This window comes from Lutra lutra, chromosome 7, assembly GCF_902655055.1.
Source record: "Lutra lutra chromosome 7, mLutLut1.2, whole genome shotgun sequence".
NCBI classification, from domain to species: Eukaryota; Metazoa; Chordata; class Mammalia; order Carnivora; family Mustelidae; genus Lutra; species Lutra lutra.
The window spans coordinates 5,546,323-5,668,218 of NC_062284.1; the positions used below are offsets into that span (position 1 = coordinate 5,546,323).

At 44.2% G+C, this 121,896-nt stretch overlaps 2 protein-coding genes and 2 long non-coding RNA genes across 6 annotated transcripts; 3 read left to right on the forward strand and 1 right to left on the reverse strand.

Moving 5' to 3' along the window:
• Positions 1-13,519: 13,519 nt before the first annotated feature.
• LOC125104941 (uncharacterized) lies at positions 13,520-45,879 on the forward strand. Its single transcript, XR_007128767.1, has 3 exons — positions 13,520-13,673; positions 31,048-31,092; positions 45,487-45,879. It is a non-coding gene; the product is annotated as an uncharacterized LOC125104941 (long non-coding RNA).
• Positions 45,880-48,759: 2,880 nt separating this feature from the next.
• On the forward strand, positions 48,760-61,247 carry ARPIN (actin related protein 2/3 complex inhibitor). 2 transcript variants are annotated; one of them, XM_047738652.1, is made up of 6 exons: positions 48,760-48,990; positions 50,275-50,350; positions 52,890-53,022; positions 55,923-56,129; positions 56,505-56,668; positions 57,607-61,247. In XM_047738652.1, the coding sequence occupies exons 1-6, from the start codon at positions 48,899-48,901 to the stop codon at positions 57,613-57,615; spliced, it is 681 nt and encodes a 226-aa protein (XP_047594608.1). In that variant the 5' UTR covers positions 48,760-48,898; the 3' UTR covers positions 57,616-61,247. The 2 variants fall into 2 exon arrangements, with proteins under 2 accessions (XP_047594608.1, XP_047594609.1); XM_047738653.1 differs by lacking the exon at positions 48,760-48,990 and adding an exon at positions 49,327-49,541 and having other exon boundaries at positions 50,273-50,350.
• Positions 61,248-63,517: 2,270 nt separating this feature from the next.
• AP3S2 (adaptor related protein complex 3 subunit sigma 2) lies at positions 63,518-120,066 on the forward strand. 2 transcript variants are annotated; one of them, XM_047738654.1, is made up of 6 exons: positions 63,518-63,675; positions 68,571-68,662; positions 69,049-69,160; positions 84,839-84,910; positions 112,575-112,682; positions 114,364-120,066. In XM_047738654.1, the coding sequence occupies exons 1-6, from the start codon at positions 63,607-63,609 to the stop codon at positions 114,490-114,492; spliced, it is 582 nt and encodes a 193-aa protein (XP_047594610.1). In that variant the 5' UTR covers positions 63,518-63,606; the 3' UTR covers positions 114,493-120,066. The 2 variants fall into 2 exon arrangements, with proteins under 2 accessions (XP_047594610.1, XP_047594611.1); XM_047738655.1 differs by lacking the exon at positions 84,839-84,910.
• On the reverse strand, positions 66,717-66,967 carry LOC125105300 (uncharacterized). Its single transcript, XR_007128863.1, has 2 exons — positions 66,866-66,967; positions 66,717-66,829 (listed from the first exon to the last, which is right to left on the reverse strand). It is a non-coding gene; the product is annotated as an uncharacterized LOC125105300 (long non-coding RNA).
• Positions 120,067-121,896: the final 1,830 nt, after the last annotated feature.

Sequence of the window (121,896 nt, forward strand, 5' to 3'; positions counted from 1 at the left end):
AAGAAATATAATTATAGAACCATACAAGGCACAGCTATGAATGTTTATTTGGTCAGAGTAAGGTAGGCATGGAACAATAATTTAACCTAAAACTGTGACGTATTTATTTTGGCTCAATGGTGACTAGGGACAGAAGAGGAGGGACAGGCGTCTCCAGGTCAGTATGGTGGGAGAAGGTGGCTGGGATCTGTATGTGTGCTTTGTGCTTAACCTTCATCTTCTGTGATGGGAAGTCGAATGACAATACCCCAAACTGAAAAATCATGAAAGGTCTGTTTACAGATTCTATTGCAAGAAAGATTGTAAGGGAGGGAAAAGCTTTCCTTGACCCTCTTAGGGTCTATGGCTGGGTCTGAAAATTAAGCTGACAAAGACAGATTAAGAGGAGAAAAGCCTACACATTTTACTGAATTTTTACATGTACAAAGGAGCCTTCAGAAGAGAATGGAGACCCAAAGTAGTGATCAGAGCATGAAGCATGAAGCTTTCATAACTTTTAGACAAACAAACAATATGTGAAGAATTGACAAGACAAAAGGGGAGTATATAATGAAGAAATGGCTAGGAAAGGTGCCTGGGTGGCTCAGTCGGTTAAGCGTCTGCCTTGGGCTCAGGCCATGATCCCAGCATCCTGGGATCAAGTCTTGCATCAGGCTCCCTGCTCAGTGGGGAGTCTGCTTCTCCCTCTTCTTCTGACTGCTGCTACCCCTGCTAAGTTCTCGCTCTCTCTCTCTCAAATAAGTAAATAAAATCTTTAAAAAAATTTTTAAATAAAATAATAGTTAAGTCTGTTACAATCCAGTTGTACCTTTAATAAATTGGTCCCAGTCAAATGGTTTTTGTTTTTTTTTTAAGTGGGCTGGCAATGGAGCCCAACACGGGGCTTGAACTCACGGCCCTAAGATCAAGATCTGAGCTGAGATTAAGAGTCAGACAGTTAACGAGTGAACTACCCAGGTGGCCCTCAAATGATAATTTTCTATGGACCTATAGAAATTTTCTACTTAAACTTTTTGGGTAAAGTTATTAAAATGTAATATTTCTCTAATTATTATTGACAGTATATTAATATATTATGTTTATATTCGCCTAATTTTATTTTTTGATCATCTTGTTTTGGAGATTTCAGACAAAAAACTGTACTGACTTTAAAATTATCTCAATTTAGACTTCCTGGCTGGCTCAGTTGGAGGAGCGTGTGACTCTTGATCTCAGGGTCATGAGTTGCGGGCCCACGCTGGGCATGGAGCTTACTTAAAAATAAAATCTTAAAAAATAAAATAATCTCAGTTTATCCAAAGACTTATGAATAGTTGGTAACAGAATATTGCCTGTGACAGAAGATAAATGATGTCATAGATAAATGTATACACTAAATTTTTAAAATGAGTCCGTATTTACCTATACAACCTAAAAAGCAAAAGTAGAATTTTGCTTATACCTCAAAAGTGTGTATTTCTCTATATTCCAACTTTTATTACTCTTATTAAACTCTATTAACAAATAGGTATTCTCCCTAATATGCCCGTTAGTGTATATTAAAACTTCTTTTATTTTAAAAATAACTGGTGTTGTGTTCAGAATGGTGTTGATCATGAAAGTCATCTAGATCTATATACTCGAAATCAGAACCAACATATTCAGCCTTAAAAGGAAAGGAAAAGGATTCATGGCCACCCATGGGATCTAACTCTGCATTTTTGTTTTATTTTAAAATATACAGGTTCTTCCTAAACCCAAAATGTTATTAGGTACTTAAACGAATAAAACAATTAATGTGTTATAGGTTTGACATTATAATTTTACCACTTAAAATTTCATTGTTTTAAAATTATGATTTTTTAAAGCTCTAAGTAAGATAATAATTCAATATAGATTGCTATAACAATCTCTCATACATATGTATATTTATATATGTGGGATATATATATATATATAGAGAGAGAGAGAGAGAGAATAAAATTACTTTGCATTTATTTCTTCCCATTTCCTGAACTATTAATTTGCAAAATTTCTGTTAAATCCCCATACATTTATAAAATTTAATATACCATATTTCATATGTATGATTGTATACATATGTGAATCAGGATTGAAAGAAACAAGAAAAAGACAAACAAAGAACCCTAATAGTTCAGACGGGAGGTGTGGCAGTGGAGATACATGTAAAATTTGTTGTTGTTGTTTTAAAGGTTTTATTTGTTCATTTGTCAGAGGGAGAGAGAGAGAGAGAGAGAGAACAAGCAGTGGGAGCTGCAGCCCAAGGGAGAAGCACGCAGCCTGATTTGAGAGTTGATCCTAGGACCCTGGGATTACCACCTGAGCCTAAGGCAGATGCTTAACCAACTGAGCGACCTACGCATCCTTAAAGTTTGCTTTTATAAACAGTAGCCAAATGGAGATGATCTCACAAGAATTCTTTATTTTTTTAAAAAGATTTTTATTTATTTATTTGAGAGAGAGAGAGAGAGAGAGAGAGAGAGAGCATGAGCTTGGGGGAGGGGCAGAGGGAGAAGCAGGCTCCCCAATGAGCAAGGGACCAGATTTGGGGCTCGATCCCAGCGCTCGATCCCAGGACTCCATCTCAGGACCCTGCGATCATGACCTGAGCTGAAGGCAGAGGCTTAACGGACTGAGGCCCCAGACACCCTCACAAGAATTCTTATGTAGGAACTTTGCACTGTAACCAGCACTGAACCAGAGACAGGCCCATCCAAGTTCTGTCCATGATGGTGGCCCACATTTTCCATCCATTTCTCTTCATGTTAGCAACTAAATACATCTGCCAAATAAGAAGTATAAATTGTAACTTACTAGAACACTATCACCTTTCATTTGAAAATAAATGTGAACAATTGGATCAAGCCAGGCACGCGTTTATACAATCACAGCTGAATGAGGAATTATTACCAATACCTGTCACCAGGTCGATGGGTTCACCATATGGCTACCAAGGACAGCTATAATACTAAATTTCATTACGCATGCACTATTATATGATCAGTGCTGGGATTTATAGTTCATCTCAGGATAAAACAAACAACCAATTATAGTTTTAGTCAAGAGTTTTAATTAAGGCTTACTACTTTATAAAAGGAAAAGGGTAACAAATTTAAACACTGGCAACAAAAGGCTTTGAAAGATCCCATCCCCCAGTGAGAAGGCTCTTGTTCATTGACAGTGTCAGGGCAACGAAGCTTACTGGCCAGATTAGGAAGGGAATCTGCATCCCTCGGAATTAGCAGGAATTTGGGAATACAAAAGAGGATTTAAAAAAAAATAAACCGGACACGTTTTGCACAGAAACCCAATTCAGATGGCCAGATGCTTTTTCACTCTACAGTCAGCAGAAAGTTGAAACCCTCCCCCTGCAGAGTCAGGATAAGCCCCTTTGATATTCTCTGTAGACATTTATCAAAGGTAACCATATTCATTGATGTATTGAACACACTCTTGTGTTTTTGAACACATTAAAAGGTTTTTGTTGGGATGGATTGATTATATTTGAACATGACTACGTGCCCAAGAACTTTAAACCAACCAATGAGCCCCCACATCTGAGAAACATAGCATTCTTTAAAATAATGCTATAAATATATTTCCTATGCACATATTTGCCAAAACATGGAATAGATGAGCCACAAAATAAATAAAATGGATTACCTAAATGAGGGGAAGGAAATAAGATGGGAAGGGCAGGGGTAGAAGACGCACTTCTCTGAAACGAGGTAGTTTTGTAGACTTGACTCTAGAATTACGTGACTGTTTGGCCTAAGAGTAAAACAAACTTAAATCAAAATGTATCGGCAGTTTGTGTCTTCCTTTCTTTTTTCTTGATCAGTCTGTCTCCAGGTGGATCAATTTTATTGATCTTTTCAGAGAACCAGCTTTTGGCCTCATTGATTTTCTCTAATGTTCTCTAATGGATTGATTTTTGCTCTTATCTTACTTCTTTCCCTCTACTTGCTTTGAGTTTAATTTGCCCTTCTTCTTCTAGAAATCTCTTCTTTTTGAATACACGTACTTGCGCAACTATCAATTTCCCTCCAAGAATGTGGCATGTGTGTGAAGATGTTTTTAAATTACAAATCCAATTTCTTCAACAGATATAGGGATATTCTGATCGTCTATTTCTCCTTATTCCAGTTTGGCAATTTGTGATTTTTTTTTTCCGGGGACTTTTCAAGGAGTACCCGGGCTGTTCAGCATGGCCCCTCCACTCAGGCTCCGCGGAGCTGAACATCTCTGTGCCCTGAATGGCTGTGGGCCTGGTTTGGCTTACAGCTCTTGGACAGTTGTCCCCTGTGTGCCCTGCAGATATGGACGCTAGGTGTGCACATAGCTTTCGGGGAATCACTTCTCCCAGGTCTTCTCAGCAGACAGGGCTAGGGACTATATGTAAGTGTGTATCTTTTTTTTTTTTTTTTAAGATTTTATTTATTCATTTGACAGACAGAGATCACAAGTAGGCAGAGAGGGAGGGGGAAACAGGCTCCCTGCTGAGCAGAGAGCCCGATGCAGGGCTCGATCCCAGGACCCTGTGATCACGACCTGAGCTGAAGGCAGAGGCTTAACCCACTGAGCCACCCAGGTGCCCCTGTAAGTGTGTATCTACACGCAAACATGCCTATGTCTGTTTCTTTTCTTTTTTTTCTTTAAAGATTTTATTTATTTATTTATTTATTTATTTGAGAGAGAATGAGAGAGAGAGAACACAAGCAGGGGCAGGGACAGAGAGAAAGGGAGAAGCAGACGCTCTGCTGAGCAGGGAGCCCCATGCTGGATCCCAGGACACAGGGATCATGACCCCAAATGGAAGGCAGACGCTTAACTGACTGAGCCACCTAGGTGCCCCCGGGCCTGCTTTTATATAGTTAGTTTTAATAATATAGTAAATACTCATTAACCCATTGCCTAAAAGGAAAGCAAGAACTGTGACAATATTTTATATCTAATATGTCCCCACCATACCTCTCTTCCAGACTTCTCCCAAGATAAGTATTACCATCTCATTATAGTTCATTCATCTGACTGCTACAGATACTTCATTCATAAGACTTAATCATGGTTAATTCGTCTACTCCCCTAGATGGGCATCTAGATTATTTCCAGGTTTTGTTTGTTTGCTTTACAATTTTTCTCTTTTTTTTGGAATTTGGAAACTCATCCTTCGGGATGTGACGGTGTGTGAATCTTTTTTCACAAATTGTCCCAGTACGTGGAGGATGGTTTCAGACTTGGCCTCTTTTATCTTTTTCAGCATACAGACCCTGTCATGATTATTTGGAAGTTTTTGATATTTTCAATAATGCTGCTATAAACATTTTTTTATGTGTTTCTCTGGTTGTGCGTGAGCCAGAGTTTCTCTAGAATATTTTTATCTAAGAGTAGATAGTAATGATAACTGTTGTTTTCTAAAGTGGTTACAACCATTTATATCCCCACCAGCAATGTTTAAGAGCAATGAGAGATTCACATCTTTTCTAACGCTTGACGGTATCAGACTTTCACAATTTTGCCAATCAGATATATGTAAAATAATCTCTCTATGTGGTCTTGAGTGGCATTTACCAGATCAGTTTTAAATATCTCTTCATAGATTTACTGATATATATGGTTCCCTTTCTAAAACATCCCTTTTCACATCTTTTACCTATTTTTCTATTGGACTGATTGTCCTTTTTATATTAATTAATGAAAATTCTTTATCCATTTTTTTGTGATGTCAGAGAATGGGATTTTATTTTTTTAATTTTTTATTAACATATAATGTATTATTTGCCTCAGGGGTACAGGTCTGTGAATCATCAGCCTTACACGCTTCACAGAACTCACCATAGCACATACCCTCCCCAATGTCTTAATCCATTTTTGAGCTGAATTCTTTGTCAGTGCGTGCCTGTTGTTTTCTTTAGGTTTTCCTTTGAGATGAAAAATCTTAACTTTAATGCAGCTGATTTGTCAATTATATTTCACTGTCAATGTTTCTTGTAGCTTGCTTGAGAAATTTTTCTATACTCCATGTTCCAAAGAGCCGGCCTCTGTATTCTCTGTTCAATCTTTCCCGGTTTGTTTTGAAATTTAAATTCTTAATTGTTCTAGAATTGACTTTTGTGTATGATGTGAGGTAGGGATTTTTTAAATTTTTTCCTACATAGATAATCATTTTTCTCCTTTCTCATCAACCTGACATACTATCTCTGTTATTTGTGTATTATACATCGATATCAAACAATTTTAATTATAATAAATTCATATTAAACCCTGATATCTGGTAGGGAAAGTCTTACTTTCACCTCTTTGTCTTTAGAAATGTCCTGACTATCTTTGGCTTTTTACTTTTCCATGTACATTTTGGAATAATCTTAAGTTTTATGGCAAACTCTATTGAAATACTGATTATATATGCATCAAATATACAGATCAATCTGGGGAAGATTGATATCTTTATAATAACACATTTTCCTACAAACAAACACGATACATCTCTGTATCTATTTAAGTCATCTTTAATATGTCTCAATTGAGATTTATTATTTTCCTTAGAGGTCTCAAATATCTTCTCTTGAATTACATTTTCTAGTTGTTCGCTGTTGGGATATAAAAATGCAACTGACTTTTGTATATTAATAATCTTACGTGGGGTGCCTGGTGGCTCAGTGGGTTCAGCCTCTGCCTTCAGCTCAGGTCATGATCTCAGGGTCCTGGGATCGAGCCCCGCATCGGGCTCTCAGGGAGCCTGCTTCCCCCACCCCCTACTTGCGATCTCTCTCTCCTGCCAAATAAATAAATAAAATCTTTAAATTAAAAAAAGAAGAAGATAGACCATACACTTTAAAAAAAAATAATAATAATTTTACGTTCTTCCATTTTGTTAAAAATCACTTATTGTTTCTGCTACTTACCTGTATATTCTTTTGGGTTTTCTGTGTTAATAATGTATTATCTACAAATAGTGAAAGCTTTGTTTTTTTCTCAATCATTATGCCTCTAATTAACATTTCTCAGATTGTTGCATTGGCTAAGATCTCATATACAGTGTTGAGTGGAAGTGATGACAGTGGGCATCCTTATTCCATGTCTGAAGTTAAAGGGAATATTTTTACATTTTAAATGCAAGTTTGCTCTGGTTTTTCTGATTTGGAAGTTCAGTTTCTAATTTACTAAGACTTTCTAAAAAAAATTCCCCATGGGTGTTGAATTTTTGCAAATACTTTTTTGTATCTATTGACAGTTTACATGGATTTTTCTCTCATAATCTTTTAATATGGTATATTATATTTGTAGATTTTCTAATCATCCTTTAATTCCCAGGACAAAACTACCTTGGTCATTGTGCATTGTCTTTTTTATACACTTTGGATTTGGTTTGATAATATTTTGTTTAGAATTTTTGCATCGAGGGCGCCTGGGTGGCTCAGTGGGTTAAAGCCTCTGCCCTCAGCTCAGGTCGTGATCCCAGAGTCCTGGGATGGAGCCCTGCATCGGGCTCTCTGCTCAGCGGGGAGCCTACTTCCCTTCCTCTCTCTCTGCCTGCCTCTCTGTCTACCTGTGATCTCTGTCAAATAAGTAAATAAAATCTTAAAAAAAAAAAAGATTGCATTTTAAAAATGTTTAAAAAAAAAGAACTTTTGCATCTATATGTGATTTTCCTTTCTCATAATCTTTGTCTGGTTTTAGCTTCAAGAGTATGTTGGCTCTGTAGAATGAGAGTACTAAATTGTTTTGGTCTGTTCCTTGAAATTTTAAAGTTTCTCTTTAAAGTTTATGGGCCCAGGGATGCCTGGCTGGCTCAGTTGGTGGAACACGTGACTCTTGATCTTGAGGTCATAAGTTTGAGTCCCGTGTCGGCCATGGAACTTGTAAAAAAAAATTGTGGGCCTAGTCTTTCCTTTGTGGAAAGATTTTTTTTTAAGGATTTTATTTATTTATTTGACAGAGAGAGAGATCACAAGTAGGCAGAGAGGCAGGCAGAGAGAGAGAAGGGGAACCAGGCTCCCTGCTGAGCAGAGAGCCTGATTCAGGGCTTAATCCCAGGACCCTGGGATCATGACCTGAGCCGAAGGCAGAGGTTTAACCCACTGAGCCACCCAGGCGCCCCTGTAGAAAGATTTTCAAGCACTGATTAACTTCTTAAAATAGTTTCAGGACCATTTAAGCTTTTTATTTCTTTCTGAGTTAATTATGATTAGTTCTCTTTTTCTAAAAAATCTGAATATTTTGTCCAAGTTCTCAGAATTGTTAATTGTCATCTCTTCTATACCTCCTCTGTATTTTATATGTAGTTATATCTCTGTTTTCATTCATACTATTTTGTTTCTGTCTTATCACTTTTCTTGACTAATATGGCTAGAAGTTTGTCAATTTTATTTGTTCTTTTTCAAAGAAACAATGTTTACTTGTTGATCAACTCTGTTGAATCTTTACTTTCTATTTTCTTGGTTTCTGTTTTTATCATCTTTGTCTTTCTAGTCCATTGCTCTTTTTCTAACTTCTTTTTTTAAAAATATTTTATTTATTTATTTGACAGAGAGAGAGATCACAAGTAGGCAGAGAGGCAGGCAGAGAGTGAGGAGGAGCAGAGAGCCCGATGCGGGGCTTGATCCCAGGGATCATGACCTGAGCCAAAGGCAGAGGCTTTAACCCACTGAACCACCCAGGTGCCCCTCTTTTTCTAACTTCTTAACGTGATCACTTAGTTCAGCAAATTTTAAGGCCTTCCTCTCTTTTAATATTTAAGCAACTTGAAGCAAAGATTTGCTGTGCCCTGCACCATCTGAGATACAATGTTTTCATGTTATTCTTTTCTAGTTTTTTAAAAATGTTATGATGACCTCTTTTACCCATGAGTTATGTAGCAAATATGTTTTATAGTTTCCAAATATGTAGGGACTTTTAACCTACTTTTCCGTCATTAACTTCTGTGAGATGATAGAAAATATATATTGGTCTCTGCCCCCAGTTCCCATCACAGAGCTCCCAAAACTTGTCATTTCCTAAGTGACAAGAGCAGTAGGAGCCTCTTTTGTTCTAAGATTAGTCTTTGACCTCTGCTCCTGACACTGGGCTTCTGAAACCCTTGTGATTTCCTGGGTGAAAGGAGTGTCTTATTTTATTGAGGTGACCTTGGCTGGGGGTTGGTCAACCAGAAAGCGCACGCTATGACTGGAAGCTTGGAATTTTCTGCCCCACTCCCCATGTTTTCTTGGAAAGGGTAAGGACTGAAAAGAGAGCTAATGATCAATCATGACCAGAAGGTGAAGGTGCCATCAAAGCAAAGTATGGGGTTGGAGAACTTCTAGGTGGGAGAATGTGTGCAGGTGCTGGGAGAGGGGTGTCCACAGACAGGACATGGAGGCCCCATGTCCCTCTCCTGTACCTCGCCCCGTGCATCTCTTCCATCTGATGTTTGTCTGTATCCGTTATCATATCTTTTTGTAATAAACTGTAAATGTAACTGTCTCCTTGAGTTCTGAGCCACTCTAGCAAATTAATCAAACCCACGGAAGAGGGGTGGTTGGAACCTTCAATCTATAGCCAGTTGCTTGGAAGCACCGTGACAACCGGGACATGTAGCTGGCATCTGGAGCATGTGACATGGCAGAGGGTGGGGGCTGTGTTGGGGACGGAGCCATTAACCTGTAGGATGTGACCCTATTCCAGGTAGACAGTGACAGTGTCAGAATTGAGTTAAATTGTAGAACATCTGTCTCACGGCGCAGGGAATTGTATTGTTTGGTGTGGGACAGTGAAGATGCAAATGTTCGGTGTGTCTTTAAGCTATGCATCGAAAAATATGCTGAGGTTTTCTCGATCAGTTTTTGTTAGTGTTTCTCACGTGACCGAGAAATGAGAATTGCATGCTTTCCCTGTTGGATGCAGGACTCTCTCTAGACTCATTCGATCCCCTCTGTTCATTGTGTTGTTCAGATCTTGGGTACTTTGGCTGAGGGTTTTCTGCTTGACCTCTCAATAGTCAAGAGAGGGGTGATGAAATGTCCCACTGTGATGGAGGAACATTTAAGAATTTCTCTGTGGTGACTCAGCTGGTTGGGCACCCGACTCTTGGTTTCGGCTGGGGTCATGATCTCGTGGGTGGTGAGATCTCGTGGGTGGTGAGATAGAGCCCTGCCTCTGGCTCCCCACTCAGGGGAGAGTCTGCTTGAAGATTCTCTCCCTCGGCCCCTTCCCCCGCTCACATATGAATGTTCGCTTTCTAAAATAAGTCTTTTTTTTTTTTTTTAAGATTTTATTTATTTGTCAGAGAGAGGGAGAGAGAGCAAGCACAGGCAGACAGAATGGCAGGCAGAGGCAGAGGGAGAAGCAGGCTCCCTGATGAGCAAGGAGCCCGATGCGGGACTCGATCCCAGGACGCTGGGATCATGACCTGAGCCGAAGGCAGCTGCTTAACCAACTGAGCCACCCAGGCGTCCCTAAAATAAGTCTTTTAAAAAAGAATTTCTCTTTATATCTTTACCAATGTTTTGTTTATATACTTTATTAGGTGCATACACATTTTAAATTGCTATGACTTCTTGGAGAATTATGTCATTTGTCCTAACACTTTCTTCACCTCTGACAATGCTCTTTGTCTTAAGACTGTTTTTTCGAATATTAATATGATTATTGCTACCTTTTTTTAAGTTTATATTTGCCTGAGAAGCCTTTTCCCATCCTTTACCTTTAATGTTTATGCCTCCTCATGTTTTTAGGTAGCGTTTTATATAAACAGCATATAACTGGAGTTTTAAAAAATCCAATATATACCTCTTTATCTTTTAAAATTATTTTAATTATTAATATAATTGGATGTGGTCCTGCCAACTTAATGAATTACTTTAATTTTTCTGTTTCTTTTTATTTTTCTTTTTTTTTAAATTGATGCCTACATCTCCCTCCCTCATAAGACAAAAGCTCCCTCATCTTAATATTTTAGGTATGTTTATCTTTTAGTTTCATCTTAAAATTTTTTTAAGACAAGCTTGATCAAGGACAACTGGGTGTCTCAGTTGGTTAAGCGTCTGACTCTTCAGCTCAGCTCAGGTCTCTCTCTTTTTTTTTAAGATTTTATTTATTTATTTATTTGACAGAGAGATCACAAGCAGGCAGAGAGGCAGGCAGAGAGAGAGGGGGAAGCAGGCTCCCCGCTGAGCAGAGCACCCGATGCGGGGCTCAATCCCAGGACCCTGGGATCATGACCCGAGCCGAAGGCAGAGGCTTTAACCCACTGAGCCACCCAGGCACCCCCCCCCCCCTTTTTAAGTAATCTTTACACCCAATGTGGAGCTGTAGCTTACAACCCCAAGACCAAGAGTCACATGCTCTGTAGACTGAGCCAGCCAGGTGCTCCTCAGCTCAGGTCTTGATCTCAGGGTTGTGAGTTTGAGTCATGCACTGGGCTCCAAGCTGGGTGTGGAGCCTGCTTAAAAAAAAAAAAAAAAAGACAAGATTAACCACATTCTGATTTTTTTTTAATTTATTTTTTTAATTAATTTTATTTTTTACATTCTGATTTTATATCTCTTGCACTTCCATTAGATTTGTCTCTGCTACTATTCAAATACTTTATGCAACAGTGTTTCTAGTGTGAACCTGCTGTGGTGAATCTTCGCAGGTCTGGTTTACCTCATGAGATTTTTTGATCATGCCCTTCTACTTGAATGAAACTTGGGCTGGATGTCAAGTTTTCTATTTCTAAATCCTTTTCCTTCAATCGTTTGAAAAGAAGCCTCTTGCCATCTTGCATCCAGTACCAGTATTGAAAAGTTGATGTGAATCTGATCTCGGTTCCTGTGATAAAATCTGCCTTTTTTCCTGTAAATTTTCAAGTTTCTCTTTGTCTTTGACGTTCTTAAATCTCACTATGATTTCTCTAGGGGTGGGATTTCCTTATCTCTCTTCTGGGGCCCTCGTGGCCCAGTTCAATCTGAAACCCTTCTTAGGGTTATTCTAGTAAATGTGTCTTTATTATTTTTCAATTATTTACTCCTCTCTGTTTTTTTCCCCCCTTTCCAGAGTTTCACCTATTTTTTCTGTCTAACCATGTTTTCTATTGGCTATACTTTTTTTCCCGTGGGTGGAATAACATCCTCCTGAAGACATTCACCTCCTAATCCCCAGAATAGGTGACTTATGTTACATTACTTGGCAGAGGGGAGTTAAAGCTGCAGATGGAATTTAGATGACTAATCACCTGACCTTGAAATAGGGAGATTATCCTGGATTATCCAGGTAGGGCCAACATAAAAATATGGGCCCCTAAATGTTAAAGAAGAAAGCAGGAGAGTTGTGTTGGTGTGTTGAGATGAAGACAGACTCAGCCATGCTGACATGCAATATGGAGGAAGGGCCACAAGCCCAGGAACAGGGGGGTGGAAGGGGGGGAGTGGAGGTGGGAGTAGGGGTGGGGGTTGGGGAAGGGGCCTAGAGTCCGGAAAAGGCAAAACAATGGATTCTATCCTAGCATCTCTAGCCAGGATTGTAGCTCTGCCCTCATCTTGATTTTAGCCTAGTGAGATTTGTTTTGGACTTTTAAACTTCTGGAACTGTAAGCTAACGAATTTGTATTGTTTTAAGACACCCTAAGTTTGTGACAATTTGTGATAGTAGCAAACTAACACACTTAAAAAAAAAAAAACAAAAAAACTAAGGGCACCTGGGTGGCTCAGTTGGTTAAGCAACTGCCTTTGGCTCAGGTCATGATCTGGGAGTCCAGGGATCGAGTCCCACATTGGGCTCCCACCTCCATGGGGAGTCTGCTTCTCCCTCTGAACTTCTCCCTTGTCATGCTCTCTCTTACTCTCTCTCTCAAATAAATAAATAAAATCTTTAAAAAAAAAACTAATACACTTAAAAATTATTTTTCTTGTTTCTTTTTCTTTCTTAGGGAAACCATTCTTAAAATTTATTATGTATAAAATTTTAAATAAGCTCTAAACCCAAAGTGGGGGGGCTTGAACTCATGACCCCAAGATCAAGAGTCTCGCACTCTACCAAATGAACCAGCCAGGAGCCCCTCTTATTTCTTTATCTACCATTTGTTGGCTTGATTGTATTTTACTTATTCCAGTTCTTTTTTCTTATGGATGGTTTGCCAGATCTATCTCCCATTTTTGTAATTTTGGCAGTTAACCATAGCGTGTTCACCTTTTTTGCCATGTTGTATATGTGCTTGGTGTCAGAGTTCAATCACCGTACAAGTTTTGTTATGAAAAATAGCAGTTCTTTAGGGACACCTGGGTGGCTCGGTTGGTTAAGTGTCTGCCTTTGGCTGGGGTCATGATCCCAGCGTCCTGGCATCAAGTCCCACATGGGGATCCTTGCTCAGGGGGTGCCTGCTTCTGCCTCTGCCTGCTGTTCTCCCTGCTTGTGCTTGCCCTCTTGATCTCTCTTTCTCTCTCTGACAAATAAGTAAAATCTTAAAAAAAAAAAAAAAAAAGCAGTCTCGTCCTTCCTCCCCCTACCATTTCCTCCTCACCAGCGGAAACCACTTTCACTCCCGTAGCTGATTCTTCTCGTATATACTTCTTTATCTCTGAATGTACTGCTCCTTCTTGGTTTTTCAGTTTTGGTCATCATCTGTTGACTTTCCACTGGAGAGGAGGAAGATGGGACACTTCCATCAGCGCATGTACACAAACATCCGTTTTCCAGTCCTCCCAAGCCAATAGGAGGTAAGAGAAGGAAAAGGATAAACTTTGGTATGTTCACAAAGCTGTGGAGATGAACGAGGCATAGTCTAAGGATGAGAGGAGAAACACACTTCAGAGAACAACAGAGTGACATTCTTTTTTTTTTTTTTTTAATTAGATTCTAAACCAAGTAAAACAAAACCACCCATTGTTCAGGAACCCATCTATGCGAGAAAAACCATTTTTTAAAAAGCAAAGAATGATAAACACAAATTTCAGGATGGTGGCTACCCTTCCCTGGGGGTGCTGGGGGATGGGAAAAGCAAGGAGGCGGCAGAGTTGTTGGCTGATGGGTTTTTGGGGAGTTCATTATGTAAACAGGAGCACACCGCATGTATTAGTGCAAGTCTAAGTGAATGGAATGAGAGAACGTGTGTGAGCTACGCAGTGTGAGCGTGTCCTCAGCTCTTGGAAAAGTGTTCACAGCAGCGCTGTGCTTCATGGCAACAATTCTGGAACATTTCATCAAATTACATTGTTTTGTAAATAGTTTCCGCTCCTCCATTTTCCCAGTTTTCTCTGTGCAGGCTAATTATTGGACCACTGGATCTCCTGGATGGATCCCCTATTTTGTATCTTCTGTCTCTTTATCTCTTGCTCTCTCTGCTGGAAGATTTCTTCTCTTGAATTTCCGACTCTCTGCTCCCACTGTTATGTTTTTAATTTCCAGAAGCTTAGTTTTGATTCCCCAAGTGTTCCTTTTCTATAGGATCTTTTCTTGTTTAGTTTTGAGTGGATTCATTTTTACCTGTCTTAAGGATTTCTTTTTTTATCCTTGGTGTCTTGAAATATCACACTGGGTCTAGGTGTAGGTCATTTTTTTTCTTTCCCTCTTGATTGGTCTATCTTTCTGCTCCAGGCTTCATGTTTCAAGTGTGTCCATTCTGACTTTGAGTTTGTTTTTTAATTTTTATTTTATTTTATTTTATTTTATTTTATTTTATTTTATTTTTAAGATTTTATTTATTTTATTTGACAGACAGAGATTACAAGTAGGCAGAGAGGCAGGCAGAGAGAGAAAGGAGGAAGCAGGCTCCCTGCTGAACAGAGAGTCCAATGCGGGGCTCGATCCCAGGACCCTGGGATCACGACCTGAGCCGAAGGCAGAGGCTTTAACCCACTGAGCCGCCCAGGTGCCCCTTATTTTATTTTTTTAAAGATTTTATTTATTTATTTGACAGACAGAGACCACAAGTAGGCAGAGATGCAGGCAGAGAGAGAGGAGGAAGCAGGCTCCCTTCTGAGCAGAGAGCCCGATGCTGGGTGCCATCCCAGGACCCTGAGATCATGACCTGAGCTGAAGGCAGAGGCTTTAACCCACTGAACCACCCAGGCGCCCCAAGTTTGTTTTTTTAGTATCCAATTTGACTTTTTGCCAAAATCTTTAATTATTATTATTCTTGAATACCAACTTCTCTTTTATCTATCTGAGCTTACTACATGTGAGTAATCTAACCTCTTATTGTTTCTTCTGCTTATTGGGTTTGGGATCTCTGTTTCAAGGTGTTAATTCTCAAGGTTTTTTTTTATTCTTGGTTGTGTGATTGTCTTTGTGTTCAAGTGCTACTATTAGCTTCTACAGAAGACTCTGGCAATGGGCTACAAATAGGTGTTCTTCACTTCTTACTTCCTAACAGAACCCTGATTGTAATGGGGGCAGTCATATGCCCAACCAGCTCAAGTGACAGATCCTGATTGTATTAAATCAGTTCTAATTCCAGTGCCTCTTTTTCCTAGCCTTCTCTGCAGTTAAGTCTGGCATGTAACAAACTTCTAGCCAATGAGAAAAAAGTGGAAACATACTGAGAAATTTCTGGGAAATCTTTTTACTTTATTGTAAAAGGAACACTTATATGAGGAAAAGTCAATGGTACTGCCTCTTTTCCTTTCTTCCTTCCTTTGACATGGATGTAATGCCTGGAGCAGCCATTATGTGACCATGAGGCTATACACTAATGATGTTGAAGTGCAGAGTATGAAATTAATTTGTGGATAGTTTTAATTGGGTCAAACCTGACAAACCTAAGACCACCTCTAGACATCCTATAGTGTGATTTAATGAAATGTTTTGTTTTTGTTTTTGTTTTTTGCTTGAGCACTATTAGTCATACTTGTCATTACTTGTTTAAGGATTTCTGAGAATTGTGGCCAGTGTGTGAACATTGTAACTGTTTCCCACATCCTGAATCCAGGGATTATGGTGGAGGAATGGAAGACTCCACTGGGTGAGGCGAACCAGGAGCTTGCCTTTGACCAAAGTAGCTCCTTGCTCCTATGTGTTGATGGCCTTTCCAGGCACTGACATTATTTTTAATCTCATGTGCTCTCATATGACTGACTGCAGGCGGGTGCCTCTCTTGTCCTCATCTTGACATAATCAGGGGAGGAAAACAGAAAGCCAGTGTCCTGTTCCGACTGAAATGCTTCAACAAACCACCTTCAAGTAGCCAGACAGCTGTCTTTCTGCTTCCCGTATCTGCCATTTCTGAGCTTAGAACCTCTCAGCTGCTCTTGACTTCTGTGAGCCGTCTTCTCTTGCATGTGGTTTCTACTGTGGTTTCCTCCTTCAGTCTAGCCTCATTCTCCTTCTGTCTTTTAAGAGTTCCTGATCACTTCTGGTCTGCTGAGAGCCCTTATCACCATAGTGGGTACATATACACGCACAAGCATGCACTTTTGTCCGCCCACCTCACGCTCGATCCGATGGATACGACTATTTTCACACCCACAAAATAGCCAAACTTCTAAATATCTAAACCCTCTTCTAAGAATCTTTTTGAAGAAATAGCAGAAGTGTAGTCAGGGTTTTATACTCCAAGTTTTTCTTTCCGGCAGCATTAATAAGATGAAGAGGATTAGTATCTCAGAAAGTATTAGAATCTTTCCAAGAACATGACTTTCTTTCTGCTTGATTAGAAGCATCTACCTGCCTAGGGGTAGAAGAGGAGGTGTGGGAAGGAGAAATATTAAAGTTGACAATAATTCGTCATTTCTAAGACTTACATTTCTTTGAAATTGGGTGTGTCCCGTAATCGATGTTGGCTGACAGTAGCTGTTGGCTTGGCAACAGTCATGACACGGTTGTCATTGTCGGCATATATGCAAACGTGGTCTGAAAACCTTCTATTAACACCTTCTGTAAGGCTTTTAAAAGGTTGGGGTGGGGCAGCATGAAGACTTCCAAGATGGGTGTCAGCAGTTCGGAATAAAATTCCAGAGGCAGTGGCAGATCTCTTACTTAGTCTCTGGGTTAAGAGATCCTTCGTCGACAGCGCTCTCGATGCGCAGACAACTCTGAGTTGGAAAGGGATTCAGAAGAATCCTCTGCATCAGTCTCTTCTGCAAAGAAGTCTTAGGAACACTTTCCAATTTATTTCATTTCTATTTTCCTTTTTACCGATGCAGAGGGGTGATATATGATAAAAACGTATGTCTAAATGAGCCCAAAAAGAGCTTTTTCAGTAAGTATACACCAAAATTCTAAACTGTAAGAAAGCATCGCTCATAACTTAATTCGCAGCTTGTTTTTCTTTCTTGGGAGTACCTAAAATAACAGTGCGTCTTACAACCCATGGCATTCATTGCAGTGAAATGCAAAATTACAGAAAGAATGAAGAGAGAAAGAAGGAATTAATACCCAGCTTCTGACATTCAGAATAGAATTATGCAGCACATTAGCCTTGCAAAATGGGTGTCTGTCTTAAAAGATCTAAATTATTTCCTTTTGATCCAAGGTACCCCCACTGCCCCCTCCCTCCTTCAGCATTTCAACAGCGGAGCTCAGAGAACTTAGCCTGTGGGGTCCTCCCTAAGTGGAGGAGATAATCCTTCGAGCTCCGGAAGGCAGGCCGGGAGGCTTGATCTACGCGGCAGGGATGGAGGCAGAGCCCAGCGGAAGCCCGCCTGTGTCAGGCCCAGGGAAAAGCAGGAAGATGAAAGCAATGGAGGAAGGGGTGGAGGGAGGAGAGCACATCGGGCAGAATGAGATGGGAGATAGAGAAGTCAGTAACTTCTGACACCCACGATGGGGGGTGAGGGAGCTTTGCCTCTCTTCCTGCTTGGAGCCCCTAGAAGAGGTCACCTCTGAGAAAGCCCTGTAACTAGTCCAGGCACAGTCCCAGGTGGAGGGGCTCTGGGTCTGTCTCCCCCAGCCTCTGTTCTGCCCCCACATGGGGTCCAGGAGTAGCTAAGAGGGAGCCGTGATTTGCTGGAGGGGATCACTGTGATGTGGCATCATCCGACCCTCAGAAGGGACCTGAGGAAACCCACGCCCAAGGAACCCCCAGCCTCCCTCCCACCCCTGCCCCTGGGATCCCAGAAGCCACACTCCTTCACCTGCTTCCCGGCCTCCATCTTGGCAATAGTGGGAGATTGGCCATTTTTCTTAGAGAGGCTGAACTTCCCATATAAGGATTATTGACTAGGAAGAATATTTGAAAAGAACCCTTTTTCTCCTGAGACTACCCAGAGAACAGGACATGTGGGAGACCAGTAAAAATGAAAGAGCTCCATTTTTGTCTTCATTTCCCAGATATAGTTGAATTTCAAGACCCTGTTACATTTATAAAAGTGAAAGCTGGAAACAATTTTGATGTCTTGCTATAGGAGGATGGTTTAGCTGGTCATTATACGAGCATCGAATGTAACTTTACATGGTCATCAAACTGATCTTTATGCACTATTTTAATGATACGATAATTGGGAATCAGAAGTAAATGTGTATATACTGAAAGTCCTCAGTTAGATATAAAAAACAGATCAGAGGAAATTCACTAAAATGTTTAAGAGTGGTTACTCTGAAAAGAGAAGTATGGGTAATTTTAATTCTTTATCCTTCACCATAGTTTCCGGATTTTCTACAATGAGTATGTCGAGCCGAAAAAAATAATAGCATTGAAAAACAAAATCTTATATAGCAAATGTCACAAATGGGTTTCTGAAGCCCTTTGCTCTTCTCAAACATAACTACCTGTGACAGGATGTAGGCAACTTGGCTGAGGAAGCGATTGTGGGAAATGATCCCTTTTTCCCTGTTCCCTAATACCCAGCCCAAGTATGACAGTTTCAGGGAAAAACTGGCAGGTTATTTGTATAACACTAGCCTTCAAAACAGAAATACAGCAGGACAGTCTCCAGGACTGTCCCCACACTCTCCCACCCAACACTACCCATTTCTTGATGAACACGTCAGTGATGAATTTCCCATTCACACCATCTCCAGGCTGGCAGCTCTCAGAGGACCCCTGAGTCTGGCATTCTAATCCCCAGCAATAATTTACTTCTCCGTAAGGACCTAAGACAAAGAAAGATGTACATACGAACAAAATGTGACCAGATGAAGAGAGCCTGTCTGTTTCATCAGGCAGAACAGTGTCCAGCAGTCAGCAGGGGAGCAGGGGAGTGTGGCCAGGGGCCCCTGAAAGGACACTCAGCCAAACCACTCAAGGCCTATCCTGCCTCTCTGCTCTGTTAGGTTCCCTTACAGGCAGCATGACAACTTCAAATATGAGGACATTGATTTTCTAAAAGTCAGCATCTTGCAAATAGCACCAAGGATAAAAACACCAAATACCACGTGGGGAGTCTCCAACTCCACATCCTCCCTGGGCAGACCTATGCCCAGTGGGGGGACTTTTAGTCTAGGGAAGAAGCAACTTTAATCCCTTTCTTGAAACAGGCAAGTTTCAGGTGCTCTGGGCACACCTGGGTGAGCAGCAGCAGACCGTCATTTGGAAAAGGACCCTCTTTAGCATTCTGGAATGTGAGTCTGGCAATAAATGGGAATCCCCTTAATGATACCTTGCTTCCAGGGTTGGAGGACAGCTACTGTCACTCATACTGTGCCTCAGCATGGAGATGCCTGCTGGACAGAGAGAGACCTGCTTGGGAGCTCAGCGCTACCACACCCTAAGCTTTGAAGGTCAAGTTTCACCCCAGGGGCTCTAATCTGTCTGGAATAGATCATACCCCTAGGAAAATTGGTGTCGGAGGAAAAATTCAAGGTCAAATGGAGAAGAGTGACAAAGGGAAACTTGCCTTATTGGTTATTGGAATATCTCCTTGAACTACAAAAATCAAAATGGTGTGATACTACGCGGACAGTTCCGTGGGTCATAATAAAAAGCCAAGAGATATTTGCAAGTATAGGAAAAAAAGAAAAGAAAGAAAAAACGGAAAGGACAAAGGTGGCATTGCAAATAGGGATGTATTTAGCTCTGAGTGTAATGACAGACGGGGGAGGGGAGGGATATCAGGAGCTGCTACCGATGGATGAAAATCGGTTCATATTTAGTAACTGTGAACGCCGTAGCTCACATATTGGTAAGTGTACTCTTTAATCCCCACCTCCTATTTCCCCCACCCCGCACCCACCTCTCTTTTGGTAGCCATCAGTTTGTTCTCTATTACTCTCTAGCTCCATCCACGTTATTGCAAATGGCAAGATTTCATTCTTTTCTGTGGCTGAGTGATGGTCCATTGTGTATACACACCACATCTTCCTTCTCCATCCATCAGTCAGTGGACACGGGCTGCTTCCATAGATCAGCTATCGTAGATAATGCTGCAATAAACATAAGGGTGCCTGTAGCCCTCTGAATTAGGATTTTCATGGGGCGCCTGGGTGGCTCAGTGGGTTAAAGCCTCTGCCTTCGGCTCAGGTCATAATCCCGGAGTCCTGGGATTGAGTACGGCGGCATCATCATCATCATCATCATCATCATCATCATCATCGGGCTCTCTGCTCAGCAGGGAGCCTGCTCCCCAACCCCCGCCTGCCTCTCTCTGCCTGCTTGTGATCTCTGTCAAATAAATAAAGAAAATCTTTTAAAAAAAGAATTAGGATTTTCATATGTTTTGGGTAAATACCTAATAGTGCAATTCCTGGATCATAAGATAGTTCTGCTTTTGAGGACCCTCCACGCTGTTCTCCAGAGCCACTGCCCCAGTTTGCGTTCCCACCAGCAGTGCACGAGGCTCCCCTTTCTCCACATCCTCGCCCACACCTGTTGTCTCTTGTGTTGTTGGTTTTAGCCCTTCTGACAGGTGCAAGGTGATATCTCCTTGTGGTTTTGATTTGCATTTCCCTGAGGATGAGTGATACCGAGCATCTTTTCATCTGTCTGTTGGCCATCTTCATGTCATATTTGGAGGAGTGACTATTCATGTCTTCTGCCCACTTTTTTAAATATAATTTTTTATTTTTTATTAACACACAATGTATTATTAGCCCCAGGGGTACAGGTCTGTGAATCACCAGGTTTACACACTTCACAGCACTCACCATAGCACATACCTTCCCCAATGTCCATAACCCCACCACCCTCTCCCTCCCTGCCTTCCCCTGGTTACCCTCAGAGTTTCTTATGGTTTGTCTCCCTCCTGATCCCGTCTTGTTTCATTTATTCTTTTCCTACCCTCCAAACCCCCCATGTTGCCTCTCAAATTCCTCATATCAGGGAGATCATATGATAATTGTCTTTCTCTGATTGACTTATTTTGCTCAGCATAATACCCTCTAGTTCCATCTACATCGTTGCAAATGGCAAGATCTCATTTCTTCTGATGGCTGTGTAGTATTCCATTGTGTATATATACCACATCTTCTTTATCCATTCATCTGTGGATGGACATCTAGGTTCTTTCCATAGTTTGGCTATTGTGGACATTGCTGCTATAAACATTTGGGTGCACGTGCCCCTTCAGATCACTACGTTTGTATCTTTAGGGTAAATACCCAGTAGTTCTGCCCATTTTTATATTAGGTTATTTGTTTTTTGGATATTGAGCGTTTTTTTTTTTAAAGATTTTATTTATTTATTTGACAGACAGAGAGAGAGACAGCGAGTGCACAAGCAGAGGGGAGGAGCAGAGGGAGAGGGAGAAACAGGGTCGCCTCTGAGCAGGGAGCCCTACATGGCTTCCATCCCTAAGCCGAAGGCAGACACTTAACTGACTGAGCCACTCAGGTGCCCCAAGTGGTATTGAGTTTTATAAGTTCTTTATATATTTTGGATACTACCCTTTTAATTATCTTCCCCATTCAGTATGTTGCCTTTTAGTTTTGTTGATTGTTTCCTTTACTGTGAGAAACATTTCATTTTGATGTGGTCCCTATAGTTTATTTTTAGTTTTTTGGGGGAGGGCAGTTTATGTTTAAATAATCTCTACACCCAGTGTGGAGCTTGAACTTATAACCCTGAGATTAAGAGTCCCGTGCTCTACTGACTGAGCCAGCCAGGCACCTCAGTTTGTCTTGGCTTCTGTTTCCTTTGCCTTAGGAGACATATTTAGAAAGAATTTTCTATGGCTCATGCCAAAGAAGCTATTGCATGTGCTCTCTTCTAGAATGTTTATGGTTTCAGGTCTCACATTTAGGTCTTTAATCCATTTTGAGTTTATTTCTGTGTGTGGTGTAAGAAAGTGGTCCAGTTTCATTCTTTGTCTGGAGCTGTCCAGTTTTCCCAGCACCATTTGTTGAAGAGACTGTCTTTTTCCCATTGAATATTCTCGCTTCCTTTGTTGAATATTAAATTGACTGTATAATTGTGAATTTACTTTGGGGTTATGTTCTAGTCTGTTACTCCATGTGTCTATTTTTATGCCCGTACCATCCAGTTTTGATGACTACAGCTTTGTAATACAACTGGGAGTCTGGAACTGTGATGCCCCAGCTTTGCTTCTTTTTCAAGGTTGCTTTGGCTACTAGGGGTCTTTCGCAGTTCCATACACATTTTAGGATTGTTTGTTCTAGCTCTGTGAAAAATGCTTTTGGTATTTTGATAAGGATTGCATTAAATGTGTAGATTGCTTTGGGTCATTTCGACATTTTAACAGTATTTGTTCTTCCAGGGCATCTGGTTGGCTCAGTTGGTAGAGTATATGACTCTTGATCTTGGAGTTGTGAGTTCAAGCTCCACATTGGGTGTAGAGATGACTTAAAAATAAAATCTTAAAAAAATTTTTTGTTCTTCTAAGCCATGAGCATGGAATGTCTTTCCATTTCTTTGTGTCATCTTGAATTTCTTTCATCAGTGTTTTATAGTTTTCCAAGTACAGGTCTTTCACATCTCTGGTTAAGTTTATTCCTAAGTATTTTATTTGTTTTTTGGTGCAACGGTAAATGGCATTTTCTTAGTTTCACTTTTTGCTGCTTCATTCTTCATGTATAGGAATAAACAGATTTCTGTACATTGATTTTATGTCCTGCAACTTTACTGAATTCATTTATCAGTTCTAATAGTTGTTTGGTGGAATATTTAGGGTTTTCTATGTATAATAGCATGTCATCTGCAAATAGTGACAGTTTTACTTCTTTCTTACCCATTTGGAGGCCTTTTATGTCTTTATGTCATCTGATTGCTGTGGTCAGAACTTCCAGTAATATATTGAATAAAAGTGATAAGAATGCACACCGTTGTCTTAATCCTGACTTTAGGGGTAAAGCTCTCAGCTTTTCATCATTGAGTATTTTGTTGGCTGTGGAGTTTTCGTATATGGCCTTTATCGTGTTGCGATATATTCTCTCTAGACCTATTTGCAGAGGGTTTTTATCACGAGTGGTTGTTGTACTGTGTCAAGTGCTTTTTCTGCATCTATTTAAATGATCATATGGTTCTTATCCTACTTCTTATTGATGTGACATATCACATTGGTTGTTTTGCAAATATTAAATCACCTTTGCATCCTGGAAATAAATCCCACTTGATCGTGTAGAATGATTTTCTCAATATATTGTTGGATTCAGTTTGCTAATATTTTGTTGAGGATTCAGCATCATATTCTTGTTCTCTTTTTCTGTAGTGTTTTTGTCTGTTTTTGGTGTCAGGGTAGTGCTGGCTTCATAGAATGAATTTGAAGCTTTACTTCCTCTTGTATTTTTTTGAGTAGTTTGAGAAAAATGGGTATTAACTCTTCTTTAATGTTTGGTAGAATTGGAGCGCCTGGATGGTTCAGTTGGTTAAGTGTCTGACTCTTGACTTTGGCTCAAGTCATGATCTTGGGGTCCTGGGATCGAGCCCCATGGAGGTCTCCCTGCTCAGTGGAGTCTGCTTGAGGATTCTCTCTCTTCCTCTCCCTCTGCCCCCCTCCTCTCTCACATAAGTGTGTGCGCTCTTTCTCTCTCTCTCTTTTTTAAAGATTTTATTTATTTACTTGACAGACAGAGATCACAAGTAGGCAAGAGGCAGGCAGAGAGAGAGGGGGAGGCCGGCTCCCGGCTGAGCAGAGAGCCCGATGTGGGGCTCGATCCCAGGACCCTGGGATCATGACCTGAGCTGAAGGCAGAGGCTTTAACCCACGGAGCCACCCAGGCGCCTCTGCGCTCTCTCTCTTAAACAAGTAAATACATTTTATTTATTTCAGAGGATGCATAGAGGAAAGGGGAGAGAATCTTAAGCAGACTCCATGCTCAGCCCAACGAGGGGCTCAATCCCACAACCCTGATATCATGACCTGAGCTAAAACCAAGAATGGGACGCTCAACCAACTGGACGCTCAGCCACCCAGGAGTCCCTTACATAAATAAATCTTTAAAAATAAATAAATGAATGTTCAGTAGAATTTGCCTGTGAAGCCACCTGGTCCTGGGCTTTTGTTATTTGGGAGGTTTTTTTTTTTTTTTTTAAAGATTTTATTTATTTGACAGAGAGAAATCACAAGTAGGCAGAGAGGCAGGCAGAGAGAGAGGAGGAAGCAGGCTCCCCGCTGAGCAGAAAGCCCGATGTGGGGCTCGAACCCAGGACCTGGGATCATGACCTGAGCCGAAGGCAGCGGCTTAACCCACTGAGCCACCCAGGCGCCCCTGGGAGTTTATTGATTACTGAATCAATTTCATTGCTGGTGATTGATGTGTTCAAATCTCTTTCTTCCTCCTTTGGTTTTCATAGGTTATATGTTTCTAAAAATTAATCCATTTCTTCTAAGTTGTCTAATTTGTTAGAATATCATTTCATAATATTCTGTTAAAATTGTTTGTACTTCAGGGTGCCTGGATGGCTCAGTGCGTTAAAGCCTCTGCCTTCAGCTCAGGTCATGATCCCAGGGTCCTGGGATCGAGCCCCACATCGGGCTCTCTGCTCAGCAGGAAGCCTGGTTCCCTCTCTCTCTCTCTGCCTGCCTCTCTCGCCTACTTGTGATCTCTGTCTGCCAAATAAATAAATAAATCTTTAAAAAAATTGTTTGTATTTCTGTGATATTGGTTATTTCTCCTCTTTCATTAGTAATTTTGTTTATTTGGGTTCCCCCCCCCCTTTTTAAATGTATCTTGCTAGAGATGTCTCAATTTTATTATTTTTTTCCTTTTTAAAATTTAAATTCTAGTTAGTTAATTCTAGTTAGTTAATATATAGTGTAATATTAGTTGCAGGAGTAGAATTTTATTAATTTTTTCAAAGAATAAGCTTCTGGTTTTATTGATCTGTTCTATTGTTTTCTTTGTTGTTGTTTTAGTTCTTATATCAATTGTTTTCTGCTCTAATCTTTATTATTTCCTTCCTTTGCTGGGTTTGGGTTTTTGTTTGTTGTTCTCTTTCTAGCTCCTTTAGGTGTAAGTTGGCTTGTTTATTTGAGATTCTTCTTGCTTCTTAAGGTTGGCCTGTGTTGCTATAAACTTCCCCCTTAGAACCACTTTTGTTTCATCCCAAAGGTTTCAGACTGTTGTGTTTTCATTTTCATTTGTCTTCATGTAGTTTTTTATTTCTTCTTTGGTTTCTTGGTTGATGCATTCATTTTTTAAATAAAGATTTTATTTATTTATTTGGCAGAGAGAGACACACAGAGAGAGGGAATGCAAGTAGGGGGAGTGGGAGAGGGATCAGCAGGCTTCCCGCTGAGTAGGGAGCCTGATGTGGGGCTTGATCCCAGGACCCCCGGATCATGACCTGAGCCGAAGGCAGCTGCTTAACGACTGAGCCACCCAGGTGCCCAATCCATTCATTGTTTAATAGCATGTTATTTAACCTCCATGTATTTGGGCTTTTTCTAGATTTTTTTCTTGTGGTTGATTTCTAGTTTCATAGCATTGTGGTCAGAAAAGATACATGGTATTACTTCAGTTTTTTTGAATTTGTGGAGACTTGTTTCAGTGCTTAATATGTGATCTATTCTGGAGGACGTTCCATGTGCACTTGAAAAGAATGTATATTCTGCTGTTTTAAGATGGAATTTTCTGAATACGTCTGTTAAATCCATCTGTTCCAGTGTGTCGTTCAAAGCCATTGTTTTCTTGTTGATTTTCTGTTTGGATGATCTGTTCATTGATGTGAGTGGGGTGGAAAAGTCCCCTACTATTATTATATTACTATTGATTGGTTCCTTTATGTTTGTTATTAACTGTTTATGGGTTTGGGTGTTCCCATGTTGGGTGCACAAGTATTTACAATTGTTATATCTTCTTGTTGGATTGTCCCCTTAATTATTATATAGTGTCCTTCCTTGTTCTTGTTACAGTCCTAGTTTTTTTTTTTTTTAAGATTTTATTTATTTATTTGACAGAGAAAAAGAGATCACAAGTAGGCAGAGAGGCAGGCAGAAAGAGAGGGGGAAGCAGGCTCCCTGCTGAGCAGAGAGCCTGATGTGGGGCTCGATTCCAGGACCCCGGGATCATAACCTGAGCTGAAGGCAGAAGCTTTAACCCACTGAGCCACCCAGGTGCCCTGATGTTATGTATTTATTGCTACTTTGTTACTTGTTTTGTGGTTGTTTCTATTGATTTTCTCTGGTCCTTTCTTCTCTTTTAGTCTTTCATTGTTGGCTTTCTTTCATGATGTACTTGGATTCCTTTCTCTTTATTCTTTGCACATCTATTACTGGTGATTACCATTACATTTGTATATAACATCTTCTGCACATAGCAGTCTATATTGAGTTGATGGTCTCTTAGTTTAAGCCCATTCTGTATTCCTCTTCCTCCCACATTTTAGGTGTTTGGTGTCATGTTTTACAGCCTTGTATTTGATGAATCCCTCGACTGATTTTTACAAAACCATTTATTTTTACTGCTTCTGTGATTTTTACTTTTCATACTCTCACTTATGGTCTCCCTTTCCACTCTAAGAATCCCCTTTAATATTTCCTGCAGGGCTGGTTTAGTGGTCAGGAGGTCCTTTAGTTTTTGTTTGTCTGAGCAACTCTTTATCTCTCCTTCAATTCTGAAAGGTAGCCTTGCTGCATGGAGTTTTCTTTGCTGCAGATTTTTCCCTTTCAGCACCGTGAATGTATCATGCCACTCCCGTCTGGCCTATAAAGTTTCTGAGAAAAATCCACTGACAGCCTTATGGGGTTTCCCTTGTTCATAACTATTTTTTCTTCCCTTGCTGCTTTTATTTTTATTATTTTTTAAAAGATTTATTTGTTTCAGAGAGAGAGAGAGAGAGAAAGTATGAGCCGGGGTGGGGCAAAGGGGCAGAAGGAGAGAGAGAAGCAGACTCTTACTAAGCGCAGAGCCGGATGTGGGGCTCGATTCCATGATCCTGAGATCATGACCTGACCTGAATTCAATAGTCAGGTCCTTAACCAACTGAGCCATCCAGGCACCCCTTCTCTTGCTGCTCTTAAATATTTTTCTTTATTTCTACTTTTTGCCATTATTTCTTTATTTTTAAGGAAACTCTATGCCCCATGTGAGCTTGAACTCATGATCCCAAGATGAAGAGTCACGTGCTCTACCAACTGAGCCAGCCAGGCACCCCACTTTTTTTTTTTAACCATTTTAATTACTATGTGTCTTGGTGTGGTCCTCCTTTGGCTGAATTTTTGGGGCTATCTCTGTACCTCCTGGGTCTGGATATCTGTTTCTTTCCCCAGATTAGGGAAGTTTTCTGTTATTATTTTTTCAAATGAATTTTCTATCCCCATCTCTCTCTTTGTTTTCTGAAATCCTTATAATGGGGATGTTATTATGCTTGCTGGAGTCCCTGAGTTCCCTAAGCCTATTCTTAATTTGCATAATTCTCTTTCTTCTCCTTTCCTCGGCTCAGTTACTTTCCATTACTCTGTCTTCCAGATCGTTACTCCATTCTGCTTCATCTAGCATGCTATTTATTCCATCAAGTGTATTTTTAATTTTAGTTATTGCATTCTTGATCTCTGATTGGTTCCTTTTTGTCTCTGTGTTAAGGGTCTCACTGATGTTCTCCATTCTGCTCTCAAGTCCAGTGAGTATCTTTATGATCATTATTTTTAAAAATTTTTTTAAAAAATTATCTTTGAAACATTTATTTATTTAATTTAGAGAGAGAGAGAGAGAGAGAGAGAGAGAGAGCGCATGCTTAAGCATGAGCAGAGGGAGGAGCAGAGGGAGAGGGAGAGCAAATCTTCAAGCAGGCTCCCTGCAGAGCACAGAGCTGGATGTGGGGCTCAATCCCAGGACCCTAAGATCATGACCTGAGTTGAAACCAAGAGCCTAACACCTAACTGACTGAGCCACCTAGGTGCCCCATGATCATCACTTTAAATTCTCTACCAGGCATATTACTTATATCTGTTTCACTTTGGTCTTATGCTGTGGTTTGTTTTTGTTCTTTCATTTGGGACATATTCTTCTGTCACCTTAATTTGTCTGATTTTCTGCATCTGTTTCTGTTAGGAACATCCGCTACTTCTCTTGCTCTTTCCAATAATAGCCTCATGATGACGAGGTCCCATAATGCCCTGCAGTGCAATAGCCCTTGTTCCCGAGGGCCTGGCCCTTCAGGGAGTGTCTCCTGCGAGTTACCTGTGTTCTACTGTTGAATCTTGGCCTTTTATTCCTTCAGTCCAGTTATCTGCAGAAGTTCTGTTTTCCTGTTTGGACAGCGAAGTGTGCAGTGGTCTGCCTGCAAAACCAGACCTGCCCCCCCCCCACTGCTGGAACCGAGGTCCTCTGTATTCTCACAAGCACCTTCAAACCTTTTGTAGAACTAGACTAGGCATCAGTAATTAAGAGTCAAAAGTTTATAAAGGTAGATACGGAAAGTACAAAGAACTATGAGCATTTGAGGGAGGGAGAAATCACATCTGCTTTTGGAGTTTGGGATAAGCACTAGGGAAAGGGTGGCCTTCCAGATGAGTCTTGGAGTTTGAGTCAAATTTTAGGACATGGAGATGTTGAAGGAATGGCATTCTTGGTGGAAGGAACAGAGAATCTGAAGACACAGAGACAGAAAAGAACTAGGTGTTGTGAGGCGCAGGGAGTGGTTCTGTGTGGAATGTGTATTCATTCATTCACTTATTCCAAAATATTTATTGAGGGCTTAATATGTACCAGATGCTTGCTCCTAGAGTTGGCTCAGTGGCTTGATTATATGACCAAAGACTTTAGTCCTTTATAGGTTTTCAGGTGTCCATATTCTGTGTATCAACAACATTTCCCTTTGGGGACACAAAGGCTGCAACTGTCCCTAGCAGCATATCCTCCTGTGACGACAGGCAAGAAGGCAGTCTCCTCTCACCTGTCAGTTGATATTAAGGAGGAAGGCTCAAGGGCCACTGCAGACTCCCCTCAGGCCCAAGGCCTTGTTTCTTTGCCTAGCCCCATTTATTGCCTGATCTGTCCTTCGCCTTCTGCCAGGCTCCCTCCAATACTTACCAATAAATGGAGCTGGGCAAACTGATTGTCCAGATGGGAAAAGAACATTTCACTCCTCTCTTCTGCTCAGCCAATATGAAAATTGGTATATAATGGATCTAAGTGCCAGGAGTAAAACTTAAAACCTTTTACAGGGGCGCCTGGGTGGCTCAGTGGGTTAAGCCTCTGCCTTCGGCTCTGGTCATGGTCTCAGGGTCCTGGGATCAAGCCCTGCAACGGGCTTTCTGCTCAGCAGGGAGCCTGTTTCCCCCTCTCTCTCCTTGCCTGCCTCTCTGCCTACTTGTGATATCTCTCTGTCAAATAAATGAATAAAATCCTAAAAGAAAAAAACCTTTACAAAGTAATATAGAAATATCTTTCTAATTTTAGAGTAGGGCAAGATTCCTTAATCCAGATGCGAAAAAGAGTTCTAACTATAAAAGATTTATACATTTAAAAAAAAGATCTTGTTTATTTGTCAGAGAGAGAGTGAGCACCCAAGCAGGGGCAGGGGGCAGAGGGAGAAGCAGACTCCCACTGAGCAGGGAGTGTGAGGCAGGGCCCCATCCCAGGACCCTGAGATCATGACCTGAGCCGAAGGCAGCTGCTTAACTGACTCAGCCACCCAGGTGTCCCCATGAGTCCATTTTCTCATATTCTCATCAACTATGAGCTTTATGAGTTTTCGAATCCTTTCTAAAAAATCTTATTTCCCTGATGTTTTAATTTGCATTTCTCTGATTATGACTGAGATGGAATATTATGTTTTCAGAGTTTAAAAAATTAAGTAGTTTTTAATTGAAAAAGTAATTCATGTACATGGTATAAATATCGAACAGCATAGAAACGTATCCTATGAAACATAAGTCTCCTTCCCGTCCTGGAGCTCCAGGCCTCCAGAGGCAGCCGCCGGAATCAGGTTCTTCTTTCTCCTTCCAGAAATATGTGCATAAACAAGCACTCACGCAAGAAAAAAAATGCATCTAAATATGTTTACATCCTCTTGTATATAGCAAGAGCATGTTTTTAGAGGAAAATACAGATCCCCAGCTCTGCCTACGGCTCAGACCCCCTCTGGGGTGCCCTCCCCGCCAGTCACCATACTCTGACGGAACCGGCCATCTCTGTGGCCCTCACTCTGAGCTCTTTCCTGCCTCGGGTTCTTTTTTCTTGTACCCTGCTGCCTCAGCTCCGAGGATGCCTCTGGAGAAGTCTTCCTGACCACGTGTTCTAAAGCAGCCCGGCTGCCCCCAGTCTGTCGCGGTCACATCTCTGTGCACAGTTCCCACTGCAGCATTTACAACTCTCTGAAACGAGCTCATTTCTGGATCTCCTACTTGTCCCTTGCGCCTCTCCTCTGGCAGAATGTAAGCTTGGATCTGAGCCGTTCCATGTTTCTCCATTTCTGCAGTGCCGAGGACAGACCGTGGCGTAAAGCAAGTCCTCGACTAGTATCTGTTGAATGAGTGATGCTTGGGCACACTGTACTGGATTTTGCTGTTTTGACTTCACAGTGAGTGAAATAGTTCGGTATCGTGTGTGCACACGTATGTATGTTGTGTGTATATGTATGTGCCATTCATTTTACTGCTTCGTAAATAATTCATAATTCATTGAGCCTGCTCCCCAGGGATGGACAATTAGCTTGTTTGTAGTATTTTGGTATTTCAAAACATGCTCACATATATGTTAATCCACACACATAGGAATATGTTCCTGGAACTAGAATTGCTGGATAAAGCGGTATGTGTGTTTATGGGTTTTTATATTTTGTTGAGGTGTAATCGACATATACCATTATTTTGGTTTCAGGTGTATGGTGTAATGATTCATGGATACTGGGGAAGGATCACCACAGTAAGTCTAGTTAACATCCTCCACCACCCACGGTTACAAAATTTTCTTTCTCGGGATGAGAATTTTTAAGATCTGTGTCTGTGCTTTTAATAGATCAAATGCCCTTTCAGAAAAGTCACACCAACTCACATACATATTTCCCCCAAAGACGTATGCGTCTGTTTACCCATGTTGTAACCGAATTCGTATTACCAAATGTTCTGATTTTCCTCAACTAGGGGAAAATATGGACACAAGCAAAAATCAGCTTTCACAGAAAATATAAATGGCTCATAAAACATGTTAAAAAAACGCTCAACTCTACTCAAGCGGTTTTATCACATGACTTTCATGATGAATGAGGAGGAGCACCTTTTGCCGTGTTTACGAGGCAATTATAAATCTAGAGCCGTGCTCCCCCACCTTGTTTTTATGCCATTGGAACGTTGGTGCAGAACTCCTAATTACACGCAATTACAACCCATGCCCCCCTTTTTTTGTGTGGCCGAGATTTTAGGTTTTGTTTTGAAAAGCCATACCACTCTGAAGTTATTAAGCTTTTTTTTTTTTGGCATGGTTTTTTTTTTCCTAGTTTTTTTTTTTACAGTACTTTAGATTTTTCACTTTTAATTAATTGGGATTCAGTGGTCCTAATATCACTTGCTGATCTGTCCACCTCTTCCCTGCTGGTTTGCAATGGTGCCTTTATCGTATACTGGTCTTCCATTTGTCTACCACACCCTCCTTATGGGGATGTCAAGTCACATATGAATGTGTGAAGCCACCTTCCTAGAGATTTTATTTTGGGGAAGCCTAGGAATCTTGAGGCATAACGCTATGACAAGGGAAAAGAAGTAAGCACCTTTGAGAGCAGCAAGGAGGAGTACGTTCCAAAACTAGAGCTCTCAGTGGGGGGCACTCCTGGCCCTGTATCTCAAGGGCATGGGACAGGTGGCAGGGCCCGAGGGTGTTAGAGCTGGGGAGGTGGCTCAAGGGGAAATTTACAACCTTATAAACTCAGATTTCTAAACCAGATAGAATAAAAACAAATGGATTTAGCGTTCAGTTCAGGACATTTTTAAAGGAATAACAAAATAAATGTAAGGAAAGCAAAAGGAAGGAAATCATACAGCTGAGAGGAGAGAGAATAAATTCAATAACAGAAAAATGCCAGAACTGATAAATAGGGTTGGCTTTTGAAGAGAAAAAATTAAAAACTGCTAAACAACAACAAAGAAAACAGGGTAAAGCACACTCACGGCAAAATGCTGATCAGAGATATTGACAAATAACTTATGTCTATTTCATCTGTTCTAGGCTGAAAGAAGTAAATTAGTCTCTCACCTCTCTTGTATTTTTTTAAAGTTTTTATTGAAATTCCAGTTAGTGAACATACAGGGTAATATTAATTTCAAGTGTACAATACAGTGATTCAATATGTCCAATACCAGGAGCTCATCACAGGCGCACGCCTTAGTCCGAATCACCTGTCTCCCGCATCCCTCCACCCACTTCTCTTCTGGTAGCCAGCACTTTGGTTTTTGTAGTTTAGGGTCTGTTTCTTGGTTCATTTCTCTCTTTCTCTCTTTTATTTTTCCTTTGCTCATTTGTTTTGTTTCTTGAATTCCATACATGAGTGAAATCGTATGGTATTTGTCTTTCTCTGGCTGAATTATTTCACTGAGCATGATCCTCTCTAGCTCTGTCTATGTCATTGCAAATGGCAGGATTTTGTTCTTTCTTATGGGTGAATAATATTCGATTGTACATATACACTACCTCCTCTTTATCCATTCAACGGTCAACGGACATTTGGGCTGTTTCCGTAATTTGGCTATTGTAGATAACGCTGCTATAAACATTGCTGTGCGTGTATCCCTTTGAATTAGTGCTTTTGTGTTCTTTGGGGACACCCAGTAGCATGATTGCTGGATCATAGGGTAGTTCTATTTTTAACTTTTTGAGGAACCTCTATACGATTTTCCAGAGGGGCTGAACCGGTTTGCATTACCACCAACAGTGCACAAGGGTTCCCCTTTCTCCACATCCTCGCCAGCATCTGGTACTTCCTGTGTTGTTGACATTAGCTATTCTGACAGGTGTAAGGTTATTTTGTGATTTTGTGATTTTGATTTGCATTTCCCTGAGGATGAGCGATGTTGAGCATCTTTTCATGTGTCTGTTAGCCATCTTGTATGTCTTATTTGGAAAAATATCTATTCATGTCTTCTGCCCATTTTTTAATTAGGGTATTTGTTTTTTGGGTGTTGATTTGTATAAACTCTTTATGTATTTTGGATACTAGCCCTTTATTAGTTATGTCATTTGCAAAGATCTTCTCTCATTCAGTGAGTTGTCTTTTAGTTTTGTTGGTTGTTTCCTTCACAGTGCAGAAACATTTTATTTTTGCTGAAGTCCCTATAGTTTTTAATTGTTTTTTTTTTTTAGGTGTTATTTTTAAGTAATCTCTACACCCGGTGCAGGGCTTCAACTTACAACCCTGAGATTAAGAGTCCCGTGCTCTACTGACTGAGCTAGCTAGGCACCCCAGTTTGTCTTTGCTTCTGTTTCCTTTGCCTCAGGAGAAAATAATTTGTTTGGCTCATGCCAAAGAAACTATTGCATGCGCTCTCTTCTAGGATGCTTATGGTTTCGGGTCTCACGTCCAGGTCTTTAATCCATTTTGAGTTTATTTCTGTGTGTGGTGTAAGAAAGTGGTCCAGTTTCATTCTTTGTCTGGAGCTGTCCAGTTTTCCCAGGACCATTTGTTGAAGAGACTTGTCTGTCTCCCATTGCATATTCTTCCCTGTTTTGTCAAAGATTAATGGACCATATCATTGTGGGTTCATTTCTGGGTTTTCTCTTCTGTTCCATTGATCTCTGTATCTATGTTTGTGTCTGTGCCATACTGTTCTGATCAGTACAGCTTTGTAGTATGACTTGAAGTCCAGAATTGTGATGCCTCCAGCTTTGCTTTTCTTTTTCAAGGTGGCTGTGGCTATTAAGGTTCTTTTGTGGTTCCGTATGCATTTTAGGATAGTTTGTTGAAGGTCTGCGAAAAAGGCTGTTTGTATTATGATAAGGATTTCCTTGAATATGTAGATTGCTTTGGGTGGTATAGACATTTTAACAATCTTTGTTCTTCCGGTCCATGGGCATAGAATGTCTTTCTAGTTCTCTGTGTCATTGTCAGTTTCTTTCATCAGTGTTTTATAGTTTTCAGCATACAGGTGTTTCACCTCTTGGGTTAGGTTTATTCCTAGGAATCTTACTATTTTTAGTGCAATTGTAAAAGGGATTGATTCCTTAATTTCTGTTTCTGCTGCTTCATTATGGGTGTATGGAAATGCGATAGATTTCTGTACATTGATTTTGGATCCTGCAACTTTACTGAGTCCGTTGAGCAGTTCTAGCAGGTTTTTGATGGAGTCTTTCGGGTTTTCTATATGTAATATCGCGTCATCTGCAAATAGTGAAATTGTATTTCTTCCTTGCTGATTTGGATGCCTTTTATTTCTTTTTTAAAATTTATTTTTGGGGACGCCTGGGTGGCTCAGTTGGTTAAGCAGCTGCCTTCGGCTCAGGTCATGGTCCCAGTGTCCTGGGATTGAGTCCCACATGGGGCACCTTGCTTGGCAGGGAGCCTGCTTCTCTCTCTGTCTCTGCCTGCCACTCTGTCTGCCTGTGCTCACTCGCACACGCGTTCTTTCTCTCTCTAACAAATAAATAAATAAAATCTTTAAAAAAAAATAAAATTTATGGGACGCCTGGGTGGCTCAGTTGGTTGGACGACTGCCTTTGGCTCAGGTCATGATCCCGGGGTCCCGGGATCGAGTCCCACATCGGGCTCCCAGCTCCATGGGGAGTCTGCTTCTCCCTCTGACCTTCTCCTCACTCATGCTCTCTCTCACTGTCTCTCTCTCAAATAAATAAATAAAATCTTTTAAAAAAATAAAATAAAATTTATTTTTGTTTTTATTTGTTTTTTTTCTTTAAGATTTTACTTATTTATTTGTCAGAGAGAGAGAGCACAAGCAGAGGGAGTGGTAGGCAGAGGGAGAAGCAGGCTCCCCACTGAGCAAGACCCCCTCTCCCCAATCTGGGAATCAATCCCAGGACCTGGGATCATGACCTGAGCTGAAGGCAGATGCTTAACCCACTGAGCCACCCAGGTGTCCCTGGATGGCTTATTTCTTTTTGTTGTCTGCTTGCTGTGGCCATGACTTCCAGAACTATGTTGAGTGATGGTGGTGAAAGTGGACATACCTGTTTTATTCCTGACCTTAGAGGAAAAACTCTCAGTTTTTCCTCATTTAGGATGATATTAGCTATATTTCATACATGCCCTTTATTAAATTGAGGTATGTTTCCTCTAAACCTACTTTGTTGAGGGTTTTTTTTTTTTTATCATGAATGGATGTTGTACTTTGTTAGAAGCTTTTTCTGAATCGACTGAAATGATCATATGGTTTTTACCCTTTCCCTTGTTGATGTGATGTATCATGTGGATTGATTTGCAAATATCGAACCACCCTGGCAACCTAGGAATAAATCCCACTTGATTGTAGTAAATGATTTTTTAAAGGTACTCTGGGATTCGGTTTCCTGGTATTTTGTTGAAGATTCATGCATCTATATTTGTAAGAGATATTGACTTGTGGTTCTTTTTTTTGTGTGGTGTCTTTATTTGGTTTGGGTATCAGGGTATGCTGGCCTCATAGAACGAATTTAGAAGTTTTCCTTCCTCTTGTATTTTTTGAAACAGTTTGAGAAGAATAGTACTAACTCTTCTTTAAATGTTTAGAATTCACCTGTGAGGCCATCTGGTCCTGGATTTCTGTTTGTTGGGAGTTTTTTTGATTACCGACTCAATTTCTCTGCAGGTTTTCAATCTGTTTAAATTTTCTATTTCTCCCTGTTTCATTTTTGATAATTTAAGTGTTTCTAGGAATTTACCCATTTCTTCTAGGTTGTCCAATATGTTGGCATACAGGTCTTCATAATACTCTCTTATAATGGTTTGTATTTCTGTGGTGTTGTTTGCTATTTCTTCTCTCTCATTTGTGATTTTATTTGTTTGGGATCTTTCTTTTTGCTTTCTGATAAGTCTGGTTAGAGGTTTATCAATTTTATTAATTTTTTCAAAGAAAAAACTCTTGGTTTCATTGATCTGTCCCTTTTTTTTTTTTTTTTTTTAGTTTCTATATGGTTTATTTCTGCTCTCATCTTTATTATCTCCTTCCTTCCGCTGGTTTTAGGCTTTGTTTGTTGTTCTTTTTCTAGCTCCTTTAGGTATAAGGTTCTAGTGTTTATTTGAGATTTTTCTTGCTTCTTGAGGTGGGACTGTATTGCTATAAACTTTCCTCTTAGAACAGCTTTTGCTGCGTCCCAAAGGTTTGAGATCATTGTGTTTTCATTTTCATTTGTTTCCACGTAATTTTTAATTGCTTCTTTTGTTTCCTGATTGACACATTTATTGTTTAGTAGCAGTTATTTAATTTCCATGAATTTATAGTCTTTCCAGATCTTTTTCTTGTGATTGAATTCTACTTTCATAGTGTTGTCAGAAAAAGCACATAGTATGACTTTGTTCTTCTTGAATCTATCGCGGCCTGTTTTGTGACCTAATAAATGATCTGTTCTGGAGAAGGTGCATATACACTTGAAAAGAATGTGTATTCTGCTCTTTTAGGATGGAATGTTCTGAATATATCTGTTAAATCCATCTGGTCCACTGTGTCCTTCAAAGCCCCTGTTTCCTTGTTGCTTTTCTGTTTAGATAATCTGTCCATTGATGTAAATGGGTGTTAACGTCCCCTACTATTATTGTATGATTATCTAGTTCCTTTTCGTTAGTTATTAATTGTTTTATGTATTTGGATGTTTCTGTGTTGGGTGCATAAATATTGACAATTGTTATACCTCCCTGTTGAATTGTCCTCTTTATTAATATTATTATTGTTTTAAAAGATTTTATTTATTTGACACAGAGAGATCACAAGTAGGCAGAGAGACAGGCAGAGAGAGAAAGGGAGAAAGCAGGTTCCCTGCTGAGCAGAGAGCCTGATGCGGGGGCTCGAACCCAGGACCCTGAGATCATGACCTGAGCCAAAGGCAGAGGCTTAACCCACCAAGCCACCCTGAGGTGCCCTGTCCTCTTTATTGTTATACAGTGTCCTTCTTTGCCTCTTGTTACAGTCTTTGTTTTATTTTATTTATTTTTTAAAGATTTTATTTATTTATCTGACACAGAGAGAGAGATCACAAGTAGGCAGAGAGGCAGGCAGGGGGGGGGGGGCGGGAAGCAGCCTCCCTGCCCAGCAGAGAGCCCCATACGGGGCTTGATTCCAGGACCCTGAGACCATGACCCAAGCCGAAGGCAGAGGCCTAACCCTCTGAGCCACCCAGGTGCCCCACAGTCTTTGTTTTAAAGTCTAGTTTGTCCCTTATAAGTATTGCTACTCCAGCTTTCTTTTCACATCCCTTTGGATGATAAATATTCTCTATCCCCTCACTTTCTTTTTTTTTTTTAAGATTTTATTTATTTATTTGACAGACAGAGATCACAAGTAGGCAGAGAGGCAGGCAGAGAGAGAGAGGAGGAATCAGGCTCCCCACTAAGCAGAGAGCCTGATGCAGGACTCGATCCCAGGACCCTGAGATCATGACCTGAGCGGAAGGCAGAGGCTTTAACCCACTGAGCCACCCAGGTGCCCCTATCCCCTCACTTTCAATCTGCAGGTATCTTCAATCTGAAATGAGTCTTTTGCAGGCAACATACAGATGGGCCTTGTTTTAGTCCATTTACATTCAAAGTAATTATTTGTAGATATGTCTTTATTGCCATTTTGTTACTTGTTACTTGTTTCTGGAGACTTTCTCTGATCCTTTTTTATCTTTCTCTCTTGCACGGTTTGCTGATTTTCTTTAGTGATATATTTGGATTTCTTTGTCTTTATTCTTTGCATGTTTATTAGTGGTTTTACCACTAGGTTTGTATATAACCTCTTCTGCATATAGCAATCTTTCTTTTTTTTTTAAGATTTTACTTTTTTTGCTTGACAGACAGAGATCACAAGTAGGCAGAGAAGCAGGCAGAGAGACAGAGGGGGAAGCAGGCTCACCACTGAGCAGAGGGCTTGATGTGGGGCTCGATCCCAGGACCCTGGGATCATGACCTGAGCCGAAGGCAGAGACTTTAACACACTGAGCCACCCAGGCACCCTTTTTTTTTTTTTTTTAAAGATTTTATTTATTTGAGAGAGAGAAAGAGAGCATGAGAGGGGAGGGGTCAGAGGGAGAAGAAGACTCCCTGCTGAGCAGGGAGCCCGATGTGGGACTCGATCCAGAGACTCCAGGATCATGACGTGAGCTGAAGGCTTAACCAGCTGAGCCCCCCAGGCGCCCCTGCATATAGCAATGTATATTAAGTTGACAGTCAGTTAAGCTTGAACCCATTCTTTCTTCCTCCCCACATTGAGGTATATATGATTATATTTTCTATCCTTTTTTTTATATGAGTTCCTTGAATGATTTTCTTTTTTTTTTTTAAGATTTTATTTATTTATTTGACAGATAGAGATCACAAGTAGGCAGAGAGGCAGGCAGAGAGAGAGAGAGGAGGAGGCAGGCTCCCCGCCGAGCAGAGAGCCCGATGCGGGGCTCGATCCCAGGACACTGGGACCATGACCTGAGCCGAAGGCAGAGGCCTTAACCCACCGAGCCACCCAGGCGCCCCACTTGAATGATTTTCTTTTTTTTTTTTTTTCTTTTTTTTTTCTTTTTTTTTTTTTAAAGATTTTTTTATTTATTTGACAGAGAGAGATCACAAGTAGACAGAGAAGCAGGCAGAGAGAGAGAGGGAAGCAGGCTCCCCGCCGAGCAGAGAGCCCAACGCGGGACTCGATCCCAGGACCCCGAGATCCTGACCCGAGCCGAAGGCAGCGGCTTAACCCACTGAGCCACCCAGGCGCCCCACTTGAATGATTTTCTTATAGAAATATTTATTTTTATTGATTTTGTGTCGCCTACATTTATACTGTCGCTTTCGGTCTCTACTTTCCACTCAAAGAATCCCTTTTAATATTTCTTGCAGGCCTGGTTTTGTGGTCATGAACTCCTTTAGTTTTTGTTCATCTCTTTATCTCTCCCTCTGTTCTGAATGATAGCTTTGCTGGATTGTGCATTCTTGCCTGCACATTTTCCCCTTTCAGCACTTTGAATATATCATGCCACTCTCTCCCAGCCTGCAAAGTTTCTGTTGAAACTATCTCCAGCGACCCTTATGGGTTTTCCCTTGTAAGATAATAACTTCTTTTGTCTTGCTACTTTTAGGATTTTTTTTCTTTATCATCATATTTTACCAATTTATTTACAATATGTCTTGGTGTTGGCCTGTTTTTGTGGATTTTGATGGGAGCCCTCTGTGCCTCCTGGATCTGGATGTCTGTTTTCTTCTCCAGATTAGGGAAGTTTTTGGCTATTATGTCTTCAAATAAATTTTCTGCCCCCTTTTCTCTTCTACTTCTGGGATTCTTATAATATGAAGGTTATTAAATTTGATGGGGTCAGTGAGTTCCCCAAGTCTATTCTTGTTTTGCATAATTCTCCTTTTTCTCTTTTTCTCCGCTTCATTGCTTTGCTTACTTTGTCTTCTCGGTCATTAATTTGTTTCTCTACTTCTTCCAGCCCGCTGTTCATTGCATCAAGCATGTTTCTAACCTTTTTATTGCACTCTTCATCTCTGATTGATTCTTTTTTTAAAACTCTTTTATTTCTGGGGTAAGGGTCTCACTGATGTCTTCCATTCTTTTCTCAAGTCCAGTGAGTATCTTTATGATCACGCCTGACGTGAACGTATGTTTCACTTAGATCTCTGGCTGTGTTCTTATCTTGTTCTTTCATTTGGGATCAATTCCTCTGTCTTTTCATTCTCTTGTATTTCTAATACACTCATATGTAGACATGTACATTTTTACTTTTTTTTTTAGAATGGGGAGGGGCAGGGGGAGAAGGAAAGAGAGAATCTTATGCAGGCTTCATGCCCAATGCAGAACCTAACACAGGGCTGGATCTCACAACTCTGACATTATGAATTGAGCTGAAATCAAGAGTTGGACACTTAACCAACTGAGCCACTGGGTGCCCTACAGACATGTTTATTTTAAAATGACATTTCCCCACTAAAAATGCCCAAGGCTGTGGTATATTTAAACCTAAGGAGGGAGTTGCAGAAGACAGAAAATGAAAGGAGATATTTCATAGAAAATAGTCTGAATGATTGGATCAGAAATAGTTGTGTTTTGGTGTCCAGCCAGTATGCTAACATACAAGGGAACGAAACATCCTCTCATTCCTGCATGAAGCAAGGTGTGGCTGCAAAGAACACAGGGCTACACCAGCCTCTCAAGAACTGCATTACCCCCACGGAGTCCAGAAGGGGCAGACATAACTGGAAAAGGCAGCAGTGGTTGGTATGTCAGGGTGGGGGAGGGAAGAAGGGTACCAAATGGCGGCCTGACATCAGAGACAATGATAAGGTGACTTCCAGATTCTTTACACACAGCAGGGGCCTCAACAAGAGACATAGAATCAGGCACACTGATCAGGAAAGGATGTCTGGGAGGGACGCTATGTGATCGTTGAGGATGGGATTCCTGGAAATAATTAAGAGACAGTCACAGGGACAATGTGGGATGTGAGGATATAGGAATCAATAAAATATGAGTTTTTGATGTTATTATGAGCCATTTCAAGCCCCACACTCATATCCTTAGGAAGTATGGATTACCATAATATTCAGAAAATAAACACATTTAACTGTAAAAACATAAATAGATAAAATAAAATGACATTTCCCCTCCATTCACTCTTTCCCCCCTCATTCCAACTCTGTTCCCCTGCCACTCGCATCCTCTAGCACCCACTTTTATGCACTTAACTATGTGTCCTCGGTTGGGTGTGCATCACCGAGTGACACGCAGTGTTCTGGTCTGAATTGTATCTCCACCAAAGTTCCTGTATAGAAGTTCTAACCCCCAGAACCTCAGAATGAAGTCTTTAATGAGATAATTAAGTTAAAATGAGGTCTTTAGAATTGCCCCTAATCGAATATGACTGGTGTGCTTTCAAGAAGAGGATATTTGTATGGACATTGGGGAGGGTTTGTGCTATGGTGAGTGCTGTGAAGTGTGTAAGCCTGATAACTCACAGACCTGTACCCCTGGGGCAAATATTACATTATATGTATTATATATAAAAATAATTTAAAAAGAAGAGGAAATTTGGATACAGACATGTATATGCACAGAGAAAAGATGACATGAGATGCACGGGAAAGATGGCCATCTACAAGCTGAGGAGAGAGGCCTTGGTAGGCACCAACCCTGCAGACACCTTGATCTCAGACGTCTAGCCTCTAGAATTGTGAGGGGATACATGGCTGCTGTCTAAGCTACCAGTGTATTGCACTTTGTTACGGCAGCCTAGTAAACTAAGACACCCAGTGTTGGTGTATGCATGTGTTTGTTTTCTAATTTACATATATCATCTTAGAAATCTGTTTCTTTTTCTTCCCCTTAGTGCAATTTCTAAAAATGTTTTCTTTTTGCTTATCACATTTTCCACCATGCATGTGTACATTGATTTTTTTATTGTGGTAAAATATATTTAACATAAAATTTACCATCTTTGCCATTTTTAAATGTACACTTCTGGGTTGTTAAGTGCAGTCACATTCCTGTGATGTTTCCCTCTCCAGAAGTTTTTTATTCTCCCAAACTGAAGCTCTACACCCATTAAACAACAATTCCCCATTCTTCCCTTCCCCCAGCCCGTGGCAACCACCATTCTATTTTCTGTTTCTGTGACTTTGAGACCTCTAAGTATCTTCTATTGGTGGAATCACACAATGTTGTCCTTTTGTGTCTGGTTTATTTCACTTAGCATAAAGTCTTCAAGGTTCATCCATGTTGTGATATGTGTCAGCATCTCCTTCCTTTTTTTTTTAAGAGAGAGAGAGAGGGTGCTACAGAGAGAGGGCGGAAGGAGAGAGAGACTCTCAAGAAGGCTCGAAGCCCAGTGCAGAGCCCGACACGGACCTCGATCTCACAACCCTGAGATCATGGCCTAAGCTGAAATCAAGAATTGGACACTTAACCAACTGAGTGAGCCACCCAGGTGCCCCGCATTTCCTTCCTTTTTTAAGGCTGAATAATATTCTGTTGTATGTCTATGCCACATTTTTTTTAGTCCATTCATCCACTGATGGACGTTTCATTTGTTTTCACGTTTTAGCTGTTGTGAATAATGCTGCTGTGAACGTGGGTAGGGAAGTAAACGTTTGAGTCCCTGCTCTCGGTCCTCTTGGGCGTACACCCAGAGGTAGAATCGCCAGACCATATGGTAATTCTAGGTTTAATTTTTTGAGGACCCTCCATACTGCTTTCCACAGTGGCTGCACCATTTTACATCCCCAACAACAGTGCACAAATGTTCCGATTTCTCTACATTCTCTCCAACATTTGTTATTTTTGTTTTTGTGTTTATATAATAGTAAGTTTAACGAGTACGAATTTGGACCTCATTGTGATCTATTTTGATTCTTATTTCATCCTGTAATGTTTTATTTTTGAATTCCAATCCTGTTTTATTTGTCATGTCGATATTCTTGTCATTCTATTACCTTGTGGACTGTAATTTCCAGCACTATAAAACCCTATTTTAAAAAACCTGAGTTGATGCAGTTTGTGTTAAGTTCAGCCTTGTCTGCTATTCACGAGTATGACTCTGCCATTTTGGTTTGCATATTTCTCCTCTTTGCCAAGTCCTTTTATTTTTATCTTTCGGGGTCACTTTGTTTTAGAAAATTCTTGTATATGATTGTATTCGATTGGGTTCTTCAAAAAGCATAGCCTGAGACCAAATCTCTCATGCCACTCCTTTATTAGGGAATGCCATCCCAGGAAAGCCAGAGGAAGGGAACATCCCTGAGGGGCAGGGAAGCAAGACAGGCTAGTCCAAGTGTGCCCTAAGCAGTGGGTCACCACTTGGACATAAGAGGGAGTGCGCGTCTGATCTCATGGGATCATCTTCCAAGAGGCCATATGCCTTTTCAGCTGCTTTTCATCACAGTCTGTACAGGGAGAAAAAGGAGGCAGAATTTACCTGGCAGCTTCCATCACCCCACATTCTCAAATGTTCTCTCCGCAGGTGTTAACTCCCCTGCACTTCAGGGTCGTGCAAGGTTGGTGCCCAGAGGGCCCAGGTGTCTCCTGCTTTGGTATCAATATGGATGCCTCAGGGCGAGAGCGGGAGACATGCACAGGGGAGGGCTCAAGGCACCGCTGGGCTGTCCCCGCACAAAGTGAGCTGATGCAAGGAAGTTCCATCATCTCAGTGACAGCTGGAACGGAGCGAGCAGCTCTGTCACCCTGACAATCCGCTACAGAGCCTGACTTTGAGCAGTTTGCCCCGGAGCTACAGGAAACAAGAGTCTCCTTAAAGGCTACCGTACAGCTCCCCGGGGCACTTACAGATCCTGACGGCTGTGGGCTACCCCGAGCCTCTCATCTTCTTTCCGGCAGGTTTTCCATTGTTGCTCATACAAAGCTGGCCCATTCCATCTTTCTCATAATTCTCTTCGCCCCCAGACCCATCCCATGCCACAGACATTCCATCTCCCAGCTGAATGTCACCTCCTACCCACACTTCACCCCGTTGAACCACAGATGAAAACCCCAGGAAATCTGATGCCTCTTTGTGCCGATGGTGACCGCCACCCACTTTCCATAACAAGCGTCCTTCTTGCAAACAGACCTATAGGCAATTCAATGTCACAATCCTACACCCAGAGTCTTCTCCTAAGGGCCACCCTTGGGACCAATGGTCTTTGGAGGCAAGTGTTGAGATGCGGCCTCGAGGCGAGGCATGGAGGATTGTTGCTGTGTGAAGTGTGTTGGTACCCAAGCAGGGTGGGTCATCACCGAGAGGCCAGGACAGGACGGGTCAAAGGCCCTGGAGGCGTGTGAGGACCAGAGGCTCTGATGTGGCGTGAAGAGATGTCTGATACAAAGGCACACCATAGATTTTCTTTCCCAACAAGGCTTGTCCTATTTGCATTTATTGATGTAATGTGATGGATAGCTTTAGTTCTCCTTCTGGCATCTTATTTTATATTATGCTTTCTCTCTTCGCTGCTTCTTTTGTTTTGCATCTTTTGCTCTGCGTTGTGTATGTGTTTTCTTCAGGTGATTTCACTGCATCACTCTCTTTCTTCCGGAACCAGCAGACTTTGTCAAGACAAGATGTGTCAGATATGCTAAGATGTGTTGTGGTGCATAAAGCCTGAGACCACACACGTGGGCGCTTCTGGCCGGTTTTACTGTTGTCTCTTTCTGCTGTACAGAAATCCTGGTGAATTCAATTTTGCCCGATGCACACCAAATAGGACAAAAGGGTCATGGGTTTATAACGACATGGGTGGCGTTAGCGAGAACATTCCTGAGAAAACCTCCATCTTGACTAGGGTTAATAAGACCCAGTCCTCTGCTTATGGTTTTCCCTGTCTGGTGAGTGGGAGGAGCTTCTGCGCACCAGCTTCTCATTCTTCATGTTCTACAGTTTGTTCCTTCTCCTCTCCCCACGTGGGCTCAGTGCGAGGCGCTGCGGCACACATTTCTGCTGCGATGGGACCCCTTGTTCTGCCCCTTCGAGCCCTCCCCTGGGTGAGTCGGCCCAGAGGCTGGCGGGGCCCTCCTGTACCAGGACAGCTTGCAAAAACTGAATGATAGCGGGAAAGACTATAGACCCCGTAAATCTATCCCACAAAACCCAAACTAAACATATCTCATGTCAACTGTTCTCTCCTTCCAGTCCTTTGCAATATCATCTGACATGAAGCGAGGGAAAATTCAGGCCAAAAAAAAAAAAAAAGATACTGGTCTTGAGGCGGCTCAGTTGGTGAAGCATCTGCTTTCAGCAAAAGTCGTGATTCTGGGGTCCTGGGATCGAGTCCCGCTTCTCCCTCCACCCACCACCGCCCCCCACTTGTGTGTGCACACACACATACACACTCTCTCTCTCAAATAAATAAATAAAATCTTAAAGAAAAAAGCTATTGGTCTTAACTGACTGTACCCAAAACTGCCCTGTGAAAAATCTGTAAAAGCATATGCCCCTATGAAACATTATTTGGGGTCCTCAACCCTGTCCTTTAAATGGGCTGTTGAACTGAGGGGCCCAAAGCTTAACCTGTCTCCATGTTGTACCTCATGGTTTATAATTTAATGTAGAAACATCAATCACCTACAAATAGGTGTAAGGAAGTCCAACATAGTTCTGGTCTTTTCTCCATGATGATTGGTGTTCTTTAGGAAATACCAAAACCTTTAAAAAAATGTCTTCTTGTTTTTTTAGCTTCCTGTCTTGCTGGTGCCTGGTCTACCAGTTGTACTAATGGGGTACTGATGGAGCCCAGAAAGCAAGAGATTCCTCTTCCCAAGAAAGGATTTACAGCAGCTCTGTTCCATCGAACTTTCTGCAATGAAGGAAGTGTCCTGGGTCTGTTCTGTCCAAGGTGATAGCCACTAGCCACATGTTGCTAGCTATGAAGCCCTTGAAATGTGCCTGGTGAGACTGAATAATTGAATTCGACTTAGGTTTAATGAATTAAAACTAAAATTAAAATAGCCACATGTAGCTGGTAGCTGCCACGTAAGGAGTGGAGATTTGAAGCCACCAGAGTTGGAAGTTGATAGAAAGGGGAGGAGATGGGGGGCACGCCATCCACGTGGCTGCAACCAGCCTGAGGTTTTTTGCTTGTTTGTTTGTTCATTTTTTTTAAAAAAAGATTTTATTTATTTATTTGACAGACAGAGATCACAAGTAGGCAGGAAGGCAGGCAGAGAGAGAGGAGGAAACAGGTTCTCCACTGAGCAGAGAGCCCGATGCGGGACTCGATCCCATGAGACCATGACCCAAGCTGAAGGCAGAGGCTTTAACACACTGAGCCACCCAGGCGCCCCTTTTGTCTGTTTTTCCAAACTATTTTATTGAGGCATAATTGACGTACAAATTGTTGTACATATCTAATGCATACAACTTGATGAGTTTGGCGATAAGTACCCACCCAAAAAACTATTCACCATGATCTATGCCATAAACATACCTATTGTCTCCAAAAGTTTATTTATTACTATTATTATTTATTACTACTATTTTTTTATGTGTCTTATAAGAACTCTTAACATAAGATTTACCCTCTTAGGGATGCCTGCGTGGCTCAGTCGGTTAAGCAGCTGTCTTCGGCTCAGGTCTTGATCCCAGGGTCCTGGGATGGAGCCCTGTATCAGGCTCTCTGCTCAGTAGGGAACCTGCTTCCTCCTCTCTCTCTGCCTGCCTCTCTGCCTACTTGTGATCTCTCTCTGTCAAATAAATAAATAAAATCTTTTAAAAATTAAAAAAAAATTTACCCTTATAGTAAATTTTTAAATATACAAATCAATCTTCACTATAGGCACTGCACTGTGCAGTAGAATCTCTAGGTCTTTATTCATCTTGTATACCTGAAACTTTGCACCCTTTGACTTCTGCGCCCCCATTTCCCGCTCCCCCCAGCCCCTGACAACCACTATTCTATTCTCTGCTTCTGTGAGTGTGACTATTTTAGATCCCCCATGTAAATGAGATCATGCACTGTTGTCGTCCAGTTGTCTGATTTCTTTCACTTCCGGGTTCATCCTTGTTGTTGCAAATGGCAGGACTTCCTTCTTTTTTAAAAGGCTGAGTAATAGGGGCGCCTGGGTGGCTCAGTGGGTTAAGCCACTGCCTTCAGCTCAGGTCATGATCTCGGGGTCCTGGGATCGAGTCCCACATCGGGCTCTCTGCTCAGCGGGGAGCCTGCTTCCCTCTCTCTCTCTCTCTCTGCCTGCCTCTCCGTCTACTTGTGATCTCTCTCTGTCAAATAAATAAATAAAATCTTAAAAAAAAAAAAAAGGCTGAGTAATAGTCCATTGTATGTGCATGCCACATTTCCCCCCATCTAGCCATTGGTGAACATTTAGATGGCTTCCCCGTCTTGGCTATTGTGAACAACGCAGCAAGGAACATGGGAGGGCAGGCATCCGTTTGAGATCCTGGTTTCAGTTCCTTTGGATGTACACCCAGACGTGTGATTGCTGGATAATATGGTAGTTCTATTTTTAATTTCTTGAAAAAATTCTATTGTTTTCCACAGTGGCTATACCAGTTTACATTCCTACCAACAAGTGTATCAATTGCTAATACTTATCTTTTGTCTTTTTGATACCAGCCCTCCTAACAAGTGTGAGATGATACCTCATTGTGGTTTTGGTTTGCATTTCCCTGAGGATTAGTGATGCAGAGCAGATTTTCATGTACCTGTTCACCATGTGTATGTCTTCTTTGGAGAAATATCGATACAGTTTCTTTGCCCATCTTTTAATTGGGTTATTTGGGGTTTTGCTATTAAGTTGTAGGAGTTCCTTATATTAGCCAGGGGAGTTTTGAATAGAGAAAGCCCAGAGATAGTTCTGCTCAGAGCCCACTAGTGTTCTTGTCCTTCTCTCTCAGACTTTCTGGAACAGCCAAATAGGCCAGACTGAGGAGGAAGGAGGGGAGCTAACTAATCCGTTTGACACAGTGCCTAGGACCCATGAAAATGTTTTAGTTTCTTTAAAAAATTAGAAGAAAAAAGGAATTTTTAGGCTGAAGAAAATGTTTTAATATATAATATTAATATATTCATCTTTATGTCAACCCACACATAAATATATATATATATATATATATATATATATATATTTTTTTTTTTTTTTTAATCAGGGAAGGAGCCCTTGAAAACAAAAGGGCTTAGGACCCACCAAAGTCTTAATGTGCGTTGGGGGGGAAGGGTGCTTCCTCCACCATTGAGCTCATCTTGGACTCCCACGTATCTCCCAGACCACCCCGCCTATTGAATGCTCCCCCAGAGGCCACAGATGAATTCCATGAACGGGTCTAAGAGAACCCAGGCTCTCCAGCAATCCCTGGGTCAGAACAGACTCCTGCCCCCAGGCTTGGAAAATGCCCCTCTCTGCTCTTACATTCTTGGGCAGCGGGGAGTAGGGCGCTGGGGAGGGGTTCAAGAGCGGTACGGGAAGGCAGAGAGGGGAAATGCTCTGTGCTAGAGTGAGTTTACGAAGCCGAACCCGTACCACCCCTGGGATACCGACCCCGTAGAGAAAGAAGAATGGGCTCAGAGAGGTCGAGACACTTGCTCATGCTCACGCAGCTGGGATTCAAACCTCAGTATGACACCCAAGCACAGATCCCTGGAACCCCTTCCCCAGCCACTGTGGGACCTTGGGCAGAGCACGAAGAGCCCCTTCTGTGCTGACCATCCCGCCATCCCTGAAGACTGTGCCCTTTACTCCATTCCTGCTCCTTCCAGAGCTGATCCTGTAGGATCTCTGGGTCTCAATTTCCCCTTTGTTGGGACGTGCGTTGGGACGGGGTCTCCCTATAGGAACAAGGAAGGTAGGGAAAGAGAACTTGGCTCCCCTCCCCGCCCACAAAGAGGCCCCAACTGTGGGTCTTCCCGGAAGCCCACCTCCCCGCGCGCGCCGTCCCGCGGCAGGAATGGGGCTCGGCCCCTTTAAGTCCCGCCAGGGCTAGCCGGGGCCAGACCGCGCCCTTCCCGGATCCGCGCCTGAGAATCGCGGCCCGGCGCGCGCCCCCCGCGCTCCCCCCGCGCTCCCCCGCGTCAAGCCCGAGACCCCGCGCGCAGCCCGGGAGCGCCAGGCCTGCGGGCGCAGCGGCCGTGCGCGTCATGAGCCGCATCTACCACCACTGCGCCCTCCGGAACAAGGCGGTGCGGAGCGCGCGGCTGCCGGGGGCCTGGGACCCCGCCGCCCACCAGGGGTAGGCCGCTCTGCCCCCGCCTCCCCGACCCCCGGGGCCGGTTCTCCGTCCCCGGCGTGGAACCCGGGCTCCGGGATTGGGGAGGGGACTGCGATCCGGGTGCGGGGGGTAGAAAAGGCAGACATGGCCATAGCTACCCCACGACTCGCACCCCGGCGCTCCCCTCCGCCTTGCAGCCGGAGCGCACCCCCTAAAACACAGATCAGCTTAAAACTCCCCGCTGCCCCCCCCCCGCCGTACCCTTCCCGACGCTCAAAATCACCGACCTTTGTCTCAACCCCTCCCGGGCTGCGGCTGTGAACTCTAGCTACTGGCCTACGCGCCCTGCCTGCAGGCCTTGGCACAGGCCGCCCCACTTCCCGCCCCTGAAGGGAGGACGTAGTGCAGGGACCCCAGGAGCGCGGGGTAGTTGGCGTGGCCGTGGGAGGGCCGTGCCTGCCTGGTGGCGCGTGTGGGCTCCGGATGGGGAGGGGGTGGCTGTCGTCACCCGCAGTGGGGGTTATGAGAACAAATGGACCCTTCCATTTGCAGTTAGAAACGCAAGAATTTTGCAGGTGAGGCGATGGGTAGGGTAAGTAAAGTAGAGCGAGTTTCCGTTTTCACCTCCATCCTTCTCCCATTTCTGTGGCTCTAAAAAGGGAAGCCTCCGGTTCTTTTATGAAAACTAGAAGAGGGAAGCGGCAATCTAGTTCCTCTTGGGCTAGTCATGGAACTTCTAAGCTTGGGTTTTCCCACCTCTAGGTGGATACGAGCGAGGAGAAGAATAGAAAGTGCTTTAAGAGAGATGGGGGGAAAAAAAAACCCAAACAGGTGAAAAAGAAAGATACTCTATAGCAGCTTAGACCCCTCCCTCAAATTTGGCTTAATAAAAAAGTAAAATCCTTTATATTTAGTCAGCACTTAATAGTCTATAAACACCTTCACTTACACGATCTTATGCTGTGGTCATCACAGAAGCAGAGTGAGGTGGCTGTTACTCTCCCATTTTCTAGCTAGGAAGACTGAGGCTGTGCATTACAGTAAACCCTTGCACGAGGGGCCGCAGCTTGGTCTTGCAGCCTGAGGCTGTCCCCCCACCCTCTGCACTGCGTCCCAGCCTTTGGGGCCCTCCGAGGAATGGAGGACCTGTTCAGTACCAGGCCTGCTTGGGGGCCAGGCGACTAGGAGACACTTGTGGGCCCTGCTGCGGTCCCAGTGCAGGCTCCTACCTGGGCCATTGAACTTGTGGTTCTTCCCTGACAACTGACAGAAGCAGCGGATCCCTTCTTTCTCTCTCATCCCCAGGGGAAACGGCGTCCTGCTGGAGGGAGAACTGGTCGATGTGTCTCGCCACAGCATCTTGGACGCCCATGACAGGAAGGTGAGGATGCTTGCCAGGGGACACCTGCAGGGACTGGCTTCCGGGTCCCCAGCCACCAAGCCATCTCCCTGTGCTCGGCTCTGCCAGTGCACAGACTTGGGGTGCAGCTCATTCCCGGAGGGGCTCGTGTGACAGGTGGGGGTGAGTGGGGAGATAGCTGCCCAAAGGGGCCACTGGGTGGAAAGGGGCCAACTGGGACTGTGCTAGGCAGAGGACAGAGGGCAGGACCTGGGTTCTTGCTGATAAGACAGAGTAGCCCTAACCCCATTGGCGCTTTTGGGGCTGGGATTGGGAGGGTGGGAGCAGAAGGGGTAAGGTGACTGGTTCAGGGCTGAGGCTGTGGGTGCTGTGTGGCCGGAAGACGCTGTGAAGAGGCCTGTCACCTTCTGTTTAGAGCTCTGGGAGCCTTACTGGCTGGGCAGGATGAGGGGCTCTTTATTCTGGGAGGGCCGAGGGCCCAGACTCCTGGCTTCTGGTCTGGTGGTTCCCACTGCCCTGGGGCCTAATGGACAAGGGGAGAGCAGGTTAGCAGCCTGTGTGGGTGTGAGGGGTCGGCAGTGACCTTCCCCTTTCTGAGTACCACGTCTGTTCCTGGGAGGCTGCATGTCCTTGGAACTTTTTGGAATTGCATTATTTTAAATGTACTGGTGGAATTTGCTGTTAGAAGGACCCTTGAAGTTCTCCCTTTGCACAGTGGTGAATCTCTTGGCGTGGGCCTGCTCTTCTTTGAGCACCACTGTGTGTGCCTGGGCACTTTGGAAGTCTGGGTTTCTAGGACCTTGTGCATACAGGTGGGGACACTGGGGTGGGAGGTGGGTTGATGTATGAGGGGCCTTTGTCCAGCCTACAGTCTGCGTTATTGACCCTCCCCGGGGCTTCAGCTCCCATGTCCTTGTACCTTCTTCCCTTGCCCTCTCATGTCCCTGGGGTCATGCCCTCTGTCACCACACCATCTCAGGTGTGCTCACACACACCTCTGTGGCTTGCTGGTGTCGCTTTCCAGAGCACTAGTTCTGCATTTCCGCCCCCTTTCATATAGCCCCGCTCTCCTGTGCTGACCACCTTCATTCCTTGATCCCTAAAGCCGAGCTCATCTCGGTGCCCCCGAGGCAGGCCAGAGGCCTGGTGCTTCTCAGCGCCTGTTGCTGTCCTGTGGCCCTGGGGAGAGCCTCCGCTCCCCTACCCCCTCCTTAGTGTGCAAGTCAGGAGGGTAGACAACCAATCCAGAGCCCCCGGCCAGCCTGCCTTGCAAAGCCCCTGCTAGTTCACTCCAGCCTGTTGTGGGGCTCTCTTAGCCCTGCCCAAGCTCGCCCCCCTCAGTTCCCCCGCCCTATGATAAGGCTGCTGGCCACAGGCCTGCAAACCTCCGCTATCTCTTACTCCCTTCTCCCCCAGGCAAGCCGTGCCGGGTCCTATTGGCCTCCTCCCTTAACCATCCCTTCCCCGCCCTTCCCTTCCTCTTTCCACTGGCCTCGGATGAGCCTCAGGAATTTAGCCTGTCCTCTTCAAACCTTGCACCTGCCCCTCCTGCCTTCTGGCTGCCCCCAACGCTCATCCTTGCCCTGTTGCCAGCTTGTTTTCCAAAAGACCTCTCAGGATCTCACTGCCGCTCAGAAACCTTTGAGGATTCCTTCTTGTCCACCAGATCAAGTCCAAACTCTGAATACCAGCGCAGGGCCCATCTTGAACTGATGCTACTTACATTCTCAGCGTGGGTGCCCGCGAGGCCCCTGCGTGCCCTGTGTCACTCAGACACACACATGGGACCTTGACTTTGATTTCATACCCGTCCCCGGCTTTGAATAGTCTCCCTTCACCCTTCTTCCCCCGCAGTCCTAGGATCTCCACCCTCCGAGACCTCGCCTTTTCTGTTTTTCCTGGGAGGTGGATTCCTCTTCTCCAGTCTCTGGGTGGGGGGTGTGTGTTATCTGCCTGTTTGGCTTAGAGCAGCTGGCAAGCAGCATTGACAGCACCCTCCGTGTTTTCCATCGTGCTGCCTCCTCTGTCATCTCCTTGAACCTTTGCAACATTCCTGAAAGTAGACAGTATGTTGTCCCCATGCCACAGGGGAAACTGAGGCTGGGAGGGATTTGCCCCAGGTCCCACATGTGTTGGAAGAGGCACTATGGCTACCCGCACTCAAAACTCCCTTACAGTGCCCTTTCCACGGCACTTGGGTTTTTCACTCCTGCATTGCAGTATTTGGGGTCCTTGGCGCTTGGGTTATGGTTTTTTGTCTGTGTTTTCTGTCTCTGGCTGGGTGGAGACCTTGGGGTCAGGCACGGGGCCTGCCATCTCACGGCTGTCTACGTGGTTCATTTTGTGTGGCAGGTGCTGTGCTAAGCACACGATTAGATGAATGAATGACTATGTTGGGGGGTGGTGGCATCTGCCCAAGCTTGAGTATCTTTCAGCGCTGAGGTGGGATTCAGGATGGAGGGAGATGTTAGGGGGCGGTTTGCCGTGGAGCCCTGTGGGGAGTGTGTGTGTTGGAGGGAGGGGGGAGGGAAGCGGCCCCCCACTCTCTCTCTGGCCCCAGGAGCGCTACTACGTGCTGTACATCAAGCCCAGTCGCATCCATCGCCGGAAGTTCGACCCCAAGGGAAATGAGGTTGAGCCCAACTTCAGCACCACCAGGAAGGTCAACACGGGCTTCCTCATGTCGTCCTACAGTAGGTATCCTCCATCATTCCTCTCTCAGGGCCTCCTGAGCCTGTGACCTTTCTGTGTCTCTAGGGGGTCCCTTGGCCCTAGTGAGTGTCTTCTCAGTGTGGCTGGCCTTGAAGCCCATTTCTGGCCTGAGGGCCCCTGGCTGGACTCCTTTCTGCCCCCACTTTCACTCAGAGGATCCCTAGGGCCCCACCTCAATCCTCAGGGCCTGGCTGGCCTCCCACCTCCTGCCGACTCCTGGAGTCTGGCAGAGTCGTCCGTGTACAGTGTACTCTGGGCTCTCGCTGTCTTCTAGTCCAGGCTCCATTTTCCTGCCCAAATTCCCATGGGATTCTTAGGCCCTTTGTGACTTCATTCCTCTTTCCAGTTTTGGCTCTACAAGGACGTCTTTGCTGTCTGCCCCTGTGGAAGAAGGTTTTAAGGTTGAATGAGAATCCATCCATCCATGCCTCTGTCGGTTTACTCATTCGTGCTCTCAGTTGTCCGTTCATTCTCTGATTATTTAATGAGCATCTGTGCTGGACCAGGCCCTGAGCCACATGTGGAGCTGCCTGTTCGTCCCTGGACGAACACGACTCAGACCTGCACTCGAGATGTCCTCAGTCTGGTAGCGGAGATGGACGGGCCCGGGACTGGAGCCCAGGCAGGGATGGTCAGGGGCTGCCCTGGAGGAGGGGACAGCAGGACCAAATGCTGAAGGAAAAGCAGGAGTCAGCAGGGTGCCAGGGCTGGGAAGGGCGTTTCAGGAGGGGGCTGTGTACCAAGGCATGCTGGGAGCTGGGGGCCCCTGATGCAGGGGGAGGAGAAGCATCTAGGGATGCAGGGGCCAGGTCGAGAAGGGCCCCAGAAGGGACACTCACCCAAGGGTTCAGGGGAGCCCTGTCATGGGTAGTTTTAAGTAGGAGAGCGACATGATTAGAACGCTTTTTAACAATCCCCGAGGGGAGACCAGCAGGCCTGTTAGGAGGCTGTGGTGGCTGAATTAAGGGCCTGTGGGTGGGGATGGAGAGACTGGATAGATTGGAGACAGAGGAGGGACCGTGGCCTCAGTGCTTCAAGACAAGGAGAGTGAAGGAGGAATCAGGGACGACCCCCTGGGTTTGGGCTTGGCTGCAGGTGTGGGGAGAAGCATTCTGTCTGGGACCTGTGGACCTGTGGGAAACTGTGGTCGCAGTTTCAGGTAGAGGGGCCTGCAAGTGCACTGGGGCCTTGGGGCCACAGTTCTAGAACGCAGGAAGCAGGCTGGGCTGGAGGCACATGTTCAGAAGTTGTTATGCATTGCTGGTCCTGAAGCTAGGAAAGTGGATGGAGTTGCCCAGGAGGCCATCTTGGGGAAGAGCAACCCGGGAGAACAGGGAAGGAGCCTGTAAAGGCAGGAGAGGGACCCCTGCAGAGGCCGGGGTTGGGGGGAAGCCTGTGTGTCTCTGAGGCCCAGTGAAGGTGGGGGTGAGGTAGTGATGAGGTCAGGTGCTGTCTCAGCCCCAGGAAAGTGGGGGCCACTGAGCCTCCAGTGGGCTCACAGTGAAGAGCTCCCAGTGACCCTAGTCAGTGTGGGGGTAGGGGCTTCTGAAGTAGTGGGTGTCAAAGCCAGAATTCAGGAGGGCATTGAGGAAAGATTTGGTAGGGAGAAGGAGAGCCTGGTCCCCGAGGAGGGGGAGTGGATGGGATCTGGAGCCCAGATCTGGGGGAGCTGGCTAGAGGTCGGAGGGGGACCCATGGTCCTTTGAGATGGAAACAGAAGGGAGGAGGAGAGGTTTCATGTGCTTATCAGTAGATTGACAGGCAGGTGGTATTAGGGGGTTCTTGGGAAGTGGAGGTGAGGTGGTTTGGTTCCTCAGGGACATTGAGCAGAGCGAGGGCTGAGGAGTAGGGAGCAGTTCAAAAGCCCTTGGTGGGAGTGAGGTATGTGGGGGAACCCCAAAAAAGCATTCCTGACGGATCTTGGAGGTTTTACACCCTGAATGGAACGCAGTGTGGGCTCCATGGGCCAGCTGGCTGCTCTCTCCAGCCGAAGCCCTGCCCCCATCTGTTGGCATCTGTTGGCATGGAGAGGGCCACCTGCGGGACAGTTTTGGGTCGCTGAGCTGGGGGGTGGCTGTGCACACCTTTGTGAGGTCTCAGGGCCTTGCGAGTCCTCACTTCTCAGTCTGGGACACCTCTGCCCACCCCCCACGCTCTGGTCCCCAACCCAGGATCTCCAGATTTGGGACATTCAGGGCTGGCAGGTGAGCCTGTTGGAATTCTCCCTGAGCCTTGAGCTTTGCCAGGACTGGGATGAGCAGGCAAAGGGGGAGGACGGGCACCGCCATGGTTGGCTATTCATTCCAGCAGTTCCAGCCCTACCAGGAGCCCCCGAGAGCCGGGAGAGAACCCTCCTCATCACTGCGGCCTCCATGGGGAGGCATGCGTGGAGGCTTTGCATCCTGCCTCTTTCCCTGACTAGCTGTGTGATCTGGGGCAACTTACCTGACCTCCCTAAGCCTTCGTTTTCTCCTGTGTCAAAAAGGCATAATTAAGACATTTACTTGCATTGAGGGTTTCCCGCATGCCAGGCACCGTGCTGACTGCTTTCCGTGTGTTACTTCATGTACACCTCACGTCCGTCCTAGCAGGTGGGTACAGTTTTTATCCCCACCTGTCAGGCCCAGGGAGGTTAAGTCACCTGCCGGAGCTCACATGGCTTGCAAACAGATCGGCACCAGGCAGCCTGGCTCCGGGGCCCACACCCATACCTCCTCTGCCAGGAAGCCCTCGGTGAGTCCTGGCACCATGGGGACGCGGAGCCCTCGCTTCAGGTGGTTCCGTGTGCGTAGAGCCCTCTGGCCTCACCTGGCTCCCGAAAGGCCCTCCTGCGTGCTTGCCACTCCAGCAGTAATGACCTTCTCGTGCTGTGTGCCTGCAGAGGTGGAGGCGATGGGGGACACCGACAGGCTCACGCCCGAGGCCCTGAAGGCACTGGTACAAAAGCCAGAGCTGCTTGCGCTGACAGAGAGCCTTACCCCCGACCAGACAGTGGCGTTCTGGATGCCCGAGTCGGAGATGGAGGCCTTGGAGCTGGAGCTGGGGGCCGGGGTACGGCTGAAAACTCGAGGCGACGGCCCCTTCCTGGGTGAGCATGTTCCCGTGGCCTGTAGAGGCTCTTGGCCTTCTGCCTGAGGCTCCCCTACCCCTCCTGCTCAGAGCTCATGGGAGCAGGCCAGGTCTGCTTAGTCCTGAGATCTGTTCCTAAGTGTCTGGACAAGTGCCCTGGGGCCAACAGCCTAAACACTCTGGATCCTGGGGGAGCCACCCCATCCCATGGTTCCTGTGGGTGATGTCTCCTGTCTAGCACCTAGAGATCACACTCAGGGCCTCCCCGAGGGCACCCAGGTCTGAGAGAACAGTGGTTTAACCCGGGCCTAGGGGACCCCAGCAGATCAGGCCAGCCCCCAATATGTTTCCAAAATAGGGAGGCGGGGCCATTCAACTTCTTCCCTTCTTTCAGAGTCCTTAGCCAAACTTGAGGCTGGAACAGTGACCAAGTGTAATTTTGCTGGTGATGGAAAGACAGGGGCATCCTGGACAGACAACATTATGGCACAGAAGTCTTCGGTGGGAGCCGTGGAGGAGACCCGAGAGCAGGGGGACGGGGCCGAGGACGAGGAGTGGGTAGGTCACGAGCGATGACCGTGGGCCCGGCGTTGGTACAGTTTATCTCTCGACAGGAGTTTTGTCTGTAGGGGCTGAGGTTGTGTGTAGGACAAGGACACGGCAGCGTACATTGTATGCCCCCAGCTTTGGTGGAATTCCACGGGATTCCCAAGAATGAGTCAGCCTCAGGAAAATTCTTTTCAAGGAGTGAAGGGTGACCACTTGAGACCTTTCTTTTTTGATGGGTCTGAGCTGTGCCAATCTACAAGAAAGTCCCAAAGATTAATAAAAGCAAGGGATGGAAAAAAATGGACCATGGAGGGGAACCGGTGAAACCTGATGCCGTTGGATCTCCAAACATTTTCACTTCAAGTGAATACATTAGCCATGTTGCGGCAGCTGAGCTGAATGAGGTTTGTTTTTGTTTTGTTTTTTTTCCCCTCCTTCGTTCTGGGCTCCCTGCCCAAAGTGGCTGGAAGATGGCTGGCTTGGTCCTCACTAGGTTGTTGTGTGTTGGGGGGGGGGGGCGCATGCGTGCGTGCCAAAGGTCAGCCCCTAGTTGATCTTCAGTCCATCCACAGTGGATGTGTTTTTCTCAAGCTTATTTCACCTGAAGATTTGAATTGATGTCAAAAGGCCCCAAATTGAACATTTAAAACAAAGTCCCAGAAAGATGGGCTATTTATCTAGGTGATGCTGATAATGACATTCGCCGGAGAAAGCAGGGAAGGAAGAATGGAGGGTCTGGATTCCTCTTTGTCATAGTAAAGTGAGTCTCAGAATGAAACATGATTGGAGCTGCCAGGCCAGCTCCCTGGTCCTCTCGAACAAGGTGAAGCCAAGAAAGGTGGCTGAGGGCTCCATTGGTACCCCTCAGTGGGACCCTTGTTGGTCTGGTGACTTGTAGAAGACTTTTATGAAATGCACTTTGTTCAATTCTCTTCCTTAACCCCTAGGATGACTGAGGTGAGTGGGCATGAAGCGTCTCTGAGGCCACCAGCACTGCTGAGACTGTGATCCGTCAACATCTACTCTGGAGTTCAAGGGAACAGTCCACCAAGCCTTCCCTGGTTCTTCCTCCAGCTGCCCCAGAATACTCTTGGAATAAGCACTGCTAAAGTCAAATCCATGACCGTGACATGACCAATGTCGCCCCACGCTGTGGCTCCTGGAGGGGCCCTCCCTGGATGTGAGTGTAGATCTCTTAGACCTTTCCACCGTGGCCCTTGCCCTGAATGGCAGCCTTGTTTCTAGAGGCAGGCAGTGGAATTGAACTTGGTCTTGGTGTACACTTGGGAAATGGCCCTCATCTGCATGCTTTCCCCTGTCCTTGTATATCCTGCCTTCCTCCCTCACCTGCCCCCTACCGCCAGGGCTCTGAGCTGTAGCCTTTGCTTTCCTGTTCAAACCTTCTTGTTCCCTCTGTGCCCTTTTCCTTCCCCAGAGCTGCCAGTTCTTTATTCCTCCTCTGGTTCTCTGCAACATTGCGGGGCTTCCTGTCTCCTGACCTCCCTGTCTGATGGGGATGCTGTTCTCAGGGAGGCCTAGGGTCTTCCCAGGTGGCTGGTCCCCACCTTGCAGGCTTACTCTGCCAGGCCACATTTTGATAAAACCTTTGTTTTTGTTGTTTTGTACTTTGAGAACTTTTTATGAGTGAGTAAACCTTCAGAAAAGGATTCCTGTGCATTGACTGGGTCATGTCAGGTGTCAACAGTCTTCCAGCTGAGCAATGATCCTATAAGAAGGAAGCCGCGTCTTTTTGATCATGAACATCGCCTTGCTGGGTAGTGTTCCCGCACTCAGATCTGAGATGGGACGTGGAGTCAAATGGAGCAGAGACTTGGTGACATTCGGATCCTGCTGGCCTCAGGGACAAGATAGGGTGGTGGTGAACTAACAATTATTGAGTCTCCTAATATGTCAAACACAGCACTAGATGCTTTCCATGATGGTAACTTAGCCCCTGACCTGCTTCCTGGTGCGAGCGCCCATATCCCCCGTTTTTCAAAAGTTTATGTTATAACACTTGGCTTTTATGAAAGACCTACCTTAGTACCTGTTTTTTCTAATCAAAAGAAATCTGCAGAGGGTTTTCATTTTTATGATAATAAGGCCAAAAGAAAAAAGAAAACGGCATTCAGCATTTGTGTGCACCCCAAGTGGTGAGAGGGACCCCACCCATCTCCTTCCCCGGGAACTGTACCCAAGCATCAAGCCCCTAGAGCTTTGAACTGTGTCTGGGAGCATCTGTGCTTTACTGCAATGGATTTTGTGCACGTGTTAGCAAGATGTGCCCTAAGGTTTCAGAAAAGCCTAAGAGAACGCTCATTTCCCCATGGAAACTAATGGTGAGTGCTTCCTCACTGCCTCTCATAGGGTTTGTAGGAATGCTGTACTTTTTCGATAGTGGGGGAAACCTGTACTTGCTAAGAGCTTGCAACCTCTTACTTAACTGTCCCAACAATCCCGGGAGGTATGTGTGATTATTCCCATTTTAAAATTTCATATGATTTTGAAACTTAGAGGCTCCATCCGTAGTATATAGAGGAGAGGAATTTCAACCCAGGCAGTCCGATTTCAAACTCTATAATCTTCACTGGGTTATTCTCCTTCCACATGTATACTACAGGGGAGGAAAGGGGCTCTGGAGGGGTTAAGGCAATTTCCCCAGAGTCACAGCTAATAAGTGGCACAGCCAGGATTTAAATCCAGGGCTGTGGAAAGTCAAGCTTATGTTCTCCACCTGCCCCCCATCCACCATCCTTTGCTTCTTGACCTACAGAAGGACCTTGGACACAGGGGCCAGAGGAGTCCTGGCCCTGTGAAGTGGGGTTATATCCCTAGACGTTAGGGAACTTGCCTAAACCCTTGACTGCTGATCTGTCCAGGCTGAAATCTGTTCCATTGGTATTAGCAGTTGAGCAGGTAATATTATGCTTCCCAAACTTATTATCATGGTTCCAATTTTCATTTACCTTCTTGCATATTTGAGCCTGGGCTTGACAATATGGCCATGAGGCTTGGGATTCACGCTTCAGTGAGGCCACCTGAAGTCACGGGTTACTGGTCTGCTTACGGATCTCTTGTGTTCTTGTCGCCCTTTTCTTAGTTTAGATCCCTGTGACCTCTCACCTCGACAGTTATAGAAGCTGCCTCCCTGGTGTCCTGTGTCTGAATGGGGCTGGCTGGGTGTTGAGCGTGCTGGGACCTCAGTCATGGGGGTGGCCAGGGAAGCAGTTAAGCAGCAGGAGGACTGGAGATAGTGACTGGGAGTAGAGACACCCAGTGAGGGCATCCTGCTGCCCATAGCACTAGGGACAAAGGGTATGGCAAGGTCATACAGGCAGGCCACCATTCCATAAAAGGAGGTCCAGTGTGTCAGTGGGGGAAGCCCTGGACAAAAAATGGGCAGGAGAGAGATGAAGGAAGGAGGGAAGGAGAGAAGGAGGAGAAGGACAGTGGGATGGAGAAAGGTAAAGGCCTTTGTGGCTGGAGCTCAGAGAACGGGTGGAGATGTTGGAGATGATGCAGGACATCAGGCATGGTATTTTTAGCATGTTAAGTATTTTAGGACTTTATCCTTAACTTCCTGGAAGCCACTGATTCTGGGGAGAGTGGTACAATTTGATTTGTTTCTATCGAAGATCATTTGACTACAGAGAAGCTGAAGGCAATGAGCCCAACTGGGAGACTGCCTTAATTGTCACAGTGAGAGGTTAGATAGAGTGTGTAGCGAGGGGAGTGGAGATGGAAAGAAGTCCAGGTAGATGGAGGAGAAAAGGGATTTTCCAGCAAGACATGAGCACCTGAAAAGCCATGGAGGTGGGGGTGGGGCCTGCTCCTGGAATATTGCGTCCCTGGTTGTTATATCATACCTACACGTAAAATTTGATAATCCTTTTTCAATTAATGTTATATAATCGCTTCCCATGTTGCTACAGAGTCTTCATAACCATTGTTTTTTAAGATTGACTGCCATTTAGCAGCTCTATCATTGTCCAATTTTGGGGTAATTAATTGACTCCTACTTGGAGCTAATATAATTAACATGTCAGTAAGTGTTCTAGATTATGTAGTTCCCTAAATTTCACCCCTACACCCTCCCTGTCCTGCCCCCCCACCATATTTTTGTATCTTGGGGTTATTTCTTTAGAGTCCAATTCCCAGGAGTCAGATTACTGGGAATCTAGGAGTCTTCTGCAGAAGTTTTTTTAGATTGTCAAATTGCTTTCCAAAAGGGTTGTTCTGAGTTATAATTTCACCAGCACTGTAGGAGAGGACCTTTTCCATGCTACCTTTGCCAGAATTGGGTGTAATAACATTTGAAAAATGGTATTTGATAAGGTAAAACAATACTTTAAAGTTAATAGTTTGCGATTAGCTTTTCTCTTCCATTAATAGCGAGCTTAAAGATTCTTTCCATGTTAATTACCTAGATATATTTCCTCTTTGCTTACTCAGTTTCTTTGCCTGTTGATACACTGAAGGTGGAGGTCTTTTCGGTTATATTTTAAATATAACAACTTACCATATTTTATCAACTTCTGTTTTTAAAAAATTGATTTTTTTTTACAAACATAAAATCTTTATATAGATACATCTGTTGGCTTTTTGTGATTTTTTTATTGCTTCTAGGTTTATATTCTCCTTTCAGATGTTAGATACTCAGTTTCAATTCCTTCATTTTTGGTTATTACCTGGTTTCACAGTTAAGGCCTTAATCCACTCTGCCTTTAATTTGTGAAAGGGTAGGAAGTGAGATGACTAAATAGCTTATTTTCAAATTATTAACCAGTTCTCCCAATACAGTTATTGGCTTCCTTCCCACTCTCAAGTTACAATGTCTCCTACATCACATATTAAAGTTATTTTATACTTAAATTATTATTCTATTTCAATGTCTCCCTATAGTGACAATTTGAACTATCATAGTAGGTTTTAATAGTTGGTAGAGCTAGGTTTCCCTTATTACTCTTCTGTTTTAGTATTTTGTTATTTCTCCTCAACATTTGAAACATTTTGTCAAGTTTCAGTGCATATTAATTGACTTCATTTTTTTTTTTTTTCTAAGTATGCTCCCCAACTGGGGTGTAGTCCAACGCGGGGCTTGAACTCACAGCCCTGAGATCAAGACCTGAGTTGACATCAAGGGTCAGATGCTTAACTCTTGGATATTTTTTAACTTAAAAAAAAATCTGGCTACAAGAGTAATACATATTTATTTTAGAAAATTCGAAAAAATAAAAGACATCAAATTTCACTGCTTTGTTAAATTGCTTATGTACCACTCAGTTAAATGCCATGCATTGCTCCAAGTGCTTACAAACAACTGATTTTGTATTTATAACCGTCTAAGTGGAATAGTTTTTTTTCAAGTAGAAAAGAGCCTAGTTTTAAAGTAAAGGAAACTGGGTGCCTGGGTGGCTCACTTGGTTAAGCGACTGCCTTCAGCTCACGATCCTGGAGTCTTGGGATCGAGTCCCGCATTGGGTTCCCAGCTCCACGGGAAGTCTGCTTCTCACTCTGACCTTCTCCTCGCTCATGCTCTCTCTCTCAAATAAATAAAATATTTTAAAAACAAATAATAAAGTAAAGGAAACTGATACTATGCCTGTTTTACAGATGAAGGTGCTTGCCCAAAGTACCCAGGTGGTCACCGGAGCCAGGGTTATAACCAGGGCAGTGCTGAACACTGAGTGATGCTGACATTCCACTAGACATGATTATTATTTGTATTTGATTGTATCTACTTAGTCTTTTACACAGTGGGATGTCCATGTACATACCTTGTGTGATCTTTCACTTACGGATAGGCCAAGAACACTTATCTATACTGTAAACATTTCACAGTATTATTTTCAATGACCTTTTAGTATTTCTCATGTGCATGCCAAAAAAGGCACTTAACAAATAACTCGTTTCAGAATAATTTGTTTCCCATTTTCCCCTGCAGTTAACACTGCTGAGATGTACTTTTTTTTTTTTCCCTTAAGATTTTATTTATTTATTTGTCAGAGGGAGAGAGCACAAGCAGGGGGAGTGGCAGGCAGGCAGAGGGAGAGAGAGAAGCAGGCTGGGCGGGGAGCCTGATACGAGACTTGATCCCCACCTGAGCTGAAGGCAGATGGTTAAGGGACTGAACCACCTAGGGTCCCTGAGATGCACATTCCTGAGGCTTTTCACAGGTCCACAATCTTTTTATTATAAATTTTAACAGTGGAAACGCTGGGCCTAATGTTCTATATATTTTAAAAGCTTTTGATGCCCACTGCCAGTCCTCTGGACAGGGGATTCCAACGTGTAGCTCCAGCTGCAATAAGGGACGTGGCTCCCCCTCGCCCCCACTAAGTTATTAGAAGAAGAAACACAATCTACCACTTGGGATCGCCCCATGGATTGCACTGAGGAGTCCTTAATCCCCCACTCACTACCGACCACGGAAAAACGAAAATGAACTAAACGTTCCCCTTCGCAGACAGTGGCTAGATGAGCCGGCACCTGCACACTGCGAACCGTCCTGCAAGTGTGACGGGGAAAGCAGGACTTGCACGTTTTCGCGCGGGCGGCGGGACGGGGAAGCTCTCGCCGCCCGGTCGCCTGGGAGCGCGGCTGCTTTTGGCAGCTTCAGCGTCGGGCATCTGCTTTTCCGACGTGCTCCGCCCGGGGACTCCGCGGCAAGCGTTCCGTCCGGGCGAGCGGCGGAGGTCCCGGTTCGCGCGCTGGCCAGGCCAGGACTGGCAAGCCGACGCCGGCCAAACTGACGCCCCGGCCGGGCCCCAGCCCTCCGCCGACCCTGCAGTGCGGGGAAGCCGGACTCTTCGCGCTCGGACCCTTGAGCGCGGTGACACGTTTCCGCGGGCCTCGCTCCGCGGCGCACCCAGCGGAAGTGGCCGTGTTGTGACGGAAGGAGATGCTTTGTGGAAGCTGCCGGCGCTGAAGAAACGTGGCCGGCGAAGATGATTCAAGCGATTCTGGTTTTCAACAACCACGGGAAGCCGCGGCTGGTCCGCTTCTACCAGCGTTTCGTGAGTGCGGCCCAACTTCGTCACGTCCCTTCGGAGCGCCCGCGCTCCGCCTTCCCTCCCTTCGGCGACTCCGGCCGGTCGACCACCTCGGGCTCCTCCCACCTGGAGTGACCCTCACCCTCTTGACCCTCCTTGCGGGACCCGGACGGCTGTCGGGCCATCTGTCCCACCCCGCGCTCCCTCACTGGCTCCTCCACCCCTGCATCTCTCTGCCGTTTGGTGACACCACCCCTTGGGTCTCAGGGCTCGCTGAATGACGGTGGGGGTGTGCCCCACTGAACACGCGACTGGGTGAAGTCCCTTTAATCTGTCGGTCCTTAAGCGCGGTTGTACGAGTAGGAAGACACAGGCCACCTTAGGAAAGTTCTTGCTTCCGCCAGGAGATCTGCAGAAGCGCTTCCTTGGGCTTATTTTGCTTCAGTGCTGGCTGGGACTGCCCAGGGACTGGATGCCCCTTCCTCCCGTAGAGTTGAACAAAGTCAGCTTAAGAGTGGGAAGTGTTGAGAAATTACAAATGCTGCCGCGCGAGGGCTCAGTAAATGACAACGTGAATTTTGAGTTTTCCCAGAAACTCCTCTGGGAAAGCACAAACGTCATGATTTGCCTCCTGCCCTCCAGGGGTGTATTTCTTCGTGGCAACGTTTCCAAATGTTACAGACATAATTGGTGAAACGAAGGAGGGTAAAGAGTCAGAAAACTCCTGTTCGGGCCTCAGCTCACTTTTTTTTTTAACCCCGTGTCTGTGGACCCTGTGTTTTTCTCTTTCTCCCCCTCTCTTTATTTCGGTCAAATAGATAGGAACAAAATAATTTTACCTTTTTCGTAGAATTTTTTAAGCTAGATTACACTTTATTAAATAATTATTTTGAGATAAAACTATTAACGTTCAATACAACGATTCAGTTTGTGTATGCATTTGTGTGTGTGAATTTTTCTGTTTTTAGGTGGTATTGAGAAATAAATCACATACATATAGTTCACCTATTTAATGTATACAGTTCGGTGGATTTCAGTACGTTCACAAAGTTGTGGAACGGACCCCATGGTCAATTTTAGGACATTTCCATTTCCCCAAAAAGAAGCCCCTACCCATTAGGAATCATTCCCTACTTCCTCCCAACTCCCTCAGCCCTAGGCAACCACTAGTCAACTTTCTGTCTCTTTAAATTTGCCTATTCTGGACATTTCATATAAAGGGTATTCAGTATGTGGTATGTGGTCTTTTATGACTGGCTTCTTTCACTTAATATCTTTTTAAGGTTAATCCAGCTAGTAGCATGTATTAATTTGTCATTCCTCTTTGTTGCCAAGTTATATTCCGTTGTATGGATAGACCACATTTTGACTGCCTATCCGTTGCTTCTCCCTGTGGCTCTCGTGGGTAATGTTGCTGTGGACATTTGTGTACATGTTTTTATGTGCCCGTATGTTTTCATTTCTCTAGGTTATAAACCTAGGAGTAGAATTGCTGGGTTATCTGGTAACTTTATGGTGAACATTTTGAGGAATTGCCCAGCTGTTTTCCAAAGTGGCTGCACTGTTTTACATTCCCATCAGTAATGTATATGGGTTTCAATTTCTCTATCTCCCTATCGGCATTTGTTACTTTTTTTTTTTTAAGATTTTATTTATTTATTTGACAGAGAAAAAGAGATCACAAGTAGGCAGAGAGGCAGGCAGAGAGAGAGGGGAAAGCAGGCTCCCTGCTGAGCAGAGAGCCCGATGTGGGGCTCGATCCCAGGACCCTGGGATCATGACCTGAGCCGAAGGCAGAGGCTTTAACCCACTGAGCCACCTAGACGCCCCTTGTTACTATCTTTTTTTTTTTTTTTTTTAAGATTTTATTTATTTGACAGAGATCACAGTAGGCAGAGAGGCAGACAGGGGTGGCAGGAAGGAGGCTCCCTGCCGAGCAGAGAGCCTGATGCAGGGCTCCGTCCCAGGACCCTGGGAACATGACCTGAGCTGAAGGCAGAGGCTTTAACCCACTGAGCCACCCAGGCGCCCCGTTACTATCTTTTTGATAAGAAACTTTAATGGGTATCACGTGGATGCTCATTATGGTTTCAGTTTCCATTTCCCCAATGACTAATGACATTAAGCATCTTTGCATGTCCTTATTGGCCATTTGTAAACCTTCTTTGGAGAACATGGGATTTTTATAAGAACCACATTAGCTTATGAGTGAAAGTTACCTTGAAAACTTAAGAGAACTAAAAGATATGAGGGATTGCTAATGTCATTGAGGCATGTAAGCAAGTAGTAGTTCACCTTTATGTTGAAATTAGAAATTAGGGGTGCCTTCCGGCTCAGGTCGTGATCCTGAGTCCTGAGATAGAGTCCCGCCTTTGGCTCCCGGCTCAGTGGGGAGTCTGCTTCTCCCTCCACCCCTCACCCTGCTAGTGCTTGCTCTCTCTTAAATAAATAAATAAAATCTTTAAAAAAATTTTTTTAAATTAAAAAAAGAAATTAGCTTCACTGTTTCATTACCACATCCCCTGACTGCTGCCACCTCTCCCTAGGGTCAGAGAAAAGGAGTTTAGTTTGAAAGATGTTTTTATCAGGTTAAAAAAGTGCTGATACCTAGCATGTTTTATATTTCCAAGTACACAGAGTTAATCCTTTACAGCATCCTGGCATCAGTGAGCTAGCTTTGTGACTAAATGGAAACCAGGAAAATAGTGACTGATTGACTCAGACTTACAATGGCTAGTGATTAGCAGGTTTTCTTTTTTCTTTTTTTAAGGTTTTATTTACTTATTTTATAGGGATAGCGAGAATACAACCGGGGGAGTGGCAGGCAGAGGGAGAACCAGGCTCCGGATCAGGGACCACCACTACGGGACTCGATCCCAGGACTGTAGAATCATGACCTGAGCTGAAGGCAGATGCTGAGCCAGCTGAGCCACCCAGGCACCTCTTCGGTAGTGTTCAGTAAACACTGAGGAGCCACTGTTTATCCACGTTGAGTCAAAGTCATGAAAAATAATTTCTCCACAATGACATTTTCCCTGGTTTTTTTTGGTTGTTTTTTTTGTTTTGTTTTTCTTTAAATAACCATTTCAAACTTTAATTCAATGGTTTTAGAAAGAAGGGATTAACATTACTTGAATCTATTTTCTGACTCTTAGGGCAAATCCAATCTGAAGGTTTCCTTAAGCCTTGCTACTCAAAGTAGGATTCCCCAGACCAGCAGCATTGGTATCACTGGGAAGCTTGTTAGAAGTGCAGTCTCAGGACACACCCCAAACCTACTAAATCAGAACCTGTATTTTAATAACATTCCCAGGTGATCCATTGCACATTGAGATGTGAGAGCATTGGTCTAGAGCTTTCAGTTACTTTTGTGTTAATGATCAGTTTCTTCCTCCTATCATCCTCCTCTCTCTTTTTTTTAAGATTTATTTATTTATTTATTTATTTGAGAGAGTGTGGGGGAGGTGCAGAGAGAATCTGAGGCCAACTTCTGGCTGGGCACACAGCTCGTGGCGGGGCTCAATCCCATGACCCCAAGATCATACCCTGAGCTGAAAGTAAGAGTCAGAGGCTTAACTGACTGAGCCACCCAGGTGCCCCCCATCATCCTTTTTTTTTTTTTTTTTTTTGGTTAACCATACTTATTATGAACCTCCTCTGTAAACAGAAATCCGTGTGAGTCATCAAGAGGTGTCATTACAGTTGAGCTTTCTCCTGTATGGTAGTGAAAAAAAAAAAGTATAACTGTTCAAAATTCTAATCTGTAAATAGAACTTTTTCTGTCAGTAATACTTCATTGGTGAGTAACTCCCCATCTTCAATGTAATACCATATTACCAGTACAGAAGACGGAAAATTCAGCTTTTAAAAACATGATTACATAGTTAAATCTTGCCCTCCTTGAAGGGTTAGACCCATTGATATTTGTTATTTACCTTGGCGTAGATATTTTCTAGGGGAAGGCAAAATATTCCAGGACTGGGCCTTCTAGTTATTCTTTGACCTTTTATGAGAGTTTATCAGTTCTCCTTTACTTGGTTTTTATTTTTATTTTATTATTTTTTTAAGATTTTATTTATTTATTTGACAGAGAGAGATCACAAGTAGACAGGCAGGCAGAGAGAGAGAGAGAGAGGGAAGCAGGCTCCCTGCTGAGCAGAGAGCCCGACGCGGGACTCGATCCCAGGACCCTGAGATCATGACCTGAGCCGAAGGCAGTGGCTTAACCCACTGAGCCACCCAGGTGCCCGGTTTTTATTTTTTTAAGATTTTATTGATTCAGGGGCGCCTGGGTAGCTCAGTCAGTTGTATCTGCCTTTGAGCTCGGGTCATGATCCCAGGGTCCTGGGATGAGTCCCACATCAGGCTCCTTGATCAGTGGGGAGTCTGCTTCTCTCTCTGCCCCTCCCCTCAACTTATTTTCTCTCTCTCTCTTTCTCAAAATCTTAAAGATTTAATGTATTTGAGAGAGTGTATGCAAGTGGGGGAAGGGGTTGAAGGAGAGAGAATCTCAAGCAGAGCCCATTGTGGGGCTCGATTTCATGACCCCGAGATCATGAGCTGAAACCAAGAGTCATGCCAAACCGACTGCACCACTCAGGCACCCCACTCCTTTCCTTAGTTGTTAACCATAAGGAAGTATGGGCTTACCTATCAAGACAGTAATGGTTAGTGACTTGATGTCCAGGTAAATATACCCTAGCTTAATTCCTGTAACTGAGTCTTATCCATTTTCCATAGATTCCCCTTTTATTTTTCCTTTACTTATCACTTTTATTTTTTCTGGAAACCAGTACCAAATGTTCAGATCTTTCCTGCTTGGAAGCACTTCTCTCCCTGTTCATCCCCGCTGGTGGAATGTAATTTGTCAGACTGCCTCCCCCTGCTACTGATTCACTTTTATTTCTTTTATTCCATAGCCAGAAGAAATTCAACAGCAGATTGTTCGAGAGACCTTCCATCTAGTTCTCAAGCGAGATGACAACATCTGTAACTTCTTGGAAGGTGGAAGGTAAATGATGCGCTTCAGCTTTCTGCCTGTGTATCCACTGCTGGGTGCCCTTCATCCCTGTTGCCTCTTGAGGTAGTACTCAAGTGTCAGGTGGGTACCTGAGCTGCTGAGGAAGAGACCCAATTCTGTTTTGGAAGCTCTTGAATGGTTGTGCTTCAGATATTACTCATTTAGGTGTTTGGTTCCTGGGAGGATGGCAGGAGAAAAGGTGAGCTAAAGTGCTTTAGGCACCTCTGCCACACTCGGTTGCTGTTCCCCTGGTAGAAGTGGCCTGTTGTTTGGCCTGGCCTCCCCTTTCTGTTGCATACCGTTCTCATTCTTTGGCATAAGGTTTCTCTTGGATATGTTTAAGACACAGCCATGTAAGTGTTTCCCATCTTCTGCAGTTTGATCGGTGGCTCCGACTACAAGCTGATCTACCGGCACTATGCCACACTCTACTTCGTGTTCTGTGTGGATTCATCAGAGAGCGAACTTGGAATCTTGGACCTCATCCAGGTATGTGTAGTCCGCTAACGATGGCGGCCACCAAAGAGAGTTTGCATTGGATTTTTGAGTCACTGTCCTATAGATCTTTTTGTCAGTCTTCTTAATGATACTGGTGAGAGTTGCCAGATGTCCACCATATGGTGCTCTAAGAAAGCTCCTAGCAACCCGTAAAAACTCCTGGAGCTTTTGGACTCAATGGTTTCTACCCAGCCCTCTGTCTGCCCTTGGTTTTCACGTATGATTCTGATACCAGTTCTGATGTGTATGCTTCCCCCTCCACCACCACCACCTAGCAGTTAACTCAGTTCTCTGTGGGCAGTGACCCACAAATTTAACTCAGTCCTGACACTATCTACCTGAAGATAAACACCAATCACAAATCCGGGTTGGTGTCACCTGTGCTTCCAAGTGACTGGCTATGGATCAGAGGTTCCCATGACTTCCTCTTTGGGTTTAATTTGCTAGAGTGGTTCACAGAACTCTTTAGAAGAACATGGTACTTACTGGATTACCTGCTTACTCTAAAAGGATGGAAGAGATTTATAGGACAAAGAATAAGGAAAGGGCTTCCATGCCCTTTCTAGTCAGGCCACTCTCCAAAGTCCACCAACATGGAAGCTCTCCAAATACTGACTTGTTGGGTTTTTCTGGAGATCAGGGGTAAGACTGAAAGTTCCAGTCCTCCAGTCGCATGGTTGGTTCCCCTAGCAACCAGCCCTCATCTTTAGGTGCCTTCTAAAAGTCACCTTATTAACATAAACAGGTCACCTTTATCATTTACGAAATTCCAAATTCCTTTATCACTTAGGAGCTCTATGCCAGAAACAGGGATGAATACCAAATATTTTCTTATTATAAATTATAGTATCATACCATGTTTTGAAATTTTTTTCAACTGTTAAACCAAGTGACATTTAAGAATTCATACTTTTTATTTTCACTTGTAATTCTAGCCTAAGACAGAGACTTAATGTTTTAGTTAGTCTGTGCAATCTTAACATAGGTAAACCTGATTTTTTTTTTTAGGATTTTTGTAAATTAGAATAGATTACAGATCGATCAGTTGATTTTTTTTTTTTAAAGATTTTTTTTTTTAAGATTTTATTTATTTGTCAGAGAGAGAGAGAGAGAGAGCGAGCACAGGCAGACAGAGTGGCAGGCAGAGGCAGAGGGAGAAGCAGGCTCCCCACAGAACAAGGAGCCTGATGTGGGACTCGATCCCAGGACGCTGGGATCATGACCTGAGCCGAAGGCAGCGGCTTAACCAACTGAGCCACCCAGGCGTCCCAAGATTTTATTTATTTATTTGACAGAGATCATAAGTAGGTAGAGGCAAGCAGAGAGGGAGGAGGAAGCAGGCTCCCTGCTGAGCAGAGAGCCCAATGCGAGGCTCAATCCCAGGACCCTGAGATCATGACCTTAGCTGAAGGCAGAGGCTTTAACCCACTGAGCCACCCAGGTGCCCCTGATTGATTATTTTTAAAAAGATTTTTATTTATCCATTTGAGAGAGAGAGTGTGTGTGGAGAGAGAGAGCACCAGCCAGGGCTGGGGGTTCGAGGGAGGCAGAGGGAGAAGCAGGTTCCCCACTAAGTAGGGAACTTGACGCAGGGCCCCATTCTAGGACACCGGGTCCATGACCTGACCCAAAGGCAGACGCTTAACTGACTGAGCCACCCAGGTGTCCTGTGGGTTACAGATTCTTTTCATCCTCTTTAGGAAAACTGAGCTGTGTAGGGACTTTAACTTGGGAACCGTTAATTTAGTATAATTCTGTTATTCTAGATTTTTTTCCTAGAAATAACTGCTGAATCCAACATGGGGCTCAAACTCAGCCTTGAGAGTGAGAGTTGCATGCTCTACCGACTGAGCCAGCCACTGGCCCTAATTCCATCACTTTATATGTGAAATTTTAGGTACGCTTTCTTTAAGTGACTTGAATAAAGCACTGAAATAGAAGCTTGCATTAAAACCTAATTAACAATTACAGAAAACTCTCTGGCTACAAATGTAAATTTTACATTCAGAAAATGATTTAAGATGATTAATTTAAAAACTCCTACATTATATTCACGTATTGTACATAACAGTATAAATTATCTAAGAAAAATTGTCTCTAAGATAAGATTTAAAAAGCTTTCTTTGATTATGCTGAGTGAAATAAGTCAAGCAGAGAGAGTCAATTATCATATGGTTTCACTTATTTGTCGAGCATAACAAATAGCATGGAGGACAAGGGGAGATGGAGAGGAGAAGGGAGTTGAGGGAAATTGGAAGGGGAGGTGAACCATGAGAGACTATGGACTCTGAAAAACGATCTGAGAATTTTGAAGGGGTGGGGGGTGGGAGGTTGGGGGCACCAGGTGGTGGGTATTGTAGAGGGCACGGATTGCATGGAGCACTGGGTGTGGTGCAAAAATAATGAATACTGTTATGATGAAAAAAAAAAATTAAAAAAAAAAAAAAAAAAAGCTTTCTTAAAACACCGGAGTCAGATTGGACATTAAGAGTCAATGCACATAACAGAAACAGCTTAAGATCTAGAATCAGAAAACGTACATTTGAGTCATGCATCTACCGTCTGAATTTAGAAGTAATAGATTATAGAATTCAATTGTGACATTGTATTTTATAGTATGGTAAACTATAGAATGCTATAAAAATGGGCATATAATAAGTATTTTAGGAAAAAAAGGAAATAGTGATAATGTAGTTTAAAAATTGAGATGCAGTTATTGGAGGAAATGCACTTCAAGTATCTATATTGGCAAGATAAAAAGAAATTAACCCTACAATGTAATGGACATTTATTAAATAGTAGGCATTGGATTTGGGAAGATGGATAAAATGTGGAAATAACAGGAACTAAGGGGTTTGATCCTTGAAAAGAGCGAAATCAATAAATAGTTGGCCTAATATATTGAGGGTATAAGTCAGAAAACAACCTGTTTTTAGAAGATGATATACATAGTTGTATTCCTAATGTATTTGAAATAGCGGACTTCAAAATGTAAATACCCAAGTTAGTTCAACAACAAGGCACTTAATCCAGTATCAGGATGAAATTCGAAAGGGTTTAAAAAAAAAAAAAAAAAAACCTGACTCGGGACGCCTGGGTGGCTCAGTTGGTTGGACGACTGCCTTCGGCTCAGGGCATGATCCTGGGAGTCCCAGGATCGAGTCCCGCATCGGGCTCCCAGCTCCATGGGGAGTCTGCTTCTCTCTCTGACCTTCTCCTTGCTCATGCTCTCTCTCACTGCCTCTCTCTCAAATAAATAAAATCTTTAAAAAAAAAAAAAACCTGACTCCGTGATAGATTCAGTAGAATTTTTAAGTGTTGAAGTAAAATAAAACCTCTTATTGCATAAGATATTTTTTTGTTTATTTTTTTTTAATGAACCTAGATTTTGGGCCACCTGGGTGGCTCAGTTGTTAGGTGTCTGCCTTTGGCTCAGGTCATGATCCCAGGGTCCTGGGATTGGGCCTCACATCAGCTCCCTGTTCCGCGGGAAGTCTGCTTCTCCCTCTCCTACTCCCCCTGCTTGTGTTCAATCTCTTGCTGTGTCTCTCTCTGTCAAATAAATAATACCTTAAAAAAAAATTTTTTTTCAATCCTAGATTTTAAAACTTTTTTTTTTTTTAAGATTTTATTTATTTATTTGAGAGAGAGAAAGAGAGCACTGAGTTGGTGGGGGGAGGGTCAGAGGGAGAAGCTCTGCTGAGCAGGGAGCCCAGTATGAGACTTGATCCCAGAACACCAGGATCACGACCTGAGCTGAAGGCAGTCGCTTAACCACCTGAGCCACCCAGAGCGCCGCGTAAGGTATTTCTTAAACTAAGAATTTAAAAAATCACACTATTTAAGTGTATTTTACTGTGTAAATTGTTAGTAATCCAAAAGCCTCTCAAAAGAAATGTTACTCGAAATAGCATATTAGTCTTGGTACAGAATTATTAAAGAAGATCTTAGCCAATAATCACTTGTAGCAAGAAGTCAGAAGACCTGGCTCTTGTTTCTATCTGTCCTAATAATAAGCAATGTGGTCTTAAATCATTTTATGCTTTTTTTGGCTTAAGGGTTCTTGTTTTATGTTTCGGCTCTTCTCTGTGTTTGTGTGTATCAGTTTATAAGTTTACAAGTTGATCGCTTCTCGGCCTTTTGGCTAAGATCAAGTGTACAAGTTTACAAGTTCTTTTCTAGCTCTGAAATTTCTCTTTCAGGAATACTTCATACTAGAAGAAATAGTCATTGTGTCCAAATTGTCTTTATTCTAAGGATGCAAGTTAATTTAATAAAGGAAAGTTCTTCGACTCTATTACAGCAGTAAGAAAGATAGTGGAGACTGATAGAGTTGTATCAGAGAGAAATGATTATCCAGATTATATTCCCAAAATGCTCTTGAATTGGAATAGGAAGCATTTTTGTTTGATTTTTAGTGCACATTTATTTATTTATCGTAAACTATTGTTGAAGAGATAACACATACACGTGGTTCAAAATTTAAAAGGCAAACCAAGAGTATATAGTGAAGAGTATTTTTCTCCTTCTTTTCTCCAGTACGTAGTTTATTTTTCTCGGAGCAGCAAATTTCAGTTTTATTTTTTTACCCCCAATATTTTATTTATTTATTTATTTTTATAGAAACCCTTTTATTTTTTTAAAAAAGATTTTATTTATTTATTTTGTGAGAGAGTATGTGAGCAAGGGGAGGGGCTGGGAGGTAGATAGAGAAAAATCCCAAGCAGACTCCTTGCTGAGCACAGAACCCATTGCGGGGCTTAATCTCACAACCCTGAGATCAGGACCTGAGCTGAAACCAAGAGCTGGCTGCTTAATTGACTGAGCCATCCAGTTGCCACTTTATTTCCTTCTTTATTTATTTTAGGTAAACTCTGCATCCTGAACCCATTGAGCTCAAACTTATCCTGGAACCAAGAGTCACACACTCTACTAACTGAGCCAGCCAGGCACGCCAGCAAATTTTAGTTTTAACCAAGAGCCAGTGTTACCTCAGGAGAGAAATTTACAGGCATTCATGAAAACAAGGATCTCTCTTATTGTTTACTCTAATTTGAGTAAGCATTTGTAATGAATGATAAAAAAAGAAAGGAACAAGTTGCATGGTAAAGGAAGAGAGAACTAAGTTTCACTATAGGATGGCCTGATTATATATCTAGAAAACCTGGGAAAAACAGCAAGCCTTATAATAAGAAGTAATGAATGATATGAGCAAAATGGCAAAATATGAGATGAATCCATCAAAATTGAGTTTTTCATTTCTGTGAAAATACTTAGAAAAACCGTAATTTAAAAAAACCCTCACAGTAGTGACAAAGGATATTGAGTGTTTGGCAATTAACTTAGTATGGAATACTTGACAATTCCAATAGAATTATGAAATCTTAAAGGAAAAAACAAAGGAATAGTTCAAATAAATGGAGCTACAAGTGCTTTCCTTGTTGGGAAAAGTCAACCAAAGATAATAGAGTAATTAACAAATTAAGTGGGAAACCAGTTATAATTCCATCAGGAAATGTTACAGAACTTGTTGAAGGGAAAATTTATCAAGAAAAATGAATGACCAAGAAATGCAAAAGTATGTTTTGAGGAAAAAAGCTCAGTTAACGGGGGATTGGCTTTCCTAGGCTTGCAGAGGAAATTATTACCTACCTAGGAAATCCAAAGCAATCACTGTGAAACAGTTAGAGCTAATAATAGAGTTCAGTACTGGGACACGTCTAATAAGCTTAAAAGTCAATAGCTTTCCCTTAGCAATAATAAGTTAGGAAATACAATATTTAAAGGGACCCACTCATAAAAGCAAAATGGTCCATAAGATATCAAGGAATAAATGTAAAAATTATGCAAGATATATATGAAGAAAACTTCCAAACTCTACTGAAAATATGAAAAAAGCAAAATAAATGGATAAAACATACCCTTTTCCTGTTGAGAAAGCTCATTACAATGTCTTTACTTTCAGATTCTAAATTTACTGAAAACCCAATCAGAATCCCTATAAGATTGTTTTTAAAATTATATTCAGGGGCGCCTGGGTGGCTCAGTCGGTTAAGGGTCCGCCTTCAGCTCAGATCATGATCTCAGGGTCCTAGAATCCAGCCCCACATCGGGCTCCCTGCTCTGCAGGGACACTGCTTCTCTTTCTGCTTTACCCCTCCTCCCCGCTTGTGCTTTCTCTCTCTGCATTCTCTCAAATAAATAAAAATCTTTAATAATAATTTTTTAAAAATTGTATTTATTGTGAAACATGTATATACCCCCCAAATCTGCTAAACATGTCAATATAGTTTCAAGGATGCTAGCAAAATGAAGCTATCACTCAGATTAAGGAACAGTACATTACTAGTTCCATAAAGCTTGTATATACTATTCCTTACTTCCATCCACTCATTCATTGCATCCCTCTTCAGACTTTTGTGTTGGTCATTCCTTTGCTTCTCTTTATTGTTACCATGTGATGTATATTCCCTAACTGGTATTTATCTTAGTTTGGAATATCTAAGTGGCAAGCACAAAAATTAGCTGTGTAAGGAAAGGGTAATTTGCCACTTTTATAGGATTTATGTATTTATTTGACAGAGAGAGATCACAAGTAGGCAGAGAGGCAGGCAGAGAGAGAGGAGGAAGCAGGCTCCCTGCCAAGCAGAGAGCCTGATGCAGGACTCGATCCCAGGACCCTGAGATCATGACCTGAGCCAAAGGAGAGGCTTAGCCCAGTGAGCCACTAAGGCACCCCGTAACTTGCCACTTTTAGATGAAGGCTCCCAAACAGAAGATGAGCTGAGCACAGTGCGTCGGTCATGGTCTGGCTACAGCATCCCTGAGGGTATATACCTGAGCTCCTTCTGGGGCTATCCAAGGGCAAGGTCGTGTGAGTGCGCTGGAGAAACAGCTCCCCATAGGTGGGACATCGGGTTCTGGCTGTCTGGCAGAAACATGGTCAGGACAAATGGGCTCCTCCCCACTTTCTTTCTCAGCTTGTCCTGACCGTATCCCTGGTTTTCAAGAGTAAGTCAGCACACATTTCAGTGGGAGTATCCTTGGCTAATCCAGGCAACAGAGCGGTAGAAGAGATAATAGATTGTTTCCATCTTTAGCGGTAGAAGAGATAAGATTTTTTCCATTTTCCTTTTTTTTTTTTTTAAAGATTTTATTTATTTATTTGACAGAGAGAGAGACCACAAGTAGGCAGAGAGGCAGGCAAAGAGAGAGAGGGAAGCAGGCTCCCTGCTGAGCAGAGAGCCCGATGCGGGGCTTGATCCCAGGACCCTGAGATCACGACCTGAGCCAAAGGCAGAGGCTTAACCCACTGAGCCACCCAGGGGCCCCTAGAATGCTTTTGCTCAAGTTCTTTTCCTCATTAGCTCTTAAGATGACTCTCTTTATCATTCATGACTCGGCTCAAATGTGGATCTTCTGAGACTTTAATGAAGGCCTGTCTGAAGTGACCCCTGTCCCATCATCCTGCTCATTTCCTTCAGGGCACTTAGGACAATAGAAAAGATCTTTTTTATATGCCTTGTTCTTCCCACACCCAGAACATAAGCCTGGTGAGAGCATGACTTGTTGACTGAGGCAGCCCAGGGTAGAATGGTATGTGTCTAGCATGTGGTAGCCACTCACTAAGGTCAGTTGAATAACCATAATTTAGTTTTTGTTTTTACTCATCATTCTGTCCCACTGAGTTGTGTTTCTCTTTCTGCATGAGTTGCACACTGTCTTACTTATTGTTAATGTAGGTTCAGATACTCGGTAAGACCAGTTACTCCCCGTGGGCGCGGTTCTTTTTAAATATATTCTCTGATATTTATAACCGTCTGTTCAGCTGTTACATTCTTGAATAATTTGTAATGGTCCCAAAAGTCTCTGTTGGATTTATGCTTAGAAATGAATTAAAAACCACATTTTCTTCCATTTATTAATTTCTTCTTTCAGATCTTACGTTCGAGTTTCGTCATTGCTTTTTTTTTTTTTCCAAAGAAGGTCTTAATATACATACAAATTTTAGAATTGTTTGTGTTCTAGTTCTGTGAAAATGCTTTTGGTGTTTTGATGAGGATTGCATTAAATGTGTGGATTTCTTTGGGTGGTATGGCCATTTTAACAGTATTTGTTCTCCTGAGAAAACCATTTTTATCACCATGACCACCCAGTTCATCTGCACTGGATTAGGTAGAAAATGGCCAGATAGTCTATAGAACATCTGTATAACATTTCTTTCATGTTTCAAGAGATGAAAATAACTGCAAGAAGTTAAGTATAAAAGTACCCAGGATGACATAAATAATCCATGTATGAAATTTTATCCCACCTGCAGCTTTTATATATTTAAAAATTAGAATTCATGAAATAAAAAATTTTTCTTAGAAAGTTTAATGGAAGGAGGTTTAGCCTGATTACAACAGTAACACCAGTATCACTGATTTGATTTTTATAAAAAATAATTTTCTCCCAGCCTTATTGAGATATAATTGATGAATATAGTGTTGTGCAGGTTTAAAGTGTACAGTCTGTTGTTTTGATACACTTCTATATTGCAAAATGATTACCACTGGGCATTGGCTAACGCCTCTTATTGCATCACGTAGTTACTACTTTTTTTGTAATAAGGATCTTATTTTTCAATAAATTAAAGTCAGCGTGATACCCACGCAAGCTGGAATGCTAGCCCTCTGGTGAACAAGCACCTGACCTCAGAACAAGAAGTCTTTAAAGTCCTGAATCTTAGAAGTGTGATCTTTTTCAAAGTGAATCCATTACGATCTTGGCATTTCATACTAGATTTCCAAATACAGTTGACCCTTGAACTGTGCTAGGTCCACGTATACATGGATATTTTTCAATAAATACAGTGCAGTACTATATATTTTCCTTATGATCTCCTTAATAACATTTTTTCTTTAGCTTACTTTATTGTAATAGTACAGTGTATAATACATATAACATGAAAAATGTGTGTTGATTGTGTTATTGGTAAGGCTTCCAGCTACCAGCTGTAGGCTACTAGTAGTTAAGTTTTGGGGGAGTCAAGTTATAGATGGATTTTGGATTATGTGGGAAGTGGAGTAGGGTCAGCACTCCTAATCCCCATGTTCTAGAGTCAACCTTACTTCTTCCTGTTGCTTAGTCTTGGGACTTCCTTCATCAGCTGAGCTCTCTCCATCTTCGTCTTCACTTACAATATCATTTACTTTTCTAAATTGGATGTTTTGGTTCTTATTTTCAAAATTCAGTTTAACTTCATATTTAAGCAGGCATGGAATCGTCCCCTTCTTTCTTGCCTTGCTAAAGTGCCTTCTTTTTTTCCCTTGTTCAGCAGGTTTCACTGGATTCACAACTGCAGGGTTGTAATAGCGAGATAAGACCATTCTCATCTTTGAAAAATATTAATTTGGGCTAACATCTGAGCCATAGCTGTCTTAGGTGTCAGAGTAGTCCCCCTTAATGCACGGCTTCACTTTCCGTGCTTCAGTTACCAGCTCAGCCACGACTCAGAGGCATGTCCTCCTTCTGACTTATCAGAGGGTCAGTAGTAGCCTGATGCTACATCGCAGTGCGTTCATCACTGACCTCACTTCATCTCACCATCAGGCATGTTATCATCTTGTCATCACAAGAAGGGTGGTACAGAACAGTAAGATATTGAGAGAGAGAGACCACATTATGTAACTTTTAATTATAATATATTGTTATAATTGTTGTAGTTTTATTATTGTTAATCTCTTAGTAGGCCTCATAAACTAAACCATCATAGGTGTGTGCATATAGGACATAGTCTCTACAGGGTTAGATACTACCCATGGTTTTAGCACCCACAGTGGTCTAGGGGTGCACTGCCATGGACAAGGGGAGCTCGCTGCACTGCCTACAGAGCCACAGCATTGAGAACAGAGCCTCCCATACCTGTGGCTAATTCTTGTTTTTGTTTTCAGCAGTTTCCTCTTCTTGCTCTTTTAATTTCCAGCCCCTGCCCTTTCCAGCTTCCTAGCTAAAGCTTTTTGTGCACTCGTTGCTATTTCTGCCTCTGAAGAGAGGTAGACTAGGAGTCTGAGTTAAACTTCTGTTAACTCTTCTTGGTTTTTCCATTGTCTTCTCTGTATCTTGACATCTCCTCCAGCGTTGCTCCTGCTTCTACCCCTATACCTGTTGGTGAGCAGGAACTAGATCTGATCCACAGTGTTTCCCCTGCTTCTGGATCATGGTTTCTTCCTCTCTCTGCTTCTGGATTATGACTTCTTCTGTATCTGTTCCTGGATTGAGACATTTCCACTCCTCGCTTCTACTGTAATGATGCCTTTAACGAGACTTCGGTCTTGAATGACTTCTGCCTCTCAGTGACTTAATTTCTTTGTGTTTGTGTCTGTCCTCACCATTTTCAGATATGTTTAATCTCTCCTTTACTTTATAAGAAGAATGTTCTTTGTCAATATGTTCCTCAAATTTGTATTTCTTAGAGGATTTATTTTTAGATACATATTATTTTGCTCTCTGCGTCTGTAGCTTCTTTATTTTTTTCATACATTAGCATACTCTGCTTCTTCTCTGGCTCCTGCATTTTCTTCCTACATTATGTGACTTTCATGTTCTTTTGATCTTGATCATGATCTCAAATGATGATATCTTGGGGCTCTAGGAGAAACAGATACATCTGACTGCTCTTTTTTTATCTTTATCTGGGGATATCTTTTTTGGAGCTATTCCATCTCATTCTGTTTTACTGGTCTGTTTGAGAATCCAGTTGTTATGGACTAAATTGGGTCCCCTCAAATTTATATGTTGAGGCCTTAACCCCCACTTTGACTATATTTAGAGATGGGTGCTTTTAAGGACGTTATTATGGTTAAATGAGTTTATAAGTGTGGGGCTCTGATCCCAAACAACTTGTGTTCTTATAAGACAGGAAGAGATACTATAGATTTCTCTCTTTCCACGTACACAAACCAAAGAAATTCCCATCACCATCAAAGACACAGCAAGAAGGTGGCTGACTGTGAGCTAGGAGGAGAGCCCTCATCAGAACCAGTCCTGCCAGACCTCGATCTGGGATTACTGGCTTCCAACACTAAGAAAATAAATTTCTGTTGTTTAAGTCACACAACCTGTGCTATTTTGTTATGGCAGCCCAAGACAGCTAATACGCCAATCTTAATTTCATTAACCCTCTTTAGTAAAAACAACCCCTTGGCACAGTGATGCTGAGAAACAACCGTCTCCCTTTCCTTACTATATGCTCTGGGCATCTTACTCCAGAGTCCTGGCTGCTAGAGCAGTGCTTTTAACAATACCAGCCACCCAGAAGCTTCCCACAGACTGAATCCGTTCCCATGAGAGACCTGAGTGGCGCAAAGGGGATTTGCCATTGCTTTTTTAGTTTGTTTTTTACACTTAGCTCAGTAATACCTGTAAGGTATTTTATGTCTGTATTGGGATAGGTAACTACCTTTAATTTTTCCCCTGAAGGAAAGCTGTTTGTCCCAACACTGTCAACCAGTGCATCTTTCCCCCACCAACTCAAAATATCACCTTTGTCAAAAATTGTATTTTCTTGGGGTGCCAGGGTGACTCAGTCAATTAAGCATCTGCCTTGGGCTTAGGTCATGATCTCAGGGTCTCTGGTTGGCAGGGAGTCCTCTTCTCCCTCCCTCTCTCCCTCCGTAATCCCCCCCGCAAATAATTAACAAAAAAAACCTTAAAAAAAATTTGTATTTTCTTGGCATGAGAGGCCCCATGTACAATGAAGTGCCCCCACCTTGTAGGACAGGGAAGAGGAGGGGGCTTGCACGGTAGAGGGAGAGGAAGAGGATCTGGGAATGCCAACCGCTGGAGGCTACACGAATATGGCACTGGGTGTGGGAGCTCTAGGCATGGAGGCAGCCTGGCGACAGTAGGCTGCAGTGACTTTTCCACAGACTGCTATGGCTTTCATGGTTTTGGTCTTCCTAGAGTGCATCTAAAAATATTACACACAAAATCAGCTTCTTAATTTTCTCAAGTTTCAAAACCCAGAGTGCCTATGATGTGTCCCATCCTTCATTGGATTTCTCAGCAGTGGCTTTTCAGCATAGCTTGTTTGAAATTCTTAAGACTGCAGAATTCAAGACGATGGTAGATTTTATCATGATTGGCTTTTGAATTTAGTTTATTGAGGTTCACAATAAGTGGAAAATAATTTCAGATAATTCATTTTGTTCAGAATTGCATAGAATTCTAGAGCCAGCATTGTTTAGCATTAAAGCAAAAGCCCACCTTTACTTGTTTATGGAAGGTATTGCTTTAAGAGATAGATACGGTGCATTTAATCTACATTTGTATTAATTTATGGCAGGTTTTGTATGAATTTTAACCTTTTAACAAATTTCCAAAACTGGATTATGCCTTTGATAATAATTAAAATGATTTATCACATCTGAGAGGGGGAGAGGAATATATTTTCTTATACACGTATATGTTTCAGCATTTTATTTATTTATCTATTATTTATTTATTAAAGATCTTATTTATTAGAGAGAGAGAGCACAAGCAGGGGGAGAGGCAGAGACAGGGGAGAAGTAGACTGCCTGCTGAGCAGGGAGCCCAACGCAGGGTTCAGTCCCAGGACCCTGGAACCGTAACCCAAACTGAAGATAGACACTTAACCAACTGAGGCACCCAGGCACCCTGTTTCAGTATTTTATATCCTGTCCCATTGATCCATATTTTATTTCTATGTTAGTATTTTACTATTTTATTTATTTATTTTGCTCATTTATTTGACAGACAGAGATCACAAGTAGGCAGAGAGGCAGGCAGAGAGAGAGAGGGGGAAGCAGGCTCCATGCTGAGCAGAGAACCCAATGTGGGGCTTGATCCCAGGACCCTGAGATCATGACCTGAGCCAAAGGCAGAGGCTTAACCCACTGAGCCACCCAGGTGCCCCTATTTTACTATTTTAATGACCAAGGCTTTGCAATGAATTTTGATGTCTAATCATTCCTTACTATCATTGTTTTTCTAAACATTCTTGGCAGAGTATTTTCACGGTTTATTTTCTGTTAAGGATTTTGACTTTGTCAGTTTCTTTTTTCTTTTTTTTTAAGTCCTATTGGGAACTTCCACACTTCTAAGTTCATTTCTTTTCCTCTAAAACTAGAGGACACACACAGACACAGACACACAAGGACAGAACAGTAAACAATAGCAAGGAACTTTTGAAAGGAGGATAGAATATGGTAATTGACTTGGCAAGTCCAGGGAAGCCACATCCTGGGCCAGCAGTAGAGAAGGCTGACAGCCAAGCTGCTACACTGCGAAGAAGCCTCACGAGGCACAGAGCTGGCAGCACAGCCACTGGGTGTGGCGCGGAGTGGGCAGGGAAAGCTGCCTGGGCACCCGTTAGATCCTTAAGTCCTTCCCTCAGTTCAGGGTCTCTGGTTTGGGGGACACCAAACATGGTTGATGGTACACAGCCGGAGGATCAGATGAATGTGTGCCTTGTGAATGTTGTATACTGACTTCCTAGCCTTTTGCCTCCACTCAGCTCCCAAATTTCAGATAGCTAGTCTTTCTGTCTTCAGGCTGCAGGTTGTAAAATCTCTGTGAGAAATCGGAGCAGACTAAGGGGAAGGAATAAAAAGGCCTAAAGGGATGAAGGGGAGGGTCCCCAGCAGACAGCTAGGGTTGCAGAGCTTCCAGTGAGCCTTTGATTCTTACGAATAAAAAAAAACAAACAGGGGCACCTGGGTGGCTCAGTGGGTTAAGGCCTCTGCCTTCGGCTCAGGACATGGTCCCAGGGTACTGGGATCGCGCCCCGCATCGGGCTCTCTGCTCCACAGGAAGCCTGCTTCCTCCCCTCTCTCTCTCTGCCTGCCTCTCTGCCTACTTGTGATCTCTCTCTCTGTCAAATGAATAAAATTTAAAAAAACAAAAAACAAAAACAAACAAGGATGATCAGTAATCTGAGGAAAGCCTGTAACATGGAATGTGGAGACTAAAGTGAACAAACCGTAAAAAGCAATGTAGAGGAAGTAGAGACCATAAAAGGAAGGAGAACAATAAAACAAACAAACCCCTGTCTTTAAGCTGCTGGGAAGTAAAACAAACAAAAAAAAAAAACTAAGTAAAAAAGAAAGATGGAACAAAATATTCTCTTAGAAATTAAAGACCAGAGAGAAAACTGGAAGGGAAAGGATCAGAAAATGAGGAGGTCTCGTACCTTAGCAGAAGCAGCTCCAAAAAGAAAGATTAGGAACAGGAAAAGGGGGAAATTCTCAACTAAAGTATTTGATAAAATTTTCCCAAACTGAGGGACTTGGGTTGCTAGATGGTAAGGGCTCACTGAGTACCCAGCACAGGGATTGAAAATAAACTCCTATGCAAGTATGTTACCTCCATGGAAAAATGTGCAGCCACTGATAAAAATGTAAAGAGTTAAGGATAGTGCTGTTATGAAATTACGATATGTGTCTTTTGGCATATGTTTATATATATGCATTTCTGTTGGGTATGTACGTAGGTGTAGAATAATAAGTAAATAAATAATATAAATAATGTCAAAGAGTTTTCCAAATTTGCTAGAAATATGATTTCCATTTCTATTTTTTGAATTTTTTAAAAAGATTTTACTTATTTATTTGACAGAGAGACAGCAAGAGAGGGAACACAAGCAGAGAAAGCAGGAGAGGGAAAAGCAGGCTTCCCATTGAGCAGGGAGCCCGACTCAGGGTTTGATCCCGGGACCTTGGGATCATGACCTGAGCTGAAGGCAGACACTTAACTGACTGAGCCACCAAGGCAGCCCCATTTCTCTTAGTTTAGAGCCAGTCGAAAGCTAACAACAACTCAGATGTTCCGTCTGTAGGAGAATGCATAAATATTTCTGTGAAATACTATGCAGCAGTGAATATGAACAACCTTTTATGACATGGAGTAACACGGAGGAATTCACCAGCACTGTTGAATGAAAGAAGTCAGACGATAGTCCATGTTGTACGTTGCCACCTTTGTAAATTCACAGAAAGGCAGAACAAAACTGTGATGATAGAAATCAGGATGGTGGCTACCTTTGGAGGGGGATTTTGTCTGAAGGGGCATGAAGAGAGCATCTAGGATCTGGGAGTATTCCATTGCAATATCTGGATGGTGGTTGGTTACGTGATAGGTTCATTCTGAAAATTCATTAAGCTGGACTCTTACACTTTTCTGTTTAAATGTTATATAAGTTAAAAACAAAGTTGTGAGTATGTTAAGTGATTCATGGAAAGGTGTTTTGAAGTTAATGTTAATTGGAATTAACAGAACAAAACTACGATAACACTGTAATAGTAAAAACTCTTTGTTTTAGTAAAAACTCCTTCCGCAGAGGCCTGCAGAAAGGACTGCAAGTAGGTGGTATTTCAGTTTGTTATTTTTCTGTGTAAATTAGCACCTTATAGAGGGGGGAAGAAAACCCCATGTGTCTGCCGCTGGTTGTAATTGCTATTACTAAAAACAAGATTGTCTTGTCCTTGACTGTGCCCCCTAAATTGGGGTAGGTAGGGTGATTGCCTAAAGCTGGTAGTTTTTTGGTTTGTTTTGAGATTTATCATAAGGTAAGTAGCATCGTGACTGCCCCCATTTGCTTTCAAATGTGACATTTATGAAGATGTGAATATGTTCCTGTTTCTTGATTTGTTTTTCCTTGTTTCCTAGGTTTTTGTGGAGACCCTGGATAAGTGTTTTGAAAATGTTTGTGAATTGGATTTGATCTTCCATATGGATAAGGTACCTTCTCTCCCTAACCAGGGTTACCAGAAAACTAAAAGCCTAGGTTATTTCTATCTGCCTCTACTCCTGTATGTTCTTTTTGTGGCTTTTTATTCTGGGAGTAGTCCCAGATGTTGTGTTTCATTCAATAACTTAAGTTTAATAGTTTGGGGAGCGTGTTGCTAAGATCTGTTACCAGTTTTAACACACACATGAGATTACTGGGCCTATGTCATCGTTCATGTTTTTATAGACAGACTTCTTTTCTTGGTAGAGAGCAGTGACATCACTATGATGACTGACCGCCACACCAGTGGCGTGAGAAGTTGTTTTTATGTTGATTGTAAAATGAGTTCCCTTGGCATAATCCAGTGACAGTGAAACTTTGGAAGAATCATGATGTAGGGTCTTTGACCTTGACCTAGCTAGTAAAGGTTATAATTTTCCCAAAGAGGAACAGAATGACTCAGACATTTATAACATCATTCGGGATCAGGTGGTTTTCTGTAGGGAAGCAGACCGTCGGGCAGAATTGAAGTACAAAGTACATGTTCTCAGATTTGTGCTGCTGGCATCACTCTGACATGGCCTATGTCCCCATGTGCCAAGTTAAAGGTGGGAGATAGCCAGCAAGGGGCTAGGACCTGCCACATGTATTTTATCCGGTCGGGCTTATGCCGTGTCCAGTGTCGTTGACCTTGGGTGTGCCTGCTCCTCATTTCCTTCAGCTGGTTGTCACCATGCCCCATGGCCCTTGGAGAAAGGGAATGATTTTTTAGGAGACTACAACTCATTGCTAAGCCATGATCCTTTTTACTCTGTTTTCATCCCAACGAGGTAGTTGTTTTTAGATCCATCATCACTAGCATTGCCGTCTGGAGGACTTTCTTGTCATTTTTCAGGAGGATCTTCAGTCTCCGTTAACTCTCCTGAGATGTGGATGACACTCTCCGGGCGAATGCAGTGAGTGCATTCTCAAGGTTGGATGTTGGAGTGAGTGACGTTTTCTCTCTAACAGCTAGCTTAGTGCTGAGACTCCCTGAGCAGCCTGGTACAAGAGAATCACGGAAGCCCATTCCTGCCAGAGATACTTTCCTTGGGGCTCCCCGATAGGCTCAAGGCATCCAGAGCTCACTGGTGCTTTTGAGGAGGTCGCTCCCCCTTTCCATGGGAAAGAATCTTAGAAACTTCAGAGCGCTCTTCGCCTCCTCTTTGCAAGCATTTAGAGTTGCTTTGAGCTTGTCGATTGTTCAAGATGCTGTCTTGTAATTTCCTTTAAGGAGAACCATAGGTCAAACCCAGCGTCCCTCTCTGCCAGTGGGCATGGCTTTAAAAGGAAATAAAAAGCCAACAAAATGTTGTTCTTTCTCCTGTGTCTTATCTTTAAGTAAGTTCCATAAAGTAGTCTGCTGCTGCTGCACATTCCTTTCACAGTTTATAACTTGTCTATTTTTAGTTGCTCATGTGACGTCAGGAAATTACCCTCCAGATTCCCTGAGATCTTTGGAGAGTGATGGCGCAAGGAGCCAGGGCCTCACCCGGCTCACCTTTACAGTGCAGAAGGGCTCTTTCAGCAGGTGACTTTTTTAGTTCACCTCAGGCTTGTCCTTGCCCTCACATAGAACTCACATAGGTTGCTAATTCAGGCTTATCTTCTAGGGCTAGGTAGGCAAAGGACCTGTCAGAAGACAATAGGAATGTCACCTTGAACTCCATCCTTCTGGACTGAAGAAACGTCTCTATCCTAAGTCTCCTCACCTCCTCGCCCTCCCTTTCTTCCTGGCTTAAAGGAAAGTGTGTTTCATCCCATGTGTAGAGCCAGATCCCCTTCCTGTCTCTCCCCACCATACACCACAGTGACTTGGAGCTGTCTGTATCTGTTCCTTCTCCTGGGGCCGCAGTCTCTCACAGAACCCACCTGTTCCCTTGCTTCTGCGTCCTTTTAACTGGCGTCTCATCTCCAGTCTTGCATTTAAGGTGAACATTATGAGTGCGTGAGTGATTCACATCCAGTCTTGCATTTCTGCTTCATCTGTTCTCTTTCTGGAGCCCTGTCTCCTGGTTTTCACTCTCACCCAAAAGGCACTATAATTTCCTAATCCTGTTTGCCAGTATCACCTTCTGGACGGTTTCTGCAGCATTCAGTGTTACTGATTCTTCATGAAGTACTGCCTTCGTAGTCCTTTTTCCACCGGTGCTTCTGTTACACAGAACCCTTTCGGCTCTTACTCTCTTTCCACCTCTGTCACTAACTTATGTCATCAGTCATCTCTTAACTCACTCTTCTCGCACTCCTGTTTCTAGCCTAGATCTCATCCTGTTGTCTTACTTAAATTATCCTTCTGGGTCATTCCCAAACTTGTCATTTCTAGTCCAGGATGGCCCGAATCCCATGCCTGTATTTCCCGTTGCTGGAGGCATTTCTCCCTCCTTTCATTCCAGCATCTTACTTCTTCCCGCCACTTCTTATCCAGAGCCAGGTTTGGCCTGTGTCTCCTGAAAACCGTTTCTTCCTCCAGCCTCCCTTTTCCACTGGTGCAGCCACCATCCTCTGGCGAGTGCACTCAAAACCTCAAAACTTTGCCTCCCGCTTCTTTGCTAGGAATAGCCAGTCAGTTGCTAAAACCTGTCACTTCTCTCCGTAGACTCCTTATATCTATTCTTACATTCACCAGGTATTAACATTTGTACACGTGCTTTTACATCTCTCTATATGCATATATGGTTTTCTTCTCGACCCATCCGAGTTCGTTGCAGACGTCATGACCTCTCATCCCTAAATACTTGAGCAGACATCTCCTAAGAGCAAGGACATTGTCTTATATGTTGTGCATAATTCTGTAATTAAGGCAATATATTAACCACGGCATAATTAACATATTTGAAGTCTAACACCAAAACATACTATTATTCAAAATATAGTTCATATTTAAATTTCCTCCCTTGCCCCACTAATGTCATTTATATTTTTAACACTGATTCCAACTATGGGTCAAGCACTGTCTTTAGTTAGGGTGCCTCTTGATTTCAGTTGTGTCTGTCAGGTTTTCTAACCGTACTTCTTCTTCCTTCTTGTTGATCCTGCATGTGGGAATTTTATATATATATATATATTCCCCCCCCCCCCACCCCACAAAGCCCCCATTAGACTAGCTGCTCCCTTGAGCACAGACCAGTTTTGGTCCTGTTATCAAGCCTTGACCCCCTGGCCAGGCATTCAAGGCTGTCTACAGTTGTCCCTATTCTATCTTGGCCTTGCTTACCATTTCTTCTTGCCAGATACCTTTGCTGCAGCCAGACTGGACCAGTCTTAGTCACGTTGTAATTCCTGCTCAGAGCCTCTGCCTGAATTGCCTGTCACATCTTTTTGTAACTGAATCCAACCTGTCATTCAGGCTCAGCTCAAATCCTACTGCCCTAAAGCTTGTCCTCATCACCCTGGGCTATGATGATCTCTATGGACCACGTAGAGTGCTATTTCTGGCCATATGTTACTTAGTTTATATAAGCTTGTATGTTTTCCACACTTGATTAGATTATCCTTGTCTTTGTGTTTGCCCTTTCTCCCTCACCAATTCCAGCATGGTACCTGAGTGAGGCTAATCTTCACGGTGAGCGTTCCAAGGATTGCCAGCTACCTAGACTCATCAGGTTGTTCATGGTTTAAGCTGCTACAGGCTGGGTAAAGTCTGATTTCACAGTCTCTGGGGTAGTCTTCAATCCAGACTGTGCCATTTGGAACTTATTTTGCCTGGGGCATTTGATTCCCTTTTGATTTCAGAGATACCCAAATAGCTCAATGTCATGACTAAATTGGGTGTTGATGTTAATTATGATCAAATAAAACCATATGGGATGCCTCTCTGCCTACTTGTAATCTCTCTCTCTCTCTCTCTCTCTCTGTCCAATAAATAAATAAATAAATCTTGAAAAAAAAAAAAAACCCAAAAACATACGGGTAGCATAACATTTTGATCTACGAGTTGCTCATCAGCAAAGCTGGATTTGGCACTCAGCTGGGCTTTGAGAATTTGGTCCTCAGAGTCACAATTCAGTGGCTGCATCAAGGGAGTTTATCCAGCCTTTTTATGGACTTGGGTTTGCCATGGGCTGTCTCAGAGGGTTGGAACATATGTTTTTGGGAGGGTCTGAGGCCAAGAAACCTCGTAGTATGGAATTTAAAAATCTCTTGTATAGACTGTATAGACTGCTGAAGTGGGAAAATGCTGAGGGCTCAAAATTGGAATGAACTGCTGAGCCCATCATGAAAGGATCATAAATGTCATAAAGGACGGTGCTTCCTTAATGTCCCTTCTGGGAACAGAGCTTGTGATAACGGGCTCATTAAGGCCCTCCACACCCCAATGACTTTAAGGCCCTCCACACCTTAGTGACATTGAAGCAGGTATCCTGATTGCTAGTCTCCAAAAATGGAAGACAGTGAGGAGACACATACTTTGTGTGTTTTTAGTGCGGAAGAAGCTACTGTTTTGGCATAGGAGAATAAGACATTCTGACATTCTGTTTGAGTTCTAGTGCTTGAGAAGGTCCTAGTTGGCACGCTGACCATCCCTGGCTACCTGTATCTTTCTGGCTTACGCCTAAGAGGAAGGAGGGGAGCCTAGGCCAACCTTTGGTCCCATTGCATTCCGAGCCCTTCTCTGCTGATGCTTGATGGATAAGAATTTTGTGGCAGAATATTTTTCAGAGGCCAATATCTTATCCTTTCGGAACAACTGACAGAGACTAGCAATAACGATTTCTTAAATTTCTAACATCACTATACTTTGTTTAAAGAGAAAGAAAAGCCGAGACTGCTCCAAACCACTCTTACTGTCTGCTGCACTACTTCACGGTCCTTACTTCTTGAACTTTGCACGGCCTCATTGTCTGCCACTTGAAATTGTGAGAGCCTGTTTGCTTTGTTTAATCATTCCTTATTAATGGTTAAGGGGTTAAGGGCATTGGGATGATAGTGTATACAACAAAGCAAAATCTGACCTTTAGAGCTCTCTGTTTGTTACCCTGCCTTTTCAATAAAACCCAGTGTTTGTCCAGACTGTAGTGAGTAGTAAAGCTTAATACTAACGATATTACTTGGATATATTGCAGCTGAAACACATTATATATTACTTTGTTGTTTTGTGGGTGCCCTAAAAGTCTGGAAATGAGCTCAGTTTTACTGTTCTTGTGTTATCCTTTGTGATCCAAGAGAGGGTTGACCTATTCTGAAGCAAAACCCAGAATTTCTTGATCCCTAGTTGAGAACCCTTGTCAGGCTTGGTGTTTGTATCAGTCTAAGTAGACGAGGTAATACATAACTCCAAACTTCCAGTGGCTTATATAACAACACGGTTTTTCACTCATGCTGTGGTGTCTCTGTTCACTATAGTCACTTGGGTGTTCAGGCTGATGACATCCTCCTCACCACGTACTTGCAGCTGGACTGACATTTCATTGCTCTGGCAAGTCACCTGCCCACACCTTAGAGGCTAGGGACATGCCTTCCTTCCATGTGCCCGGAATGGGGCCGAGGGGTGGGGGTTGGACCTGATATAGTTTTGAATGTTACTAATGACTACCACACTTTCTACTACCACGCTTATTTTCTTGGAGGAAAAGCTGACTTTGCTTCAGGATCAATTTATGGGCAGGAACCTAGAAGTTTTGGTATCTGAAAGATAGAGCAATGCTCACGAAAGAGGGAAGCATAGTTGACTCTTAGAAAAAGGCATCTCATGTAGCAGCTTTTCAGTTTTTCTACCAGAATATATGACATTCCTATCCTATACCTCTCACATGAATTTAAGGTGTTTAGGAAATTAAAATTCCTTAACAGAATAAATTGCTTCCCCCTCCTTCCTTAGAGAGGCTTTCCTCAAATCATCTATCCTTACCTTGGCTCTCTGACCTAAAGCACTAATGTCTGTTAAGAATGTTTTTTATCTTTTTTCCCTTCTGATTATCAGACGAATAAAAAACATTTATTAATGAGGAGGACCTGTGCTAGATATGGAGATGCAAAGATGGCAAAGAAAATGCCCTACCCTCAAGAAGCTGATAGGCCAGTTAGAAGGGTGGGTCCCTTAGAGATGTTCCTCGGTCTTGGAGGAAGCAACGTTTTTGGAAAAGACACCGTAAGTTGAGTGTAATTTCTCAGTAGGCATGGTGTTACATGAGTGGGCTCTCGTCTTGCACTACTTTTTATAGAAGTGAGCACAGACACCGCATTTAGTCCCATGTATATAATATATCTGCATATTATTGTTACCTTGTAAAATTAAAGTGTATATGAATTATTTATATAGAATAATATAGTTCCTAATCATGAGTTCTGTGATTTAATGATAGGTGATCAGTGGTAGAGAAAGAAAATGGGACTTTGAAGAGATGTGTTTCTGAGGCTAGGCTCTGAAGTGGAAGTGGCCAGGGTCGGTGGCGGCTCACCTGCGCTCTGGCTGGGCATCTGGGGTCCTAGACATGGGAGCACATGTTAGGCAGCCTGCTGAGCACAGCGGCTGTTGCTGAGTCATAACAACATGGGTGAGGCTGGGCAAGTACCACAGGTGTGGCAGCCCAGAGTCAGGTAGCTGGGGAAAAACCCTAGCAGTGTGTGGTAGAAGGTCATTGCTGCCCGAGAGGAGCAGTGAAGGCTGTACAAATTCCTGAGCAGAGACTCACCAAGGGAAGAGATAGTCATAGAAAGGGAAGTTCATATCCATCCAGTCTGGTGCCAGGCATTGCACTAGGCACTTTATGCCCAGTCATCTTTCATAAAGGGGATGGTAATACCCGTGCATAACAGACCAGCAAGCTGACGCTCAGGCTGAAAGGCCTAGAATATTAAAGACCCACATTCTCGGGGCGCCTGGGTGGTTCAGTCACTAAGCATCTGCCTGCCTTCAGCTCAGGTTGTGATCCCAGGGTCCTGGGATGGAGCCCTGCATCGGGCTCCCTGCTCAGCGGGAAGCCTGCTTCTCCCTCTCCCACTCCCCCTGCGTGTGTTCCCTCTCTCGCTGTGTCTCTCTCTGTCCGATAAATAAATAATCATAAAAACAAAAGCATGAAGACGGCTGATAAAACAAGTGTGTATATTGTAAACAGCCACATTCTTTGCATTAAAGCTCAGATGCCAAAATTCGAGAGTTTGAAAGCATGAACATTATATAGATATGTAGACATTTATGAGATTGGTCCATTTTTAATTCCAAAACCAGAATTCTAGGAGGCAAAGCAGTAGGAAGTGAAGGTATGGCAAAAGGTGGGGAGGAGTGTGTGAACATTAGGAGAGACTTGGAACCACCCATAAACTCAGCTCCAGCTACGCAGTCAGCCAACGCAGGTGCTGTCGACAGGGCGGGTAGTGCAGTTTTTCATTGAATTGCTGCTATTTACCATCCCTGACCCCCTCGACTAAATGCCAGCAGGGCCTCTGCCTCATACCTGTGCAGATGCCGTCTGGGGTGAGAGCACGGTGTGAAGGACTGAGGCTGAGCAGACTGGAGAGCCTCGTCGTCTTCGGTGCTGAGTCCAGCGGGCATTTTGCAGGGACCTTCTCATGGAGCTGTTTCCACACTTCTCCTCCTTAGAGCCGTCTTTGTTCTAGTTCCTTTCCGTTCTAGTTCCCATGGCACACGTTCGCCTGGTCTTTTTATCTACCTTTCTGGCCATTCTCTCTGGCCTTTTAGGCTTCTTGTAGTTTAATCCTGCTTCTCTTTTCTTTTAGACACTCTCTTCTTAGGAAGTCTCCTACAGCCATCAGTCTGCTGGTGACTTCTAAATTACCAGCGGAACTCACTTCATTTCGAATTCACTCATGTCCAAAACCGAGTCTCTAGCCCCCTGCATCTCCAGACCGACAGTTCTGACTTACCCTTCAAGAAAGTCTTTGAAAACCCTTGTTGACATTCCTCTCCCTGCCCATAGATGAAATAAGTATACTTTCCTTGTCCCCCCACAGCACCCCTCAACTACTTTTGTCATTATCTTTAACATCATGTGTTGGTTTTGCTCGTTTACCTGATTAAGAGCATGGACACCAGAGCCTGCGTGCCTGGGCTTGAGTCCTGGTTCTGCAGTAGGAATTGTATGACTTGTGTCTTAGGAACTTATGCGTGGACGGAAATCATGAGAGCGCCTAGCTCTTGTTTGCCCCTCACCCACCTCATACCATTGTTAAGGTGGGCATCAGACTGTCTCATTCACCCCTGTGAATCTGGTCAACACAATACTTAGTACATTCTGGTTACTCATTTCTTGTTGAATTCATTTTATCTATCCACTATTCTAGGTGCTTGGTAAAGTTAAAACATTCCTATCTTTATGAACCTTATATCTGGTAGGGGAAGATAAAATGTATATTAGGTGGTGTTAAGTGTAGGGGAAAAAATAGAGTAGGTCAGAGTTGGGTATATTGGGTGGCTGGGGAAGGCATCTCTGATAAGGCGGCACATGAGTAAATACTTGAAGGAAGTAGAAATGAGCAAGGTGTGGCTTTCTGGATGGGAACCTTCTAGGTAGATAGACTAGCAGGTACAAAGACCAAAGAGCTGGAGGCCAGTATGGCTGGATAAAAGTGAGAAAAGTGGGAAGTTCAGTTCAACTGTGTTGAACAACACAGTTTTGACTTTGTGGGCCTACTTATATGCAAGTTTTGTTTTTTTAATAAATACAGTCTAGTACTGTAGATGTATTTTTTCTTCCTTATAATTTTCTTAAACGTTTTCTTTTCTCCAGCTTACTTTAAGAATACACTAGAGAGTACATATAACATACAGAATTTGTGTTACTTGACTCTTTATATTATTGGTAAGGCTTCCAGTTAATTGTGGGTTATTAGGAGTTGAGTTTTGGAGAAGTCAAAAGTTCCACACAGATTTTTTACTATGTCGGGGTTTGGGGAGGAGTAGTCAGTGCCCCTAACTCCCAAGTCATTCAGGGGTTCTCAGTAATAGGAGTTGAGGTACGGTGGGAAGGAGGATCAGATTGGTCACTGTAAGTCATTTTACAGAAGAACTTAGTAAGAATTTCTGCCTCTGCGGAGGGGAACTGTGTAAGTGTAGGGAATGACTTTCGAGAAATGTACCATGTGCGTGTATTGCCTGTTTATGACTTGGTGTCTTAAGGCCCACTGCACTAAATAATAAAGGCAGTTTTCTCTCTCTCCAAGCCTTATTGCCTAGCATGGTAAACAGTTAAATCGCTCTCTGCTGCTCTAAGGCAAAGTCTGAGCTCTAAGCCAAATAAATTAATAGATGGTCTACAAACTAGCCCCTTCACCCTAGCCTAGGAACTATTATTTACACCCAGAGCACAAGTGCGGAGGGCCAAGGGAGTGTGGCCAGAGCAAGGCTAATGGCCCAGAGTGTGCCTTAGGATACGTTTATGAGTCTGAAGGCAGATGGATCTGCAGGCCTGGTGAAAACAATACACTAGATTTAATTCCCAGTCACCATGAAATCTTTGTGGCCTTACCTGTTAATGACCTCAAGAATCAAGGTTCACATTCTGTAGAGAACAAATTATTGAACCCATTTGTGATGTTAGCCAGGTCTGTACCATGGTACCATAAGATATTTTCAGCAGCTGTAGCAGAGGCCTGCCCTGGCCCAACCCCACTGCTTTAACTGCTGAGACTATTGAAGAGAAGTCATCCTGTCAAAGCCAGGAGCTGAGCATTTCCCTGTGTGGCCCTTTAGATTTTCAGACTCCGCGTGCCTGAATTTACCCTGTATGTATCATATTTAATGATGTTAGTTATGGAAACCTCCAGAAAGGAATGGAAGGCTCTCTGCTGACTGGGCCCAACCTTTTGGACTTTAAGACTGCTACTCCTTTCCTACCTATAGAGAGAGAAATGGGTGTGTGCCCCATATCTCATTTCCCGGGCACCCTGCTGATTTTCTCTCTGTGCATTTACCCTTGAGTTAACACGTGCTTTAATCTAGATGGGCGATGGCATCTACATTTCTTTCTTTCTTTCTTTCCTTTTTTTAAAGACTTTTGACTTTTATTTTATTTTAGAGAGAGTGAGAGCGAAAGTGCGCGTACACAAGTGGGGGCGGGGGCAGAGGGAGAGGGAGAGAATCCCAAGCAGACTCCATACTGTGGGCTGAGCCTGACACAGGGCTCAATCCCACAACCCCGAGAACATGACTCGAGCCAAAACCAACAGTCAGACACCCAACCGCTGAGCCACCCTGGCGCCCCATGACATCTGCATTTCATTCTGACCAAGCTAATGGCTGTGTTTCCCAGAGTGTATGATATCCCTTCATGTGGATGACCTGCTGCTGCACCAGACCACCCATATTCTCCTCCCTCCTCCACCTCCTTTCCTGCCTACCCTTCAACCACTACCCTCTCCACCCAGTATCTTCTCTCAACATCCCCAGTCTGTCGGCAACATCCTCTCCTTTAACGCATGAAGTCTTGGGATGCCTGCTTTACTTCCTAGTTCTAAGTGATCACCAGGTGGTCTCAGTTCTTCGTTCAGTATTTTCTCCAGGTCCACTTTTACCTTTTCTTCTCTTTTTCTTTTTTTTTCTCTTTCCGTGACCTAAATCCAGGTAACTAACATAGAGCTCCAGCAACTAAATCCAGTCTTTCCCGCAGCCTTCCTCACTGGTCTGATCCTCCATAGAAAACATTTCTCCCATTGTCCCTTTAATCGATATTCTTCCCTTTTGCTTCCAAGGATTTCTGGATCATGGAGCCTCCTGACCCTTAGGATCTCTGTGCTTGGGGACCCAGGCCACTCAGGCCCATGAGACGTGTCTTCCACACACACAGTGCCAGTTCCCACTTCTTTGCCTGCGCCCACACCAGTCCCTCTTCACTCCCAGCACCCTCACATCCCCCTGTCAAGCTTTCCAGGCTTCAAGACCCAACCCAAGTTTTACATTTGATGAATTTTTCTCTGAACTCCAGTGTTCTGGTTCTCCAAGTTATCTTTCTTGGCCTTGCTCTAACGTTTTTAGTCCTAATTGTTTCCACTATATTGAAAACTGTCGGAATAGTGTCAGTTTGTAATGCTGTGTTGGTTTTCTAAACAGCACAGAGCACTCAAACATAGTTGATTGGTCGATGTAATAAATGTCCTAATTCTGTATGTGTTCATGGGTTTGTTTTTTTTTTTTTCAATTTTCAAAATACTTTTCAGATACAATGTCTGATTAGCACAGCTAGAGGCCTCTTTTTGTAAACAGATTTTAATTAGTTTTTGACTTTGAAGGTTTCTGACCTGTGCATGCTCGCTAGTTTCAGGGTAGGACTCTCTGAGATTTGCTGTTGCTCCCTTGGGAGATAGATAACCTTTCGATGGATACAGAAGAGCCTTTTGTTCCTTGAGGGGCTTCTGCCTGAAGTGGCCTTACAGACTTCCGGCTCTGCTGGATTCTAATTGTGTGACTTAGGCAACCTTCTTGAAGACCTCCTTGTGCCTCACTGTCTGTAGTTGTAAAACAGGAATGATACCATACTTCTTTGATTCTTGGACTCCCATTTTTGGTAATATTTTTTATTTTAACATCTCAAGGCAAGATTTTTCTTACATCACTGACATTTCATAGTCAAATTGGCAACATTTTTCTCATTTAGTGGTACATAAAATAATGGTGTATTTTATTGTCGGTGGAGTACGGTAACTTGGCTTTGGTAGAGTACAGTTACAGCCAGCACTCTCAGTTGTTTTGAGGATTGGAGTTTGTAATTGCCACGCTCAATACATGGTGATCTTGTCTTTATTTTTACCTTTTCCCCCCACTGTTCTATCTGGCTCCACTGTTACTCCCTTAAATCCATCCTTTACACACCTGCCTAATGACATTAAAAATATATTTTGACTGTCTTCCTCCCTTGTTTGAATTACTCGGTGGCTCTGTACCCTACACAGCAGTGAGTCTTATAGAAGAGGAGGATATGCCTCACTCCTTGCCCTGCTTCTTATGAACCCTTATGAGTGTGAAATGACTCCTGAGTGATTGAGCATGTGTGTCATACAAATGGGTTTTCATGAGTGTAGAAGGAGTTGGGGACCACTGTCAAAGGGATGGTACTGAGTCCCCTTCAGTGTTGTTTACAAAGACCTCTGACATCTGTCCCAGCCTGCCTCTCTAGGCTCAGCTCTCCCCATTTCCTGTTCTGAACTTTGAGCTAAGCAGTATGGAGTTATTGATACAACTTGTCTTTAAGGATGTCATAGCTTCCTAAGTTTCTGACCCAGCTCGTAAGGGGCTGGAGAGGGCGGAGCAGGGTCCATGGCCATCCCAGGAACAATACTTTAGAAGGAACGGGAACTTTATCTCCTTAGAAACAGGTTTGTGGATCAGAACATGGCATTTGGAATTTTTTCTTGATGGCCAAATAATTGTTTGTCTCTTACCCGACTGTCTGCCATTTGGTCAGATTAAAAAGAGTGCTAGAATCCCAGAGGAGAGGACAGGGACTTATTCTTTGCTGCTTCACTGGGCAGAGGTAAGTCCAGGGGATGGAAGTGGTTCCAAGCATGTTGCAGCTCAGAGCAGTTAAGAAGAACATTCTGATGGTTACTGCTGCTCCACAGTACACTGGACAGCTTAGGAACCCAGTGAGCTGTCTCTGCTTAGGTGAAGGATCTGTTCTTTCAAGAGCTAAAGAATAAATCCTGGATGGCTCAGTGGGTTAAAGCCTCTGCCTTTGGCTCAGGTCATGATCCCAGGGTCCTGGGTTTAAGCCCTGCATTGGGCTCTCTGACAGGGAGCCTGCTTCCTCCTCTCTCTCTCTGCCTGCCTCTCTGCCTGCTTGTGATTTCTGTCTGTCAAATAAATAAACAAAATCTTAAAAAAAAAAAAAAAAAGAATAAATTCCTACTTTAGGAAGGAGGTTGGACCAGATGACTTTGATCGTAATTACTGCATTAACTAGTATCCGTCAGGTACTTATTTACATGTCAGTCACATAAGAGCTCAGTGCTTGAAATACAATGTCTCATTTATTTCCTGCATCATCTTACTTTGTCTTTAGGTTAGGCCTCTCAGATGAGAACTCTAGTTCTCCCCATTTTACAGAAGAAACTGAGCTTAGAGATAGGAAACCTCAGTTTCCCTAAGGCGACACAATTCTGATAAGTAGCAGAGACAGAATTCAGACCCTGGACTTGCTGATTCCAGAGCCTTCACTCTCCCCACGCAGCCCTTCATGTCCTCTCCTGCTCTAGCGTCCTCAGTGTGGAAAGAGATGGGATCTGGGTCACGTTTGTTAGCAGTTAACCAGTCAGAGAGAGGATAAAACTCAAGAGGGCAAGGCCGGGGTCATTTTCTTGCCAGTACTTTGCTTAACATTTGGGACCTGTATTGCAGAATACTGGAGATAGGCAGGGAGTGAAGGAGGATGAAACAGCAGACGAGCAAGAAAAAGTCCTGCTGGGACCCTTTAAAAATTGACTTAGAGCCCTGCAGCTCACAATAGGCATTCTTTGGGGAAAAGAAAAAAAATTAGGAAAGAAGGAATACTGTGCAATGAGCACGCTTTGCTGCGGCCAGCTATACATATACAGTGTCAGACAGGAAGCCAGCGAGTGAGAAATCCTTTTTTAAAAAATTCTTAGCAAGGCACGGAGAATAGTTCATGAGTTGCAGGGTGATGTGCCGTCCCCTCTGCCCAGATGCCTTCTCCATTTACCAGCTCGAGACCCACCCTCTGAACTGCCATAGCGTTTTGTACTTGGGTCATAGTACTGTCACAGCCTGCCTTTTATTACAGCTCATTTCCTCCATGCTTTATCTTCCTGAACTTGATTTCGAGCTCTTTGAGGACAAGGTTCACATCTTATCTTCCTTTCCTCCTTCTAGCTCTCCCCATTCTGTGAAGTTAAGCATATTTGAAAGCAGATGTTGTTACGGGTCACATCCTTTGGGTGAAAATGAGTGAACGCCTCAACCCTCACACATCATCTTGTGTGTAGGGAGAACACTGGGCTCGCACGTGCATTGTTAGCTTACACGGGTTCGACTTTCACCATCTGGAAAAAAGATGGAGGCGAACAGTTCCAGATCCTGAGGGATCCCACCCACACTTCTGCTCAGTTCCTGTGTGTCTGGAGTGAGTGTGAAATGGGCTCTTCTTTGTCTCTGCTCTTTCACGCCTGTCATGTGCCTCTCGTAAACATCATCTGGTGCCTGGACTGATTTTCATGCTTAAAGATACAGTACGGCTTTTCGGGCTGTGGCCCCTGCCCGAGCCGGCCACTTCTCCAGTGCTGCTGGCGGAGGACGACTACAGACGATGTCAGGGGTGTGGGGCTATGCGTGTTTCTGTCTCTGCGGGTGGCTTACAACTGACGTAAGTGGAATCATGAGGTTCCCCTAGACTCATTCCTGTTGCGTTGAAAGAATGTGTGATCGTACGAGTGTGAGAAAGAGAGAAAATCATGGGCAAGGGATTGAGCTTTGTGGAGTTACGTGACAAGAAGACATCTGGAGAGAACAGTGCAAATGTCCTTTCTCCATCCGAAGATTAAGGGAGGTCATACATGTAATTCAGGAGACGCCCATAATAAGGAAAAGAGAAAAATAGAACTTTACGAAGCAGGTTGTTTCTTTGCCTGCTTTCAGACAGCCCTGTGGCCGCGTTCTCAGGGGCATCTCGGAGTCGGAGTGCATTCACTAACGGAAAATAGCAATGAGCACTGAAGAAAAAAACGAAATTGTGTTCGCCGTATTTTGTTTTAAAAGTCACAGGAATGTGAAGCATACTTCTTTTTGTTTCCTTACCATTGTCTACCCAGTTTATCAAGAGTTTTATTATGTAATACTTCTCTACAGCATCATTTTTTTGACAGTGCAGATACCTTAGAGTAACAGAATAATAATTAATCCTGGTGCCTCTCTGCTATCCCTTGTGTCATTGCTGTCATGTATCTCACTTATACACAGGCAAGTGTATACACACAAGCATGCATCGTAAAATGCTTCTGCTGCTGCTGCTGCTTCTTTGGACTTGCTTATCCTTTATCTTTTTATTTTAGCCTGGTGCGTCGATCTCCAAATTCCAGTTTTCTCACCCCTCAAAACAATGTAAGACCTGGAGCTCCTGGTCTTGTGTTAATAATTCTGCATCAGGGGTGCCTGGGTGGCTCAGTGGGTTAAGCCTCTGCCTTCAGCTCAGGTCATGATCCCAGGGTCCTGGGATGGAGCCCCACATCGGGCTCTCTGCTCAGCGGGGAGCCTGCTTCCTCCTCTCTCTCTGCCTGCCTCCCTGCCTACTTGTGATCTCTGTCTGTCAAATAAATAAATAAAATCTTTAAAAATAATAATAATTCTGCATCAGGTTTTCTGGGATATCTTCTGATCTTTTCAATATATAAAATCTAGTTATATATTTTTTTCTATTAATCTTTGAATATCTTTTCTCTCTCCTATTGTTCCATTTCTTTTTCTGGCATACCAGTTATGCACATGTTGTACTGCTCTCTTTTTTTTTTTAATTTTTTAACTTTTTGACCCCCTTGACACATTTCTCCCACCCTCTTCATCATCCCCTTTCCCCTGCTTTTGACAAGCACCATCTGTCCTCTATATTTATGAACTTGGTTATTTTTTTTGTAATTTGGTTTTTTTTTGTTTTTTGTTTTTTGTTTTTTGTTTTTTAAAGATTCCATATATAAGAGGGGCACCTGGATAGCTCAGTCGGTTGAGTGTCTGACTCTTGGTTTCGGCTCGGGTCATGATCTCAGAGTTGTGAGATCGAGCCCTGTGTGGGGCTCCTGCTTGGGATTCTTTCCCTCTCCCTATCCTTCCCCCCTACCTCTTCCTATCCATTCACAGATGCATGCAAGCTCTCTCTCTCTCAAATAAATAATTTGTTTTTAAAAAAAGGATTCTATATGTAACAGAGATTACACAGTATTTGTCTTTCTCTTTTTAACTTATTTCATTTAGTATAATGCCCTCAAGGTCCATCCATGTTGTCACAAATGGCAAAATTCCCTTTTTGGGGCCAAATAATATTCCACGGTGTGTGTGTGTGTGTGTATATATATATATATATATATATATATATTCCACAATTTCTTTATCTATTCATACATTGATAGACACAGATTTTTTCCTTGTCTTGGCTATTGTAAGTAGTGCTACAGTGAACATGAGGGTACATGTAACTTCAAGTTAGTGTTTTCATTTTCTTAAGATAAATATCCAGCAGTGGAATTACTGGATCATAGGATAGTTCTCTTTTTAGGTTTTTGAGGAACCTCCATGCTGTTCTCCATAGTGACTACAAAAGTTTACATTCCTACCAACGGTGCATGACAATTCCCTTTTCTCCACATCCTTGCCAATACTTCTTATTTCCTGTCTTTTTGATATTAGCCATTCTGAATGATGTGAGGTGATCTCCTTGTGCTTTTTTTTAAGATTTTTACTTGTTTATTTGACAGACAGAGATCACAAGTAGGCAGAGAGGCAGGCAGAGAGAGAGAGAGAGGGAAGCAGGCTCCCTGCTGAGCAGAGAGCCCAATGCGGGACTCAATCCCAGGACCCCGAGATCATGACCTGAGCCGAAGGCAGAAGCTTAACCTACTGAGCCACCCAGGCGCCCTCTCCTTGTGCTTTTGATTTGCATTTCTCTGAGGATTAGAAATTTTGAGCATCTTTCCATGTATGTATTGGTGATCTCTATGTCTTCTTTGGAAAAATGTCTATTCATATCTTCTACATTTTTGAAGGTTTCCATTAAAATAACTTAGTATGGTGATTTAATGTTTGACTCTTTCATGCAGTGTTTTGTCTCTAGCTAGAGAATCAACTTCCCAGTGGAACCAGCTATGCCCAGTACTTCTGTGTGTGGTCCATATTGTTCATTGCAGTTACATCTACGTAGACACTCAGCAAATGGTTGTTGAGTCTAATTACCATGGTTCATTTGTAGACAGGTGAGATGAAAGGCAAGCCACCGTGATGAGGACGGGCAGTCCTCAGCATGTTTTAAAACACTGATAAAACACTGGACTTTGGAATGAAAGTAGGGAAAAGAGAGATGACAGCTTAGATATCAGGTTTCTGAAATGCCTTTTTATGTCCTCTTCCCCTTTTCATTTCTCTCTAAAATTAATAATATGGGAACTAGAGGCTGACTCTGTGCCAAGATGACTCTCAAATGATTTTCTTTTCCCCTTATCAGTACTGAGCCCACTTACAATGTCCTTTCACACTTTGGCCTGCTCAGAGCCACTACCCTCCAGCATGAACAAGGAGGTGTTGCTCATCTCATCCTACCAAGAGTTTCTTCCCTCCTTACTCTCCAGGGGTCTTTCCCAGGAATTAATGAAACCAGTCAAGCCAAGAAGAGGTAAAAAAAAAATTATCAACACTTAGCTTTTTTTTTTTTTTTTTAAGTAATCTCTATACCCAGCATGGGGTCGAACTCACAACCCCAAGATCAAGAGCCACGTGCTCTTCTACCTGAGCCAGCCAGGCACCCCAGCACTTAGCTTTCAATGTAGTAGATCTTATCAGTGATTCTTCTCCTTAAAACTTAAGTATTAAAATATTGGTATCCTCCTGTTCCAGTACAAGCACTATGACCATTCTCTTGTATTTGGTTAGTGTTTTACTGTCTTCTGTGTGATGACACAGTTGTTTTTAGAACAATACGAAAGTGGGGATGGAGCCCTTACCTTTTGTTGTACTACAGGCTTTTGTCCTCCAATGTAAGAACCTAGGGAGGGATTGATCTCATCTAGAGGCTTCTGTGGTCATGATTAAGCTTGGAGTATGGTGTGCCTTAATGTGCCACTGGTGTCTCAGAACATCTTACCAATCCTCTCTGCCTGAGTTCTGCTAGATAGGTTCCTGCCGTCCCAATATAGAACTGCATTTTACTAAAGAAGCAGTATTATTTGTGGTATTTAGATGTAGATGCAAAGCTGCTTGGTGGTACTACATTCTAGGTAGCATTATGGATTTCAGTCCACTTCTGTGGGCTGCTAGCGTGAGAACCTTACTTATTGTATCTGTAGAAAAATTCATTGTTAAGTTTAGTGCTTAAACTCATGAAACATGGCCAGTTTAAGGTGTGAAGAGTGTGTTTTGACTAGATGAAAAAGTGATGTCCTGTTTGTTATCTTTAGGCTCCAGATCAGTTTGATTTTAATGATGATCTCTGTTGACCTGGGACTGGATTCGGAACTTTTTTGACCTCCGTGAGAGATGTAACCAAGAACAGAACTCTGGCAGATCCCGGAATCCTCTGTCCTTGGATAGGGTTGTTGTTGAAACCAACTAGTCTCCATCCCCTGCAGTTCCAGAGCTGTGTCCCTAAGGAACATCGCTATCCTTGAAGTGATACTTTTTTGTTCCCGCTTAGACTCTCGATCCTGACATGAAACTAGCAAGTTTATTTTAACCCACTCTTATCTGTAGAGGTGAACTCTGAGTCCTGGGCAGTAGAGCTTGTTTCTCAGTGCCAGAATGGAAAGCCAGGCCAACTCAGAAAGCCCATGTCTTCTCACAGTCAGGACTTTGGACTAAGATGAGCTGCTTTTATCTACTCAGCCAGCATTTATGAAGGCTCTGCTGTTACCAACCACAGTGCTTAGCATCGGAGACCCAGAGATGAATGTGGCATAGAATCTACCCTCAGGGGCGCCTGGGTGGTACATTCGATTGAGCGTCCAACTCCTGGTTTGGCTGAGGACACGATCTCAGGGTTGTGGGATTGAGCCCCACATTGGACTCTGTGCTCAGTGGGAGTTGGCTTGTCCCTCTCTCTCTGTTCCTCTCCCTGCTTGTGCTCTCTCTCTAAAATAAATAAAATCTTTTTTTTTTTTTTAAGATTTTATTTATTTGAGAGAGAGAGAGAGAACATGAGAAGAGAGAGGTCAGTGGGAGAAGCAGACTTCCTGCCTAGCAGGGAGCCGATGTGGGACTCGATCCTGGGAGTCCAGGATTGTGACCTTAGCCGAAGGCAGTCACTTAACCAACTGAGCCACCCAAGCGCTCCATAAATAAATAAAAACTTTAAAAAAAAAAAAAAGAAAGAAAAGAAAAGAAAGGAAAAAGAATCTACTCTCAAGGAAAATCATGATTGAGGGAAAGAGGCAGACAAGTAAAAAAAGGACTGAATTAAGTACTTCGGTAGAAATGCCCACAGGCCCCAGTACTATCACTGAGAAGAGGGTGATTATCTTGGCCCAGAGAGCCCTTAGCCTTTCTTGAGTTTACTTGGCCCAAGCTGTGGGTATTCAGCCCCTCCAATCCTAGAAGAAATGTCTCTGATTTTTACAGAATTGCTCAACAGGATCAACATAAAGAATGGTAACAGGTAGTCCAGGTTAGAATTAGAAATCGCTGAGTCGTCGGCAGTATAAGCCCTTGTTCTAGTTTGGAGAAGGGCTTTCTTTGCTTCAGGGAGTCCCAGCAGGTTCAGTAGTCACTAAACTCCTCTGACTGGTACTGGTGTCATTTTCCCATTTCTCTGCATCTTTGCAGTGTCACTGCTGGCCAAGCCTTTGTTGGCCCAGAACCTCTGACTCAAGGTCTTCAGAACAGAAGAGTTACACTTCCTTGGAGCCCCAGAACCGTATCTAAGCACTGTGGAATCATCAGCACGCCCCAGATTTGTTCTTCCTATTTCAACTATTCACGAACTGGGTCACAGAAAAACTTCTGGGAGAGCACTACAAGCCACAAACTTGTAGATCCCCATCCCAAAGGACACTTATTATTGCCTCTAGAGAACAAGACGGGTGAGGTCTCAGACAGTTAATTTATATTCATACGAAAGAGCAGTGAGGCCAAATTAGATGCCCAGAGGATCCAGTTCTAGAAGTTGTATCTTCAGGGGAGGGAGGACAATGTGACAGCTTCCTAGGAAAGATAAATAAAGGAAGACCACTGTCCAGATGTGTTGGGAGGGTAGTACAGAGGCTTGATAGCAGGCTAGATTGCCTTTAGAGGAATAGACATTTTGTTAAAAGATCTTATTTATTTATTTGAGAGGGAGAGGGAGAGGCAGACCCCACTGATCAGGGAGCCAGCCACAGGACTCTATGCCAGGACCCTGGGACCTCGACCTGAGCCGAACACAGATGCTTAACTGACTGCCCCACCCAGGCACTCCAGAGAAATAGGTACTTTGATTCTGGTAATTACAACTGACCCTTGAACAATGTAGAGTTGGGAGCACTGGTCCTCAGCACAAATCCACATCTAACTTCTGACTGTCCCCGAGCCTTATCAATAATATAAATGGTGGATTAAAACATATTTTGTATGTTATATGTATTCTATACCATATTCTTACCATAAAATAAACCAGAGAAGAGAAAGTGTTACTAAGAAAATCATAGGGAAAAGAAAATACATGAACAGTACTGGAGTGTATTTATGGGAAAAAAAATCCATATATAAGTGGACCCACAGAGTCCAAATCTGTGTTGTTCTGTGGTCAACAGTATTTTACTTTTTGATTGGTTTGAGGGATTTTTTTTTAATTTTTATTTTTTTAAAGATTTTATTTATTTATTTGACAGACAGAGATCACAAGTAGGTAGAGAGAGAGAGGAAGGGAAGCAGGCTCCCTGCCAAGCAGAGAGCCTGACGAGGCGCTCGATCCCAGGACCCTGGAATCATGACCTAAGCTGAAAGCAGAGGCTTTAACCCACTGAGCCACCTAGGAGCCCTGTTTGAGGGATTTTTAAAAGAAAAATTCAAATAGGACTGAATTATAAACAGCTTTCTTCATTAAAGTGTGGCCATAAATTTGTTTCTTTGATCTTGTAAAATATGAGTTTCCAGCATTTTACCTGTTAAGATTTCGCCTTCATCACCCAAAGTATTTTTTCTGTTGCCTTCCTCTTACATCAAGTTGGCCTGTTGGTTTATTGGGGTTATCTTAATCTCACGTTCGTTGAAACTCTTAATTGTTACTATTCCTAGGTCAGATTACCATTAGATTTGCTGAGAACTAAGCACTAAGAAATCAGTAGTGCTTTTGTTTAAATTCTCTTAACAGGTACTTTTGAATGAGTTTTGTTGTTGTCATTGTTTTAGATGGTTGTCAAAATAGCAGAGAACAATGAATTATTATTGATAATTCCTGTTTATTCGGTGCAATTGATGTTAGGCTGGGTTTAGGGCTCTTGAGGGCCTTAAGCTCTTTGCTTTCTTCTGATCTTGTGGTTTTTATTGCCCTCTACATGACTCAGATTTTAGATTTCCTTTTCCCGTGCCTCTTTGTTGGTTTGGTACTTTTAACTCAGTGTTCTCTGAGGTACTCACCTGGGTTTCTGCCGTTGTCCTCAAGGTCAGGCCATCCATCACCTCCTGGTCGTTTAACAGGACCATTCTTTGTGATCTGACTATATCTAGTTTCTTAGGTACAGGATTTTGGTATTGATTCTTTTTTTAAATTCAAGTGTAATTAACAATACAGTGTTTGATTAGTTTCAGGTGTACGATAAAATGGTTCAGCAGTTCTGTACATTACTCAGTGCGCCCCATGGTAAGTGTGCTCTGGATCCTCTCTGTGTTCCACCCCTCCCCCACCACCTCCCCTCTGGCGACCCCTCTGTTCCCTGGTTTTAGGAGTGTGTTTTTTTGTCTCTTTTTTCCTTGTGTTTTTGTTTAGTTTCTTAAGTTTCACATGTGATTGAAGTCATATGGTATTTGTCTTTCTCTGTTTGACTTCTTTCACTTAGAACAATACCCTCTAGGTCTGTCATCTGTGTTGTTGCAAATGGCAAGATCTCATCTGTTTTTACTGCTGAGTCATATTCCTGTGTATGTGTGTAGTATTGATTCTCGGCTGCCTTCTGTACACACCCATGCTTAGCAGCCTCCAACCTTCTCATGTCCCCTCAGTCTGCACTTGAAGAAATGTCGTTCCTCTTTCACAGTGCACTTCACGTTCAGTGGAAGGGGTCTTCACTGACTTGTCAGATGAACCTGGGCAGCTGGAAAGCTGACCTTTTTAGTTCCTCATCCTTTGCTCGTTTATAACACATGAGTCACTGTGCTGACCAAACGTCAGCTGTGGCATTCGTAGACCTGGTGATGCCAGTCAAACTGGTATTGTAATTACATAACTTAATGATATACAGATAAACCATAATGAGCAAAAGAATTGTTCTATGAAAACTAAGGTTCACGAACACTTTGGAAAGCCTAATTAGGTAAAAAAGGAAAGGAAGCTGAATCGGGTTTGGGCAAGATAGCTGTAGAAGACTAGAGGTGGAGGCTCCTAACATCCGGAAGGAGGACGTACTTACTGCTTCGCGGGGTCTGAGTCTCCCTGTGCTTAGAGAAACTGATGCATATGGGTGACTTCAGTGCAGGAAAAGTGGCACGCAGCTCTGGTCAGCAGGAAAGATCTTGCTGGCCCCAAGTCTTCTGATTTTCGCTAGTCTTTCGACGTCATAGGGCACATAGCATGGGGCTCTCTTACTGCTCTGCCCCTCAGCCTGACCCAGCCTGTAAGCATACTCTGGTGCCCAGTCTGTCTCCCCTCACTTCTTGGCTGGCAGAGGTGTTTCCTTTTGTAGATTTCTCTGGAAAGACTCTCGGGAACAGTGTTTCCCATGCTGTCACTCTGGCTCAGCAGCCCCCTAGGAGCAGTTCTTGGGGTGTACTTCCTCTCTTTGGGAATTATGTAGGTAACTGCATCTTTTTCTGCTACCCCTGAATTTTACTATGGGAATTTTCAAGAATTTGTCCCTCATTTATGTGATTTGATCTTTTTGCCTGGGTCTGGCTTGGCGCTGACTGTTCTGGGCCAGCTTTTCCTGGGATGCAGTGTCCCTTTCGTACGTGGATACTTTTGTTTCAGAAACATCTTGAAGGAGATCTTCCTGGAATGTTTATGAGCAACTGTGCCTGTTTGTTCGCCACAGTTACAGTTCTCCTTTCTGTGCACGCTGCGGGCTTTGGCTGTCTTTTGGAACTCCGTTTGCTCTCTCTTCTGTTGAACCCCTTTTCTGTTTGATTTTATGTGCTTTTTTCCATGTCCCTCTGTTTTATTCCTTACCGTGCTTTCCGCAGTATCTCGTCTCCCTTTTGTTCCTTTTTGTTTTACCCTCGTTTCGGTTTGTTTTTCCCTTCCGCTTCTTCCCTGAGCCGTGCCAGTCACGCCTCTCTTCTCCCTGTCGTCTTCCTGTCTCTCCCATGAGCGCTTATTTTCCTGCTCTGAGTTCTTGCCTCATGGTTTTCTTTTTTCAGTTTTGCAAAAAAGATTTTATTGCCGTTCATCGGCTCTGTGGCAGTGTTTTCCGGTGTTTAGTCTTATCTGCCTTTGGTTTTCCAGTTTCTTTCCTAATTTTTTTTTGTTGTATCTTTGTATCCTGTGAAGATGTCATTTTTATAACTCCTCTTTAAATTGGTGAGGTTTTTGGGGACTGGCTGTTTGCAGGATGCTTGTGTAGAAGAGGTGCCCAGTCTGCGTTCCTCACTGGCTGCCGCTGTCCATGCTTGAGGGTCCTGGGTGAATTCATCTACCCCCTCTCTCTCTCTCCCAGCAGAGATGGGCATCTGTGAGGCGAACATAGCTGCTTTGTGTGGTTTCCCAGGTAGTTCCAGCTCCAGGTCCATGAAGTTCCTGCCTCTCAAAACAAGGAATCTTTTCGGTCCCAGAGAGCACGTCCTTTACCTACAGGAAGTCTATTTCGGCAGGTCTTTCTCCCCAGCTCCCATGTCCCCTCTCTGTAGTATCCTTTCTTCTTTTCTTTCTCTAAAGAAAAGGAACCTCGTTTGAACTCCCCGCTTTTGACAGCTTTTGTGGCTGTTTTAGAGTCTGGGAGTTTGGTTGTCTTCCAGCTTTGTTGAAAACAAGAGTTTGCATTTTTGTTTCTCCTTTTCGCACTTAGAACACATCTTGAATGGAATTTTAAAATTATGATTTCATGATGCAGTGTTCAAATCAGAAATCTTAACTGACATTTTCTATTAACCAGAGGCTGGTCCCCATGGTAGTCTGTATTAGGCCTTCTCCTACACCTTCTCCTTCCAGCGTCCACTGCCACACTGCCGTCCACCTTCTAAGCACCTAAAGCCCAGGAATATGCTACTCAGACTTACGAAAAGCCTTTTCATTCAGTCAGCGTGCCTCCTCCTCACTGGGCAGTGTTCTAGGCCTTGGGATAGAGCATGGAAGAATTCATACGAGATCTCCGACAAACCAAAGGCAAGTCTTAAAATGCTTCCATATGGACTAGGGGTGTGGCGTGGTCAGGGTAAAAGACACAGTTTGGGAGTTTGAGGCCTCCTGGTGGAAAGGATGTAGAACGTGAGCTCCAGAGGCAGGCCGACCTAGACTCAGTGCTCTGTGCTGCTACCGATACATGTGACATCGAAATAGTTGATCGACTTTTCCATATTTCACTTCCCTTGTATATGAAGTGAAGGTCATATTACCTACTTCACATGGCTATTCTAAAATTAAAATGAGTTACGTATGAAGTGCTCGTCATACGGTAGATGCTCAACAAGTTCTACTTCCCCCATGAAGGAATAAATTATTCCCCCACGAAGGAATAAAATACTAGGAGGACTGGTCAATTTTATGTAATGTAAAGCTTTCCATCTTCATTTTGAGTAGTGTTAAGCATATTCATGTGGTTGTGCTACCCTTCTGGATCCAGAATTCTTCATCTTGCACAACTGAAACTCTGTTCCCATCAAACAAGTCCCCGTTCCCTCCTCCCCTCAGCCCCGGCAACCACTGTTCTACTTTCTGCCTCTGGTTTTGGCTACTGGGTAGCTCACATAAGGAAGTCATGCCGTATCTGTCCTTCTGTTTCTGGCTTATTTCACTTAGCATAATGTCTTCAGGGTTCGTCCATGCAGTAGCAGGTGTCCGAGTTTTCTTCCTTTTTAAGACCAAATAATATTCCTTTGTATGCATACGTCAGACTTATCCTTTCATGCACCGATGGGCACTTGGGTTGCTCCTGCCTTTTGGTTATTCTGTGGATAATGCTGCTGTGAAGAGAGGTGTGCAAGTATCTTTTGGAATCCTTGGTTTCAATTCTCCTGAGTATATGCCCAGTGGTGGAATTGTTTGGTTATATGGCTGTTCTTCTTTAAAAAAATTTTTGAGGAACCACCACATTATGTTCAGAGGCTGATTTCTTGATGGGAAAGTATAAAAACGGTGTAGTTCCCTAACAAATAATTTTAAGATCAGTCTTGTTTAACATTTTGTTAGTTACCTAAATATGAGCTTTTTGCTATTAAATCTCCATTTGCATTAAGTAATGAAATAATTCCTGTTGTATAAAATTTAAGAGTGCTGCATGAGTGTGTCTGTGTAGACAGAAAAGTGATTTGTAGGGGGCGCCTGGGTAGCTCAGTGGGTTAAAGCCTCTGCCTTAGGCTCAGGTCATGATCCCAGAGTCCTGGGATCAAGCCCCGAGTCGGGCTCTCTGCTCAGCAGGGAGCCTGCTTTCCCCCCCCACACACCCCCGTTCTCTCTCTGCCTGCTTGTGATCTCTGTCAAATAAATAAATAAATAATCTTTTTTTTTTTTTTTTTTTTTTAAGTATTGTTAAAAAGAAAGAAAGAGGGGCACCTGGGTGGCTCAGAGGGTTAAAGCCTCTGCCTTCAGCTCGGGTCATGATCCCAGGGTCCTGGGATGGAGCCCCACATCGGGCTCTCTGCTCAGCGGGGTGCCTGCTTCCTCCTCTCTCTCTGCCTGCCTCTCTACCTAAAATCTTAAAAAAAAGAAGAAAGAAAAGTGATTTGTAAAGCCCCATGTAAGCATACATACTTTGTGTTTAAACATATGCTTTTTTTTTAAGATTTTATTTACTTATTTGACAGAGAGAGAGAGAGAGAGAAAGCGTGCGCACACATAAGCAGGGGGAGGGGCAGGAGGGAGAGGGAGAAGCAGGCTCCCTCCTGAGCAAGGATCCCAATGTGGAATTTAATCCCAGAACCCCAGGAGATGCCCAACTGACTGAGCCACCCAGGTGTCTCTAAACATAAGCTTTTAAAGGTTTTATTTATTTATGTATTTAGAGAGAGAACATGCAGTGGGGAGGGGCAGAGGGAAAGAGAGAATCTCAAGCAGACCCCTTGCTGAGCATGCTTTCATTACACTTCCTCCCTGAGGCCAGAAGATGTACCCTGGTTATGTCTTAATGCGTTCCCTCCACTTAACTCTGGGCAAAAGACAGAGAACTGATGTGCCCAAAAATGCACAAACGCACAGACACATCTTTTATCTTGACTCTTTGTTGCCTACAGAGTAAATTGACGCTCAGATCCTCCACGGTTCAGTCTAGATGCTAGACCCGTGTGTCTTAGCTGGGGGTGATTTCGCCAGAACATACGTGACCATGTCTGGAAGTATTTTGGATTGTCACAGCTGGAGAGGTGCTCCTGGAACCTAGTGAGCAGAGCCCAGGGTTGCTGCCAAACATGCTACAATGCACAGGACAGCCCCGCCCCCACCAGAAGAAAATTATCCGTCCCCAAATGGCAGTAGTGCCCAGACTTTAGACCCAAACTGCCTTGTCAGCATTGTCTCTAGCCTCTTGGTAAATCTGCCATTCCAGCCAGACCCTGATGTTCCTTGTACCCTACACCAGCCAAATTGCTTTCTCCAGTGCCTTTCACCTGACATCCTTCTCCGATGGCAGAGCCCGGCTCAGTCCTCCCACCATCTCAGTGAACACGTCTGGTCTCTCTAACCACTGCCCTCTTCCTTCTCAAACTGCTCATTTAGTGCTTACTTAACAATATGAGGTGGTACCTGTGGTCTTTCCAGCATGACTGAAAGCACCATGAAGGCCATGTTGACAGGGTTTGACTTGAATGAGGAAGTCCCACTCCTGCTTACAGAACCCCGTGGATACCTTTGACCTGACCCTCTGGGGATTTCCGTGGCAGCCCTCCTGCTACCGTGGAGCACAGTGGTTGAGTCAGCACTGCGGCTCTGCTGGCACACCGAGATTCACCTTTGCTAGGGAGTACTGGCTAGATGGACCCAAGCCCAGGTGTGAGCCTGGTTTCTTACCTGAGCTCTAAGAAAGGGATGAGGACAAGTACAAAGGAATTTTGCATCCGGTGGAGCCCAGGCGGAAGGTCTGTCTTAGGAACCCTGGGAGACATCCTACTGGGCAGGGCTTGTTCTGCCACAGCTGCACTGACTGAATGCATCAGTGAGGATGATGCCAATACTGGTAATGAAGGCCATCCCAGTTCATTCAGAAGCTGCTGTGGGCAGATGCCAGGCCAGGTGTTTGATACAGGTTATCGCATTCAGTCCTCACCACAACTCTGGAAGGAAGCTGGAGAACTGAAAGGATAATTTGCCCAGGATCATCCAGCTAACAGAGAGCAGAGCTGAAATTTAGACAAGGTCTGTCTGACTTCAGAGCCTGTGCTCTTAGCCACCACCTCCCTGCCTTGAGTGTGGCCAGGCAGTTCAGCTGTCACTGCTCGTGGAAGAGATCCGTGTTAGGGAATGCCAGGGTTTGGGGCCATCTGCTTGGGCTCACTTGGGAGGTCGATAACCCAGGGGCTCAGGTGTCTGTTGGGAATCAGGAGCTGGTGTCGGGTCCGACTGCTGGGCTGGTGCCAGAGAGGCCATGAGGTCTCATGTGCCCAAGCCACTCATACCTTCACTTCCCTCATGTGGCCCATTTGGGCCACACCCCAGCTACCACATGGTGCTCTAACCCTTCTTATTTTTACTTCCCCTTTAGGTGCACTACATCCTTCAGGAGGTGGTGATGGGTGGGATGGTGTTGGAAACCAACATGAATGAAATCGTCGCTCAGATCGAAGCTCAAAACAGGCTGGAGAAATCCGAGGTGAGTCACGTCCGTCCTTTTGCCCTGGCCGGTTTGAAGAGCCTGGGGCAGAAGGGGAATGGACGCATGTGTTGGTTTGTGTTGCTGGGGAACCTTAGACATGTTTACGGTCCTCTTTCTTCCTTGAGTCCATCAGAACCAATTGATTTGAAGGCCAGTGCTGAAAATAAAACGTAAGAATTAAGGCCAAAAGTGTGAACGGAAAAGTCAGTTGGCTCAGGAAGATGAACAGCTCCGGGCTTGGGGGATTATGGCCCATGTTTGTGGTTTGTCATTCCTCCCTTCAAAGCTTTGTGTATCCTGGAGGGAGCCAGAATGCCCTTCTCTGGTCCCAATGTGGTTTCCTAGTGCTATGGCAGTCCAATCTCCCAGTGGCCATTTCTCATGGTGGCTTTCAGAACCTCACAGATGCCAGTTGCCTTATTTCCAGTTAGCCTTCTCCTCAGCTGTAGCAGAGTTTGGCTGGATTTGCAAATAACATACCCCAGCCCATCCCCACCTGGTGCTCACAGTAGGCGTGCCTGGCTGGCTCAGTTGGTGGAGTGTGCGACTCCTAATCTTGGGGTTGTGAGTTCAGGCCCCACATTGGGCATAGAGATTACCTTAAAAAAAAAAAAAAAAGCTCACAGTTATTTCCATCCTACCCCTCTGAGGTCTCTCCATCGCCTCCATCAGCCTTCCCAGAGAGCAGAGGCTATGGTCATAAACCTTCACGTGTGGCAGAAACAGCCGAATAAGTTACCACTTTAGTGAGTTGAGTGTCTTCAAGAGCTTCTTGCTTCTTGTAACAGAACTTGATCTTGCAAAACCAGAAATTCCTCTGTCCATGAGGCTTGGCCGTCCTGCTGAAGAACCTTTTCCAGACCACAGTTAGAGTAGCACGATAGTTCTTTTAGGGAGGCAGGCCGGGAAGCTTCCAGGAATAGTAAGTGAGTCAGAGGCAAGGGGTTTGGAAAGCAGAAGAATGGAACATGCTGGACGAGAGTGGAACTGGAGTCAGTGTCTTGAAAGCAGTCAGTAAGGAGGAAATGGTTCTGAGAATCTTGTTGGCTTCTCCCCTTCTCTGTGCACTGTGGGAGAGCCAGAGGGGAGCGCCCACCATGGACGCCTTCCCCTGTGTTTGTTACCAGCCTTTCCATGGCTGTGGGTACATCAGACCTCTGTCCTTCTATCTCGCTGCCACATGATATTTCCAAAGCCAACTCTTACTCATCTCACGGTGTTAGTCAGCAAGCATTTGGCCCTAAGCTCTGAATTTCCTTTTCCTTGTAAGAATTTCCCTGTGATTGCACTAGTCTCTAAGACACAGTCTGTTCAGGAAAGGTGTTGTGTTGGAGCCTGAAAAGTGCCCCCCATACTATGACTCAGTTGAACCGTCTCAAGTGATTGCAGCAAGCATTTATTGAGCACCTGTGGCGTGCGGGCGCTCTTCGATGCTGGGGCTACAGCGCTGCATATTACACAACCCCTTCAGGAGTGCAGAGTGTGGGTCCCTACCCCACGGCCCTGTCACCCTCGGGATCATCGTGCTGGCTACCTTTGGGGAATAAAGAGAAAAAATCAAAGCGTGCATTGTGTGTGCTCAGTGTGGACACTTTCCAGATCTCTGTCACTTTTGTTTCTTAGTGTTGGGCAGATGACACTGAGCGTGTGTCTCATGTCCCTTCCCATTTCTCCTCAGGGTGGCCTTTCAGCAGCTCCTGCCCGGGCCGTGTCTGCTGTGAAAAACATCAATCTACCGGAGATTCCTCGGAACATCAACATTGGTGATCTCAACATCAAAGTCCCCAACCTGTCCCAGTTTGTCTGAGGGTCCATGGCTACTGAACTGCAGTCCTTGAAGCAAGCCAAGCCAGTCCTGCCACAGAGCCCACTCTGAGCCTTAGAAGGGTCAGGCCCCAGGGTCCTGCCCCCTGCTGCTGTTGGGGTGCTGGTGGAGTTAGGGGTGGGGGGTGTCTCAGGTTCATGGCTAGCATTGGCTTGGTTTTCACATATGCCACCTGCCGGCCTGTGATACATGTGGCCACTGCAGATGTGGGAGGACCCTGGCTTCCTCTGTGGGGATCTGCGTGCCCAACCACTCATACCTTTACTTCCCGCATGTAGCCAGTTCAAGGGACCAGGCGCTGTCTGGGGGCCCATCTGCTTCCTAGAACCCACCACTAGGACATTCTCTGCCTAGAGTCTTCATCCTTAGCACCGTCAGGCTTCAGAGGTCCTGTGGCATTCACTCTTGCTGATGAGGTGCCGAAGCTAGAACAGGGCCAAACCCTCAGTTAGGATATGTGGTCAGTGGCAAACAAGGGCCGAGTTTGATGAGAACCAGAGTTGCCCTCAGCTCTGTTAGGGTTTTCATGCCCAGAGACCTTTTTATAGGCAAGTTTCCTGGTTCCCACCGCCTTCAGAATATGTTTCCCTCACTGCCACAGTCCTAGCGCTGTTTGCACAGGACGCAACCCAGATCATGAACCTGGTGCATGCTAGTAGGGAGAGCACCCCCTTCCCCATGGCTGTTGCTCCAGCACAGCCACAAGGCCCTTCACCAAAGTGGGGAGCCCCCACGTCTGTGGAAGGCAAAGCTGACAATGTGTGGAATATCTCAGATGTCTGACTCTTTCCAGGTTTAAATACATTCTTCTCATGAGGAACAGACAGATCAGTTGCTGTGTTGTAAGTGATGAGTTTCTCCATACAGGAAAGCCACTGCCTTCTGCGCCTGCTTGTGGAGCAGGAGAGCCTGAGCTGGGATTACTCTCTTTCTAGAACTGGCACGGGGAAGGTTGGGGCCACGGGAAGTGTGCTAGCTGAGCCTGGTGGGAGCGCAGCATCTTCTCCCTCGTGTGGGAGGAGCCCCTCCCTGATCTCTGCCTCTGGGCCTGCGCTGTGCCCCCCCCAGGTGACATCCTCCCATGGAAAGGCGTACATTTTCACATGTCATGAGTCTTTATTTCTGTGGTTAACTTAGAGCTCAGACTGCACCTTAGAGTAATGCCTCTTCCTGCACTGCCTTGGGGGCCAGGACTCAGGACCTTAGGGAGCTCACTGCATTGTCACGGCACAATCTCCCAGCCTGGGGGTTTCTCGTGCCTGTGGGCGGGGGCCCAGACTGTTCGCCTGTCTCCTGCTGCTGCTCCTGCTGCTGCTGCTGCTGCAGAGCCCGTCTTAGATAGGACCGCCATGCTCTGTGCTTAGTGCCCAGTGTTCCCCAAGCCTCTTCTTTTCACCCTTTCAGGCCTTACCTGACCGCCTCGGAGACAGGGGTGGTGATCAGAAGGTTGGCCCTCTTCTGTCCGAAGGAGATGGAGGTTATTTGATGTCACCGCTGATGGCATTCTTTGAAGGCTTAATTTTTTTAAATGGGCATTTCAGGATATTCACATCCCTCTCTCACATTTGCTGAATGTGGAATAAGAAAGGACGAAAAAGACTGGTGTTTACTTTACACATACTGTAAGGTGGTGTGAGCGAGATCCTTCCACAGTCCTTACAAGAGACATTATTGGCTCCGTTTTGCAGGTGAAGAGAATAAGACTCAGGTCAAGTAACCTGCTTTTGGTCACACAGGGCTAAGAATTGAGACTCTGCTTGCCTAAATCCGAAGTCCATTTTCTTCACTGTTCAATGGCTTTTCCAGATTTAATCCTCTTTGTTATACATAAGGAAGCAGAGCCTGGTTTGCTCACAGGGCCAGTGACAGTGTCATAGAGGGCAAGCACTGGAGACCCCATATGTGCTCTGTTGTGCTGATGAGGGAACAGTAGACCAGAGTATTAAGTGTTGTATTGAGAGTCACAAAGCTAGAACCTAGTCATTTTTCTTGAGTTTCTTTCTTCGTTTTGTGGTTTCATATATTACTTCAGGACAGTTGGATGTCCTGCATTTCCCGGGACAATCTTCCAATGTTCTTAGCTGCCAGAGACCATTGGTTTCTGCTCTGTTCCCACAGACTACTGACGGGTCCCATAGACCCCCCCCCAGCAAGTCAGCATCCCAGTCCCCTCCCAGACAGCCTCTAAAAGTAGCCTAAAACTTCAGCTTGTTGTTTTATTGGAAAGCTCCATCCCTTTGGACAAACCACAGTAATTGTTCATTAAGTACTTGAGGTTGCCTGCAAATCCAGCTAGACCTATTGCTTGCTACCAGCAAAACCATAAATTTCTTTTTTTTTTTAATTAAAAGGAAATTGTATGCTTTTTTTGAAGAAGGATACAGATTCTGCTGCTTGAGAGATGTGAGTTTTGAAAATAGGGACTGGGTCTAGATTTGGGAGTTCCTGGCCCTACACAGTTTACACTGAGGGTTTCCTGAAGTGGACAGAGTACTGGGTTTCCAGTGCTCACTGCCCCTAATTAAAATCTGAAATTCTTCTGTTACGCAGTTTCTAAGTGCCTGGTGCATGTTAGACTCAGCTTCTTGATCTTGTCTCTGCTGAGGAGCTCTGAGTGCCCACGTTGAGTGACTAGCAGTCTGAATTTGTAGTGACTCGAATTGGTGGCTGTGTTATATGGGATATTTAAAGGACAAAAACCCATTTCCTACCGCCAGCAGCCCCCATCATGCCCTTCTGGCCATGCTCTAACCAGCCTGTCTTAGTTCAAGCTGCTGTAACAGAAAGACCGTAGACTGGGTGGTTGAACAAACATCCCTCACAGTTCTGCAGTCCAGTCAAGGTCAGGATACCAACAGATTTCATGTCCAGTGGAGGACCTGCTTCCCGTTTCAGAGACTGCCATCTTCTTGCTATGTCCTCACATGGCAGAGAGAGAAGGCTCTGTGTTCTTCTTCCCCTTTATAAGGGTGCCAGTCCCATTATGGGGCTCCACCCCATGACCTCATCCAAATCTAATGACCTCCCAAAGCCCCCCCTAAATACCTTCACTTATGGGGATTAGACTTCCATATCGGAATCTGGGGGACACAGACATTAATCCATAAGGACATCTAGCTACTTACCTTTCCTCTTGGCCTGGTCACAGCCCTTGCTTGTTACATTGAGGGTTAAGTTGGGATTTCTTGAGTCTTCTCAGTCCCTGTTACTCAGGCCTCTGCCACTTACAGAGCCAGCCCTTCCCCTCCACCCCCCTTCCATGCAGCCACCCTAGCAAAGTGCTCTCTGGCCCCAGCCCCACCAGAGAGCCAGGGGAGCATGCCGGCTAAATCCTGTCTCATGGACCAGCCTTTTATTTTTATTTTTTCCAGGATTGATTTATTTACTTGAGACAGAGAGCGCATAAGCTGGGGGAGGGGCAGAGGGAGAGAGAGAGAAGCAGACTCCTGGCCCAGTGGGGAGCCCACCGTGGAGCTTGATCCCACAACCCCAGGATCACAACCCAAGCCAAAACCAAGAGTCGAACCCTCAACCGAGGGTTCAGCCTGGGTTGACACCCAGGCACCCCTGGACCAGTCCGTAAGAGGGGGGTTTCCTTAGTGTAGCCATCTGTCTGCGGCTTCCCAAATAGGATGCATCAGTGGTGCCTGAAGATAAAAATCGGAGTGAACGTGATAGCCAGGATGGAGAGCCGCTTCGGTACGAGAGAGACCCAGAGGCATTGTCGGCTCCAGCGGACGCCTGCTCTTCAGCTTCCCACGCCTTCTGCCCCTGCCTCCCAGGGGTGCCTGTCTCACTGTGCACGTGGTTCATCGAGTGCCCACACTCCCCTGTGTGCCACCTGGCTGTGCTTACGAGCTGCCAAGTGGCTGTTCCCCTGCTTGAGACTTTGCCCTCTGAGCAGCATGGGAGGGCTCCCATCTGTTGTCTGGCAGACAGTCAGCAGATAGCAGACAGACCCCCTTTAAGAAAATAGTTCCATGGAAATGATTAATCTTTTCTAAAAGGCACATTCTTTCCTATTTCAGTGAATTAATGTTCTAAAAAGGAAACATACTCATGTAGTTCAAAATTTAAGACTAACAGAAGGCTGTTCAGCCAGATTGCCACCCTGTTCCCACAAACCACGAAGCCCCTATCTCTGATAGCAACAAGTGTTTCCAATTCGAAGAATTAAGAAATAAGGCCCCTGGATTTTTATTACCAAAACCAAAAGTGTTCTCTTTCTGTGCGAGGTAGGTTCCTTTCGACTTGGGTGATTGGCCTCAGCCTGTTAGAGCCATGCCACCCTCTGGACAGAGGAGGGGCCTCTCAGACCGTCCCACATGAAGTGACTCCACTCTTCTGCATCCCCACCCTTGCTCCGCACTTTGTTTTTCCATGGCACTCTAGCAGACTGTATATTTGGATTGTAGCTCCTGTCCCCTGCTAGGATGTATGCCCCCCAGGGGGGCGGGGTCCATCCCCCATTTGGTGCTGTGTGGACAGTGCCTGGTGTGCACTGCTCAATCAGGAACTGTCGAGTGAGTGATGGTTGAGGCAAACAGCAGTTCCTTCTTACGAGAACGCATAGCTTGTGCTCTCCGGGGCCCTGTGCTCAGTCCTTTGGGAAGGAGAACCAGGCTAGCGGTGTTGGGAGCAGCAGGAGGGGAGGGACCAGGTGATGGCCTCCGGAGGCTGATGGAGAGGAGAAAGGCAAAGCCGATGACTGAGGAACCCAAGTGACAGGAGGACCGGTGAAGGCATAACTTGAGAGAGGAGGAGGTATTTTGAGAGGAAGAGAGATCCAGAGTTTGGATGTGGACACATTAGACTGGAGTTGCCTGAGAGTAACTGGGGCAGAGGTTCACCAGCCAGCTGGGAGCCTGGGAGTGGGCAGGAGAGGAAATGGGTTGAAGCTGTGGGAGTGAGCAGTGTGGCCAAGAGCGGACAGGAGGGGTGCGGACACAGCCTGTGGGCAGGGGGAGGGAGAGGAGACTGTGGAGCAACCTCACCTCAAGGAAGGGGCCTTTAGGGTAGAGACCAAGGGGCAGGGGACTAAGAAGGCGTGGCTGTTGAGCTCACAGTTGTTCCCAAGTGAGGCAGCGCAACTAGGGAACTTGAAGGATGATTCCAGCCAAGTGGCAAGGCGGTCATGTAGGAGTGAGTGAGGGTTACAGCCCTGCCCTGGGATGCCCAGATCCTGCAGAAGGTCAGTGTCTGCAGCCAGAAAAGCAGGAACCAGGTACTCCTGCCCCGGGGGGTGTTGGGGGTTAACAGAGAACTCCTGTAGACCATGAAGGGCCCCCTAAACTCAGACTGCTGTCATTGTGGGGTGTTTGGCAGACGGAGTGGCAGAAGATGCAGGAAGCCAGGAGGTTTTGCGGTGCTGGGAGGGAAGCCAGGATGGGCCTCCTGAGAGAGGCTGCTGGCCTGGCCCAGAGGTAGAAAAACTGGGGGAGGCTCTGGAAAGCAAAGCTTTTCGTATAATGAGGAGCAAACTTCTCTGATTGGTAGGATGTGAAGTGTGGGAGATACAGCCCGCGGCTCCCTCCCAGTCTGCAGGGAAGATGAGAGGTGCCGCAGGCACAGTGGAAGGAGTCCTTGTTTGGCCAGGACTGGGGTAAGTGCTTCTGGCCAAGCAGGCCTGGCCACCTCCCATGAGAACTGGGATCTTTGGGCATTTGCTAGAGCAAATCTTACAGTGTTATTCAACTCTGACATCAGCCTGGCCTCCTAAGAGCACTTGGGAACAGGGGTGCCCTCCTCTGCCTCCTAGGATTGGGCCACGGCTTCAAGAGAGCAGGTTGAAGGTTGTCTTCTGCATTGCTGAAAATGAGCGGCCCTTTGCAAACTCATGACGTAAGGCACAGCTGAAATGATAAAAAAGAAGAATAGGTGAATTTCTAAGACTGGGGTCCATTGGTCCTCCAGATTGAGGTGATCCTCAAAATATTTACCCACCAGCGTGGCTCAGGCACTGACTGATCAGAGTGGAGGCACCAGACAGAGAGTGGGGATGTTACCGGTGGTCCATGTTGGTCTGCCTCCAGGAAGGACCTTGCCTCTCCAGAGGCAGCCGAAGAGAGAACCCAGGAGGCAGCCACTCCTTTTCCAGCCTGGGTGCAGCCAAGATAAGACCCTACATTTGCCCGTGTGGCCTGGTGAGTCAGCACGCCTCCTCCAGCATGGAGCGGTGCAGCGGAAGGAGGCCGTCCCACGTCCCGTCTCTGGACGCTCACAGGCACACAGGGAAGCTGGAGGTGAACAGGCAGCCACAAACCCAGGCCACTGCCCCACAGCCAGAGACCACTACTCTTGCCCTGGCAGACTGGGCGGGAAGCTTTCCTCCAGCCTCTCTGTTCTGAGCACTGCGCCTTGAATGCCCTTCCTTTGACTCCTCCCCAAGCCTCCCGGTAGCCCCAGCTGGCTGCAGGCCACACGAATCTCACTCAGGCAGCCTGGCATGAGGTAGCTACAAGCCTGGGAAGTAATCCTTCCTTGCTAGGGAAACTGAGGCAAGCTAAAGTTTTGGGTTTTTTTGAACTGCCAGCTGCTTAGCCAACTTTCCTAGAACTTCTTTGTGTGGGTGGGAGCTTCTTCCCCAGCACCACTGGGAGGAGACTCCCGCTCAGATGCTGGGCTGGAACACCTTGGGGCGTTCTCTGCCGAAATTCCTCTTGTGAGTGTGCCAGCCTCCAACTGCCTCCTCTCCTGCAGCCGGGCCCTCCTGGGCCCTCGGAAGTGCCGACCAACCCACCAGCTGTTTAAAGTGCGTAATGATGTTACAGCATTGGAAGGAAACCCCAAGGTCCAGAGTCTGTGCCCAACAGGCAGGTACCAGGGCGATGCTGCCTGGCAACGAGCAGCACCTGGCTCCAGGTGACAGCCCAGAGGGGGCCTCCCTGTCAGGCTCAGAACTCTTTCCTGTCAGCCACCTCGCTCCCAACTCCCAGCCCAGCCCTGTGGAGCTGCTCTGGGCTCCTGTGCCCCCAGAAAGGCCACGGACCCAAGGTCAGGCTGGGCTCCCCGGGGCCTCCCAGTTACCTCTAGCTCCCGTGTGGCCTCACAGGTAGTGCCTTTGTTTTGAGACGGCAGTCCCCAGCCTCACCCCTCGTTGAAGGCTCAGGTGTCCCAGCCCCTGTTTTCACCCTTTCAGAGCCCCCAACACTAAGCCCCCTCTCTGGGAGCCCACTGCCCACCTGTCGCAGATACTGACAACCAACCATCCTGGACCCCGCCGATCATCCCCACGTCCCCGCACCCTTATCCCCTGCCTGGACACCGTCACAGCCCCTCAGCTATTGATCTACCTCTCCTTTGCCTCCTCATGGCCCGTTTTATCACCCAGCAGCCAGACCTGAACCTTCTGAAGTCTTCATCAGACCACAGAGCACCGCCCTGCAG

Bases quoted from the DNA above. Each gene is read 5' to 3' on its own strand.
- AP3S2 (XM_047738654.1), top strand. From the start codon at position 63,607: ATGATTCAAGCGATTCTGGTTTTCAACAACCACGGGAAGCCGCGGCTG. The intron at 68,663-69,048 runs GTAAATGATGCG...CATCTTCTGCAG, and splicing joins AACTTCTTGGAAGGTGGAAG to TTTGATCGGTGGCTCCGACT. The intron at 69,161-84,838 runs GTATGTGTAGTC...CTTGTTTCCTAG, and splicing joins GAATCTTGGACCTCATCCAG to GTTTTTGTGGAGACCCTGGA.
- ARPIN (XM_047738652.1), top strand. From the start codon at position 48,899: ATGAGCCGCATCTACCACCACTGCGCCCTCCGGAACAAGGCGGTGCGG. The intron at 48,991-50,274 runs GTAGGCCGCTCT...TCTCATCCCCAG, and splicing joins GACCCCGCCGCCCACCAGGG to GGGAAACGGCGTCCTGCTGG. The intron at 53,023-55,922 runs GTAGGTATCCTC...GTGTGCCTGCAG, and splicing joins CTTCCTCATGTCGTCCTACA to AGGTGGAGGCGATGGGGGAC.